Raw genomic sequence first — 144,179 nt, forward strand, 5'->3', positions numbered from 1 at the left:
TTTAACTTGGGGAGGTGGAGGATTTTGATGATGGCATATTATGTTCTTCTAAGAAATGTGAGTAGGCCTTTTACTTAGATGTTCTAGGTAAAGAAACTGGTTCATATATCGTTAGATATGATCCAAGAGGAAGGTCTGCAAAGTATAAATAATTGTGGTTGGATTAATATATTATTTTGCATCCATATTTTAGAGCGAAATATTGGGAGGAATCAACTTTATTTGTCATTTTTACTACTTCTTCCACCTTAAAAATTTCTAGAGAAAAGCTTTAGGATCCATCTTGAGGCCTTAAACGACCACTTTTTTGGTCTCAACCTTATTATGGATTTCGATTCCATAATTCACATACCTTTTGGTATCGAAAAATTTCTCAACAATAGTTTGTGTTTCTCTCTAGCATGAGGTCCCAAGTGGACCTCACAAAATTTGGTATGAGAGGACAATTCAAATTATGGCTCAGCTCCCATGATTAATTTTTTTATAAGTACTATGAGATCTTTGTGATCACTACAATGATGCGTTCACCTATGGGGCTAGTAGTCATTCTGAATGCAAATATGCAAGAATTATAACCTATTTAAAGTGGGAAATTGATGAGAAAAATTGAGGTGATGAGTAGAAAATTACATATATCCACATTTAAGGATTGTTTATTATAAACCTAGAAAGCATTGCATAGTCAGCTTATCAAAATAAGACATAGAATAGTCATTGACCAAACCAATAAGTACACAATGTAGAAGGCAACCAGACTGAAACCAAGTACAAGGGATGGTACTTGCCAAGGATAAAATGTGCAATTCTTCTTCTCCAAGAAGTCCTTATTAAGTACCTTTTGAATTTGAAATCATATAAGTACATTCTCTCTCTCTCTCTCTCTCTCTCTCTCTCTCTCTCTCTCTATATATATATATATATATATATATATATATATATATATATATATATATATGTATGTATGTATGTATGTATAAAGTAAGTCTAAATCATATGCCTCACTTGTACTTCTCTACCCTCCACTGATTTCAGAGTTTCTTGTGTGTGATTGATGCCCTAACAAATTAGGCTGAGCTCTCCTTTTATATTATTCATCTCACTGCCTTTTGAGTCAACTTGTTGTCATCTTAAGGTTGACTTGTTGTTAGCATTTTGACTTGGTCTTGGAGGGTCATTTGACTCTAGTTGACTCAAACAAAAATCTTCTATGTAATATATAACATGCCCAAATGGGTCTTTACGAAATTTATGAGGTTACCAAGAGCTACATTGTCCTATGATGACTGCTACCAGTATGTATACTTTTACTTCAGCTACGAGCTCTTGCATCAATTTGTATGCTTACCATGATGGCTTCTTACTAAGATGCATTCAACCATGGAAAAGGTCTTTCATCTTTTACCTTTTCATTTTTATTCATCTATATTATTAATAGAGTCTAAGGGTCTATATAGTTCCCTTATTTCATCATGTCTTTCCATGGATCAACCCATCTGTTTTTTTACTTCTTGTACATGCAATACTATTTTAGCAAGTAACCCAAGCAAAATATGATACCCAAACATGATTTCAAGTTACTTTTATAGGGTTTTATGTAATCAAGAGGTCATTCTATGGTTTCTTAAATTCAAACCTTAGATCATACTCTTTTCCCTTTATGTCATTCTAAAGTTTATCCCATGCCCTAGAAATCTAACAAACCCTAGAAATCAAATCATAGGAAACATATACCTTAAGATTAGGGTTTCTAAATACTAGGTTTTTCTTAAAATATAACCCATAACTTCAACCCTACTACATCTTATGATGGACCCTTAAAAATAAAATTATTATACATACCTCATGGACACCTACCTGTAGTGCTTAATATTTTGGCTGACATGATTCTTTGCAATGATACTATACTTGTCATTGATCATTTTCCATCTTCATGACCATATTTTAATGAGTCTTCAGAGATATTTTTGTTCTTCTAATGGGACTTGCTTCTTCATGTGTTCCTTCAATTTATAGTGTGACTACTTATGGAACTTATTTTCCACAGAATATCAACATGGATATTTTTCTCCTTGTTTAGTTCCATCACCTTTTCAGAATGAATAAATGAGTATTAGTCTTCTTGAAACACTGATTGAGGTATGGAGAACAAGAATTATTGGTTCCTGCATTCTTTGTGCCACAAATATGTAGTGGTAAAAACATTATATTCTTGATATTCTTAAGGAGCTAAATCTTTCTCTGAGGTTGACCAAAAATTTGGATTCAGATATTTCATGAAACTGTTTGCAACCATTTCAACTTGTAGTTAGTTCCACTCCCAATGGTTTTACAGGATGGTCGGTAAATATTAATCATCCTATGCCATCTACTCTAGCTTATGTTTTAGCTGCTATGGTAGAAACTCCAAGTACAGGTTAGCTATTTGATAATATATAGAGCTAGAAACTATATATGTTTCCCAATAATCATTGTTGTAGAATCAAAAAATTTACATTTTTCCTTGTAAGCATCTCTTCAACGATTAGATGTTATATATTTGGTAATAATTGTGGCAAGAACAAATGTATTATTTTAATAGTTCAATGCTATGTTAATGTTGCCTCTGGTTAGTTGAAAGTAAAATAAATAATAGCAATGTTGGTTTCTAATGTATCTTCTTAATCACTTTAGATAATTTGTTGAAATGACTTAGAACCTCTCCAACAACCAAAGATGGAACCAATAATCAGTTTGTTGAATTTGAACATTTTGTGAAGCGTTTTCGGACTAGTGAGATTGATGAGGTGGGGTATATAACCATCAATAGCCATCATTTCATAAATGTTTGTGAAGGCTTTTTCAGTGTATTTAGTATATTTTATGAAATAATGAATTGATACTGCACTTTTCATTCCTTATAACAATGTTTATGATTTATTTCTTAGCAGAGAATTTTAGTACACAAAAGAGGATCTTAAATTAAGTTTTACATATACATGTACATATACATATACATATACATATACATATACATATACATATACATATACATATACATATACATATACATAATCTTGGCATGATCTTTCATTTTCTATTTATAAAGAATAAGTCTACACCACTTATGTGAGATAGGTGGCCTAAACTTGCCCACTGGGAAACCAAGTCGGTTGGCCACCTATCCTTATTATAAGCCATCAAAAAATAGTAAAGTATCATTCTTTTTAACCAAGCTAAATATGTCTTAGTTTCATGGTACGATGCCCTATGTCTATCTATCATAAGCATGCATAGTGTAAAGTAAATGATAACTAGAAAAAACAAAAATAAACCAGATTAACTAACTATTCTAGCTACTCTTTCGAAGCCGATTTGATTGGTGCCGGATCCTTGACAGTTTCATAGGGAATCTCAGTTAATTCGATGATGCATGGGATGTGCCTTTGGATTCTATCCAGATGGATGTCCTTCTTATGGAGATGGAATTGGATTCACTGCAAATCATGTTTGCAGTTGTGCATGTCTTGGAGGGTCAGAGCCATCCCCACTGATATTTGTTCCATGGCCTTCCCCATCAGGATTTTCGTAAGCCAATAGAGGTAAATGGACTTCTTGAATTGAGCTATTCTACCTCTGGTATTCCCAAGGTCTAGGACTAAGGTTTTCTAGTTCTCTAGTTCCGCCTCCATCTCGATATGATGCTTAATTTCTCCCTCCCATTCTTCCAGCAAATTACGGATGCCTACATCTGTTCCCTCCCTATAAGCCGCAATGACTTCACTTATGAGGTGTTCAATAGATTTCAGTCCTATATGCTGTTCTAAAGTGCTCGGATCTTTGGCCCTTACAAGCTCCCTCCCACGTCTTCCACGACATCTTCCTCTCGCAAATCAAGCCATCTCCACTTTGTACATGACTTGTTCATAGGAGCGAGGAGTTAACTTCTGGCTAGGAATCTCATTTCCAGTGTTATCCTTAATTTTTATCCTAGCCTAGTTACTCTTCAAGCGATACGCAGGTTGGGAGACAACCATTTCAGGAGATGAGGCCCCCCTCCAGATCCTTGTTGGGTGTGGAGCTTGATTATCTTCTGTATTCAAAGGTATCGCAGCACTGGACCCCAGTTCGTAATGGGGCAGCAACACCGCCCATAAAGTATTCGTTGCAAGAGGGGTCCAGGGGGGTCAGCTGCAACCTTTTGGGAGCCTCTCCCTGGTGGGGGGATTGAGGGCAATGCCCCTGAAGCTAAGAATAGATGTAAAATTGCCTTATAAAGTGTTGTAATTTCGTAGTCAATTTGGGCTGTTCATTAGGCATAGATGTAATGATAGAAGTTATGTTTAATTTAGGTTTTTTTGCCCTAGAAGGCAACCCCTTGCTATATGTGAGGGAATTATATTGCGTCTACATATATCTGTATTTTGGGTGAGGAAGAGAGAGGAGATTGAGAGCGAAGAGGGAGTTACATGGATCTGCTGTAGGTTGTATCTCTTCAGTTTGTTGGATAATATAAAAAGAAGGTCTGGCTGCTTCTCCGCGGATGTAGCCCAAATTGGGTGAACCACGTATATCTATGTCTCTCTTATTTTATGAGTTTTCGGTGTTTATATTTCTGCAATATTTTATGTGTTCCATTTCTGTGTAATATATAAGTTTCTAACAATCCTGGCGTGCTTCTCACTACTCCCTTCCCATTGCTGCTCATGCATAGAGTGGTTGGCATTCCCCTCTCTCAGCCAAGCAAGGGTTCCCATGCACAGGTGAGCCTTCTCATTCCCCTCTTCCCAGTCAAAATTCATTTCTCATCTTCTTTCCTTATAGCCTACCCATCCCTAGTGCATAGCTTCCCTAGTTTCATCCCAATTATCATGCAAACTGACAATGCAAGTCTGAGGAGAGGCTTCTTGACCACTAGCCAAGTCGAAACTGACAAGTATTATAGCTAGGATGCATAGATAGGAAACAATTATATAGTGCATGCGGTGTTTTCCCCAGAAAGTCCCCCAATTCCCCTCCCCACATTTCTCCTGAGCCCTCCATCCAAAAATAAACAATGTCTCGATTGTAATGGGGTTGTAGGACCAAGATACATACCTGTGCTCACTCCGCAGATTCTTTCGATGATTCCTCTACCTCGCTACCCAAATGCTCGAGATCCCAACTCCACACACAAAAATGCAGCTAACACTCCCTTGCCTTGCCTTAACTCCACAATCGACAATGCAATTTCCACTCTGCTATCTTTCCTTACCTGCTATGCCTCCCACCTTGTCCTTGTCGTGCTTGCCACCTTTCCCACCACCCTTGCATGTATTCATGCAAAGGGACATTGTACCCATCACCATGAGTGTGTGGGGGGCGTTGGATGGTACCCAACCTTTACTCCTCATAAACGTCCGTTGTCCCTGCCATCATCTGGCACACACCCTCATAAGGGTTTCGATATTAAATATTTAAATTATGAGAAAATTATTAATTTTTTTTCTTCCTACAATTTTAATGGTTAAATATAATGAGTAAAATTATGGTATATTTGAGGTAAATTTTTTTTACTTGTACAAGTGTTTATATTGTAAATTGTATATGTTCCTTTTGTTTATAGTATCCTCTATGATACCACTTGGCATACAGGTATACAAGAGCACTCCCCACAAACATGTCATATTGTAACCCAATTTTCATTATGTTTGCATGAACCTGTCTGCCATTTTATTTCCACTAGAAATGTAAATTTAGTTAGTTGGATGACTATTTGTTGCATCTAGTGAAATAGGTTCAAGCCTCCTAGAAAATACCCTATCTCACATAAACTGCAATCATTGTAGTCCATGAGACAACATCTTCTTCACACATTTTGTAAAACACATGGCATGAATCCTGAAATCTTCCACCGTAACATAAATGTATATGAGGCTAAACCTTGAGAATATGTTGGATTCAAACCCAATTTGGATCATTTTTTTATGAAATTTCTTGCCATGTTTGAAAGTAACCAAGAAAACACATGCTTGGAGAACATTAGTAGAAGTGAATTGATTTAGGGAAATGTTTGATTCTCACATCTCACGATATAGAGTCAAGGTCTTGTCACTATGGCCATGATGGCCTAGGCTTCTATCAAATTTGATCATGGAACCATATTTCAATTGGAAACTTCCTTCAATAGCAGCAAGGCATCAACTAGATTGTTGCACTTAGCATACGTGATAACTAGTTTCATATCTAAGGAAGTGTTTTCCTTGAAACCAATTTGAACAATATGAGCATGGACTAGTGTGGCCTCTAGCATATATATTTGTCACGAAATAGTTGACAACAATCATAGGATGGAGGTGTTTTTTCAACCTCTAGTTCTGGATAGTTTCTAGCATTGGGAGGTATTTCATTATGATACTCAAATTGTGAGGTTCCCTAATAATTTGCAGGACTTTTCTAACTATGAGATGAATTGTTTAAGGGAAGATACAAATGAAATTGAGGTTAGGTATTTTTAGGAGAAAAAGTATCCCAATGGCCGTGTCCATTAGAAAATATTTTTTATGAGTGTTATATTTTATAAGAAAGAAAAAAATGTGAGCAATATTGAAGAGGTGATTGAAATCAATTTGGGATCCGAAGTAACCCCCACAACAATCAAGCTTGGAAAGGGTTGCTTGCATGAGGAGAGAAATCCAATTGAAAACCTTATGAGCAAGTATACATATTCTTTGCCTATATTTATGATTATTTAAATGCATACAAGGGTGATATTATTCAACATACTATCCCATTGAAGGAGGAGGACAACCCATTTAGACAAAAACTAAGGCATATGAATTTAAAATTGACACATATAATTTAGGAGTTGTAGAATATGCTCGAGGCAAAAATCATTTCTCCTACAAGATATTCAACCTAGGTGGAAAGCTTAGTCTCTGTAAGGAAGACGAATAGTGACATTAGAATATGTGTTAAATTCAATAATTTGAATTAACTATCATTGAAGGACAATGATCCTTTACCCAACAAGGGGTATTTATTGCAAAGGATAATCAAGCCTTGAATGATTTCAATGTTGGATGGTTTCTCAAAATATAATCAAATTAAAAAAGTTATTGCTTCAACTCCTGTATTTATAAATATTCAAAGGAGTTTCATATTTTCTAAATTTCTTCAGAAGAAGCAATCACAGGGGCATTTTTACATAATAATCTGCAGGGATTTGAGTAGCCCACAACACATATTAATAAAGGCCTAATAGTAAGCATGGATTTTCATCCTTTGAATCAGTCAATTTTATTAGGTAATCTTCACTTTCGATTATGAGAAGTCTATACTCTATCGGGGTCCTCAACTGAATTTCTATATCTAAAGTTTCTCTTAAATGCTTCGTAACTATGAAATAACTTTTGAACATAGTCACTTGCATGAATATTTTGCACTTGGAATAGATTTTGGTGATATTTCAATTTGGGAAGTGGTATCAGGTGAAAAATTAGTTCAGAAATCATTCATAATTTGCGATTTATCAAAGCTCGAAATGTCTATGCAGGTATAAATATATTTTTAAAGAGAAAGTAATTTGGGTGAAGTTTTTTGTAAGTTGAATCTCAACAAAATATAGTTTAAAACTTTAAGGTAGCAAGTAATTTGGGTGAAGTTTCCTATAACTTTCTCAAGAACATATAGTTTCAGATCATTTATACACATTTTCTATTATATTTTTTTAGGCATTCCTTTCAAAAGAATCCAATGCATGGGTATGGGTTGGTATGTAAATTTGGCTACTTGATCTTGCAGTTAGGTGTTTCAATATTCCTCCATCATTTTTTTTTTAAGAAAGTTAATATTAATTAACGTGACATGACTTACACGAATGCCATTTTCTAAGAACATAGTCCACATTTATCATTCTAGCGAGGCTAACAAATTGCAACAAAAATTGAGGTTGATATTCAAGTTTGGAAAGATGGTTTATTAATGGACTTTAAACACTTTACAATTTTAATGTTCATAGTAGGGACATATACATCATTAGGATCTTCTTGTAACTATCTTATATGTTCTTAGCTAGGTTCTCGAGTATTTAGGATTTATCAATTTCATTTTTTTTATATAAGTCTTGTCAACAATTTGTTTTTTAGTCAATATTTAGAGCCAACTAGTGTACCTTATCATCCAAACATTTTGATAAAAGGTCACATTAGTTGGCTAGAAACCTGAACTCAAAAACAAAATATGATAAATTTGGAATTCTTAATCAAAATTACTCATCTCACAACCATCTATACTCTCTTTTTTTGTCTTTTATTATATTTTGCATTAAATTTCTTTTAATGACACGTATTCATGTAACTTTGCATATTGATGCACATATAGGAAGTTTGAATGATATTGATTTTGTCACCCATAATGAGCAGCTTAAATTTATCACATGTGGATGATGATAAGGTCATCAAGATATTTATAATATTGGCTTTTTCAAATTCAATTCATTTTATAAATCATGGTTTATAAACCATGGATATTACTTTACACGTTAAATTTACAATTTAACAAAGATATACAAATAATTTATTGCTTATTTTTTCTTTTTAATTAAAAAATTGAGTTAAAACACACATTTTGAAAATATTTTTTTTCTTAATATAAAATATTTAGATAGACAAAATGTTAAGTAGTGTTCCATTGAATGATAAATGTTGAAGAAATATTCAACTAAATGTATCATTTTTGGCTCGGTAGTTAATAATAGAGATAATGAAATGTTTTTTTCCAAATTAATTAAATGCTAATTTTAGAATTGATGCTTTTCTCAATAAAAATCAAAATAAAATAAAATAAGTTGAATTGATTTTTTTTCATTTTTTTTTTATTTTTTTTATTTTTATTTTTTTTCAAATTATTTCAAAAGTAAATAAAAATGGCTAGATTAAATTAATTTAATTATCTAATCAAATCATTTTTATAAATTTTCTTAAAATCATGTTAAACTTAAAACAAATATATTTAATTAAATTTCTATATTTATTCTTATAAATGGACTTACTTTAAGTGGTTGGTTTCCTTTTTGTAACTTTGACAGACCCATCATAAAAGAAATTAATAGTCACTCAAGTTGACCGATACATGGCTTGTAGAAGGACATAGTAAATTGAATTCTTTGAGGTTTCTTTGTCCAAAGGATCATTTTGCATGCTTTCTTACTAAGGATATTATTCTATACACATTCATAACTTAGTTTTCGGATGAATATTGTTTCCATAGTTTGATGATACCCAATGATGACTAAGTTCCAAAGTATATAGGTCCCATATTTTTTCTTTACACACCTCATATATGTATAGCTCTTAGGAGGTGATATTGTGTTAATATTTAATAATTATGTATACAGCCTTGGCATACATTATGGTTAGATATTTTTTCAATGCACTAATGTGGTAACCTCATATATGTATAGCTCTTAGGGGGTGATATTATGTTAATATTTAATAATTATGTATATAGCCTTGCCATACATTATGGTTAGATATTTTTCCAATGCACTAATGTGGTAACCGTGTCCTCGGTCTTAACCTATGTTCAACCATACGTTGCAATCTTGACCTTTGATTAAAAAACTAAGAGGCTTCGTGCTCACCTAGCCGAAAGTTCTTGAGGGAACTGATCTATGGTAGTTCTTATCTCAAGACTCCTTAATAGATGAATGATTATAGAATTTTGGGTATAGATCAATGGTGGGCAGAGAGGGGCGATTAGGTTAACCACACAATCATTTTGAGCTCGGCAATTGTGTCTCATTTTGCTGGTTCCATTGAGATGTGAAAGCTCTGCAATTTGTGGTGAGGGTTTAAGCCCAAAAATGACACAGGTTCCCTTTCCTATTTGATTTAGGAGAGGAGTACACTTCACTTAATTATTCCACTGAGAATAGGAGACTTCGCTGAGGGTTTGGATACAATATCACAGTTATGGGTTTCCCCTGTTCTCGTAAACAATCGACGCGGCTCCGGGTATCTCATAAGCTTGCTCGATACCTTCAGTTTCTATGAGCATGTAATCATCAAGGGTACTAATTGTGTTACTACTGCCATGAATAGGGGTTTCAGTTACAGTGATGGCATCAACACTCAAGTAACTGAACCCATCTTGAATTTTCTTTTCTTTTCTTTGATTCATAGCATATTTGTGAATTTTAAAGCACTAATCACCCTTCACTTGTAACATTTTTATACGTTTGAAATGGGGTTTCAGTTTCAATTCCTTCTAATCTTGTTTCTTCCTAGTAGTTGTGGTCATCTCCTCATAGTTGTCTTTGCTTCATCTATCATGTTCTTACTCAGTGCCTTCTAAGAGGCCTACTCGTGCTTGATAGCTCGTTTTTGTTGTTGGATCTTGATTCCTAGAAATTACTATGGTTCAAAATTCACATGGACCTATTCCCATTGTTAATTAGGGTCTAGGGTTCAAATTGTCTTGCAGCTATTTTCTTTGTTCTCTTTAAAAAATTGCTAAGGCTTATGAGTCAAGAACTGTTGACCAACGAGAGTTTAGGGTTGAATATTGAGCAGAAGAAATTATAATTGTCATTGGTGTTTTCCGAATTGAATTGGCACTGGAAAGACTCAACCTTGCTGTCGATAGTGTAGGTTTTGTTTTGAACTATCTGCAAGTGAGAGAATCATTGACAACACCCATTGAGAGGAGCATAGACCCACTGAGTACACTAGCCTCATCCTAGGGGTCAACGCTTTCAATGAGTGTGGAGATGGAGAACTCTTTATCTTAATTAGGCATAAACTCTCTATATTTGGTAGTGTTTGGTTCTTACCTTAATAATTCTTGATTAAGTTGTTCAGTTTCGAATGGGGTTTGTTTATAAATTTAATACTACACCCCTAGTTCCTCCCCTGTGTAGTGTTCGTGAATATGAGATATTTGTTTCTTGTAATAAAGAAGCAATAATTCTTAAATGGTTCAGGTAATGTTTATATAATTTCTTCCTTCATTTATTTTTAAGAATTTCTCATTACCTTCAGATAGTTCTTATGCTCTTTGTAGAAATTCTTTATGGAATTAATCATGAGTTATTTTCTGCAAAAGAAAGTTTAAATACTTATTTTTGGATTATCTCTTCATTTATTCATTAAATATAATGTTTTCATTTAATCTTATTTTTTGTTTAAATAGAAGATTATTTATGAAATTAATGAGGAGTTGAAACATTTTCTGCAAAAGACAGTTTAAATACTTATTTTGGGTAGCTTCAAATTGTCTGTTCATTTATTGATTAAACATAATGTTTTTGTTTAATCATTTTTTTTGTTCAAACAAACTTGTTACCAATTACTATTTTCCAAAATATGAGTTAAATAAACAAAATAACTCACACTAATAATTATTTAGATTACTAGGGATTTTACACCCTTTTATTTTCTTTTAACTATGTAATTTGAGATCGAGTGAGATGAAATGTTTTTTTAAACTCGTTTGAAATATCCTCTAATATGATATTCAAGTAATCAAATTATCTGAGCTCTATGAAAAATGGGAAAAAGAAAATGATGCTGATCATCAAGGTAAAACTCTCTACTCTTTTGGATTGCAATGTTTTATTGCCAAATTTTTAATAATGTACAACTTTCAAACATTCGTTGACATCTTTGTAACTCCTTTAGGGGGCCGGTGATCATTTTGTGTTGGGGGAGACGTGCGGGCATTGTATTATGTAAAGGGAGGCTAGTGTCCAATATTTTTGAAAGCTATAGATTTACTTCTTGGGTATAGTTTCAGAAGAGTTGATTTTTAAATTGCAAGCTTAAGTAGTAGAAGATGTTCATTTATGTCTCATTTTAATCTTGTTGTTATCTATTTTCCAATTAGTTTTTCTATTTTAAGGTTTACTAGTGTTAAATATATATATATGAAAGCTAGTTAGTACAACCACATTGGTAAATGTGGTTGATGTAGGTAGATCAACATTATTTGTTATCTAATAATGTATTATTTAGTTAATCTCATAAGATAATTCACGTTATAATTTTATAATTGTATTAAGTAAATATGAAAAGGTAAATAAGGATTTAGAAATATAAAATAGTTAATATTTAAAATTTTATTCATGTGAAAATGACCACCAAAATATGCCATCATTTCTTATCTATAACCAAAATATAACTATTTAGATTAAAAGAATACTTATAAAAGTAAATATCATCACTATTTCTTCAGAAAAAATATTCAACTGCACATTGACATAACTAATTTATTTGTTTTTGTTTATGAGTGCTTTTATGTTATGAGTCACCATCCTTAAACATTTTTGCAGACAAACATATTATGGAGCTTATGTACAAAATCTATTGGTTTTACTATCATGTACAAAATCTATTGGCTTTACTATCCATCCATACATACAAAAAAAGTTCTAGTGAGGACTCCCACTTTTTAGTTTATGCCATTTTTAATTTCTCATATTTTAAAAATGAGTGCAATTTGTCATTCAAGACTCGTGCTATTATTTGGGAGGAATAATGTCACTTAGATTTTATATGGATATTTTCAATATAATTGAAGTTTATTAGATTATGTATATGCTTTCTTTGTCATCTAAAACTATAATAGATAGTATACATACCAGAGTTCTCCATAATTCTCGTTGGGAGGAATAATGTCTCTTAGATTTTATATGGATCTTTTCAATATAATTGAAGTTCATTAGATTATGTATATGCTTTCTTTGCCATCTAAAACTATAACAGATAGTATACATACAAGAGTTCTCCATAATTCTCATTTAAAACATAGTTAAGATTTCATCGCTAGCTTGTTATTTTCCCTCTGACACTTTTTATAAAAGTAGAAGAGGAGGATTTATCCTCCAATTCTTATGTTCCTATTTAATTAAATGCAAAGAAAAAAATTTCATGTTTGATTCACATAACATTTGTAAATGGACTTGCAATGGGAGCAGGTGCAAGTCTAGCAATATTATTTGCATTTAGAATAGTCACAGAGAAAATTGTAACATTTTTCAATTTTAATGAAAGATTTCCTCATCATAAACAAAATATTTAGGCACTTTATTTAGAAATCTATATTAGTAAAATTAATAAAGAATTAATTAGAAACCATTTAATATTTAATATTTATAGAATGTAGTGAAAATGATTTTCTATTAAAGTATACAGTAAAATAAATTATTTTAATATTTTTGATTTATTAATATTTTTCCTTCAATGATCACACTTCACTTTCTCTCTTCTTTTGTTAATGGATCAACAAATTAAAACTTGATTATACCATGTATCCCCACTTAAAGGAAACAACTTGTTTCATGGTCATTGTGAAAAATCAATTGAGATACATTCCTTTCGATAGTTTTCTCTCAAGTTACTTCGTGACATTCTAAATTTTTTCTTGGTTCTAAAAGATCTCGACCTTTTTGCTGTGGTAGCAACACATAGACATGAAGGTGTTGAAGCAAGTGTCTTTAGATATTCCAGAAAATGCCTTCTGGACTACTATTTTTGAGTCTATACTAGACACTATTCAGGAATTAGTCAAGGAAAATCAAGTTAATGAAGAAATAATATATCATGTTGCGAGCACGTGTGTGAGGTTTCCATCTTTTGTGAAACAAATTTTCATGAAGACAACTTTCATGAACACACTATTGCCAATCAATTGTAAATGCTAATGAATATACATTTTACAATTTTTGTAAATTCAAATGTATATATATTTTGTAATTTTTTTGTTATCAAGGAAGGCAATTCCAATTATACACTAACTCCACTACATATAAATTTAATTTTTCACCATTTAATGTGATTTAAGCTTTTGGTTTTATAAGTGAGAGAATAAACTCTCTTGTATGATCGAGAAATGTTGAACACTTTTATTTTTCCTCATAATATATCATGAAATGAAATTCCAAGTGTGGATCTTGCATGTTCAAATTCAATGACATGAATGTATTTCCAGCAAATGTAAGTCATTCAACAAATCTAAGTGTGCTCCCTTACTATTTTCAAGGTTGCTTTCGATAATTGTTAAGTTTTGTAAAATCTAAGTGTGCTACCTTATTATTTTCAAGGTTGCTTTGAGAATTGTTAAGTTTTGGAAATTGCTTTTCTTTTAGATTTAAAATGACATTGTTGTTAACTTATAAAAAAATGGATATTTTTTTTACCATAAAGAAGAGAGTTTTAAGCTAATTAGAATCATTATTTGGGAACTTTAAATGTTGAAACCACCTTAAAAAATCATTTAAAATGATTTTGTTTATTTTTTTAAAATAGTTTTCATATTGTCTCTAAAGAGACAATAGTTGAAATTATGGGGCTATAGTCTCTATAGGAAATGTGTTTTTAATCTCAGCAAATGTCTCTTATGTTTTTAATCTCTTGAAGAGACAAAAATGTAATTGTAGAACATTTAAAAAGATTTTCTTTATTTTTTTTAATATATTTTTTCATATTGTCTCTACAGAGACAATAGTTGAAATTATGGACCTATAATCTCTATAGACTATGTTTTTAATCTCAACTATTGTCTATGAAGAGACAAAAATGTAATTGTCTCTACATACACAAAAGAAATTGTCTCTAGAGAAACAAAAGAAATTGTCTCTTAAGAGGCAATAATTTGTGTGTGACAATAATAATATGTGTTCTATATTGTCTTTATAGAGACAATTTTTTAAGACAGTAATTTTGAGACACTAAATTTTGAGACACCTACATAAAGGCAATAAGCAAGTTTCTTTTTGTGTCAAGTTAAGACAAATGACTTGAAAAATGTCATAAATATTGTCTTAAAAACCCCCTACATATAATAGTGCGCCACCTCTTCTCACAGATAACCTATCATAGCCCAAGCTAGTCTTATTTCCATTCTATTTGTAATCATATTTTAGTATTTGAGGAGAAAATTAGTGTTGCAAGGAGTCAATGAAGGCAAAGACATCCCTAGAAGGTTGTACTGAAGAATAAAAACAACAATTGGAAGTACTTGTATAGGAATATAGGGAAGTATTACATGTTCCTAAAGGGACACCACTAATGTGCAGTACAAAATTAAGTTATAGAAAAATAAAAATTACAAGTGGATGGAATTATTACAACAATTTCATTCAACTATCAATTACAAGAAGAGTAACATGAACAAGTTGGAAAACATCCTTTCAAGGCCACCCACATAAAAAATTACATATTTGGTAGCCCCAATTCCCATAGATCCTTTCGCCAATCATGCATATATAAAGGATGACGACCTTAAGCAAGATTTTTAGCGATTGAAAAGCTATAGTCATGGATAAGATGGTTAAAACACTTGATTTCATTTTGTAGTATATTATGAGAGAAGATGGAGACAAAGTTTAAAAAAGGTAGATAGAATTCCATCCACAAATAAATGGAAAAACATAAGGAGTCAATGGAACATTTTTAAACGATATTATAGGGACATCTTCTCATAGAAAGTAGAATTAATAGGTTAAAGGATCTTCCCAAGTGCATAGGACCAAATTGTTTCTTTTCTTCTAAAAGCTCCTCCTTTATTAGATTGTTTTTTATAACTTCTTACCATCTAGCACCCATTTTCATAAAATGAGTTGCGAAAACTAATTTTCTCTATCTTTGTTTGAATATTTCCATCAAATAGTATAAGTTTGCTATCAATCATCGTTGCTAGGTTTGTTTTAGTAAGTGTTTCTCTAAGTACTAAAGTGATCATATTAAAAAGTTCAAAAAATGAGAAAATAAGTAATAAAATAAAAGTATGCACCTCATTTAATCCCAATTCCACTTATGATAAGTAGTTCAAAAAAAAATCATAGCAAATATTTTCAATAGCATATACTCATAACATATAAAAAAATAATACTATATCTTCACCATAGACATAGAAAATATGTACAATACCATATACTCAACACATATCTACTCAAAATTCAACTTTATATATTCATTGCATGTATTTTCAATTAAATCATAAAACTTACACTAAAATAATCTTAATTCACCATAAACAAAATAATTTTAAGATTTTCATGGTAGCTTTGTAGAGACAATTTTAGGACTAACACCAAATCCTTTGAAGAGTATCCCATTGAAGGTGCCTAAAGACATAAACATAGATCAGTTCAATAGTATCATATATTAATTGAGGTGATATTTTACACAACACTAGGATATCTAATTTTTTTTACATTTTCATATTCATCAATATCTACGATAGTAACTACTTAAGTTAAAATTGTGTTTGATTTTGGACATTACAAGGAAAGATGCTCTATAAGGACCACAACATAATTTTTCTAGGTAAATTAGAAGAAAATATTGTTCATTATATGGGAAGCATTAAAAACCCTCATAAAACTCATAAACTCATCAAAATATCCATTTTCTAGCCAATTAGGTGTGAACCCTAATATATATTTTTTAATATTTCTCTAACTCTTCTCTTCAAATATTAAAAGGTTGTTATGAATCATTGTTGCTAGCTCTATTTTAGTGAGAAACTCCTAGTTCTTTTTTAATTAGAAAATAAACTTATGTATAATCATTGTATACAATTTCTAAAAATTCAATACCATAGAGGAGGGAATTGAAGGAAGGACTTCATATCAAGGAGTGTCTTAACCACTAGACCACCTTCTATCCAAAACTTATAAAGAAAATTTAGAAAAAATTATTATTAAAAACATAAATATAAATCTATTTAAAATTTCTATATCATCACATTCTAATACAAAACTATTTTAATTAATATAAATTTTTACATAACACCAATATATTCTATCTTTTAAATTTTTATATCCATTCATGTTTCTTCTTTACAATAATAACTACCTAATCTAAAACAATGTTTGATATTACACATTAAAAAAACATCAAACTTCAAAAAGATCAATAAATAACTTTGGAAGATAAAAAATAAAACTAAAAAAATATTCACAAGTTAATAAGCAAATAACATTGAAAGATAAAGTAAAAAAAATTATTGTTCGTAAGTTGATAAGCATTAAAAAAATAAATGAAAATAACTAACTGTAGTGTATAGAATATGTTCCCAAACACATTAAAAACCTAATAGCCAAACTAACAACTAGCCAAACTGACAACTCCAGTCCGTAGACAGCTTAATATTGTTCGTTTAAAAAACGATACGGCCTAATCACTTTAAAAAACTATCGAAAACTTAATAGCTGAAATAACAAATTCAATGCTTCTTACTTTAAAAAACCCTAATTTGGATCCCAATCACTTGAGAAGAGAGGACTAATAAAAATTCATGAGTAGTCGAAATAGTAAATCCAGTGCCTCAACAGATTCTTTATGGGCGATTAACATCTTCCACAGCAACGATCTGTGATTCAATACATTCTGCGTAGGCTGCATTTAGGTGCATTTTAGGAGAGACGTGTTCAGATTTTATTTTGTGGGAAGAATCTGGTTCGGCAGGGATGGGATGAGTTGGCTACTGTGGTGGAGAATGAGCATCAGCAATGTTCTCTGATTCAACAGGTTTTGCATGCGTAGTGATTGGCTGTTCTTTAGGGCAGACATGTTCACCCAAAATGGAGATCCTTTGCTGTGGGGAAGAGTCGGTTTTAGCGGGGAGGGGATCAGATGGCTTCTTTGGCAGAGAGCGAGTTTCAGCAATGTTTTGTGATTCATAGGCAGGGATGGGCTGTTCATTTGGAGAGACGTGTTCATCCAAAGTGGTCATTGTTTGCTGTGGGGGAGAGTGGGGTTCACCAGGGATGGGATCCAAAGTGGAGAATGTTTTCTCTGGATGAATGTCAAGATCATCATGTATAGAAACCGATGTATAGAAACCGATCTCTCTAGTACCTGAACATTTGGCAAAGTAGAAGTTGGAGTTGATGGCTGAGGCACAGTTTTAGCAGGACTACCTGGAGTACGTTTGGAAGGCAGAGGTACTCGTTGATCTCTTCTTATAAACTTGACAATGGGTGCGATGTCATTTGCATTTGACACAGGCATGCACAATCGTTCATCAAGGACAAATCCTTTCATGACTTTATCAGTATTGCCCACTTTAACGGTGATTAAGAAGCCGGCATCAAATGAACCGTCTATCATACCGGACACTCGCTGCCCTAGAAGACTATTATCCGATGCTTGTCTTGCTCTCTTTTTCCAGTTTAGTCTTCTTGGCACAGCTACAGTAGTTGAAGAATTCGCTTCACTTGTTTTGACAGTCTGCACCACTTCATTCTGTTTCTCTATTTCGACCACCAGCAGTATACACATTAAAAATACTTTTATTAAAAATAGAGCTTGATGGCATGTTATAAGTGAGACAATTAAAGAACACTGCATTGTCATCAAAGAACAATACTCTAGATAAATCACAAGAAAGAAACAACTCTCAAGGAAAAAGCCCTGTTCCTCAACAAAATATTGAAATCTACAAGCATCAACAGTTATGAAGATTCAAATACCCCAAAAAATAAATATGTATTTAATAGCAAAGTAGCATCAACAGTTATGAAGATTCAAATACCCCAAAAAATAAATATGTATTTAATAGCAAAGTGATATACTAGACCAAACTTCTCTATCTTCAACAAGATGAACACAAAAGACAAGACACCAATGTCCCAGTAACAAGTAACCAGAAGAGATGAAGGAGATGGAAGGAGATGGAAGAGATAAAGGAGATGCAAGATATAGGAATTTGGAAGATGCCAATAAAGAGGAAGAGCTAGAGAATTAAAAACTAAGAAAATTATAGGTCCAATAGAACATTTGATGTCAGTGGACTTTAACAATTTGATCTTAGTGGACTTTAACCACCACCACCACCAGCATAGCTGAACAATATTTTCACAAGTAAGTTTACAATATATAATACACTTTGATAAACTAAATCCAAAAAGTAAATGAATCTAAAATAATCCATTATTTAATGATATATATTGTTATTTAATTGTAGATAAAAATAAAACAACCCTGGCATAATCATTCAAATAACCTAACGGTAATCTATCTAGTGAGGTCCTTATATTTTTTTTTATTATTTTTTTTCTTAATTTTTCTGTTATTCTCCAGGATGAGTCGAGAATCTAGGAGGAGTGGCCAATTAAACCCTTCCATGAAGCATTATATTACAATTTTTTTTTTATTCTCTACAATCTAGTCAATTTGTTGAAGACAAAGTCAATCTAGTCTTCTCGTGGATAATCATATCTCAACCAAACTTGAATTTGGGGGAGATTATCATTAACCTCCTAATTAGACTTGAATTTGCTTGAGATAGTTGTTAAAACCCAAAATACATTAATTATATTGATTATATGATATTTTTGAATTAAATGAATAAGATGGAAAACCAGTAGTATTTAAATGCAAACTTTTAGAGTTTACCCCTATTTCTTGCTAAAATTCTGGCAAAAAATTGTGGTCAATTATTGATTTGTATTTTTTTAGCTAGTTTTTCTACTACATATATCATTCAAGACCATCAAAAACCCCTGGTGCACTTAGATTGTGAATTTAGCAGGCAAAGTTGTGATTTCAATTAATAGTGAATATATTATACACAAATTAGATAAAAAAATAAACATAAAAACTTTCCAAAAAATTAGAGATAAAGGAGTACACACTATAGTATGAAACCATGTAAAATTACTTTGTTTATATATATATATATATATATATATATATATATATATATATATAATTTTTATTATAAATAGTTAAAAATTATTAATTTATTAAAATTTTAGGAAAAAATCACATTGAAAATATTTGGTCTAGTATGGTTCATGGACATGTATTTCACTAGGGAGGTAAAACTATACTGTTTATTTGTTTATTTCTTTATAAATTATTATTATTATAATTCAACTAAAAATCTATATTTGAATAAGGGAAGAAATTATTTAAATGATTTAAATAATTAATAACTAATATTTAATTATTTAATTATTTAATTTATTTATTAATTTATTCAATCCTTTATTTATTTACTTATTATTATTATTTATTTATCTATTTCATTGGACTTGGAAAAATAACAAGGATTATAAATTATTAATTATCCAAAAATAAATAAATAAACAATGATAATGAATAAATAAATAATAATACCAATAAAAATTATTAAAAGATATAGAAATAAAAAACGAGGATGTTCTTCTTTATATTAAAAAAAATAAAATAATAATAATAATAATAATAATAATAATAATAATAATAATAATAATAGTGATAATAATAATAGTAATATAATGAATACACAAATAATATTACTAAAAATTAATAAAATAACTAAAAAGAGAGGGTAATCCTCTCTAATAAAAATTAATAAAAGGAAGAATAAAAAGGAAATAGAACATAAAACAAATAAGAAAGGGGATAAAAAACTCACACAAGAAGGAGAAAAACTAAGAAGAGAGGGTGGGAATCCAACTACTACTAATTTTCTAGCCGTCATCCTTATTAATATTATTAGAAGGCCTCTCAATTTCAATGGTTTTCCTAAACTTCTCGTGATGAAAATGAGAAATTTTTGCAACGACCCTAGCCTCGTGAAGGATATATGATGCTTGGTCTTCAGTGCATACTCCACTAAAGTAAAAGATTTGGTCCTCCCATGCTTGATATGAGTAGCGTGTTCCTTAATCCTTTGGTTAATAGACCGATGTGTTTCGCTAATGTATGAGGTCACACACGAACATGGGATGACAAAAACACCTTTCAAATCCATAGGCTTCACTTGTTCTTTAACTCACTTTTGGGAGCTTCTAATGGTGTCGAGGGGTCTAAAGGTTGAAGGAACATTATGCTCACTACAAGAAAAAAGGACATTGGCGAGGGGCGAAAAATGTGACCATAAGCTCATTGGTGATTGTCAAAAGAGCCTTCATCACCAAAAATTGAATGTCACCAAAGGTGGCATCACCAAACGTATAGGTGTCGTAGTGACATTCAAACTTTGTCACCAATAATGATTTATAATGACGGATAGTGACCATCAACATTTCATATGAGCAATGGTAATGGACCGTAGCCTCCATCACAAAAAAATGAACATCACAAAAGGTGGCATCACCAAAAGTATAGGTGTTATGGTGACATTCAAAGTCCATCAACAATAATGATTTATAATGATAGATAGTGATCGTCAACATTTCATATGACCAATGGTGACAGAACATAGCCTCCGTCACCAAAAACTGGACGTCACCAAAGGTGGCATCGCCAAAAGTACATGTGTTATGTTGACATTCAATGTCCGTCACAAAATATTGATTATAATGACAGATAGTGACCATCACCATTTCATATGAACAACAACGATTTATTGTGATGGATCTTTCATGGCCATTATTATTGGTGTATACATATGCTGATGTTCGATGACTGTCACCAAAAGCCGCATTGAGAGAAGTATAGGTGTTGTGATGACATTCATGGTCCGTCACGAATAATGACTATAATGATGGACAACGACCATCACCATTTCATATCAAAAAGAACGATTTATGGTTACAAACCTTTGAGGGTAGTCACTATTGATACATATATATGGTGGCCTTTGTTGACTGTCACCATTTCATATTTTGGTAAGGGTCAAAAAATGTCACTAAAACTCATTGGTGATGGTAAAAAAGCCTTCTTCACCAAAAATTGATCGTCACCATTCCATATGGATGTCAAGGCACAATGGAATCAAACCACTAACCTCCTACTTGTAAAGAAAGTGCTTTTCAATTGAGCTAGTACCCTTTAAATAATTAGACTTTTAAAAATTAGACCTTGAAACTTCATAAAATGTAAATTCTACAACTTTCAATAAATTAAAGTTTCGACAATATTTTACTAAACAAGCAAAGCAATATTGAAGCTACACGTCCCTACCTAATGGTTATGGAAGTTATGAAAAGTGGGTTGAGGGAAAAATAATTATGTATAAGAGAATCAATATGTTTAGTTGAATACTGAGTTAGAAGTGAAACTCCGAAGACATTTATAATCTATAAATGACCTATAACTAGAAAATGCATGAAATATTGCAAAGGAAATGTCATAAGTGGATAGCATATGGAACAAGAACATTGATGAAGACAGATGCAATATGTTATAGGTTGAGTGATAAAAAACTCAATGTTGTTGTTTGGTGTTTAGATATCTGAATGATATCTAAACTTCTATGAAAATGTAACACGAATCTCCGAAAACCATGAATGACATATGATCAAAAGATATATATATATATATATATATATATATATATATATATATATATATATATCCCCTTTACATAAACCAACATGTAATTTAGAATTTCACAAGTTCACACTCAAAACATGACAACAACCAACAAAGAAAAGAAAATGATTTGGATAGAAAGTGATAGCTTCACCTTCATTCTTGAGCTGTTTCTGTTTATTTGAATTTGACTCGTGACATTCTTTATCTGAAAAGGAATCAAAATCATCACTAGTATTAAATTCATCCTACACGGACTTTGAATATCCCACTCACATCTGCGTTTATGTTGCTATGCCTGAAAACCATGGAGTTTCCTGTCAATAGTAGAATAAAATGTGTGTTTGCTCCTCAAGAACACATTCCTTATTAACCATTGTTACCTCACAAAAACCAAAGAGACAACACAATATCAACATACACAAAATCCCCTACCAAAATATAATCATAACTTAGCAAAGAAGTGTAAACGATGTTCTTAATTAATAAACTTTGTATTTGGAAATATTGTTCCTTTAGATTTAAAAAATAGTATGTTGTACAACACTTCTATCTATTTATCCACACAATTATATCATAACATATGTCACACAGTAGCAATCTACAATACCTAATGTAAAAAGAAAAATTCGCTCAAAAAAATAGATTTAGAAAATAGCTTTGAAAACTATAAGTTTGTCGTCATGCAAGTTGTGCAAGATATGCAAGTAGCCATTATTTCATAATGGTTGATGTCTTAGCCCTAAAAATTATTTTGACAACCATAACGAGCTAATCAATATAACATCTAATTATGTATTCTAGTGTGTAGGATTATAGCGACAACAAGATAAAAGTACCAACACTTGAAAGGATATGTCAAATACTTAAGAAGTTTTTAGATTACATATAAATAGAAAGGTATAAAATCATGTTTATAAAAAAGGGATTAATAAATATGGGAGATATTGTAGTCAAAGTGAGACTTTTGTAAAGGTAATTTCATTTGGAAGGATAGAAAATGATGTCTACCTGTAATAGCACAACACCAGCTCCATCCCCCAAAAAACTGCAAGAGCTCCGATCTGTCCAATCAACATAACTAGAAAGAGCATCTACTCCAATAACCAAAACATTTTTAAATCCACTACGTGTCATTGTTCCAAGAATACTAACCATAAGTAAATGAATTATAGAAAAAAAATTGGATTTACGAGCAATCAAAATAGACACAACAAATCAGCTTTTAGGAAACATGTAGTTGTTATAAGACCCAACACAAAGCCATTACAATAAGTTGTAATGTTGAAAGCCAAGGCTTTTATACAACCCAACTCACTTTGCACCTCATATCAAAATTGCATTTTTTTCTAATATAGAATCATGAGTATGAATAATTAATGCAAAACTTTATAGAAAAATATCTAAAATCTACAGGTAGTAAACTATATTTGTTAAAATTATACAAATTGACACAAAGAAAACCAATTTAATATGGTTAAGGGGAAAAAAGGTTATGTCCTAAAGACATAGGTTGTTAGCATGCAAAAATTTAATCCTAACAATAACATGAAATCCAAAAAAAATGTAACTTTTGAGAGTTTAAAACAAAATATTTTATGGACCCTTGGTTGGATCCCATTTAAAAACTAGAACAATTATATATTTCCATAAAATCAACACATGCACAATCATTAATATCAATTACTTTTCATTTGGATATCACGAGGCAATCCACTTTGTGGTGGCTATCACAAGCAATTTTCATTGAAACACAACAAGAATGTAGTCGCAAAAAAATGTTCATATACCAACATAATTATGGATATAGATGGAATACTTTGTGGTACCATTTTATTACATATGTGAAGAGAAAATACTACTAAAGGAGAAGTGGCACTTTTTAAAAACATAATACACACATGTACACAAGAACAATTTTTGAAGACACCAAATCATGCAAGCGATTGCAAAATGTGTCCCAATGAGGAACTATTACAGTTAAGTTCTTTGATTAAGTCTGTGTAAATGCATTTGAAATTGGTTGCTACCTTACATAGGTAACAAATGTAGCCTCAGTCACAGGGCCCACAACATTGAAGGAAGCTCATTTGTTGAAAATTAAAGACATTATACCTAACTATTGACTAAACTGTGGTTTACTCGCCATGGGACATTAGGGTTAGAGGACCATCAACTTCTATTGAATGATTAAAATAGAATCTACTGAACTCTGATATTTCATATGTTATGTTGATTAGTCTAGTTAGTCATATGAAAAATATGCTCACTTTCTCGTCTTGGTTATATTCTTCTTCTAGTTTGCATGTGTTCTTCATCTAGTTTACAAAATATGCAAAGATGTTTTCAATACCTTTGTAGATCAAATAGGGCATGCCTAGATAACCAGATATAAAATTCTATAAATTTTATAGAATTTTATATATGGTGACATAAACATGCCCTATTTGATATCCAAAGGTATTGAAAACCTCTTTGGATATGCTCGCAAGTGGCAACTGTCAGCTATGAGGGTTTCACTATCCAAGCAAAAATTCAACTTTAAAAAAGGGAATAACAAAGTCTCCTTAGGGAATGAAAAAACAATTTCATGCTTCCTCCCTATACGTCTTATAGGTTATTTCCTTAATGGTTTTTTGATCAGATTTTGAACTGTTGTGAGACTCAACTCAAATAAATTCATGAATAGGTGGCTAAATAGTAAATACAACTATTTTCCAAAAGGATAAACGATATTAACAATTATGTTTTTTATAAAAAAGTCTCTCCAGTAACCAAGAAGAAAGCTAATAAAATAAGGAAAATAGGGATGCTTAGCATGTGGAAAATAAGGATTCTTTGCATATATTATGACAAGGCACTATAAACTAATTGCAAGGAATAACATACTAAAATATGATAGAATGATCATCTTTGACTCATAGATTTGCAAACAGGAGGCACAAGTTCATTCAGAAAGTAGAAGGATTTTCACAAGGAAATACAAACTATTTGTGAGAAGCAACAGACTAAACTAGGATAACAATCATATGCTAAAAAGTCAGAAATTTGCACAACATGTATAGATTCCTTTGCATGCAGATTTTTTTTTTTGATAAGAGCAATTATATACAAGACTTACCCTATATAAGATAAATTATATACAAGAACATCCCTCAAATTTTCCAGGAATGTTTCGAGTATGGCCAGCAAGTCCCTTCATCTCGAATGAAATCCATCACACAAAGGGACATTTCCTTACTCCCCAAAAAACTAGAACAGTGGGTATGATATTTTTTTTTTTTTTTGTGTGGGGGGGGGGCCACAAGAATAGAAAAGGATAATGTCAACCATTTTATCATCAACTTGTAGTAAACATCTCTAGATCCATGTTCAGCTTAGTGTTGCTGAAATTTGAAAATGGACAATCCAAACTAGAAGCAACTAGTTCTAGTAGTGCTTTGTACATTTCGAGTGAGAACCCACCCATGAAACTAGAACTGATTAGTTTTTCCCAGAACTTCTAGTTCACGAAAAAACTGATCAAACTGTATAGTTTGACCAATTTTGTACCATTGCAACCCCAACCGCAGAAAAACGAAAAAACAAACCTACAAAAAATCCTAAAACTGCCTTAAACCTCATTTCCCATCTATTTAATTGTTCCCCCTATATTTGCTTCACAACCTTCTCATTGATAATTTGAGTAGAAAAGAGCATTGATTCAACAATATTCTTGTGTTGATTCGTAGTGCTTCTCAATCTGATTCAAAGAGTTTAATCCAATGATTTGGATCACTCAAGATTTGATTGGGTAGTTTCTTGGATCTATTACTAAACCTCATTTGGATTAAGACTTGGAGTATTGATTTGAAGATTTGATTGGGGTGCTTCTTGTGTTTTTGGTAATGTTGTAAACATCATGTCAACAAAAATATCACCAATAATCAAGAAAAGAAAATATTGATAGCATGAGGAAAATATCACAAAATCAAATTTAAAAAATACAAAATTATTCAAAGACATTAATAATTGACTTTATGCCCCTCCATCATTCAGTAGGGAAAATAATTTCATGCTTCTCATGATCTCATGATATTTTCATGAATGAAAACACTACATAGTTTATTGGCAATAATATCATTCTGGGGTAAAATTTGTGACATTGCAATAATACCAGGACCATGATAATCACAATGTTTACAACACTGGTTTTTGGAGCTAATCTTTTGTCGATTCCAGATGTTGATTCAATTTGTTCCTACAATTGATTTAGATCATCTCCTGGAACTCATTCAGAGTGAAGACTTGAAACTTGTAAAGGTATTTACAAATATTCTTGAAACCCTATTTCTCTTAAGAGAGTTTGTTAAAAAAATCTAGAAATTAAAAGTAAGGCTTTATTTGCAAATTATTTGTGGTAGAAAAAATGCAATGGCTCCCAAACATAAAAAGGATCCTACATGGAACCATTTCCAAATAGTTGGGGATGAAATGGTATGCAACTATTGTCCCATGGAAATTGGTGGGGTGGTGGTTATACATAGACTGAAATTCTAAACAACACCTAGAAAATATACTAGGGAAAATTCAATATTTATCGAAAAACTCAGCGAAATTATAATCTAACATGAAAGCTACTATTGAAAGCTATAACACAAGGCAAAATCTATGCAAGGAGAAATAAGAAGAAATGGAAGTGAACATGATAATGAAAACCATAGTTTCGAAGACTCCACTACTCATCCTGCTAGGGATACCATTAGAATCCCAATCCATCCAAAACATGATGGTGATTATGGCACAAAGAATGCAATCCTAAGAGGCAAAGAGTTGACTCAATCTTTGTATATGACAGTAAACAACACCCTTAGCTCTTAGCCGACCATTGATAACAAACGGAGTAAGTTGCTTGGGAATGCATGGCTAGATGGTGACATGATGCAAAGATAAATTATAATCTAAGTTCAACAGGATACACATATGGATCTCGACACAGATTTGCCAAATTTTTTAAAAGCCAGGATCCAGATATAGTAGGAAAATAGGAAGTACAAAAATATTTTGTAATATATGTAAACAGAGACAAAAAAAACAGTCAATAATCAAAACCATTCAGGAATGCCAAGAGTAAAACTACAAATTTATAACCAAAACCAAAAAAGGAAATTCAAAGCATGTTACTATTAGTCATCCATGTATTATAATTGATAATTCGATAAGTCATAACCACCATTGACTATTGATAATTTTAAAGACCATCTCCGCATGAGAACATCACAATTCATAAAAATATTTTTGTAAGCAGCATCCACATATCCATACAACAATGAATAAAGGGGTGTCTTGAAGACTATGGCAACACTAAATAACAATGTTAGTGAAGTGACCAACATCATAGCAGATAAGGGTAGAATAGACATTGAGAACAAACCTTGAACATGATGATAGATCAAACCTTCTCAAACCTTGACATTGTACAAAAGATTAAGTAAAATGATTGGCGTCGATCTTCTCACCTTATCCCTTTCTATTCCTTTAAGAATAATCTTGATCAAAGCTGCATTTACCTGCTCCCCTATGTGCCTATTTCCAAGGATTTTCAACACACCCCAAGGAAACACTTACATGAATTCAAGACACATTTCTAGCCATTGAAATGGTAATTATAATAAAACAACCCAACATCAAAGTGATTCCGTACAATAGAAACTAAAATTAACAATTTAACTAGTCAATGCACATAGAACTTCACATTTAACTTCATTGTCACTACAATTCATTTTTAGGTTAGGCGGATTCTTCTCTTTTAATCAATGCAACAAAGGTAATGAGTTTAAACTTTAAAGGCATACCCTTATATCAAATTATACACAGAAATTGTCACAACAAAGCTCAAATGTTGGCTACAAACATTATCTCAAAACAAAAAACGCAACAATACGAGGAATTTTGATATCAACAAAATTGTGTATTGTATAATTTGAAAATCCAACACCTCTAAATTGCGATTAGCCTAGACAAATGCAATTGCTCACCAAGCCAGTCAATACATGATAAAAAATAATTGTTTTCCACTCAATGAAATGCATCTAAACTCCATGTTAACTGCTATAACATCAATAAAATATGATACCATCATGATATAGATTCTATAACTAATAAATTCCCATAAAAATTCTAACGATATAGCATAATATCTCTAGTCCAAGTAGCTCCCATATTATGGAAAACATTAACTCAAACAATTTGAACCAAGTAGAAACATGGGAAAACAAAAAAATATGAAGTACAAAACATTAAAGTGTCATAGCAAAGTTAATGATAATTATTCAACTATAGATCGAATAAATATCATATGATACTTACTTAGCGAGCACCAGCAAAAAGATCATCTCGAGTAGACGTACACATCAAAGCCAATTCAACATCCTATGGCTTGACTTTAACCATTTCAAGGGCTCTTCTAGATGACTCTATAGCTAAACCAATTAATGTTTCATCACCTGCAAAACAAATTGAGCTTAATGACATTTTATTCCATGTAAGTGAGGAGGTTTTGGTAGACCTTTTTTTAGTATCCACAAAAAAATATCAATTCTAGACTTTCCTTCGACTATTCCTTCCTTTCAGTACAATTGTTGACAATCCCCATTCTTACAGAGTATGCCTTATTTCCTTCCATATGAAAGAGTTCCTAATTAAGTGTTCCTTGTGATGATGCTCACTAATTCTTCATTAAATATAAGATATAGTACTACTTAGAGTCTCAATATGTAGGGAAAATATGTTTTCAACTTATAGAACTTTAAATGGCCATTCCAGTTAAAATACCTTCAACAAGTTTGTGGTCTTTGTTGTTTCTAAGGCCTTTGGGATGGCACATACAACACTGAGCCCTATTGGCTAGGGATAAGCTTTCTTAACAGCATGTTAGACATCCACTCATGTTCCCAACATCAAAATCAAATTTGAGGTGCCTCGTTTGATTAATCGACAAAAACTGAAATGATTCGATTTCTTGGTGACAATGTGTTTGTAACAACACTTTCCCAATAACTATAAAACCTGAATATAGAATTTTGGTAGCTACCTCACATAGAACTTGTTAGAAATTTGGAATTCCAACATCTCTATCCACTTTCTTAATCTAACAAATAGGATTTTCTAGCAAGCAATCACAAAAAATGTATATTTACATAAAATCTTTGGAGGCTTTCTAGCATTAGCTGCAAAAGTAATCAACAACAAATATTTTACAATAGCTCTAGTCATCATCAAATAAGTAAATGACACTTGGAGTGTTACTATAGTGATCCATAGAATTAGAATTTGGTTGTGTTGTAACTAGAAGGAGTGAAGGTGGCACTTAAAATTTTGGGGCACAAGAAGTTGCTTTTGTTATCAGAAAAAGATGCTTAGATGCATTATTTCCATAATCAGATGATCCCCTAATATCACCATTATTTTCAAACAAAAAACCTTCCCATTTTTCTTGTTGCATGTCAGTGCTCATGCAATTTTCTACAAGACTACTCCTACTGATCTTTTGCAAATTAGAAGATGAAAGATGGGGCATGCCTAACGTTTTTCTAGGCATGCCACCAATGGGAATGGAAATGGAGACTGTAAATTTCCCACTGCAATCTTAGTAGCACCTTCTGTGCCTACTTCCATGACACCACTGGCACTAACCATAGTCAAGTTTGTACACTGAGCATTTTCCAAAGAAAATCAATTACTTCCTCTGCCCTGGACCTTGGAAATCCCATTTCAACCATCATAGAAATGGAAGCCTCATCAGGTGGATGACGTCTAAATCGTTGACCTATGCTTCTAGGAATACTATTTCTGCTTCCTTTAACATCACCTATGGTAGTGTATACATGGGTAATAATGGAAACAACAAAGGTAATCAAAGATGGACTACAGTGACAAAACATTGGATTGCTCTAGATAGGTAGAACAACATTGAGAACTTGAGCTTGTAGAGTGTGGACAAAAACCTTTGGATCCCTTGGAACAGTGACAGAGCCTCCAACAAATGGTTGCACTAACTATGATGTAGAGGGCATAGTTAACAGCGAAGAATAATTCACAAGTTACTCCAAAAGCCTGCAATAGCTTTGTAATGCCTCTAACAACCAATGTAGATGCTCTAGCTTGTCATTTTCTATTTCCATTCCTTGTTGTGACATAAATGGTATTATCCACAGAGAATGACCTATTTCTTCAAAAGTATTCAAAAGACTTTTAATTGTACCATAAGCATAGAATGAATTCACTACTACTATATTGCACATTTGCTTATCGTTGTCATATATAACTGCTGACATGTCATGACTCAAACTTAGATGAGCTACAATTCTCATCCACATCAAGACTGTCATGAATTTTTTTTACAAGAGTAACCACCACACTTCAAGCTTCAAGCGTGCTATGGTGCTATCCAAGCCTCCTAAATCCCTAAAGGAGGTTGCAACAAGAATCTGTCCATGACCTCTATGCTAAGAACAAGGGTGAGTGGTAGTCCATTTATGCCATATGTGGAGAGCAATGGGATGAAGTGGTTTCATGATATCTCATGTTGATGGCTTCTGTTTCAATAATTTGTCATTGTTCATGCTAGTGATAGTACTTCCTAGTCCCATTGACCTAGTTTTGGGTTGTTTATTGTACATCCTTATCCATATAAGTGGGATTATCAATCCCCATTGGGAGATGCTTGTTTTGATGTCTATTTTTATAACTCTTTCAATTACATCTTGATGTTAGAATTTTGCAACATCAAACATTACCATAGACCTAGTCTTGACAATAACACATTTTACTATAAGTAAAATGTTTGTTACAATTATTGGATTGGCACCAGTCTTGTTGGCTCCTTGAATACATTGACACACATATTTCATGAAATCCTACAATTGTTGATCTTAGTGAGTGGTGCCAGATTTTTCTCTAGTTTAGCTCTCATAGGGTTGACCACACAATTGGGGAGCACTCATCTAGCAAGTTTTCTTATTGTTGCAGGTCCATATAGCAGCAGATGGAAGTGGTTTGCATTGGTTCTTATGCACATCGTAGTGTGAGGGAGGCACAATTATGTAGGAATGCAAAGTGAAAATGCATGCCTTCAGCATTAGCATATTTCCTGTTTTGGCACCTTAAGTTAAATTCAGTTCACTGCTGTTCCAGATTTAGCAATTTCCAGTTTGCTTCAATTCAACTTTCAGTTTAGTTCAATTTCCGATTGCATGCACTGTGGCACTTACATGGTTAAGTCTCCAGTATAGAAAGAGGGTGCAGTTCTCATGGGAGGGAATGCTTGCTTTAGTTCATCTTCTAGTTGGGTTGCACTTGTATTGTAGCAACATAAGTAATTTGCAAGAAGTGTAGAAGGTTTAGGCATGGACAAGCTAATTTCCAAACTTGATACAACCTTTGCAATGGTGTCATGCCTTTCCACCAACACAATTTTGGGTGTTAGGTTGTATGTTGACAATGGAGACTTATGATGTATGATAGCAAACATATTGGCCTTCTTCTGATCAGAGGAACAAGACACTAAAAAGCAACTGTAACTTGGTGATGATGGGAAGTACCCAACATCTGGGCTGCATTTTATCTCATTTTGCATGCCAATAAGAAAAGTTGTGAAGTTCCATGATTGGGTCATCATTTTATTAGTCAAAGTCCCCATTGTGGACTCCTAGGATTAATAAAGAGTCATTAGAGTTATGAGACCCTTCTTGGGCTTTCAAACGATGTAAAAAGAATTATTTTTGAGTCAAAAATGAATTATCCACACCAAGTCGGCCTCAAAAAAGTCAATTTGACCTCATTGGAAGACTATATATAGAAGGAAGTTCGACTTCATTTGAGCATCTCATCTCTCTCACACATAGTTCGATATTTGGAAGCTGGAAGTTGGGAAAAAGTGTGAAGTTGAAGGAAGAGTCTAAAAGCCTAAAAGGAGTGCGAGTTTGGTCAAGGAGGAAGGGAAGAAAAAAATCAAAGTTTTGGTATCTCTGTCTCTCTCTTTCATGTGGGCTAGTTTAGGAGATCGAAGTCTCCTTGTCAAAGTCAAAGCTATTATTGATGCTAGAAGCTGCCAAGTCGAAGCTGCTACTGATGTCGGAAGCTGCCATGTAGAAGTTACTGTTGATGCCAGAAGCTACCAAGTCAAAGCTATTGCTGATGCTAGAAGTTGCCAAATCGAAGTTGCTAGGGTTGAAGTGTTGCTACTAGGTCGAAGGTTGGATCAAAGAAATAGATGTTGGCTTGGTGTGGAGGAGGTCATTTTGTAGGTTGAAGAGTCTCAAGGAAAGCAATTGAAGAAAGAGATTTTGACTGGGTTTTCCCCTAGATAGGGGTATTTCCCTGGTAGAGTGCCTACATCTTCGGTCTTGTGTTTTTGTGATCTTCATGCACACATAATTTTGTAATTGCTTGATGAAAGATAATATAACAAATAAGTAAAAGAAGCCAACATAATTCTCAAGTAAATGATTACTCCCTCTATGAATGGGATTGAATACTTAAGCAAGTTATATCAAAAAGATCTTCTACTACCTATTCAATAAATTTAAAAGTCAAGGGTTCTTGGCTACTCTTACAATGGAATTTGGAGACAGTAAAAGCTATTAGAGGCCTGGGTTCAACATCATTAAAGCTGAAGAATGGAGCTAAGATGAAGAAGGAGGAATAAGACAGTTTAAGGATCTATTGAAAGTAATCTAAGGAACCTAAAAAAGTTGATTAAAGGATCATATAAGGAGACCTTATAAGGAAAGAAGCTTACTATCTTCAAGGACAACATCTAACACAACAAAGGAAGAGAACAAATTAGAAGAATCATTTGATTACAATGCTTTCAAGAAGAGGATAGGTCTCATCCTCAAAAAGAGTAAAGTCTTGGATCTAGTAAAAGGAAAAGTGAACCCTATATCCAGTCTCTTCATTCCTTTGATGTTTGAGAGGTGGAGTTGTCAACCAAGTAGATGTTGAAGGTCCTTGTAGGGCACATTTTCTATTATTAGCTAGAACTTCCATTATTGGGGTAAGAATCTATGGTTTGGGTTTTAAAAAAAAGGTCGCAAGGGACTTCCTAGAGACTCTGTAGAAGCAATGTAATCTCCCTAGTATCTTGTATTATATGGGACACTTGAAACATGAAGTACTCCTTAGTCTCCACCTCATAGAAGGAGGAGCGTTGACAAATATTGTCCTCTTAGGGAATCTAATGATACATATATTGACATGTAAATGGTGAGAGCATGATCTTAGTTGATGATGGGAATCTTGAGTCCATGGGATTAGTGCCTTCATATGTAGTTGGACAGACAATTGACTTTTAAGTTGCAAAAAATACTTAGTGTAAAATTCTACCTTAGATCTAAGACATTGTGAGGGAGAAAACTAGGTGATTAGAATGTAGTACCATTAGATGTCCTCATTGATTGATTCATTATTTGACACCTTGGGGGGAGAATTCAAGGGAACCTATAAAGTACGGAGTCAATAAATAAAAATAATGTAAAAATGAAGAAAAAAAGTGGCCTCAAAGTCTCAATATTTCCTTCGACCAAAATGACTCAAGGAGACCAGATCTTTATAGGAAAGGAATGGAGAGCGATATATGGATCTCTCTCCCAACTCAAGGTAGAGTTTCAAAGGGCCCAAAATATAACCTCTACACCAATTTTTTTTTGGGTTGTTCCCTGTTATTAGAAATAAGTTAGAGTTTCTTCTATTTCCTCCTCGAAGCATTTTATGCAAAATTGAAAATTGGTTCCAATATCGAAGCCAAGTTACATAAGACCATTAAATTATTTTAGATGACTGGAATTTCGTACTCATTTTCTTTCTATTAATTACTCAGCCCAACAATATTGGGTAGAACAAAGGAGAAACCAATTCCATATCCTCTACCCACTATATGAAGAAGAAATATGGTACCTATCATAAGAAGCTTTCCCATTGCAATGAGGAATGTCAAACATTTAGGCCAAAGAGCTCCAAAAGGAAAAATACTTCGTTTCTAAGAATTATTGAGAGGTTAGAGACTTAGAGGTTGGTGTCAACAATCCCAGCTACATTGATCGAAACTTGATGCTAATGCCCAAAGATAGCCTTACCAGCAACAAGTAAGTTCTTTGTACATAGAACTGTCAAATCAAGGACAAACTAGCATATACGGTAATTGATAATGGCAACCAAAATAGGCTTCTCTTGCTTCAATTAGAAAATGAAATCAAGTTACCAACCTCAACTCATCCCAACTCACATTATCTTGGATGGGTGAAAGATGCACATTAGCTTGTGGTAATCACTTGATTTCATACATGTAGATTTCACTATACATCCGATGTAGAATGAGTAGTCTCCTCTAGTCCAAGAGTTTTTCAACAAAAATCTTGATCAAGACTCAGTTCCCAGTAAGACCATCTCAAATTTTAGCTCTCCAAGGACATGAATAGTGAGCAGTAACATCTCCAAAACTTTGAATCTACATAGTGACAAGGTAGAAAGCATACATCGTCAGGACATCAGAGGTACATCAACTTAGCTTGATTTCTGTTTTTTCTCAGTTCAAGGAATTGTCCTCAGTCAAAGTTAGTGTGTAGCTTCATCATTATCAATTTCTTCATTAGATAGTAGAATGAATTTATTGTAACCGTTGAGATAGTGTAATGATGGGTACAAGTCAGAATCGTGACATCCAAGTCAAAGATCTATTTCAAGAATAAAATTATCACATTCATTCTCATCGTAGGATATTCATCCTATAAAAGGCAAGAAAAGCTAATATATTGAAAAACATTCAAAATCCATCATGACCATTACAATCTAGTCAAGGATCTCTCCTTCAAAATTTGTATGGTTTCTGGACCAACACATTTTCCTCAGAAAAGAGTAGCATGCAAAAGTAGTGGTAGCAGCACCTTTAGACATCGTGCGTACTGAAGATTGTGTAAGTCTTCAACATAAGCACCCTTATTAAAGATTGACTATGAATCAAGAAATCTTGATCCTTAAAGAAAATATAAGGTTGAAACACCATGTGATTCAAATCAATATTTGTTGTGGCTAGTTAGGAGAGGATTTCATAATGATGGTACTTTATAACCTGGAATTTTTTCAGCTTAATGACAAACTTCTTCATGAACAGAGTTGTATTAATAGTAGATGAATTTTAAACATGTCTCTGACCTCCATGTTTATTGTCATAATAGCATCATTAGTATGGAGAAACCTTGCATGGCTTAGATGGCAGTAATATTCAACCATGTAATCCTATCTTGATGTCCTACATCATATGGTCTGTTAGTTGATTGGGCAGACCACATAAGAGAGATTTCCCATTCATGTGATTTGGTAATTGGAATTTTCTTGCTTAATAAATCTTAAAAATAAGGATAAAATTTATGAAGGCTAGATTTATGAATGTGGAACTAAATTGTAATGTCGCCACAATTCATGAATAAGATGAGATCACACTTCTTGTCCTCTGTTCAGATTTGGTTCAATAACTGGTTGTTGGGGTTGTTTGCTTATGGTGCCAAGATCACAGTCCAGTAGAGGATTGAAGTCCAATTCTATCCTTACAGTTCTGTTCACCGAATTTTTATATGCCAACATTGATAGCAACACTCTGTATCTTTCAATGTGCATACACAACATTCTGTGAACAAACCTCTTTCATTCATGCAATATATTTACATATGTGCAAGAAATATGCAAGTACTTTTCACTGTCAAAGTATTGACTACCACATTGAGACTCAAAGCAGTAAAATAAGGCATGACATATAAAGCAATAAAATAAGGTAATAAATAAAGCATCAAAGCAGTAAAATTAAAGAAAAATACTCCCTCGCAAAGACTTGCAGAAAATTAACTGAAGATTTTAAGGGCTATTTGGACTAGTTATAGACCTAGCATACCATTATTATGAATTTGAGAGTCATCTCAAATGGTTTTCCTCTCCCCTTGCATAGAATTATATCACCTTTACCTATTTCTAAAAAAGTAACTAAGGAAATACCTTGTGTCCTACAAAAATGACACAAGTAATGAGGGTACGGTTGTACCACCATGGTGAACTTAGGTAAACTTGTAAAATTAACGTATGTTATGAATGTTAGTGGAGCTTACCTATATTATGTACCTAATGGATCTTTGGAATGATCCTTCATTATAAGTTGGGCACAAAACATTGGAACCTAAGGAGTATGCATTATGCATGTACCTACATTACAATCTGTGACAACTTACTTGGATGATGATATGGACACCATATCATCACAACAAGTGTGCATCAACATCATGTACAATGGAATCACAGGGAGTACTTTACGACATTATATTTTGGTTTATCTAGCACATGTGAGCCCATTTTTCAAACATGGGACTTGTATGATGTATTATTGAGCTAGTATGTCTCAATCACACATGTGAACATTACTAGGCTCGACTTTCTGTCTCATAATGTGCCTCTAGATGTTTCTAGAAGGGGACCTTTGGTTGTCTCACCCAATTTTCATGCATGATATCTCTTTGAGCTTCTAGAGAGGGCACACTTTCTCTCTCGTCTCTCTCCAATGTGGGAGACTATTTGTACACATTTATGAGCTAGTTATGAGCTAGTTAGTGGAGGCACTAATGCTTTGACCCTTTCTTGACCCTCACGTGTGGGAAAGGACACGGTTTTTTGGGGAAAAGGAGTAAGAAAATTTTGTGTTTGACTATTTTGACCTTCACGTGTGGGAAAGGATTGGAGTGCACCACCTAGCATAAAAGAGAGGTCCACATATGTGACAAAGTTAGTTGGGAGTCAGTTATTTACCACTTGTATTGAGCACAACATTTCATGATGGAACATGGTTTTGTAATGATGGCTTAGGAGGCTTCTCTTCCTATAATAGGATGGCACCCCTCTCATTTGTACATGGTTGGAAATGGAATAAAACTCTCATTTTCTCGCTATTGGTATGAAATGTTTCCTGTCTCTTTAGCATTTAGTCCCAAGTTATAAATAGAAATGATTTTGGGCATGCACATTATATCGAAGGAAGAAGCCAGTGCAAAATCAAAAAATGCAAGTAAGATATGGAGTTTTCCTATGTTATTTCATTGTGAAAATATTTAAGCTAAATTTTGAGTATCGGGGTTGACTATTTTTAGAATTTTAATTCTTTACCTCATATTTGAGCTTCGAATTTTTTTTGTTTTTAGTTATATTAATTAGGCTAGATCTAATACTAGTCTATCCTCTCTTTCATTTCTATACAGTCCAACTTCCTAGAGTGATGTTTTCCAAGCATTCACCAGGGAATGTGTAGAAACTTTAGAAATACAAGGCAAAAGGGATTTTACTTCAGGGTCATGATAAGACTCCATGTCCAATGGAGGAATTTAGGTACTTTTCTTTTCTTTTCCGGTCGTCTCTTTGAGTTTTTCCTTTAACTTCTGTTTACATGCAGCCTAGGACTTGTAGACCTTTACCTTTATAACTAAGTTTCCTTTTTCCTGTTTCAATGAGCTAATTTCTTCATCTTTTGCTACAAATAGATTTTGTTCTATAGATTGACCATAAGAGATAACATAATCTCTAGATTGATTTGTTGTTTGTATGATATTATCTACAAACCGTCCATTTAAAAGGGGCTCATTCCAAATTGGCTTGCATTCCATTTCTTTGATCTAATGATTTATTGCATTTTCTCAATTTTTTTAACTTAGGTCCTATCATGCTAATAGTTTTTCTCAAGGTTTATCATTTGAATTTAGCATAAATGAGGTTTTGATTTGGTTTCCTTGCACATAGCTTTTCATCTAACCCTAAGCATAAATAAACTCAAGCAATTCAAAGTTCAAATATCTACTGCATTTTCATGCCTAGAAATGAATGGCCAACATTACCACTTGCTCTCTGATCTGAGGTGATATGCCAACATTACACCGTTGACAGGTGGAAAATCAATTTGAAAGGGGACAATGATCCAACTGTTGAGTGCTGTAATTTACACGTTGGTATAGAATTTTTAATATTTTACTTTGCATTCTCATATTCCAATTTTTCATGCTATACTTGGAATAATGAACAGTATGATGTCTATCTAAAATCCACATATGAATGCCTAGGTGTCTTGATTTCAGGCAATGGACCATCATACACAATTATGTGTACTTTGGAAAAATCAAGAGCTACATAAATTATGTAAGATATCACAAGGCCAAAATAAAAATAAAAAATAACATGAAAACTGCTTGCAAAATATAAAGTAGCCAAATTCAATGACATACTTATAAAAGTGAAACATGATTAGAGAAACTAAGCTCTAGGAATTTTCCAAAGGATAAACCCCATGTAGCATCCACACATGACTACCCATCGGGTTGCATCTAGAACTCAATCTTTCCTTTCACATTTTAAGAACCTATGCCACATTCATAATTTCCCTTCACTTTCATCAAACAATGTCAATAGTAAAGGATACAGGAGATACAGAGTATGAGATGGTGACATGAACAACATATCATCACAACAAGTGTACATAAACATCATGTACACTGGAACCACACGGAGTACTTTACGACATTATATTTTGGTTTATCTAGCACATGTGAGGGGTGTCACCCTTATTGAGCCCATTTTTCATACACGGGACTTGTATGATGTATTATTGAGATAATATGACTTAATCACACATACGAACATTACTAGGCTCCACTTTCTATCTCACCAAGTTCCTCTAGATGTTTCTAGAAGGGGAGATTTGATTGTTTGTCCCACTTTTCATGCATGAGATATCTTTGAGCTTCTAGAGGGTGCACTTTCTTGTTGATTTTTGTGTAGCTTGGGAGGTACTCCAAGCCCTAGTGTTCAAGGGTTGGAGGTCAAAGTGCCACAAGTAGACTTGTGGGCTTAGAACCAAGCCTAGGGTTTTGCACCCATAGATCTTCATGCCAAAACCGTGATGATTCTTCGACATGTGATGGATGAGGATGATAGCTCTTGGCGATTTGATTCTAATGCAATGAGAATCATCCGATTCCGAGTTGCCATTGAGGAGTTATGAATTTTGGAAGTCTAATGTTGGGTTGGGACCATATGAGTTAAGGTTGGCTTAAGTTTAGAAAGCCTCCTTGAGAGTTGGACAACCCTAGAGTGAAGTTGGAAGGAGCCCCTTTTTTCGATATAAATAGAGGGTGATATGTTAGGTTATTACACATCCAACGAGAGAAACATTAAAGCAGCATTAAGAAGGAGGGACAACAACTCAGTAAAGAGGGAGATACCTATGTTTTGCTGTAGGAGAAGAGGACATAACAATGCGAGGGCTTAGGGTTGGTGTGGGTGCCTCCTTTACTGCGTGGAGGGTTGTCTCATGCCACAGAAAGGCCGAGTAAGGCAAGGTGTGAATGCAGGTGAAAGGAGAAGGGATTGGTCATGTTTAAAGGTTCGATTGAGGGTGGACATTTCCAAATATAGGCTGCTGCATACCTATAGGTGGAGATTTAGGGTAGCTGCAATACTTGAAGTAAGACCGAGGCCTGTTTCGAGGCTAGGACAACATAAAATTGCCTCAGCCTCTTGAGGAGGGACAACCGCACTCAAGGGAAGCTTTTATGTGCTAGTTGACATGGGTTATCATGCTAGAATAGCTCGTAGAGATCACAAACCTGTGGAGACTGTTGGTGAAGATGTAACTGGGTTCGGTCTTCATATATGTAATTTTGATATCTGTACTTATTTAGGAAAGGAGAATTTATTTTGACATTATTTGTCAACAAGTTTCTTGCTCATTGAAAATAGGTCAAGAACATTTTGAAGTGATTCTAGGGAGTCAAAGTCAAAATGTAATTATGATGAGACCCTTTGAGGGCATATTACATCATGTATGATGTCATACAAGGTCATGGCAACACCACCAAGGCAAGCGAAATCCTCTCCTAGTAGCGACAAAAGCTACAAGCAGCAAATAATGAAGAAAAATAAATTTAAAAGCTGAAATGTCAAGTCGGCTTTAGGGGCAGTCATGTCGGCTTGAAGGATGAGGGACAAACCTCTATAAATAGAGGTTGTCTAGTCATTATTTGAAAACACCATCTTATCTCAAATCTGCATACATGAAAGTGTTATAAGGACGAAGAAAAGAGGAGGTAAAGGGTCTGAAAGGGCAGCATAGCAAGGAAACCAAACAACAAAGGAGGAGAGGGCTAATTGATGCCTAGTTCAGGAATCCAAGAGCTAGAAGGAGGGCAAGTTCCCTCGCTAGAGGATAGAAGCTTTAGGGGTTGTTTGCGGACTATTTGAGGGAAGAAAAGAGGTGAGGCATCTATTTTGGAGGTTTGTTAGGGTGATACGGAGACCTATGGTAGGCCCCATGCCTAGCCATGCCAAGACAGGGCTGCGTGGAGGCTTCAGAGGCAATTATATGCCCAGAATGACAGCACATAGAAGCAATGCCTTACCTTGACTAACTCACAGTTATTTGAAGGGTGTTTTGTGGGTTTATGAAGGGTTATTGCAGCATGCACTTTCCCTAACCAAGGACAGCGGTACAACAGTTTAGGGTAGCACCATACGAGACCCAATTCGGATGAGAAGTTGGGTCTACAAGGTCTCCTAAGGACAGCAAAGAAGGATCTCTTTATAGAGAAGAAGAGAAGCCCTAATATTCTAGGGTTTCCTAACCTAGAAGATAAAGTGCTGGAAGACAGAGTGCCGGAAGTGATAGTACAGAAAGGGGAAGGATTTGACTCATGCTTGGAGTATATCCAAGTCAAGGGTCTAGGGTTTGGTAGTTGTTCAAATAAGAAGCTTCAATAAGAGAAAACTTACAAAGGGTTTCCCTCTCAAGAGTGGAGAGGGTTTGTCCGTGGCAAAGAGCCAAATTTTGTGTTCTTGTTTTTTGTTTTGGTAGTAGTTTGATGAAGCACACATATATGCACTACTAAGAACAAGAAGAAGTATAAGTTAACTAAGAAAAAGTAAAAATACTTCACAAATTATTATCAAGTCTCAGAGAACCACCACATCACTACTTTGCCCTAGATTCTCTAACAAAGACTAGGCTGCAGACCTATGGAGACTAGGCCGCAGACCTATGGTGGTTGTTTGGAGGGCTAAACAAACCAAATCTGGGTGCTCTAGGTGCCTATCAAGATAGCGAGTGGCAGAGGCTTGTAGATTTGAGGAGGCCGCAGTATTTGGTGGAGGTTTTGATCTCAAATGTTAGGTTGTTGTGGGCTGCAAGGATGCCCTAACCAGTGACCAGAATTTAGTCCACGAACTTCAGATGAATGGTATATTATTTTTCCAATTTTACCATGTTTTGGGTCACGGTTTGTGACCAGTATTGGATTGGATAGTTCGCAGCCCATGGGATCCATTTGTTGGATTTGCCTCGGGCATGAAGGAACACCAACTAGGAGCATATTGCATAGTTGATGGTGTCCTAGGAGAGGACAAGTTGTTGATGCCCAGATTTGTGCAATAGCTCCTTTACTGTAGAGCAAAGGGCAGAATGGTGGATTCTATGGGCAGCCATGTGTAAGGGTCTTCCAAGTGTGGGGATGCCCTAAAAAAGTGCAGATGCTACAACGTAGACTTGGTCTCTCATGGATTGTTGGAGGGCAACATGACCAAGTGTGGACCAAGTGTGGACATGATTGGGCACTAATGGTCTGCTGGAGGATAGCATGATAGTGTCAAAGTTGGAGGCTGGTGAGAAACACCTTGATGGACAAAGGTGGTTGCAAGAGAGGCAATGGTTGAGTTCAAGGGTCTCATCAACTAGGAGAAGTTTCTGGAGCTTGAGACTTATGTGTGGAGAAGGACTTCTACAACAGATGATGGGCAGTCGTCCTAGCCATGTTCATTGAGGGAGATGGACATCTTGTAGTGATAGGTGGCAACCCTCTGTGCCATATGTTGGTCTTCATCGATGCAACGCAATAAGAATGTAATGGGATGAAGTCCCTAAGTAGCAGAGGAGCAGCAGTGGGTAGATTGAATGTTTTCACAAGTGGAGCTGTGAACAACTCAACAAGAATCTTGATGTGTTGTGGCCTTGATGGATGAAGGCACAACTAGTGAACATATTGGATAGTCGAGATTCAGTGGTCAGATGGACTTGGAGCATTTATAGAGGCAGGAGATGCAGATTGGGAGCTGAAGGACTAAGAAGGTACATGGTACGACTGAGATGAACTGAGAAAGAATGCGACAGCCAGATGGTTAAAGTATCTTGTTCAAGACAAAATGTTTGTCAATGGACTGACACCAAGTCCTAGTTTTGTATATTGTACTAGTGGATGTATGAGGGTCATTATCCCTGGTATGTGAGCCCTAGAATGGTGTATTAGATGTTTTTTAATATAACGAAGTTGGGTTATTGTACAAAATTGTAAAAATTTGTCCATATTTTGCGCATTTGTGATTTACTATTGTTTATATTCTATTGTGCAAAGTAGTATCATTGATATTCTTGGTTTGGTAGCATTAGAGATTTCAAGACTCTATCCTAGACCCAAGATCGTGGAAATTCAATATGGTATCAAAGCATATATGTGCTACTTTGAGGGATATTGAATCAGAGTGTGCACATCGAAGCAACTTAGAGGGAGCTGTGGGTGTCTGGATCATTGAGTAGAGGGTTTAGTTGAAGACATGGAGTTGTGGTCTCGATAGACTACATGATGAGATGGGCTGGGAGTTCTGGTGGATCGGTGGTGAACCTGTTGCAATTCAGTGTGTCATGTGGCAGTTTGTAGATCGTGGACTTCCTATGTCTTGTCATGGATGGTTGGGACAGGTCAAGGGTTTCTTTGGCATGGATGAGATCAGGTTGATCGAGATGGCTTCATGTGATGGACTATAGGTTGGCAGGCTAGAGTCTTCATCAGATCATGATGTTGCATGTCTAAGATTGGTGGGATTTGCACGAGTGGTATTTGATCTAGGAGGATGAGTGCTTGCACGAATGAGCTAGTGGAGATCATGTAGGCTTAAAGGGAGTCTAGCCTCAGAGGGAGCAACCCCTATGGAGGTTTGGGATCTTCAGGTTCGGATGTGATGAGGCAGAGGCACTAACGAGATTGTTGGATTCATTTTACAAGGTATGCTATAGTGATGGATGCTAGATGGGCTAGTGTCACCGGATGACGATGGTTACTTCCTAGTCTTGGAAGTACCTCCCTTGCTAAGAGGGAGTGTTGATTTTTGTGTAGCTTGGGAGGTACTCCAAGCCCTAGTGTTTGAGGGTTGGAGGTCAAAGCGCCACAAGTAGACTTGTGGGCTTAGAACCCAAGCCTGGGGTTTTTCACCCATAGATATTTGGGCCAAAACTATGATGATTCTTTGACATGTGATGGATGAGGATGATAGCTCTTGGTGAGATGATTCTAACGCAATGAGAATCATCTGATTCTAAGTTGTCATTGAGGAGTTATGAATTTTCTGTTAATTTTAGGTATGTTCTATGCTGAGAGAAAATTTACTTCAATTTTCCATATTAGCTCAATATCAATTCCAGATTAGCAATCACATTTAGCATGATAGTAAAATGTAGATAGAACATAAACATAAATCGTAGAAAACAAGCCAAGACAAGAGGACACAAGATGTGGCGCCAGCTAGGGACAAACCCCAATGTAGGGAAACCCTTGATCAATTCTTCTTATGTTCTTCAATAGTTCAGCAAATAGAGAGATAGTACATATACATCAGAAGTCAACACTTTGACTTGACAAGATAAGAGCAGAGATCTTCACCATGAAGATAACATAATGAGGTAGTTGATTTGAACTCAGGTGAAGGCATACTACTTCAACTGATCCTCCAAGTTGACTCCATCACCATGTTGCACCCATCACTGTGCTACACCTCATCATCATGCTGCACCTAACACTATGTTGCACCCAATCACTGAGCTGCTCTCATCACTATGCCGCTCCCATCACTGAGCAGTACCTCATTATCATGTTGTACCAATCATCAACAAGCTGTTGAAAATTACCCGAGAACTCTCTACATTGACTTTAAAGGAAGTAAGTTATTTGTTAGAGATCGTGTCACTCCTATACATCCATGCCCATCATCATTGTGTTGCACCATGTTGTGCCATCATGTTGTTACCTATCACTTCATTAAACTGCACCATTGTTACTATGCTGCATTTCATTATATCACCCAATATACTGCATATATGCTACAACTATTTATACTACCAACCTTAGCTGCTTGCTATGGCTTATAGCAAAGAAGAGTAGCTAGGCTGTAGTTGTAGACTCCTTCAACGGGTCCACGTAAAAAGCTTTGCCCTCGATCCTTATTATAGAGACATTTTCTCCCAAACATGCCTAAGTCATGCCTTAGAACAACAGTCTTTACTATTTCTTCCAAGCTTCCTTTGTTGTGACTTAAGGCAGTATATATATATCGTTGACTATGGCATATCCTCACATTATGACTATGTCCTTTTTGGAGCATCCATTGACAGCATACATATGCTTCTCCTTGCTGGGTATAGAGGACTCCTATAGGACAACATGAAGGGTCCTTAATCTGTGTTAGGGTTGTCCTCCTTCATGACTGTGTTAGGCCCTTTTGATGAATGCATTAATGTTAGGGTCATCCCATAACATTGAGGCCTTTGATCTATAACCATGATTCTTCTAGGACTGCGGCTATAGTCCTCCCAATAGGATTGTTGCTAGGGCTTGTACTCATAGCAGTTAGGGCACATAAAAACCCTCTTTAAAATGCGGCTTAGATAGTTTGGTTGGGCATCGTTAGGGTTGTTTTCTTTCCAACGTATGAGTGGAATAAGGCCAGCAGATAGGACCTGTGTTTAACCTCCTTCCATGATTGTGTAGAGCCTTCTTCATCATAACTTCTAGGGCATCTCCTATTAGGGCAATGTATCATCTAGGGCACTCCCTCTAGATCTCATCTTCCTCAAACCCAAAATAGAATGAAGAGAGATCACAGGAGTGAGTGTGTGTCAAATGACTTAAATTCCTCTTCTATTTATACTAAGACGTGGAGGATTAGTGGGGGAAATTTGGTTGTTGGCCGACCTTGATGAATTGTACGATAACACAAATAAACTCATATCTCCATGAATACGTGTCAGAATCGGAGGATCTTTAGATCAATCCTACACCTCTCGACGAGAGGAATCCAAGAAAAATATCATTTGCCATAAATAAGATAACCTACATGGAGTTTGGCCCTATTTGCCAATTTTTGTGTAGCTTGGGACGTACTCCAAGCCCTAGTTTTTCAATGTTGGAGGTCAAAGAGCCACAAGTAGACTTGTGGGCATAGAACTCAAGCTTGGAGTTTTACACCCATAGATATTTGACACAAAACTGTGACAATTCTTTGACATGTGATGGATGAGGATGATAGCTCTCAGTGAGATGATTCTAACGCAATGAGAATCATTTGATTCTGAGTTGTCGTTGAGGAGTTATGAATTTTTGAAGTCTAATGTTGGGTTGGCAGTGGCACCATATGAGTTAAGGTCAACTTAAGTTTAGTAAGCCTCCTTGACAGTTGGACAGTGCTAGAGTGACGTTGGAAGGAGCCCCTCTTTTGGATATAAATATAGGGTGATATGTGAGGTTATTACACATCCAAAGAGAGCAACATTAAGGCAACATTAAGAAGGAGGGACAGCAACTCAGTGAAGAGGGAGATACCTCTATTTTTCCACAGGAGAAGAGGACAAAATAGCGTGAGGGGTTAGGGCTAGTTTGGGGGCCTCTTTGATTGTGTGGAGGGTTGTTTGATGACACAACAAGGCCGAGTAAGGCAACATGTGAATGCAGGTGAAAGGAGAAGCAATTGGGCCTATTTGAAGGTTCGAATGAGGGTGGACAATCCCAAATGTACACTATCGCAAACCTATAGGTGGATATCTAGGGAAGATGCAATACTTGAAGGAACATCAACACTTGTTTGGAGACTAGGACAACAACAAACTTCCTCGGCCTCTCAAGGAGGGACAGTCACACTCAAGGGAAGTTGTTCTAGGCTAGTTGACATGGGTTCTCATGCTAGAATGGGCCGAGGAGATCATAGACCTATGGAGACTAGGCTGCAGACCTATGGTGGTTGTTTGGAGGGCTAAACAAGCCTAATATGGGTGTTGTAGTTGCCTATCAAGACAACGAGTGGCAGAGGCTTGTATATTTGAGGAGGCCGCAGTCTTTGGTGGAGGTTTTGATCTCAGATGGTAGGTTGTTGTGGGCTACAAGGATGCCCTAACCAGTGACCAGACTTCAGTCCATGAACAACAGATGAAAGGTATGTTATTTCTCTAGTTTTGCCTTATGTTGGGTCACAATTTGTGACCAGTATTGGATCGGTTAGTTTGCAGCCCATCAGAGCCATTTGTTGGAGTTGCCTCAGGCATGAAGGAACTCCAACTAGGAGCAGATCGCACGGTTGATGGTGTCCTAGGAGAGGACAAGTTGTTGATGCCCAGATTTGTGCAATATCTCCTCTATTACAGAGCAAAGAGCGAAATGGTGGAGTTTCTCGGCAGCCATGTGTAAGGACTTTCCAAGTGTGTGGATTCCCTAACTAAGTGCAGATACTATAGTGTGGACTTGGTCTCTCATGGACTGTTGGAGGACAGCATGAGAGAAGACAAAGTGTGGACATGATTGGGCACTTATGGTCTGCTAGAGGACAGAGTGATAGTGTCCAAGCTGGAGCCCAGTGAGAAATATCTTAATGGACAAAAGTGGTTGCAAGACACGTAGTTGTTAAGCTCAAGGGTCTGATCAACTAGGAGCGATTTGTGGAGCTCGATGCATGTGCGTAGAGAATGACTACTACAACAGGTGATGGAAAAACCTCCTAATCTATGTTCATTATGGGAGATGGACATTTTCCAGTGGTAGGTGGAAGCCCTCTGTGCCCTATGTTGGTCTTCATCGGTACAACATAGGAATACCATAGTGGGTTGAAGTCCCTGAGTAGTTGAGGAGCAGTAGTGGGCAAATTGAGATTTGTTCATAAGTGGAGCTGTGAACAAGTTGATAGGAGTCTTGATGTGTTGTGGCCTTGATGGATGAAGGCACAACTAGTGAGCAGATTTGATAGCTGAGATTCAGTGGCCAGATGGACTTGGAGCATTGATAGAAGTAGGAGCTACAAATCAGGAATTGAAGGACCAAGCAGGTACATGGTACGACCAAGATGATTTGAGAGAGAATGCGATAGCTAGATGGTTAGAGTATCTTGTTGAGAATAGATTGGTTGTCGATGGACTGACACCAAGTTCAAATTTTGTATCTTATACTAGTGGATGTATGAGGATCATTATCCCTGGTACAAGAGCCATAGATTGTTCTACAATATGAGGTTGTCCATATTTTGTGCATGTGTGGTTTATTGTTGTTTATATTCCATTGTGCAAAGTAGTATCGTTGAGATTCTTGGTTTGGTAGTGCTATAGATTTTAAGAGTCTATCTTAGACCCAAGATCATAGAAATTCAACATTTCTCTCACCTCTCTCTGCAATGTCGGAGACTACTTGTACACATTTACAAGCTCTTTAGTGGAGGCACTTATGCTTTGACCCTTTCTTAACCCTCACATGTGAGAAAGAACAAGGTTTGTTGGCCAAAAGGACTAAGACACTCTTGTGTCTGACTATTTTGAACCTCAAGTGTGGGAAAGGGTTGGAGTGTACCACCTAACATCTAAGAGAGGGCCACACATGTGAGGAAGTTAGTTGGGAGTCAGTTATTTACCGCTTGTATTAAGCACACCATTTCATGATGGCACATGGTTTTGTAATGATGGCTTAGGAGGCCTCTCTTCCTATAATAGGATGGCACTCCTCTCATTTGTACATGGTTGGAAATGGAATAAAACTTTCATTTTCTCTCTTTCGGTATGAAATTTTTCTTGTCTCTTAAGCATTTAGTCCCAAGTTATAAATAGAAAGGATTTTGGGCATGCACATTACATTGAAGGAAGGAGCTAGTGCAACATCAACAAATGCAAGTAAGATATGGAGTGTTCCTATGCTGTTTCATTGTGAAAATATTTAGGCTAAATTTTGCGTATTGGGGTTGACTATTTTCAAAATTTAATTCTTTACTTCAGATTTGAGCTTAGAAATTTTAATTTTTTTTAGTTGCATTACTTATGCTAGATCTAATACTAGTCTAGCCTCTCTTTGATTTCTATACAATCCAGCTTCCTAGAGTGATGTTTTCCAAGAATTCACTAGGGAATGTGTAGAAACTTCAGAAATACAAGGCAAAAGGACTTTTTCTTGAGGGTCAAGATAAGACTCCATGCCCACTGGAGGCATTTAGGGCCTTTTGTTTTCTTTTCCAATTGTCTCTTTGAGTTTTTCCTTTAACTTCTGTTTACTTGCAGCCTAGGACTTGTGTATCTTTACCTTTAAAACTAAGTTTCCTTTTTTCTGTTTCAATGAGCTAATCTTTTCATCTTTTGTTACAAACAAATGTTGTTCTACAGGTCCACCATAATAGATGGTATACTCTCTAGATTGATTTATTGTTTGTATAATATTATCTAAAGGTCATCCATTTAAAAGGTGTCGATTCGAAATTGGCTTGCATTCCTTTTCTTTGATATAAGGATTTATTGCATTTGCTCAATTTTTTTAACTTAGATCCTGTCATGCTAATAGTTTTTCTCAAGGTTTATCATTTGAATTTAGCATAAATGAGGTTTTGATTTGGTTTCATTGCACATATCTTTGCATCTAACACTAAGTATAAATAAACTCAAGCACTTCAATGTTCAAACATCTAGTGAGTTTTCATGCCTGGAAATGAATGGCCAACGTTGCCACTTTCTCTCTAATCTGAGGTTTTATGCTAACATTGCACCATTGACAAGTGGAAAATCAATTTGTAAGGGGAAAACGATCTAACATTTCAAATGTATCCATACACCTCAGAGTTATCGAAGGTTGTAACTTTATCTTCATATGCAGATGACATGTTTTCTACTCTAAATTGCAGCGAAAGCCTCCAAATCCAAATCAGGAGAAGAATATGAAATGGGTGGTCCAATAGACTAAGAATGAATTCCCACATATACACATATAATGAGAGATGAAAACATTTACCCAAGAGTATTGCATGCGTTATTTCCCGGTAGTCATAGCCTATCTTAGTCGACCCCGATTACCTTGTTACGATTCCTTGAGACTAATTGCCTAGTCGTTATTAATTACGTTCTTGTTACCAATTCCCTCCAAATCCAAATCAGAAGAAGGATATCTCAATTAAAGCTCGAAAAAGAGCGAACCCAGATATGATATAATAAATACACGTGAAAAATCTAGTCAAATCGATAGCACAACAAGAATTGAATAGTGTAAAAGGGTGTGGAATCTGTTGCAAAATCATAAAGATTATGACGAGAGAAAGAGTGAAGTGAGTCCCAAACCTGGCAAGGGAGAATAGTGGGTGGGAAAATAAATTTGAATAGGTCCATTTAGATTTTAGAGTAGCCGCCAAATTAGATTTTAATAGGTAGTAAAATCTTATAGAGCAATTTCTATGGTCTCTTAGGTTTTCATTAAGTTTATTTTTATTTGAGAAAAAGGAGGTCATGTCACATAGAAGTGATATCTAATGACATTGAAGATAAGTAATAATGTAAGCCTCTTAATAGGTAGTAAAATATTATAGATCAATTTCTATGGTCACTTAGGTTTTCATTAAGTTTATTTTTATTTGAGAAGGAGGAGGTCATGTCACATAGAAGTGATATCTAATGATGTTGAAGATAAGTAACAATGTTAGACTAATTAAGAGGCATCAATAAAAACCATATGATGCTTCTTTAATATATTTAAGTATGTTCATATAAGGAGGGAAAATGAACAAGCTTTACACATGAGGGAAATATCTATTAATTTTTAAGGAAGTGAAAAATATGCTTAAATTTGTAAATAATGTTATTAATAAACTTAAATAACTAGCTTATTATTTTTTAGGAATTTCACTTGGAGCTTAAACATACGTTATTAAAAGTTAGCCATAACTTAGAAGGCCTTCACATGTGTTGTTAAGAGAGACATTAGATAAATTTTGACTAAAGAAAATAAGGGGTACAATAAGATAAATGTATAGCACCTACTCAAATAATGAAAAATATATCCAAACTATCAAGATGACAAACTTCTGTGAGAAAAATTATGAAATACCATGGAACAACTTAGATTAAAACTTATAGCCAAAGCATTCAGAGTTGGAACAAAGTATTTAAGTGAACACAATAAAAATAGTACACATTGGACATAATATCATATACACATGGATCATACATATCCAGCTAAATGTGTAGGTAAAGGAAGCTCTTCTTGCACCTAATGCCCTAGATGGCTAAGGTAAGGTGTGATCAAACCAATGATACATACATTAATTACATATAGATTTGTATACCTTAGATGGAAAATGACCAATGTGACGGGAATCGTAGGGGTTGATATGATAATATATTAATCTTAGTTAACAATGGTATGTTGTATGCTTATCACAATTACTTCAATGTTCCTTAAGTAGCCCAATAGAAATTTCAATTTAGATTTCTAGTAGCAATCACATTAACCATTAATCACATTGATAGTAAAAGTAGATAGAACATAAAACAATATGCAGAAGACAAGAGGACACTAGATTTGGCGAATGCCAGGGAAAAACCCCAATGTTGGGAAAACCCTTTGATCAATTCTTCTTATTATTATATCAAAATTTCAGCAGAGAGAGAGAGTACAAAAGTCAAATTGACTTGCCCAATTCAAAGTCAAAACAGTCTTGTTAATTTATGCAGTCAAACTTCAACCATAATCAGAAAGTCAATGTTGGTCAAATCAACTACCAATCATTCTCAGTCAAAAATCAAGCTGATCAGGAGGTCAAATTCAACCTGAAATAACTCGGTCAAACTCGGTGAAAGAAGAGAGAAAAATTATTATAATTTTTAACAATCAAACTGCAGTCGACCATGAAGTCAACGATGGTCAAACTACCCATATGCCCTCAATTTTTGTGCCCAAAAATGTGGTGTAAAGAGATAGAAAAAGGAATGTGATGATGCTTCAACCCTATTGGAGAACAACCTCACAATGTAAAATGAATTTAAACATGGCGTAACTTTAATAGTGCCCCACATTCATCCCCTGGCTCACCACTCATGGCTAATTTAAGGTTATTTCAAGAATTGATGTGGATAATATCATTTTATTTCTTATGTATATTGTTCTACATTGACACGATTGAGTTTAACAGTTAAGTACTTTAAATTTAGGTGATTTAGGTTTTAGTGGTTAAGCGGTTAGCAGTTAAGGTGTTTAGAAGGTGAAGGGTTAGGGGTTAAGGGTCACAGGTTAAGAGGATAAGGAGTTATGGCTTAGGAGTTGGTCCATGGATTATAGGTTAGGGGTTAGTGTCTTAATATTTAATGACTCAAGGGGCTTATGGGTTATGAGTTGTGGATGCAAGGGTTAAGGGATTATGGATTGGGGGTTAAGGGGATAGGGAATTTAGTGGTTATGGGTTAAGGTCTTATGGTTTGTGATAATTGGACTCCTAATCTCCTTATCACCATTATTGGGGCTTCCCCTATCAATTGCTTTTGCTACATTCCCTCTAGGTCCCCTAGACCCTATTAAATTAAGTCCTAAGGGAGTAGGACAATTCATGTCACTTAAAAGGCTCTCCATTTCATAATATACATCTCAAATATGGAGAAGCAGACCTCAACCAGGTCAACATATTTTCAATAGGCCTCCCATATTAATGTGTTTGAGCGAGAAATTTGGAGAATCTTCACTCGTTAGTGTCCATCAAGTAGACAAAAACTCAAAAACTCAACTTACTCAGTTTCCAATTCTTCAAAAACCTAAGTAGGTAAAATTACTAATCAGTTACATATATTAAGCTATATTTAACACTTTTTGTGCCTGTTTAAACACCGTGTGTGTGATACAGAGTGAATGTGTAAGAATGCACCAAAAAAGTTTGTTTAGATTTGATATCTCAATGTTTCTAGCAATTTCTTGAGCATAATAAAATTCCCATCAAATGCTGGTTTCCCATTTGGAATTTCACAGTAGCATCCTTATGTCTATTATGTGGCCATATAAATATTGTGTGCTTGCATTAGTTGGTGAATTTCTGTGTGTAAATTGTATAGTAGAATGCAATTTGTGGGTTACAAACATAAACCCATTTGCTTTTCCAAATCATCCAACTGATATTTAAATGGCAATGCCACATTCCCAATATTATTTTGTTTCAATGCAGCACTAAAATTCATTTGTTGGCTTCTTTATTAGATTTTTTTCAAGGAAGATATGCATGTGCATTGTGTTGGAGTTAGTGAGTAATTACAGTGCTATTATTACAAGTTCCTTGACAAGCAAATTCATGCATATCCATGTGAGATGGTAACAACCACCATTTTTCCCTTTTAAAGTATCCTTATTTATGTTTCATATAAATGTAGCTGTGATAAGGAAGCTTTTCCCCTTTAAAGTATCCTTATTTATGTTCCATATCAATGTAGCATTGACAAGGAAGTTTCCTTATTTGCAACAAGCAAAATTTCTTACTGATGATACATTGACAAAGATTTTTCACCTCAGAGATGTCCTCTTGCAGGGATGGCATGTTATAGAAAAAGTCATCTAGTAGGAAAGGATCACAAGGATCCTTGATGAGAACGTTCTTCAATATATGGAAGAATCTTGGAAAGAGTATATTCCACTAAAAGTTTATGGATGAAGTCTGGAATATTATGGAAGCAACCATCAAAGAAGTTTACTAGTTTAGTTGCAGCATGAAGGAATAATTGAAGTATTTTATCATATTGAGAAAGGAGCCTCATCATAGACATTTTCTTCAAAGAAAGAGGTAGTTCATGAAAGAAGTTGACTAGATGACAAAATGAAGGAAAGAGGTATGCACATATTTAGATAAGAGCTCTTCTTTAGAAAGAAAAAATCATGTATAAAGAGATATGGTAGGAAGCGTTGGATGCAGAAATATATTCGAAATCATGTACATGGTATGTCCTGGTTAAATACGAGATGAAATAAGGACTCTTCCATATGGGTACTCGATGTATAGAAGCATGATGGTTTTGCATAAAACCTGGTGATATTGATCAACATCTGATATGGTCTCTTGAAAAATGAAAATGAGCCATGATAACTTTAGATGGATATGAAAAGACCTTGATCGATACGATGTTGAAGCTTGCTGATTGATTTGTTTCAGGAACATATTTATTGATGTTTGCAAGCTAAAGAGCATGGAAAAGGGAACTCTCAGTATTATGAGAAAATAAACCAAGTATAAGGATGTTGATCCAAGAGGAAGCAAGTAGTAGTATTTGATATCATGACTAAAGGTTTTTATGTTTTGGTAACTCTAATATTGATGGTTTTTTTAGATGTGATTTGGCTACATGTTGTAGGAGTACATGCTAGAAAGATAACAATTGAGATAATATATCTGCAGTTGTTTAGATTAACTTGTAAAAAAGGCAAACCCAAGTCTTGGAAAATCAGAAACCTTGGATGCTTGAGCTAATTCATAACCATATTCAAGAGAAACAAATGACTGAAATTATGCTATGATTGGATGGGTTTGTGCAATAGTGTAAATTGGAGCAAAATTCTCTTACTCCTACCCATAAAATTTCACGCAATGTAGCATAGTCCACGACATATCTTCAATCTAATATGTTCAAAGCCATGTATGATGTAATTGTCTAACATAACGGAATTTTCATTTCCAAGGATCGTAACAAGAAAACTTGTTGATTTCTTAATTGAAATAGCTTGCACAACTTAAATAACCAGTTGTATCTGTTAATGAAATGATGTTTTTCTTTAATTACAAGTGAAGTACTAACACATGCTAGACTATTCCAAGGCATGATAGGCACACTGGGATGTGTCAGGTGCCAAGGTGTGGAGTGAAATCATGCTAGGGATTGTGACAGCCAAGTGCCAGGGAAACACAAGGGATCACTCATTTCAAATGCATGGAACTAAAGTGTCAATGAGTTCTTGGAGTGCTAAGGAGGGAGCGAAAAAGTATTCTAGCCAGTGCCAAGGCATCACAAGGGAGAACTAGGTGAAAATGCTTGGAAAGGAACTAATAAGAGTGTGTGCCAAGGAGTGACAGTGAATTCCATGTGTCCCAAGGACGAAGTGTGTTATTAGAATTTTAGAATAGGACTTGCAGGAGGCAAGCCTATGGTTGTGATGAGGCGTGTACAAAGTAATTTTAGACAAAGGGAGAATTTGGTTTGTGCACAACATTTTTTTGTCAATAACTTGGTTGGGTTCCCAAGTCAGAAAAAAAGTAAGGCTATCTATGACGGCATGACAACTTGGGAGTTTCAAGGTGTTCAAGGGAATGTAAGGAAGTACTAACACATGCTAGAAAACTCCAAGGCATTTTAGGCATGCCAAGACATGCCAAGTGCTAAGGCATGCCAAAAAGTTCCAAGCAGCAGGATGTGGTGCCAACACATGCTAGGGAGTGTTAGGGCCAAGATTCTAGGGAAACAAAATGGAGCACTAGTTTCAAATGCATGGAAATGAATGAATAAGAATGTGACAGAGAGTGTTATCAAGTACGAGGTGTTCTAAGTGTTAGGGAGTGTTAGTGTTATGAAACCAGCTCACAAAAAGATAGAAAAGATAGATGAACGCCTTAGAATTCAGCCTCTTCGAGGGGGAAACTTCCTTTACATTACATAAATGAATAGTTCTTAGATGATACAAATGACAAGACCTCCTTTCTATATATAGGAGTCTAAGGGGTCGTAATATAATTAGAGCCGACATAACAATAATAGTGTAAGGGCACAATAATAACAATAGTGGGCTTCTGTGGGGCACAATAGTAACAATATGGAGACTACATGGGTACAACGATATAATAAGGGGGTTGTACTAATAACAATAAGGTGTTACACTAGTAGTATAGGGTCCTAATATGCCCCTCTCCTTCAAAAAGTGTTGTCCTCAATGCTTGAGTAGTTCTTGATGCTTCTGTAGAAAATTCTTGTCCTGCCATGTGGAATCTTCAGTGGGTAAGTTCTTCCACTTGATGAGATACTCTAAAATTTGTTGATTTTGTAGCTGTCAGGTTCTTGATTTTGTGACTGCTCTAGGTTCCAATATGATTTTTCCTTCCTCTTCAAGTTCTGGCAATATTGTTTGAATTGGGATCTTCTGCAACTTTTGAATGAGTGGCCACACTTCTTTGTCCTTCTTCCATTCATCCCTTGCTTTGTTTATCCAATTTGGTTGGATAATAGAAATAGCACAAAACAATGCTTCCACATCCTCATCCTTTCTAGAGAGTGCATTTGCAACAAAATTTATCTTCCCTTTTCTATAGATGATGTCAAAGTCATAACCCAACATATTTGTGACCGATTTTTTTTTTCTTCTAAAGATAATAGTTGTTCTAAGAAGTATTTAAGACTATCATGATCCATTTTTACCTTGAAGTGTCTTCTCATTCGGTAAGGTCACCATTTCTTAAGTGCATATAGTATTGCCAACATTTCCTTCTCATAAATAGCTTGCTTCAGATGTAGCAGTAAAAATACCCAGTCACCTACATCAAAACATTTTTCACTATGATGTTGATCTACCTATTGTTTCATTTGATTTTGCACCAAAGTGGTGTTATCCTTTAAAAGTTGGAGAACTTGTTGCTGATGCTCGATGTGATCTTTCACTGCTTGAACCTTTTTCTTCTTGATATTTCCTTCTATCTTTAGAGTTTGAGGAGTGGTAATTTCTTCCAATCCTTTACAAGATATGGTTGGATTCATTTCTTGATGCTCGATGTGATCTTTCACTTCTTGAACATTTTTATTCTTGATATGCCCTTCTATCTTGATAGTTTGAGGAGTGGTAATTCCGACCAATGAATTACAAGATATGGTTGGACACATTTCTTCTTTCTCGATGTGATCTTCCACTTCTTGCAACTTTTTATTCTTGATATGTCCTTCTATCTTGAGAGTTTGAGGAGTGGTATTTCTTGCCAATGCTTTACAAGATATGGTCTGATTCATTTCTTCTTTCTCTGGGGTTGGGTCCTAGTGTATATCCTCTTCTTTTGATGTTCCTTGCTCCTTTTATTCCTCCTCTTCATAATCTATGTAAAATAATTTCTTCTCAGCACACTTATGACCTTTAGTGCATTTTCTATCACAATTGTAACAAAGCCCTTTTTCTCTTTTTTCTTCCAATTGTTGTGGTGTAACCCTTGTAGGTTGTGGAAGGCTAGAAGAAACAACACTTCCATATTTATAGTTGTGAGGGCTAGACTTCCTTGTTGCCATAATTTTACATTCCACTATGTAACGAAGCCCTTTTACTCTTTCCAATTGTTGTGGTGTTGCTCTAAAGAAGGTGTTGCTCTTTGTATCCTCATAATGTGCTATCATTTTGTCCATGAAAATTGACCACATAACAATTTGTTTATGAGAACAAATCCATTTATACCATAAAAATTGATCCAGTTCTAAGTATGAATATGCAATACATACCTTTTGTAATAGTGCTACACCATGTAGATCAAAATATTTCTCCATCTAAAGTGTCCAATTTACCGGATACTTGCCATCAAACTTTCTCATCTTGCTTTTTCTTGACTTTTGGAGCTCGATCCTGAAACGACTGTAACTCTATACTTTTGGATCTTTAAGTTCTAAAATTATGATCTACAGTAGCCCTCTACATCCTCTTTCCAATTCCACCAGTCTGATCCAAATTGGATTCTCCAAGGAAGAGTTATGCCAATTCTCCCATAGTGACCTGATTATAGACTAGTTCGGTAGAGCGAACTTGTACGACGTTCCACGTGTCATTGTTCTGACCTTTGGCTCTAGAAAATATATTCAAGAAACTACAGTCTGTCCTCTCTCTGTACCTTCTTATGAAATTTTAATTCGATGCTCAGAGAGAAAGTTATGACGATTTTCCCTAGGTCACCTGTTTGGAATGTAATTCAGGAGTCTACAAAATCCCTAACTTCCTCAGACTATATCTCCGAAAATATAGCGAGAGAGGATCTGAAATTTGTAGCCAACGTTCAAAACGATTTCATATGAAATGGGTTTTTTTTCTTAGCTTCTAAAACTTCGTAGTGAAATAGTTTTATAAAAAATTCCACGATGACCTGTTTGGAGAAGCGAAACCCTAGAATCCACATCTTTGATACTAAATGTTGTGAAACCAGCTCACAAAAAGATCTCGAAAATATAGATGAACACCTTAGAATTCAGCCTCTTCGAGGGGGCAACCTCCTTTACATTACATAAATGAACAATTCTTGGATGATACAAATGACAAGACCTCCTTTCTATATATAGGAGTCTAAGGGGTCATAATATAATCAGAGTCGACATAACAATAATAGTGTAAGGGCACAATAATAACAATAGTGGGCTTCTATGGGCCACAATAGTAACAATATGGAGACTACATGGATACATCAATATAATAGGGGGTTTTACTAATAACAATTAGGGGTTACACTAGTAGTATAGGGGCCTAATAGTTAGGATGTGCTATGGAGTGCTAAAGCATGCCAAGAAATGCATGGGATGTTAACACATGCTAGATAGTGCCAAGGAATTTTTAGGCATGCCAGGTGTTATGGCATGTCAAGATGTAAACTTTTTTGCTTATTTTTTTTACTACCATGGTTGGATGTGAGCCTTGTATTCATAACTTGTTAAGTCGTATGAGTTGATATTCAACACGAGTAGCCTAAGATGAGTTATAAGAAGTTCTTAGGTGAACAAGGAATAGTCTAGTTGTAGTAATTGTAAAGTGGTCAAGTTGTTGTTATAGTCAAGTTGTTGTTATAGTTGAGGCAGGATGTGGTTGGGTTCCCATGTTGTAAAAAAATTAAGGGTAGTTGTGAGGGCATGATAGATAAGGAGTGTCAGGGCATGCTAAGGAATGAAAAGGAATGCTAACACATGCCAGATAATGTGAATGCATGCCAAGGAGTGTTGGGGAGTGTTAGGGCTAGGCACAAAATTATCTTTTAATGACTTGGTTGGTTTCCCAAGTCACAAAAAGGTAAGGCTATCCATAAGGGTGTGGCAACTAGGGAGCACCAACATGTGCCAAGAAATGCCATGAAGTGCTAACACATGATAGATAGTTCCAAGGCATCTTAGAAATGTTTTTGGGGCCTTCGTTTTCAGTTTTTGCAGGAAGACAAGACAAGAACATGTGGCAAGGATGACCGGTCGAGTTGCAGAGCTAACAACCAAGGGAGAGAATAGGAACCAAGAGTGGTTTGGTAGTTGCGAAAAGGTGGTGAGGGAGAACAAGAGCAACTGAGCAAGTAGAGAGCAAAGGCAACCAAAGGCAGAGTCAGCCAAGAAGGAAATAAGTGGAACCTACAGTCTAGGTATGAAGAAGAGGATAAAAGGCAGAAGAAATTATGGGAAAGGGTTGGTGATTAATAGTTGTTGATGAAACATGGGAGCCAGGAATCAATGCAGCCTTCCTGAGTTGCGGAAGGCGGGTACACCCTTGCTGTATTTGTCTCTAATCTGTGGGTTGGGTCATTCTTATTGTTAATGATCAAGCCTTGAGCCTTATGTACTTATTTATGTAGTTCTTTCTATGAAACGTAATGAAATAGACAGTTTGCACTTATGATGTATTGTTGAGTTCTATGCTGGGTCTTTAAAATTTTAAAATATCTGTCTGTATGTTGTATGATTTCCCCAGGTAATTTGAGTAGAATAGTATGGTTGGATTATAGTAGGTGCTTGATTGTTATGAGTTAATATTGGTTATAGGTTTTGGTTCACTTGGTGCCCCATTCTACCCCCTCACACTTTAGTCATGACACACCTCAGGTTAGACTCCTTACCCTCTCTGGGTAAGGTGAAAATGTCGGTGTTGTTCTAGACTACAGTGGAGCCTTGCTGGCCTCTGTTCCCATTTCCATGCCAACACATGCCAAGTGCTAAGGCATGCCAAAATGTGTGAGGTGTTAGGGTGTGGCACCAACACATGCTAGGGAGTGTTAGGGAGTTCCAGGAAACATAACAGAACACTAGTTTCAATTGCATGGAAATGAATGAATAAGAGTGTGTGATAGGGAGTGTTAGCGAGTTCCAAGTGTGCTAAGGAGGGAGTGACAAGGTATGTCAAGTAGTGCCAACGCATGCTACAATGCTAGGGAAGAATGCCAAGATGTACCAAGTTCCGAGGTGTGCCAATGTGTGCTAAGGAGTGTTAGTGAGTGCTAGGGAAACACAAGGGAGTACTGGGTCAAAATGCATGGAAATGAATGCATAAGAGTGTGTGACAGAGGGTGCAGTCAGTTCCAGGCGTGTTAAATAGCAAGTGACATGGTATGATAGAAAATGTTAAGGCAAGCTATAGTGTGAGGGAAGCATCCAACCGAGATGTGCTGGGTGCCAGGGCATGCCAATGCATGCTAGGAACTGTTACAGATTTCCATGGAAACACAAGGGACCACTAGGTCAAAATAATACACGGAAATGATTGAATATGATTTTGTGAGAGGAAGTGTCAGTGAGTTCGAGGCGTGTTGAGGGAGTGGCAATATATTCTTTGCATTCATAAGGCATGCTAGAGGCCAGGGAAACAATATGCTAAGATGTGCTAAGTCCTAGGGACGTGTGCCAATGCATGCCAGGGAGTGTTAGGGAGTGCATATATAGTTTAAAATGCATGGAAATGAATGAATAAGAGTATGTGACAGGAGTGTCAGTGAGTTCTAGGTGTGTTAATGAGTGAGTGACAAGTTATGATAGGTAGTGCCAAGGAATGCTAGAGTGCAAGGGTGACACGCAAAGATGTGCCAGGTGTTAGAGAATGTTAGGGAGTGCCATGGAAACACAAGGGAGAACTAGCTTCAAAATGCATGGAAATGAACAAATAAGAATGTCTTATAGGGAGTGTCAGTGAGTTTTAGGTATGTTAAGGTTGGAGTGGCAAGGTTATATGCTTGGCAGTTCCAAGGCAAGATAGATTTCCAGGGCATGTGAAGGAGTGCTAAGGAGTGCTAGGGAGTGCCAAAGCATACCAAGGAATGTAGAGGTTGCTAACACATGCCACATCATGCCAAGGGATTGTTAGATGTGCCAGGTTATATGGCATGTCAAGATGTAAACTATGCTGCTCAATTTTTTTATGGCCACGGTTGGATATGAGACCTGACATGGTAACTTGTAGCTCGTTAAGTTAGATAAGTTGAAATTATACATGAGTAGCCTAAGATGAGATATAGCCAGTTCTCAGGTGAACAAGGCATAGTCTAGTTGTAGTAACTATAACTTGGTCAAGTTGTTGTAGTCGAGGTAAGACTTGCTTGGGTTCCTAAGTCCCAAAAAACGTAATGGTAGTTGTGAGGGAATTATAGATAAATAGTGTCAGGGCATTCGAAGGAATGAAAAGGCATGCTAACACATGTAAAAAATTTCCAATGCATGTTGATGAATGTTAAGGAGTGTTAGGGCATCACAAGGGAGAACTAGGTCAAAATACATGGAAATGAATAAATAAGTGTGTGTGCCCAGGATTGTCAATGAATTCCAAGTGTATCAACGACAAAGTGTGTTAGGATAAGGTCAAAATAGGACTTGTAGGAAGCAAGCATATGATTACAATTATAAGGGGTTGGTCAAACCAATTTCAGAGAAAGGGAGGCTTTGAGTTGGGCACAACACTGTTTTGCCAATGACTTGGTTGGGTTCCCAAGTCACAAAAATATTAAAGCTATCTATGAGGGAATGCCAATTAGGGAGTGCCAAGGTGTGCCTAAATTCTAGTCAAAGTAGATATCAAATATATTTTATTCAAGGCCATTGAATTGATTTAAGAGGAAAAAGTATAGACCCATAACTTTGATTATTAGAAAATCTCATTTCATTATTTCAATTGTTACAAAGTTGGACATGTTCAGAACTAGTGGTTAGAGTTGAAGGAAATTTTCTCCGACAACAAGTAAAGTGTTTGCACTCTCTTTCTTTTTCCCAAGGGTTTTCACTGTCTTGGTTGTCAGATAGTGGGTCTTGTCAATAATTAATTATGTCCCACCATAGTTTCGAATGGAAGTTGATATTGTTAATTATGAGCCCAATCATGTCCACATGAGGCATTCAAATTCTAGTATGAATTTACAGGTGACACTTCATTGTCTTAACAAATCCTCTCCAACCAAATCATGAGGTGTTTCCAAGATGGATGGTGTTCCAAGGTAGATATTTAATTTGAGCATGAGTTGTCCAATCTTGTTTTCATTTTGAGAAAAAATAGTAGTGCAAAAGAGCTAAGCTCTCATTCTAGCTTTGAGGTAGTAACTATCCCTAAGTCTCAGCCAAACTCCCTTTCATTTAAGCTTTTTAAGCCTCTTTTGGTCCCCCATGGTTCCAAAGCTTTATCAAAGACAGAGCTCTATGTTAGAGTGAAACAAGATGAGTTTTCAATGGTCATTGCTAAGGATATCAGGTTCGAGGATATCCCAAACTTGTTAGAAACTACTTTGGTAGGAATAGTTTATGGTAAGACATGCGAAAGGCATCTCCCATGGCATGGGTTTTGGACAATTGGATGTCAACCCTAGGTTATATGTGAGTTTTCCATGGATTTGTTCACAGTTGGATAGGCTTTCAATTTTGGTTAAGGGTGGACTATAATAAGATGAAGGAGACAAAATGGGATTGGGGTCCTTCAAGCCTAGTCCTGGAAACATGGTTGGTGGATTTTGATCTCGCTCAAAAACATATCTCGATGCAACAACTTTGGGCAATATTGTCAAGCCCTCCCCATGTCATCTAGATAGAGGAGGCCCTTCACACTATTGGCAAGAATCTTGGTAGATTTATTTCTGTGGATCCTAATTCATATGTTTCGATTAATAGGCATTACGATTGGATTCTAGTCAAAGTAGATATCAAAGAGTGTTTATCCAAGGCCATTGAATTAGTTTACAAGGAAAAAATCTACACCCATAAGATTGATTATTAGAAAATCTCATTTCATTGTTTCAATCATTACAAAGTTGGACATGTTAATACCCAATGGTTAGAGTTGAAGGCTCCCATTTTTAGGAAAAAGATAATTTGGAAGCAAGTGAGAAGCATGTTTAAACCAAAACCTACATTTTCAAATAATCAAAAATTTCATGTTACGTTGGAACCTATCCTTAAGGTTTAGCGAGAAGTTCAAGTAAACATTACGCCTCCTTCCGCTAAGATTAATTCCCCTTCATATTCTTCTTTGGTTTTATCTCTTCATATAAATTCTTTTACTTTTATGGATTTCCCTATTATTTTGCATTCTCCTCTCCATATTCCCTCTCTTGTCCTTGCCCCTTCTATTCCTAATCATATCTCCCACCCTTTCACCTTTAATTGTCAAGCCTCCCTAAAGAGGTTGAAATTGTAGTGAATAAGCCTAAACATTCAAATTTCCCCAACACTGTCAAGCCTAAGGTTAGACTAATGGAAGAATGCTTATTGAAAGGAGGATTAGCTTCAGAACCACAAATCTAAAATGAAATAGGTTGAACATTTCACCTTCTTAATGAACAACAAAAATCACAACAAAATATTAAAAAGTTAAAATAAAAAAGAAAATGAAAGACCTTTCAAAGAGGTTGGGAAAAATAGAACTTGCAGGAGGCAAGCCTACGATTCCAATAATGGGTTGGGAAAAAGTAGTTTCAGATAAAGGGATACTTTGGGCTATGCACAACACTATGTTTTCAATGACTTGATTGGGTTCCCAAATCGCAAAAAAAGTAAGGTTATCTATTAACTAGGGAGTGTCGAGGTGTGCTAGGGAATGACAAGAATTATTAACACATGTGAGACAATTCCAAGACATGTTAGGCATGTCAAGACATGCCAAGATGTGTCAGGTTCTAGTGTGTCGCACCAATGCATGTTAGGAGTGCTAGGGAAACACAAGGGAGCACTAGTTTCAATTGCATGGAAATGAATGAATAAGAGTGTATGACAGGGAGTGTTAATGAGTTCCAAGTGTGCTAAGGAGGATCAACCCCACCAAATTTAAGAAAACTAACCCAAGGATCTAGTGACCCAAATTGAAACCAGTTACAAAACCCATTTCAAAATACTCAACCCAGATGATTTCTAAGGAAATACGTGTTTCAGATACTGAAGTCAGCAAAACTCATTCCAAAAAAAAGAAACAACTCAGTTTAATTCTAAGGAAAATATGTGTTGGAGCTATAAGCCTGTATTTCTATCGACCCCAAGCATAAACTCTGCATATTACTTGGTCTTGTTGGAAATAATACTGAGAGGGGGGTGAATCAGTATTATCAAGTTCTTTTTAACAAATCTTCCTTATTTATACTTTGAATTATTTTTGCATATCAGTACCATAAAATAATGAGCATGAACAAGAAAAAAAGATAGTCACACCAAAGAACACCAGATGTAAGGTTGAAACCCAATGTGGGTGAAAACCACCTGCTGCAATATGTCTCTATCTTCTTTCAAATTAGAAACTCCTTTTACAATGATTTTGTATTGGTGCAGTCATTTACCAGTACAAAGGTTACAACCTGCAGAGAGCTACAACTCTCTCTCGTTTTCCAGTCTTTCCTGGAAGGGAGCTACAACCCCCTACTTCTTTTCTTACAAGGACCACTTTCCATAAATTTTCAAATTGGATCCATAAGCATCAAATTTACACAGTCAACTGCAGTAACCAGATCAACAATAACAGAACTAACCCAGAACACCTTATCAACCGAAAAATTCAGTCAACAGAAGATCTTAAGACAGATACGCAGTTTTTCTTTTTGTGGCCTGCGTCGCTATGCACTTCACCTTCTGCTTCCCTGCGTATACCCGCGGAGAGCCTTCTGCTACACCGCGTACCCACGCACTGCTTCTTCAATCGCGCTGCGTACTGTTACTGTAGGTACGCACCCAGAGACAATATCGCGCCACATACCGTTACTGAAGCCACACACTCAAAGATACTATCACACCGCGTACTTTTGTTGTGCGTACGCTCCTGAACCTTTGTCGTGCTGCGTACCCACGCAATTCTCCTTCTTCTGCTCTATGTACCCATGCAGTACCCCTTCTTCTGCTCTACGTACTCACACAGCTCTCCTGTTTCTGCTCTGCGTACCCACGCACCTGTACCGTTAATCACCTGCATACTTCTGATTAGGGCCGAATTGGCAGTCCACCAGTGTGGCACAGTTAGTCAGATGCCCAGATCTGATCATGCGCTCGAGAGATCACCCTTCACAGATTCGCTTTCAACTTCACTTACATATAGATCAAGCTTTTAAGACAATAACCCAATATTTCAGATCTTAAGATATTCAATTGCAAAAGATACTTAGCCAAGTGATCTCCTTTGCTTTATATAGGCAAGCTCCTCCTAAAATCATGGATCAATACCATAGATAACCAATACAAGGGGCCCAAAAACATGGGGCTCACTAATAATAATAATATAAAATAATACCACGGGCGAAAACCATAGAATCAAGAGCGGCGGGCTAAATACCACGGGCCAAACATAGGAAACCCCACGTGAACGCGCTTCTCTGCCTTGAAGTAAGTGAAACTTGGGGTATGCACCTCCTGAACGGGTGACCTGCGTGTCTAGCCGTGGTCCCTTCACGGTGTACCTGCGGGTACGCATCTTCTGAACTGTTCTCTTGCGTACTTCTTAATTTTCAACATTTTGAGAGCCTGATCAGAGCATTGCCACGGGTGTTGCCATCAAGTACAACATCTGTAACATAGAGCCATAGCATAATCATAATGCCAACAATCTCCCCCTTTGGACTTGATGGCAACCTCAAAAACTTCAGCTTCATTCTCCCCCTTTGACATCAAGGGCAAAGGCTTATGCTCCCTCTAAGAACATGCTCCCCCTAAATATGAACCATGAAAGAGATAGAGACATATTGCAGCTATATTTAGACCAGCATCCATGATCTCCTCATGTACATCCTCCATAATGCCAACAATGCACTATATGCTCCCCCTGAACCTGTGCCATTTTATCTTCAATCAAACCACAACCCAGCACATGTACACATGAACCTTGCGTACAACCATCAATCAGAAGAGTTTCAATAAGATGATGCATCAACAACCCCCAGCTTTTGCCTAAGGTATTCAAATGTCTCCCTGGGCAATGGTTTGGTGAGTATATCAGCAACTTTTTCCTTAGAAGGAACATAGTCCAACTTGACCTTCTGTTCAAGCACTTGTTCTCGGAGAAAATGATACTTGATTGGCATGTGCTTGCTTTTTGAATGCATGACTGGGTTCTTTGAGATGCTGATTGCACTTGTGTCATCACATAAGATGGAGATAGGTGGTGTACAAGTGATTTGAAAATCCTGCAAGGTCTGCATCATCCAAAGGAGTTGAGTGCACCAAGATGCAGCAGCAACATATTCTGCTTCAGCTGTAGACAAGGCAATCGAACTCTGTTTCTTGCTGAACCAAGATACTAATCTGCAACCCATAAAGAATGCACCACCACTTGTGCTCTTCCTGTCATCCACGCTTCCGGCCCAATCTGCATCTGTATAAGCATGAAGTGTTAGATCTGTATCTGTAGGATACCATAAGCCATAATTTTGTGTCCCTTGAAGATATTTGAAAATTCTCTTCACTGCCTGAAGATGAGTCTCCTTTGGATTTGCCTGAAATCTTCCAACTATTCCTACTGCATGCATGATGTCTGGTCGGGTACCTGTCAAATAAAGTAGACTTCCAATCATAAATCTGTAGGTTGGTTGATGTACTGCTGTAGATTCATCATTTTCACTAAGGCTACATCCTGTGACCATGGGTGTACATACTGGTTTTGCATCTTCCATGCCATATTTCTTCAAAATCTGTTTGAGATACTTGGTTTGAGATAAAAAGATTCGTTCTTCTTTTTGTTGGATTTGCAAACCGAGGAAATATGTCAGTTCTCCCAGCAAGGACATTTCAAATTCTTTCTGCATGACCAAGGCAAAGCTTTGACTCATAGCTTCTTCATTGCTGCCAAAGATAATGTCATCTACATACACAACAAGTATTAGCAATTTGTCATTTTCAACTTTTATATAAATATTGCTATCTGCTGATCCTTTTGAAAAACCTTGTTGATGAAGATATTTGTCCAAACGATAGTACCAAGCCCTTGGAGCTTGTTTGAGACCATAGAGAGCCTTTTTCAATCTGCATACAAGATTTGGATAATTTCCAAGAATGAACCCATCTGGCTGCTCAATGTATACTTCTTCTTCCAAGTCTCCATTCAGAAAGGCTGATTTCACGTCCATTTGAAATACTTTGAAGTTTTGAAAGCTTGAGAGAGCAAGGAACATTCGGATGGACTCAAGTCTTGCAACAGGAGCAAAGGTTTCTTCAAAGTCTATTCCTTCTTCCTGCGCATACCCTTTACAAACAAGTCTGGCCTTGTTTCTAATTACTTCTCCATTTTCATTCAATTTATTTTTGAAGACCCATTTTGTTCCGATAACATTCTTATCCTTTGGTCTATGGACCGGCTCCCAAGTGTTGTTCTTTTCGATCTGCTCAAGTTCTTCATCCATTGCTTTCACCCAACATTCATCTTTGCATGCCTCTTTCACATTTTGTGGTTCAGTGGAAGAGAGTAGTGCCAAATAGCTTGAGGCTTCTGCAATTGTTCTTATTGTTTGTACACCTACTTCTTTCTGCCCCACAATCTGAGATTCTGGATGATTCTTCTGAACATATCTGGATGGAGTCTTCTCTTCTATTCTTGTCTGTTCCTCTGGTTCTTCTTGAGGTTCTTCTTCTTCATCATTCTGTCTTTGAGGGTAGCCTTCATCTTCTTCGATGTCTTCATGATGTACTTGCTTAGGAATGTATCCCTTCTCATCAACCACTACATCAATGTTGTCAACAATTCTGCCAAGTCTCTTATTGTAGCACTTGTATGCTTTGCTATGAGGAGAATAACCAAGAAGAATGTCTTCATCTGCTCTAGGTTCAAGTTTTCCAAGTTGCTCGTCAGTATTCTTAATATAACATTTGCTCCCAAAGATTTTGAAGTGCTTTACCGAAGGAGTCTCACCACACCAGAGCTATGGAGGGGTTTGAGTGTTGTTCACCCGGACATTTGTTTTGTTTAGAATAACAACCGTAGCATGTGCAGCTTCTCCACAGAAAGTTGCGGGAGTTCCCGAGTCATCAAGCATAGCACGAGCCATTTGTTGGACTGTTCTGTTCATTCTTTCCACAACTCCATTTGGCTGAGGAGTTCTAGCTGTAGAGAATTCTCTTCTTATCCAATGTTCTTCACAGAAATCGAAAAATTCATTTGAGGTAAACTCCCCACCTCTGTCGGATCTGAGACACTTAATTTTGTGTCCTGATTCATTTTCAACCAAGGCTTTCAAGGATTTGAATTTTTCGAATGCTTCATCTTTGTGCTTCATAAGTCCTAACCAAACAAACCTGGAGAAGTCGTCAATGAATAATATCAAGTATTCTTCTCCTCGAGGTGTCCTTTTCCTAAATGGACCACATGTATATGTATGTACTAGCTCAAGAAGCATGCTAGCTGATCCTTCCTTCTCTGGAAAGTTAGTTCTGGTTTGCTTTCCAAACTGACATGATTTGCATATGGTGTTGTCTGGAATTTTGATATCTGGAAGATCGCGAACTGCCTGATATTTGCATGCTTTCGTTATTTGTGAAAAGCTTAGATGCCCCAACCGCCGATGCCATAACAAGTGTCCATCATCCTTGCTCAGATAGCATTGTTGTTGTCCTTCTTCAAATATGTATAGATTATTTGGAGTTCTTTTTCCTTTGATACCTGTTTTACCTGTATCAAGATCACGAACAAGACATCCATTTGATTTGAATATCACCTCGGTTCTTTGATCACATATCTGGCTGACACTTAGAAGATTATGTTTCAATCCATCAACATACAAAACATTTCCAGCTTTGACCTTTTCTTTTAACTGAGTAGTGCCTTTTCCTTTTATAGTTGCAGGAGTATCATTTCCAAAAGAAACTTTCTTTCCTTTTTCTAGAGCAGAATATGATTCAAGTTTTTCTTTATCACCTGTCATATGCTTCGAACATCCACTGTCAATGTACCATAGATTTTCCTGTCCCTCTGCATAAAATGCTATCCCACATCTTTCTGATTGTGGTTCCTTTATTCTCCATGTTTTGGTGCTTGAGGCTTGTTCCTTTGTCTGCTGAAACCTGCTCCTGCATTCAGAATCCTTATGACCAAAGTTATTGAAAATAGAACATTCAACTTCATTTTCAAGAACCGAAAAGTTGTTATAGGTCCTTTTTGTAATCCCGGTCATACTTCTTTGTTTTTGAGCTTCTCTAGTCATGATCGTTTTATATACAACACATTGAGATGCTTTGTGACCAAAGTTATGGCAAGAAAAGCATTGTCCATTGAAGAAACTTCTGCGGTTATCAAATCTACTGGACAAATGATTGTAATTTCTATTGTCATCCATTCTTGAACCAAATTGAGAAGATTTCACCTGTGGCTGGTTGTAGCTTTTGTTCACCCTTAAGACGGATTGCCCCTGATAGTCTCTGTTTGCAATTCGTCCCTGCTTTACCTGATGGTCTCCATTGTGCTTTTGCTCATTTCTTCTTGATGCATCAAGATAACTTTTTGAGGTGGATGCTTGAGAAGTTTCTCCATTATAGCCCAGACCTGTCTTGTTTAGTGGAGAACGGTGTACATTGATAATCTCATCCAAAGTTTCAGATCCTTTGACAAACTTAAGATTAATAGCTTTTGTTTTCTCAATCTCTTTTCTAAGACCAACAATTTCACCTTCTAATTTTTCAAGATGTTTTTCCTTTTCATCAATTTGAAATTGTAGAGTATCAATGATCATATTCTTTTCTTCTATACATCTCTTGAGTCTAGTAATTTCTTCATAAAGGCTATCCACATCTATAGCATCCATATAATAATCATATTCAAATGCCATTAACAATTTATAGTCATTACCTCATTCATCTTCATCACTATTTGATAGACCATCACTATCTTCATGAGTGTAGTAGCTTTTCTTATTTGCACTCTGTTTCTTGTTCCATCTAGCAGGTTCCTTTCCTTTATCCTTATAAGGACATTTTGCAGCATAATGACCTACTCTTCCACAAGCAAAGCATTTAAAAGGTAACTTACCTCTGAACCTTCCAGAACCCCTTTGAAGATTTCTGACAAAATTTGATTCTTCTTCTTCTTCTTCTGGCACGTGACTTGCTTCATAATAATCTCCTTTGCCTGAAGCCTTGAAAGTAGCTTCTCTTATGTCTAAAGGACCTCCCTTTCTCATTTCATAAGCAGTTAGAATTCCATGAAGCTGAGACATAGTAAGAATTCGTAGATTTTCCTTTTCTTCTATTGCAGACACTTTAGATTCAAACTTGGGGGACAATGATCTTAGAACTTTTTCAACCACAATAGCCTCTTTTATTTCTTCACCCAAATTTTTCATGCGATTAACAATCTCATCTACCCGAAGAAAATAGTTAGCCACACTTTCATCATTATACATCCTGAGATTCTCATACTGAATCCTGAGAGTTTGAAGTTTAGCACGCTTTACCTGTTCATCTCCTTCGTAGCTCAAGACAATCTTGTCCCATATTTCTTTTGCGGATTTATATTGCATAACCTTTACGAATTCTATTTGAGATAAGCATCCCAACAAAGTATTGACTGCTTTAGCATTTGTTTCATATTTCTTCTTTTCGGCCGCATCTGTAGGAGTAGCTAAAGGAAAAGTGTAGCCTGTATCTATGATATCCCAAACTTCTGTACCAAGAGATTGAAGATAGGCAGTAACTCTTACCTTCCAATAATTGAAGTTTGTCCCATCAAAATTGGTGGCCTGATTGATGCTTCCCTCTCGTAGTTGCTCATGATGAATGATCTTCCTTCAAGCGATCAAGCTTCTCCGAAGGACCTGCTCTGATACCAATTGTTGGAAATAATACTGAGAGGGGGGGTGAATCAGTATTATCAAGTTCTTTTTAACAAATCTTCCTTATTTATACTTTGAATTATTTTTGCATATCAGTACCATAAAATAATGAGCATGAACAAGAAAAACAGATAGTCACACCAAAGAACACCAGATGTAAGGTGGAAACCCAATGTGGGTGAAAACCACCTGCTGCAATATGTCTCTATCTTCTTTCAAATTAGAAACGCCTTTTACAATGATTTTGTACTGGTGTAGTCCTTTACCAGTACACAGGCTGCAACCTGCAGAGAGCTACAACTCTCTCTCATTTTCCAGTCTTTCCTGGAAGGGAGCTACAACCCCCTACTTCTCTTCTTACAAGGACCACTTTTCATAAATTTTCAAACTGGATCCATAAGCATCAAATTTACACAGTCAACTGTAGTAACCAGATCAACAATAACAGAACTAACCAAGAACACCTTATCAATAGAAAAATTCAGTCAACAGAAGATCTTAAGACAGATATGTAGTTTTTCTTTCTGTGGCCTGCATCGCTATGCACTTCACCTTCTGCTTCCCTGCGTATACCCGCAGAGAGCCTTCTGTTGCACTGCATACCCACGCACTGCTTCTTCAATCGCGTTGCGTACTGTTACTGTAGGTACGCACCCAGAGACACTATCGTGCCGCGTACCGTTACTGAAGCCATGCACTCAAAGATACTATCGTGCCGTGTACTTTTGCTGTGTGTACGCACCTGAACCTTTGTCGCGTTGCGTACCCATGCAATTCTCCTTCTTCTTCTCTGCGTACCCATGCAGTACCCCTTCTTCTGCTCTACGTACCCACGCAACTCTCCTGTTTCTGCTCTGCGTACCCACGCACCTGTACCGTTAATCACCTGCGTACTTCTGATTAGGGCCGAATTGGCAGTCCACCAGTGCGGCATAGTTAGTCAGATTCCCAGATCTGATCATGCACTCGAGAGATCACCCTTCACAGATTCGCTTTCAACTTCACTTACATATAGATCAAGCTTTTAAGACAATAACCCAATATTTCAGATCTTAAGATATTCAATTGCAAAAGATACTTAGCCAAGTGATCTCCTTTGCTTTATATAGGCAAGCTCCTCCTAAAATCATGGATCAATACCATAGATAACCAATACAAGGGGCCCAAAAATATGGGGCTCACTAATAATAATAATATAAAATAATACCACGGGCCAAAACCATAGAATCAAGAGCGGCGGGCTAAATACCACCGGCCAAACATAGGAAACCCCACGTGAATGCGCTTCTCTGCCTTGGAGTAAGTGAAACTGGGGGTACGCACCTCCTGAATGGGTGACCTGCGTGTCTAGCAGCGGTCCCTTCACGGTGTACCTGCGGGTACGCATGTTCTGAACTGTTCTCCTGTGTACTTCTTAATTTTTCAACATTTTGAGGGCCTTATCAGAGCATTGCCATAGGTGTTGCCATCAAGTACAACATCTGTAACATAGAGCCATACCAGAATCATAATGCCAACAGGTCTTACATGTATCTAAGGGATACAATATGGTAGTGGGTATGAGGCCTACTATGGATCCTGAAGTTGTGTTTCTCAAATATTCAAAATCAACCCCCATTAGATAAAGTTCCACCGAATAAGATCTCTAATCTGTTATATATCTATATATATATATATATATATATATATATATATATATATATATATATATATTTCTATTGTGGGGGTACAAAATCAGGTATTTAGAACCCAAAGTGTGAATACAGAAAATTGATGATTGATGTTGGAAGTCCAATAATAAGAAGTTGGGTTTCTTGCAACTGAGATTCCAAATCAAAACAAAAATCTCCCTAAGGGATTAGAACAGAGAAAAATCAGCTTGGTTAACTAATCCAATATATGGGAGTTTGATGCAATTGATGATGTCAGCTCTTGGCTTACCTAGCTATCAGTTACAATGAAGTTCAGATTGCGGCCATTGTTGATGATTTATATGGTGTGGTACATAGTATCATTGGATGTTTGTTGTCTCAATTAACCAAGCTACAAAAAGTTTGACTGGATCCCTGTGCTAGTCTGGATTGAGGTTAGAGTTTTTTTATGAAGCTAATTTTAAAATTGGGCGTGATTGTTTTATGTAACTACATGTGCTGTGCACTAGTTGAGTAGACTTCGAATTGGAATTCAACATTGTTATTAGATTTATTTTAGATATGGATTAATCAAGTATTCAAGAATTTAGATAGATAAATTTCTTTTTATTTTTAATAAGGAGAAAATTATTGATTTTCATTAATAAAAATTAGATATATAATTTGGTAATTCATTGTTAATGTTTTTGCATTCCATATATTAGATTTTAAAATAAAATGGTTAAATTTCTAAGTATCTTATTACTCTAAATTATAGTTCTTTTATTTCTGAGAATTGTCTACTATATCAATTTTCACAAAAAAAAGCTTAAAGTTTTTTATGATGACAAAAATTACATATATGATTCAAACATGACAAAAACATATCATGATCTATGAAAATTTTCATGGACAGATGACAAATAAACGAGATGAAGGAAAAAATTTCAAGGGCATCCCTTTATAAGTTAAAACTCCCTGAGTTGCAAAAGGATTCCTTTGTCGAAAACTAAGTAGAAAATCCTCCTTGGCACACAGTTGCATCCCTTCTTTGATAGGAGATCTACCACTTGATTCTACTCTCTATAGACATTATTAGAGGCCAATCTTTTAAAGGTATTCATCAAATATCTTATGCGTTGCATCCAAAAAGTAAGGGAATGTGGTCCAAATTTTGTTCTCAATTGTACCCAATCTAGGATCATCTTGGAATCTCCAAACACATGTAAATATTCAATTGCAAGCCAGTTATCACATAAAAGAGCCCCAAAGAGTATGATTAGCTCAACTCTATTATTTGACCTTGTGCCACTATACCAACTGAAATGGAAGGTGTTGTCTGGATTCAAAACCAAATGTGTCCCACTTCCACAAACCCTATTGGTGGATACTACATAAAAAATAAAAAAATAAAAAAATAAGTATGACCAAAGCTCCATAAGTCGAAAATGTATTCTATCTTATTCCTCCTTCATTAGCCATATCTCCATAAAATATGCAAAGATCTTTAAATAGCATCTCTAGTATCCGGTTTTGTTTGTTAAAAAATCTTCTGATTCCTGCTTCTCCATTGCTCGGCAAAATATTGGAAGGCATGGAATGATATGTCTTGAAACCTTCAAACCATTGAGCGAGACATATCTAAATAGAAACCATGTTCCAGATTACATGTATTTTAAGTGTTTGAAGAACCCCACTCCATACCGAGATCACAAAAGGATGTGTTAGAAATATATGTTCCATGTCTTCTAAATCTTCTTTGCATAAAGAGCATCTTCCAAGATCCTGAAAGGCCCTTTTATGGATATTATCCCAAGTTAAAATATTATTGTGGACCACCAACCACATAAAACATTTTAATTTGAGAGGTATATCTCATCCCCATGCGTTATGAAACCAAAAATCATTATCATTCAAGCCACGTCCATGAGAAATATGTTTATAAAGCTCTTTAACCGAGATCTGCTGATTATACATAACACCTTCCCGTTTTATCTTTTATTTCTTCTCAGTGAGTTTTAAACTTGTTATACTTAATTTTATTGTGAAACATTCCCATTCCATAAATAGATCCTTTAGAAATCCATGTTGAAATGCATTAAGCCAATAACTTGTAACAGAGGAAGATCCTCAATCACAAGAGATTTAGTTCATAAAGTAAAGCCTTTTCTTATGTAAATGCTCAAGGATGCGAATAGAAAGAGTATGTATTCCCTCCACTCCTTTGATATCATCTAGTCCTATTTCTATCATATTCCCCCCTCCAACCTCCCATCTTAGATTTTGCAGTATCGAATATTTGTTTCTCATCATGCTTCTCCATATATAAGATGTCACCTTCTCTTTTGGAGCCACTTCTTTAATCCATTCCTTAAGCTGTCTATTTTTTAGATATTTCTCTTTAATAACCTATTACCAAATACCTTTGCCATGGAAAATTTTCCATAATTTCTTGACAATTAAAGCCTTACTAAACATTATGTGTCATTTATACCCCACCCTCAATCCTTCTCATGTCTCATAAGCACCTCTAAATAGACCAAAAGTATCTTAATTGTGGATTTAGGCCTAGCCCAAAGGAACCTAGCTATAATAGCATCAATTCTTTTGGTCTAAAGATACTGATTGGGGGAAGATACTATCACTTGAGCCCTCTAATTGCAATGAAATCACCTCCTCCCCATTTTTCATGAAATGCTTTGAAGATGTCAATTGTTTAGGGTTTTTTCAAAGAGTGTAGGAAGTAGGTTACCATGAGCCTCTCACAAATATATTTTCCCTCACCTTGAAGGAAGACAAGATCACCATTGCAGGGGTTGATTTCATGTTTTTAGTGGATTCCATCTCTCAAGCTACAGGCATACCAAACCATGGTGAAAAATAGTTCAAAGGCATGAACCTAGACCTAGAAGAGTACAAACCATACTTGAAATCAAAATAAAAAGGAGCTCACTCACATGTTTTCCCATTCAGATACTTGTTTGAGAGATATGCACCATTGACAAAGGTTTTCATGAAGTTATTCGCATGTGAGGGAAGAGTTTTTAGGCTATATCTATACTACATAAGACTGCGCATGCACTTTACAGCTACCAAGTCTCTAAATTTGTCTAGTTACTTGTATAGGAGCCTAAACAAAATGTTTGAAAGGGTGAAATTGAAAGGAAAACTGGATTATCCCAACGTCTTTCACCATAGCCTAATAAAGGTTATAGTAATCCATCAGTTGAAAGAGAAGAACATGACATGGGACACTGTCATTGAGGCAGCCTTGAAAACACATATAACCACTTCATCAAGCCAACAACAAAAATTTCAGTACAACTCATGGAGGTGGGGTCATCAAGCAAACATGATGGGCCTAAATTTTCCAAAACCCACCCAGGCCTAGCTATCTAGACTAAAATCCTTTACATTCCAGTAATCTCTTGGCTGTGATTTCATAGAGAGATCCCTCTCTAGTTTCGTAGGGCTAACTACCAAACTAAAATCTTGGTCTATGGTTACCTCTCTCGATGTACTCATCAGCCTGGGACATTGTGGAGGTAACAGAGGTAATGAAAACTATGGAGTGCCATGGGGTTCTAGTGAATCTAAGGTTCCCAAGTCATGGAAAAATGTAATGCTAGTTGTGAGGTCATGACTACCAAGGTGTGTTAGGGAATGCTAGGGCATGCTAAAATGTGCCAGATAGTATGAAGACATGTGAAACAAGCTAATATGTGCCAAGCACTAAGGCATGCCAAGATGTACAAGGGTGTGACAATGTATGGCAGGGACTATCAAGGTAAAGAAAGGGAGGAACAAGTTAAACTACAAGGAAATGAGCACATAATAGGGTAAATAAGTCATCAATCTACCTTTTCCATGAGGGGCATGCTAGGCACATGAACACTAGGTGCCAATAGGTGCCAAGTGCCAAGTGTCAATGCATTTTAAGTGCCAAATCCTCCTTTGTTTCTTTTCATCTAGTTTCCAATAATTGATCTCAAATAAATTTAATATTAAACAATGCCAAAGCATACTATGTCATCTCAGTGCATGCCAAACATGCCAAGACTTTCCAAGTGCCAATGTGCATCAGGGAGTGTGATTTGCGCTATCAAGTGGCAGAGCATATTGAAGAGTGATAAGGTGTGCTAGAGAGTGTGAATGCATGCTGAGGAGTGTTAGGGAGTTCTAGGACAACACAAGGAAGAATTAGGTCAAAAATTCATGGAAGTGAATGAATATGAGGGTGTGTCGGGGAGTGTCAATGAGTGTTAGTTTTCATGCCAAGGAGGGAGTGACAAGGTATGCCAAGCACAGGTAAGGCATGCTAGGGAATTTCAAGGAATGTCAAGAAGTGCTAGAGTGTGCTAGGTAGTTATGGGGTGTGATAACATGTGCCAAATAGTGCTAAGGCATGGCAGGTGCTAAGACATGATAGGATGTGCATGGTGCCAGAGTATGCCAATATTGGTCAAGGAGTTTCAAGGCAACAAAAGGATTAACTAAGCTAAAATGCAATAAATGAACACATAAGAGGGTTAATAAGTCGAGACTTTATCTTTTTCAAAAGGGGCATGCTAAGCACACTAATAATATGTTCCAATACATGCCATGTGCCAATGTGTGCCAAATGCTATTGTTTGTCAATGCAATATTATGCCAAGGTGTTCAAGGGAATGCTAGGGACTACAGGGCATGCCAACATGTGCTTGGGTGTCCTACTCATGGCAAGATGTTCTAGGTACAAAGATGTTCCAAGACATGGGAGGTGCCAAGGAATGTTAGTGTACTATTCCAAAGCATGTTAAGGTGTGCCATGAGTGTTGAGGAGTCTTAGGTCTCTCTCATTAATAGAATTGAGAGAGCTTGATTATGTATTAAATAATATAGTTCTTGCACACACTAGTGGAGCTTTATTTAAATGAAATTTTCTAGATAATAAACCTAATAGAGATGAATCATGTGTTGACTCGTAGGAAAACTATATTCTTATGACTTGAGGGAAATGATACACACTTATTACTTCTTAACAAATTGACTGACTATTATAACCACTATCACCTTGGACACATAATGAAAAAGATTCCACAACAATGGTATTAATTCGTTATCGTTTAACAAAAAATATAGTAACAGGTACATAGTGTCATCAAAAACTCATTGGAATGATCAATGATGACGAACATTTTTTGACTGTCACCAAAATTAACCAAAAAGAGCATTGGTGATGGTCAATAAAAGATCGTCACTAGAAGTGTCACCAAAGAGAGAATTGGTGATGGGCGTTTAACGACCCTCACAAAAAGTGTCATCAAAGAGATAATTAGTGATGGGCCTTTAACGAACCTCACAAAAAGTGTCATTGAAAATGGATTTGGTGTTAAACCTTAAAGGACCATCACTATATACACTTACAACAATGATATTTTAAAGACCGTCACCATATGCGACATTGGTGATAGACCTTAAAGGTTTGTCACAGGCATGAAGTGTCATCAAAAACTCATTGGAATGATCAATGATGATGAACATTTATTTACCGTCACCAAAAGTAACCAAAAATACCACTAGTGATGGTCAATAAAAGATCGTCACTAGAACTGTCACCGATGAGAGAATTAGTGATGGGTGTTTAACGACCCTCACCAAAAGTGTCACCAAAGAGAGAATTAGTGATGGTCCTTTAACGACCCTCACCAAAAGTGTCACTGAAAATGTCTTCAGTGACAAACCTTAAAGGGCCAACACTTACAACAATGTTATTTTAAAGGCCGTCACCATATGCGACATTGGAGATGGACCTTAAAGGTCCGTCACATGCATGACCCTCACCAATGACCTTTTTTATTGTAGTAGCTTCTTAGGATTTTAGCAATATTCTTTGTCATCCCTTGGATGAAGGGGAGGTGAACACCTGAATAGTGATCAATTTTGTGAGTCTTAACCTTAGGACCCTTACTAGCTTTGAGGAAAGATTTAACACCCTCCTCCCTACTATAACCATTTTGGACAAAGACATTAAGGAGATGGGACTTTTCTTTAGAATGGTGGTCTTCATCTGAAATCCTTAGAGTATGAGTGGCTAACATGCTGAGAATACCTATCTTCTAAGCAGGAAAATGATGGGAACTCGCATGAAGATATTGCTTAGTATGAGTCTTTTTGTATACACCTAATGGGAGAAAGATCCATCATCTATTCTTTAAATGATGACAACAAGGAAAAGAAGATGACCCTCAACTTCTCGCTCCATGGTGAAATTTACGGATATAGACTCATTAATAAGATACTCAAAAAATTTATCTAACTTATCATGCCCGTGCTACCATATGGAGGAGGTGTCATCAACAAATATTTTCCAAAGTTTAGGTTTAAAAGCAGCTGAGGATATGGCTTTGGATTCAAAGTCTTCCATGAATAGGTTTGCAACAATAGGGTACATGGGGGAACCCATGACCACCCCACAGGTTTTTTCATAGAACTCACCTTCAAAATAGAAAAAAAGTAGAAGTGATGCAAATCTCAACTACTCTAGCAGTGTCAGGATTAGTATTGCGAAAGATGATAGCAAGGGCTTCCATGATGGGGATGTTAGTCTATAGGGAAACAACATCAAAACTGACAAGACTACCTCCCATATCAAATTTCATATCATGTAATTCACTAACAAATTATGCGGATTCTTTGAAAAAGGACTTCGTCTTACCTACCAAGGGCTTAAGCTTCGTGGCTAAATATTTAGCTACAATATAGGTAGGCCCACCTATGATGTTGACAATGGGTTTAAGGGGGACCTTTTCTTTGTGAATTTTAGGGATCCCGTAGATCCTGGGAGTGATAGGGTTACTCTCAATAAGCTTATGGCTAAAGGAGCCAACAATGCTACTCGATTTTATAGCAAGAGCAACCATCCTAGAAATCTTTTTCAAGGGATTCTTGTCAAGTTTTCTTTAGCTTTCGTTGTTGATCAAGTGATCGAGCATCTTCTTCCGATATAAAATATAATTTGATAATACAAAAAATATTTAAAAGATTATGATACAAATTTAAAATTTAGAATTCAAATTAAAATATTAATGTTGAAGATTACAATTAATAAAAATGAAGTATTAAAATGGTATAGATATATAAATTAGTCAAAATAAATTATAACTAACTATAATAAAATATTAAATTTTTAATTAACTATAATTATTATTAGAAATGATTAAACATTTCAATATCTAATATTAACTTATAAACTAAATAGTCTTTTTCATAGGAATCTCTCAATACAATTTCAAGCATGAATATGATTTTTTGTTATTTACAATACATTTTTGAATGTATAAATTGATTTAGTACCTTGGAAAACAAGTGGAGCACTCAAATTCTTCACATTAAACTACTTAGACTAGTTTTTTTAAATCTTTGCAAAATTTTGGTTAAAGGTAACCATAAAAATGTAGTTAAAAATATCATTTCTTCTATAAGTTAGAATAAGTGAGCTATTAAATACTTAAGCCATATGAGTCAATCATTTATGATCAAACAATATAATATAATGTAAAATAACTAACCATGAATATAAATGAGGGTTATGTACATTTTGATATCATCTTTGCAACTTTAATTTTTGAAGGATTGAAAAAGGCATGTCCATACTTATACACAAATGGATAAATAAAACTATCTTTGATAAATATCCATCAACAAAGATACAAATAAATATGGACTTAATTTTTTGTGAAATTGTTAAATATTTATTGATGCTCATTTATTTTATTTATATATTTTTATAATGTTTTTGTTTGTTAGGTAATGTACGTTTTGAGATGACTTGGGAAGTCTAACTTATTACTTGAGTAGTCATAACTCATTGAAGCCATCAAAATCAAATAGTGATTTCTGATAGAAAAATCATAGACACATTTGTACAATATAGATGACACCGAGAGTAGTCCAACAATTCCCCCTCAAAACATCATGAAGTATAAAAATCAAAAGTTCTCTAAAGATTCAAATTACAAATTCTACTAGTGATGCTCATGTAAAGGCAGAAATTAGCACGAGCAAAACTCCAAATCAACAGTATAATACCACTTCACACAATTGGAATTGAGATTCCCTCACATGTACCACCCCAAGGACAACCAATTTCCAATAGAATTGGAGATATGAATCCTACAAGGGATCCTCTTGTGCTAATCATAAGTAATTTTCTCATTAATGAGCAAGATAGGGAAGAGGAGTTTAAAATTCTATATAAAAAACCCATTGGAAAACCAGAAACAAGATGAAGTAAAGCATTTTTATACTGGAAAAATTCCTCCGCAACAATCCATCATTTGATAGAGAAGATGATTTCACCATTGAGAGAGTCTTTATAATTATTTGAGAGAGTGAGGAAGCTTGCTAGGAGAGTGAAGAAAGAAAATTTTGTGTTGATGATTTTTGAGCACCATTGCTCAAACAATTACCTCAAAGTGTTTCGAATTCATCTATTATATATCTTGTACTTTCAACAATCAATAAAGGGAGTCCTTTTAGTAAATTATGTTTATTTGTTTGGTTCATTAAGTTTTGTTCTTTGTGTTATCTAGCATAGATTTTTTAGTTTATGTTTATGCATGCATTACCTCCATTGTTTCAATGTTTTTTTTTATTTAATTTCTCCACTATTGGCAACCAATTTCCTCTTGACTCCTTGTAGGTAACAACCAACTATAAGGGAATATTTTTTTGGTACTCCATAGCACCAGAAACACAACAACAAAATGGCTACTCCACTAGTTTTATTTCTTTGATCTAACTATATAAATGTTGTTTTTGGAGGACTTTTCTCTTTGTAGATTAGCTTAATTGTGTCTCTGTGAGTTATCTCGAATTTTCACAAGTCCCTTGGGATCCGTTTTTTTCTATAGACAGTTGTCTCCCTGTCTCGGCACAAAAAAACCTGCATGGTTTACAAAGAGCACAAAAGACCATTGTAATTTTTCTTTTCCGAGTAATATGTAGCCTTTAGTTAATTTCCCTAGCCTCTCTAATTTTTTTTCGAGTTAGTTCACATTGCCTAGTTTCTTTACTAATCATTATTAGTAGAGTAATTATACAATATTTAATTTCAATTTTCACTCCTCACATAGCTTAATTATTAAAGGAGTAAGTGGCCCATTATCCACATATATTGTTTTACTAATCAAAGCATTTTTATTTCATTAATTTTTGGGACTAGGTACAAGTGTTATTAAAGAAAGTGATTAGCCCCTCCTTCCCTTGTGCCTTTTAGATGATCTTGGGCTTGCATCTGAAACCTTTCTTAACAAACTTGGCTTTTCCATCTCCATATATGCTCACATAGCATAATTAGGAAAGAAGTAAGTGGCCCATCATTCACACGTCATGTCATTGATTGCGAGGGACAATCCAAACATAGCATAGTTAGGAGATTTATAAAGGACCACCCCATGTCCACATTGCCTCACATTTTTACACTCCCATGTTCAACTACCCACACCAAGCACCTGATACACTAAGGTTATCTAAGATTTGAAAAAAATGCATCCACTTTCAGGAGCTTTTGTACTTTGTTTATTTTTGCTTACATTTTCACACCATAAGTAAGACTCTTTAAAAGCAACCATAAAGTTGAATACATTAAGTTCCTAAGAGGGGCTATAAAAAATGTATAGTTCATGTTAAGACCATTGGGGGTAGGCATCCCATAAGAAACCATGGTTATGTTACTTTGAAACATAGAATTTTTCTTTTAGGTTGTTTAAAATCAAGGAAAATTTTGGGGGCTAATATTCGCAAGTGGCCTAATTTTCCATGGTTTTTCCAAAAAAATTATTGACTAATTTCCATTCTTTTCTAAAAATATTTCGCCCAAGTTTTATAGTATAAAAATATTTTACCTTAAACATTGCCAAAATCATATAGATACTTTATATAAAGTCATTATAAATTTGAATATTTTTACAAAGATATGACCAAATATTTTATAGTTTTCATATTAGTGACAAGTAAGATCCAAGATTTCTAAAATTTAATATCAATTTCCATCCTTAAAATTTTCTGTGTTTAAAATCCTTCACCATCTCATGGAAAATACTACAAGGGCACACTGGAGACCCGATTCAAAGGGGTTTATACATAGGCTCCAATGCATGTGGTACTATTCATGGCTACCCGACCTGCATAGTGCTTGGTATTGGTAGGTGATTACTTAGAAGTTAAAGAATCGACTACCCCTGTGAGATGAATTTATTCTAGTGGGAAAAATTTAGCTCATATTTCCCTATAAGTGGAGGTGTCAAAAGTACTAAAGCCTCATAATTACCTTAGTTGATTATTTGGTTGTTGGAAAACGTTGCATGCTCTTTCGATACATTGCCCGAGTACCCATCAAAAGATATCTCTGCAATGACTATTTATTCTTAGAGAAGAAAGGAAATACAGGTCTTGTAGGATTTTTATCATCTGCAAATAAACAAAAACACTTTTTTTTTATTCATTGATCACATATTATAACTTGAATGAAAAATATCCATTTATTTTTTTCTCTTTTTATGTATGAGATTCAGCTTATTTGATACATATCCTCCTCTCAGTCATTAGTAGAATACTTGAGTTATTGAAATCATAGGGGACACCACAACACCCTATTTATCTAGGTGCTTCGAAAACCACCCACCCATTATCAGGAGGTGTACCAAGTCTCTCACTATTTATTTGAAGAAGAAATAATGCAACCACTATCATTGGTTCATCCTTCGTTGGAGCAAATTTGGTTGTGACTCCCCCCCCTCAAAGTATTTCTTTAACTAACCCACAAGGGAGTTCCCATAAGACTCATTTGCATAAGCCACTCACTACCCCTTTTGGGAATCCACACCTTACCCCTCTCAGGAGTCGATATGGCATAGCCCTGTAGGGGATTCCTTTGCACATCGTTGTTAAAAATAATTTGGAAATGCAAAAAAGACCCACTTTTAGCCTCACTAAACATGTAAGATCATAGAAAATTGGCTAATGACCCCATTTCTCATAACCAAAACTCTCACCCTATGCCAACCAAGCTACCTTCACATATACCAAAATTCAGGCGAAAACACAGAGAAGATCCAAGAAACCATATAATAACCTTTAACCTATGGAACTCATCTAACAACATCACAAATAACTTTGTTTGCCTACGAGTTTTTCAATGCACCATTTTTGGGCATGTAATGAAATGGTACATAAAAAAAGCCTCTAGTTCCCATGCAACCTTGAACTCTATAGCTAGGACATTTCTCACTTTTTCCCACCTCCCAATATGTCACAAAAATGGCCTAGATTTTCTTACCCATTTTCAACATATATCTTCCATACATATTTCAGACCATGTCCATGAATGGAAGAAATGTCATAGCTTGTGCAAGGTATAAGTAGACGAGAACCTTATCTTCGAAATATTTTTCAAATCTCTCATACAAAAAATCTCAAAAGGTGTGGATATCACATTCCCTAATAATGAGGAAGAGGCTATCGGTAAACTTGAAAAATTTGAGCTAATTTATACTGAGTTTGGATACCTCTATCATGTCCTCGTATATTCCCTTCAACTGAAGCATTTTAGAAAAGAAATGCTAGGAGCATGAAGTGTCACGAATGGATTGATTGGCACCATAGCAAGATGGAAACACATACCATGGCCCAAAAAATTATTAGCCATATATTACATAACCAACATGAAAACCATCATCGAACATCAGATATTATCCCAATCAGTCGAGTCCCCCACATAACCTTGTTATGAAAACGCTCAGTATTTGATCATCCAAGGGAGCCAACGTCCTCCCACACAAAGTGGTGAGTACCCCTCAGTTGGAAGAGGTAGTTTCCATATCTCATAGCAACTACACCAACAGAGGGCAAGGGAATCCCTACTTCCCTTTTATTGCATCGTAACATAATCCTGCCTCCCCCCCCAAGCATAACCTAATGCTAGGGTAAATTTTGTACAACCTTCTTTCCCACAATGACAAGAACATTTTGAATAGTTGAATGTGACAAACTCAAAAAATGCCAAAAAGATAAAGGCAAAGAAAAAACTCAAAGGGGAACCTAGGCAGGGGGCAACAACTAGCAACAACCTCCATGGACATCAACTGGGAGGAATCCCCTTAACGAGAACCAAAACTAAGGCAAAAAAATTAAAAACTCACAAAAGAAGAACAAGAACTCTAATCTAAGGAATAATCATTCTTTTGCTATTTTTGGGTAGTATGGGCATTACATCCATCATTTCCATCAACACCATGATTTGAAAAGGATGAAATATATGAGGAGGCAAGGCAGGCCACACCAACAAACTCCGGTCATGTATGACCCTTTCCCCCATGAGGGAGTAGTGAATACAAAACATGAAAACTCCTAACAATAGTATGAGAAACCCCAATGAGGGAACTCCGTGGATACCACAGATCATGATATCTGCATGGCAGAAGAATAAGTTCTCTTTCTAACACAAAATAGGGACCATGGAACCCCTTTAGAAACCAACCCGTCAACATAAACTATTGGGTCCCTATAATACTAGTAATTACCCCATTACTATTGTATTTGCATCGCTTATTAATATTGTTGTGCCCCTATTATCCCCATATTGTTATTACTGTGCCCCATAGAATCCCTCTATTGTTATTTTTGTGGCTTTATATTATTATTGTTAGGTCGACTGGGTTATATTGTGACTCCTTAGACTCCTATATATAGAAAGGAGGTTTTGTCATTTGAATCATCCAAGAATTGTTCATTTATGTAATGTAAAGGATGTCTCCCCCTCGTAGAGGCTAAATTCTAAGGCGTTGATCTATCTTTTCTATCTTTTCTTGAGTTGGCTTCATAACATTTGGTATCGGAGCTTTTCATTCTAGGGTTTCATTGCTCCAAACAGGTCATCATGGAATTTTTGCGATAAGTTTTTTCTGCAACATTTCAAAAGTTACAAAAAAAACCCACTTGAGAAAAAATCACGCTGAACGTCGAGTCCAAATTTCAAAGATTTTCGTGCTATATTTGCAGAGATATTATCTGAGGAAGTTGGTCTTTCTGTAGAATCCTGAATTACATTCCAAACAGGTGACTTGGGGAAAATCGTCATAACTTTCTCTCTGGGGATCGGATTGAAATTTCATTTGAACGTGTAGAAATAGGATGGACTATAGTTTCTTGTATGGATTTTTCAGATCCAGAGGTCGAAATAGTGACTCGTGGCACGTCGTACAAGTTCGCTCTACGGAACTAGTCTATAATAGTGTCATTGTGGAAGATTTCACATAACTCTTCCTTGGAGAATTCAATTTGGGTCAGACTTGTGGCATTGGAAAGAGGACAAAGAGGGCTACTAGAGGTCAGAAATTTAGAACAGGATGATTGGAAGGTACAGAGATACATCAGAGGCAATATCAAGCTCTTACAAAGTGGAAAAAGGTGTGTGGATTTTCTTAAATTTTTGCTTAAGCTTTGTGTGAAAATTTATTGTGAAGGAATTCAAAGGGCATAGTAGAGCATTATTATTGGTAACTGATGCCCCGAGGAAATAAAAGGAAAACACTTAGTAAGCAACCTGAAAGCTCTAGCACGACTCATGAAGAAGAGGAAGAAATGCTACATGATATATCAAAATTACAAGAACAAGTGCAACAATTGTCACTGTCACAAAAGCTAACAGAAGCTAAGATAAATGGCGTGGAAGCTAAGATGAATGGCATGGAAGCTAAGATGGACAAATTGAAGATAGATTTGAACACAAATTTGAAGACAGGCATGGCAGATTTGAAGATAGATTTGACAAATTTTCTACAAGAAATACTTACCAATGGTGAAAAGGTAGTAAAGGAAACTCATGATGCGAACAAAAGAAATGTTAATCATGATTTCTTAGACTCTAATGTGGGATCGAGAACCCACCATATTCCAAAAATCGATATGAGGAAGTTTGATGGAAAGGATCCTGCAACATGGATATTACAAATGGAGCAATTTTTCGATCTCAATAATGTGAAAAACACACAAAAGGTACGTATTGCAACTTTATATTTGGAACCAAATCAGTTTGTATGGTATCAATGGCTTTGCTCTCGTAAACAAATTATCACTTGGGCAATTTTTACGGAAGAATTGATAGCACATTATGAGGATACAAAAAGCAACACTTTTTTTAGCCAATTGATAAGTCTCAAACAAAAGGGTTCAATAATGGAGCACATTGAGGAGTTCCAAAAATTGAACATAAGGGTAAAAGATATTCCAGAGAAGCATAGGATTGATGTGTTCATAGGGACTTTAAAGGATAATATCCAACATGATTTTCACCTTTGGGAACCTGATTCATTAGAGAAGGCATTCAGGTTAGTAAGAAAAATGGAAAGAAAAATTATGGCAACCAGTAAGCATACCACTCACAACTATAAAGATGGAAGTGTGGTCGCTCCTAGTCTTCCATAACCTATAAGGTTGACACCATAACAATTGGAAGAAAAAAGAGAAAAAGGGCTTTGTTACAATTGTGATAGCAAATACAGTAAAGGTCATAAGTGTGTTGAGAAGAAATTATTCTACATAGATTGTGAAGAGGAAGAAGAAAAGGAGCAAGAAAGGTCAAAAGAAGAGGATATACTCGAGGAACAAAGCCTAGATAAAGAAGAAATGAATCTGACCATATCTTGTAATGCATTGACGGGAATTACCACTCCTCAAACCATCAATATAGAAGGACAAATCAAGAAGAAAAAGGTACTAGTGTTGATTGATTTAGGAAGTACCCACAATGTTATTCATTGTAAGGTAGCAAAAGAATTGAATTTCTTCTTATACCCACCACCAGAGTGTCAAGTGATGGTTGCAAATGGAGGAACAATAAATTGCTCTGGAAAGTTCCATAATATCAAGCTATCAATCGGGAAATATGTATTGACTAGCCCAATGCTTTCCATTCCAATGGGAGGTGCTGATGTTGTACTAGGAGTACAATGGCTACAATCCTTGGGTACAATAGCTTTCAATTTTCAAGAACTTTTCATGAAATTTTTTGTGGAAGAAAAGGAAGTTGAATTAAGGGGTATTGTAGGGAAACTGGGAAACACAATTAGCTCTAATGGTATGACAAAGCTTCTAAAAAAGGAACAAAGGGGTGTAATTACACAATTATGTTCGCTAGATGTTTCCACATTGCAATCATCTATTTCTTTAGATCTCCAAAATGTCTTGGACAATCATTCCAAGGTATTTGAGACTCCCAAAGGTCTCCCACCTATTCGTGATCATGATCATGCTATTCATTTGATTCCAGGAAGTGTTCCTCCAAACATCAGGCCGTACAGATATCCCTATGCCCAAAAGAGTGAAATTGAACGTATGGTTGCAGAAATGCTAGAGGCTGGTATAATTCAACTGAGTCAAAGTTCTTTCTCTGCTCTAGTAGTATTAATGCACAAGAAGGATGGATCATGGTGCATGTGTCCAGATTATAGGGAGCTCAACAAGCTCACTATTAAAGATAAGTTTCCCATTCCCATCATTGATGAATTACTGGATGAATTGCATGGATCAATTTACTTCACCAAGTTGGATCTTCATTCAGGATATCATCAAATTAGAATGAAGACTGAAGACATTCCGAAAACAACATTTAGAACTCATTTGGGTCATTATGAATTTTTGGTCATGCCTTTTGGCCTTACCAATGCACCTTCAACATTTCAAGGTTTCATGAATTCCATTTTCAAACCATTCCTTAGAAAATTTGTGCTAGTATTTTTTGATGATATACTAATCTACAGCAAGTCTTGGAAGGATCATGTTGAACATGTTGACAGGGTGCTACAACTATTGGAGGAGAAACAATTATATGAAAAAAGATCCAAATGTGTCTTTGGAGTACAAGAGGTGGAATATCTGGGTCATATTGTATCTCATGAAGGAGTTAAGGTAGACCCTAGAAAAATTAAAGCCATTAAGGAATGGAAAATACCCACATCCATAAAGCATCTGCGAGTATTTCTCGGGTTGATAGGGTATTATCGCAAGTTTGTTAAGAATTATGGTAGAATAGTAGCACCTCTAACAACATTATTGAAGAAATATGCATTTTCATGGACTCCAGAAGCAACAAAGGCCTTCGAACATCTTAAAGAGGCAATGTGCCAAGCACCGGTCTTAGCTACACTGGACTTCACAAAAACCTTTATTGTGGAATGCGATGCGTTAGGAAATGGAATTGGTGCTATTTTAATGCAAGATGAAAGACCCATTGCTTTTGAAAGTTGTCCAATCAAGGGAAAGTTTTTACACAAAGCTATTTATGAGAAGGAAATGTTGGCAATACTCCATGCACTTAAGAAATGGCGACCCTACCTAATGGGAAGACACTTCAAGGTAAAAACGGATCATGATAGCCTTAAATACTTTTTAGAACAATGATTATTCTCTGAAGAGCAACAAAAGTGGGTCACAAAGATGTTGGGTTATGACTTTGAAATCATCTACAAAAAAGGGAAGCAAAATGTGGTGGCAGATGCACTCTCAAGAAAGGATGAGGATGTGGAAGCATTGTTGTGCGCCATTTCTATTATCCAACTAGATTGGATAAACGAAGCAAGGGAGGAATGGAAGAATGACAAAGAAGTATGGGAACTTATTCGAAAGTTACAACAAGATTCCAATACGTCTGATACATTTAGCTGGCAAAATGATTCTTTATGGTACAAAGATTGCTTATACCTCTATAAGAATTCCCAACTAAAACAAAATATTATTATGGAATTGCACACTTCTCCCTTAGGAGGACACTCAGGATTTTTAAAAACTTACCATAAGGTTAAGAAGGGATGTTTTTGGGATGGCCTTAAATCGGATATTCAAAAAATTGTGGTGGAATGTTTGGTTTGCCAATAAAATAAAGTTGAAACAATTAAGACACTGGGTCTATTACAACCTTTATCCATTCCAAGCCAACATTTGGAGGAGGTTTCAATGGATTTTATCACAGGTTTACCCAAGTCTGAGGGAAAGAGTGTCATCATGGTGGTAGTAGATTGACTTACCAAGTATGCACACTTTTGTGCATTATCACATCCATTTAAAGCCAATACGGTTTCTATTGCATTTATGGAAACAATTCAAAAGCTACATGGAAACCCAAAGATTATTGTAAGTGACAGAGATCCCATTTTCACTGGAAATTTTTAGACAGAATTATTTTGTTGTCTTGGTACTCAGTTAGCTCATAGCTCATCTTATCTTCCTCAATCTGATGGGCAAAATAAGATAGTAAACAAATGTTTGGAAGGATATCTTCGTTGCTTTGTATCTGATAAACAGACACAATGGGTCAAATGGTTGCCTCTAGCTGAATCGTGGTATAACACTTCCTTCCATACAGCAACAAAAATGACCCCATTTTTGGCACTTTATGGATATCAGCCACCATCCATCACATCATATTTAAGAGAAAATTCTAAGGTTCAAGTACTGGAACATCACATCGAACATCAACAACAATTCCTTCAACTCTTAAAGGATAACCTCGTGTTGGCACAGAATAGAATGAAACAACAGGCAGATCAACATCGCAGTGAAAGAAGTTTTGATGTAGGTTATTGGGTATTCCTACGGCTACAACCATATAAGCAAATGTCCCTCAAGCAAGCTAAGAAGGATAACAAATTATCACCAAAGTATTACGGTCCGTACAAGGTGTTGTAAAAGATTGGTACTATGGCATACAAATTGGAGCTTCCTACAGCTTCTTGATTGCACCCAGTTTTCCATGTTTCATGTTTAAAGAAGGTTATAGGCGACAAGTTCCCAATTCAAACAATATTTCCAGAACTTGACGAGGAAGGAAAAATTATATGGGAACTAGAAGTAGTCACAGAAACAAGACCTCGATAGCTACGAAATTGATCAATTTCAAAGTATCTTATCAAGTGGAAGAACTTATCCGCTGAATATTCCACATTGGAGGATGAGAATTTTATATAGAAGCATCTAGAACTACTCAAGTGTTGAGGACAACACTTTTTTTGAAGGAGAGGGGCATGTTGGGTCGCTATAATACTAGTAATTACCCCATTACTATTGTAGTTGCATCCCTTATTAATATCGTTGTGCCGCTATTATCCCCATATTGTTATTACTGTGCCTCATAGAATCCCTCTATTATTATTTTTGTGGCTTTATATTATTATTGTTAGGTCAGTTGTGTTATATTGTGACTCCTTAGACTCCTATATATAGAAAGGAGGTTTTATCATTTGAATCATCCAAGAATTGTTCATTTATGTAATGTAAAGGAGGTTGCCCCCTCGAAGAGGCTAAATTTTAAGGCGTTGATCTATCTTTTCTATATTTTCTTGAGCTGGTTTCATAACATAAACCATGACTACAAACCCAGCACCTGCAACACCTTTCACGATCCATCGTCTCCATGTTGAAGCCATCCCACGCATGGTCAAATGACCCCTACGATGAATGAGACATAACTCAAAGGTTGATCATAGCTACAAGATAGTTGATGACTTATCCCAATACCCATCAACCATGTTAGCAATGGCTCTTTTACAAACCTTCCCAACTCAATTAAGAGCCATTCCTTCAGTGTTAGGAGCCATTGACCTAATAGATTCTCATTTGATGGTGTTTGACTTAGATATTGCTACCCCACACCTACCATCGATAGTAACCTTCTAGATTTTTGTCATCATCTCTATTATCAACATCCATCATTATATTATTGGTGAGGGGGCATCTACTGTATCATATCAAATCCACTCTCAAAGAATTTTAGTTCTCTCAAACCAAATACATCACCCATTACACTTAGAGCATACGATGGGTGCCCATTTGTCCCAATTTGCCTTTTTTAGGATGTATCAGTAAAAGCTGTCCAAAAAACTATTCTCATCGACCTAGAATTCTTTGATGCCAAACTTTATTACAACATCTCGCTTGACCACAACTATATGTATTATGTGGATGAGCTAGCATGTTATGTATTTTGAATCATGAGGTTCCCCCATGACGGGAAAATCATTATGATTAATCAACTCACATACTATGAGGAAAGTACCACAAATGCTCCAAATGGATTGTTACCTCTCATAGTATACCATAGAGAGCTCATTAAAACCTTCACGAAAATGGCCCTAGGGATGTTCAAACCATCATCGTTTCTTTCCACATACTCAACATACTCACCGCTAATAGAGGCCCTGACTCCAACCTCGGTGTGCATGATGCACTCATCAAACACATCTCGACCATAAGAACCAGTTCTCGATGCCCCTAGTGTTGTGGTTACCAACTCAAATGTCATACCCTAAACTATCTTTGAAGCACCCTTCTTACACCCTTCGCCTGGTTTTGTCTCGCATCAAGTCATGGCAACACTCATGTTGAAGAATATAACACTCATGATACTTCTGTGGTATCTGGCCCCTTAGGCCTCACGTATCACCTCAACGGGCATCATTCCTATAGCGCCTCATCAGGAAACCACCGCAAAATGATATATCCATGTGTCAACACTAGTAGGTGACAATAAGAGGGATAAACAAAATGAAAGAAAGTGGAAATTGAAAAATATTCCTCACCTAGGCTACCACCACCTTATGCTTTATGCGAAGTAGTAAGACACCTTTACAACTTATGCCTAGAGTTAGAAGAGTTAAAAGACCTTCCTAATGCCCAAACATTGTGAGTGTCCCCACCTCCACCCTCCGGAGAAAAGGCCACTCCAACGCGGATTAAGTCATTACGCAGTAACTGTGCATGCACTACATGCATGGAGTATGGGCACTACACTCACCATTGTCCCAAAATTCCTCATTATAAAGATGCATTGGGAGCCCTTGTCAAACTAATAATGTACCCCAATTTCTTTCCACCACATCAGTAACTGACAACGAGCCCAAAACCTTTTTTCATGTCTTTCAGGAAGAAGCTTCATGCTCATATTTCTTGTATACCCATGGTCACACAACATCCAACCATATGAGGAGGAAACCACAATCAGTGACACCTCAGCCTACCTCCATCTGCACCTTATTTGATGAACCTAGACATATGATTAACCAATTTCCTGATTTGTGGTAACTTAGGAAAAGGTACCAAGTCCATCAGGTTGTCCCTAGAAGCTAACTGAGGTGTAAATTCCATCATAATTAATTTTTCTCAACCCTTCCTCAATTCTGTGAAGCATTGGCCTGTCTACGCGAATATAATGTTGAGACTTCATCATATGTCCAAGAAGATAAAAAACCCCAAAAGAACCCATGGCATGCACCCCTCTCTTGCACCTTAATAAGCCCATCATCGACATCTACACAAGATGCTACCACACAAACCTTATATCACGTTAGTACTAATGGTTACCTGTAAGAAATCATAAGAGAAATCTTACCACCACCATTTGTTGATGATACAGAACAACATCTATGATTCACATCCTTGATTGTAGGAACCTTGATTCACTTTGTATGCTCATTAGTTTTTCTATCGAGATAGCCACACCTACGAGAACTGTCGTGTCACTCTCGACTGCAAAGACCCTGTTGGCATTATGATGCATGTGTTGTACTTGATGGCAAACAACTCATAGAAGATCAACTCACTTATATATATCTAGATGAATCTACGGAAGAGATATCAGATGACAATTCTCAATATGATAAGTCCAAAGGGGGAGATTGCTGGCATTATGAGACAAGTGTTGTACTTGATGGCAACCCACTCATCTCAGATGATAAATTATAGTGTAGAAAAGTTCACGCACTTATATGCAGAGAAACGTTTATTTCATGTAGAGAAAAGTTCACGCAGTTTTATGCAGAGAAAATTTTATTTCATGTAGAGAAAAGTTCACGCACTTTTATGCAGAGAAAACTTTATTTCATGTAGAGAAAGGTTCACGCACTTTTATGCAGAGAAAAGTTTATTTCATGTAGAGAAAAAGTTCACGCACGTTCATGCAAGGAAAAGCGTGTATATGTTGGAGAACTTACCTTTGGTCCATGGTAGTTAGTCGTTGGTATTTCATGCAAGGAAAAGCGCGTATATGTTGGAGAACTTACCTTTGGTCCATGGTAGTTAGTCCTTGGTATTTGAACCTATGGTTTTGGACCATGGTACCTCGTGAGAAGTGTTGATCTCACGCACTTTCATGCAAGGAAAAGCTTGTATATGTTGGAGAACTTACCTTTGGTCCATGGTAGTTAGTCCTTGGTATTTGAACCTATGGTTTTGGACCATGGTACCTCGTCAGAAGTGTTGATCTAACGCACTTTCATGGTTGGTTCATGGTATTAGTCCGATAGTTTTTTATCCTATGGTTTTGGCTCGTGGTATTGCATCCAAAAGTGTTGATCTCACGCACTTTCATGGTTGGTTCATGGTATTAGTCCAACAGTTTTTTGATCCTATGGTTTTGGCCCGTGGTATTGTGAAAGGCCTGAGACTATAAAAGACGAAGGAGATCATTTGGAAAAGTATCATTTGAATAATTGAATATCTAGATCTGGAATACTGTGATTAGGTTATGGTACAGATCTAGATCTGAGCTAAAGAGGGATCTCACCGGTTGATGGAGAACAAGATCTAAGGATAGATCGGGATCAAATGGTTTGAAATGAACTATCTCTATATAGTTGATTATGCTTATTCTAGATCTGTATACTCACGCTTGTAATGATCTGAACTGGGTATAACTTAAGTTTGAAATCACTGCAAGTCATGATTGAATATTTATAGATCTGTACGCGGGTTGGCTTTGGTGAAAGCACGTATGTACGCAGGTTTGGCTCATTGTGGTAGCATATACCATTTGAGCTATGATGTTTAGAGTTACAGGTGGTTCAGGTTGTTGATGTGTTCTGATGATTGTTTAATCGTGTCATTATTCTAGATATTCAGTTTGATTGACTGTGTTGATGGATGAGATCTAGTAATGGATCTAATGGACTAGATCGGGTTCATAACACTCATATTATCCTTGTATATGTATTGATCTGGTGATTGGGTGATTCAGAAGATTGATTGATTTTTATGGGTCCAGTATGAAAATTGGATGAAACGTGGCCTTTCAGATTATGTGTTGTGCTTCAGGTGTATCCAGTCTGAAAATATATGAAACATGCTACCCAGAGGAGAGAAGATTGTAGGATGGTGCCTACGTACTAGTATCTTAGCTATTACAAGAGCTACGGGGGTGGTAGCTCCCTTCCAGTAGCAGTTGAAAACTTTGGAGCATTGTAGCAGGTAGCAACCTGCGTACTAGTAAATGGATCGGCTAGTACAAGAACTATGGGGGTTGTAGCTCTCTGCAGGTAGAAGCCTGCGTACTGGTATAAGACTGCACCAGTACAAATATTGTAAAAGGATTTTGTTATTAAGAAGAAGATTGAGATTGACTTGCAGCAGGTGGTTTTCTCCCACATTGGGTTTCCACCTTATATCATGGTGTTCATGTGTGTGGCTTATGTGTGATGATTTGTTCTATTTTACTGCACCTGTTTACTGTTAATATGGTTGATAATGTTCTAATGCACTCATTAAGGATCAACTAACTGAATCATAAGAAGTTGTGGAAGTAGCATATATGAATCTGAATATGGAAATGAAAAAGTTTTATTGGTGTGATAATACTGATTCACCCCCCCCCTCTCAGTATTATTTCCAACAATTGGTATCAGAGCAGTTCCTTTGGTAGAAGCTTGATCGCTTGAAGGAGATCCGTGGAACAATGGGAAAGAAGCTTAAGCAGAAAGCTCATAAGAAGAAGAAGACATCTCAGAATAACTATGACAGTGGGCGAACCGATTGGGGATTAGGTATAAGAAGCTCTTCAGATTCAGATTCAGATTCGGAATCATTTCAGAATGAAGATGAACTATCAGGTATGAATTTGCTATCCTCTGATGTTCCAGCTATCTATCCATTTGGAAAAGATGGAAGTGATAACGAAACAACTGAATGTGCTCTTATGGGTGAGGAAGAAGGATATCAAATAGAAGAAGAATTTAACAGGCTGACAAACAAAATTAGTGAACAAGAAAGACTTCTGAACATAAAGAGTGGTGCCCTCAAAGAAGCTGTTACTAGACAAAAGGCTCAACGAGAGTTATTCAAGGAGAAATATCAAAAGTTGCAGGTTGAAGCAACATCTCTAAGAAATGAAGTCAATGAAAAGAACACAACCATCAAGAAACTTAGAGATAGATCCAGTTACTATGAAAGTCTTGAAGCCACGATTTTCTCTCTAAAGGAAGATCTTGAAGAATCAAAGATGCAGAATAAAGATCTAGTCCAAGATATTGAAAAACAGGGAAACGAAGTTATCAGCTTAAAATCTCAGCTAGAATGTGCCTTCAGAATTCATCAAATGCAACAGGATCTGAATGAAGAACAAGAAACGAAGATTCTCAAGCTAAAGCATCAGTTGGAAGAAGAAAGGAAAGATGAAGAAGACATGAAGAAGCAATATTTAGAAAAAGAAGAACAACTTCAGGTTGAGGTAAATATCTTGAAAAGTAAATTAGAAGAAAAGGATAAGCTCTTACGTTTTCAAGATAGTACTAAAGACTTGGATGATATTCTTAATAGTCAAAGATCTTCTGCTATCAAAACTGGTCTTGGCTTTCATGAATCTGTTGAAGGTGAATCTAGGTCACAAGGTGAGGCAAGGAACTCTAAAGAGAAATCTAAAATGATCAACAATGAGATAAGAGAGATGAAAGGTCAATCTCATTATCAACCAAGGAAAGAAATTCGTCAAAGAAAATCTTTTACTCCTCCTATGAATAATGTTGAATGTTATGTATGTCATAACCTTCGACATGTTGCAGCCAGATGTAGAAGAAGAAGGGTTCAAGATCATCAAACAAACAGATCATCTCAGTCAAGGTACTTTAATGGATATTGCTTTTCTTGCAATATGTTTGCTCAGAAAGCTGCTGATTGCTACAAAAGGAATATGAAACATGTAAGATGCTACGCATCTAACAAGCTTGGACATATAGCAAAGGAATGCAGGAACAAAGCACGAACATCACACCAAAAGGAGAAAACATCATCACACTTGAAGATATGGAAGAAAAAGGAAGTTCAGTCAGAAAGTGGCGGCACAACATATTATACAGACATAACAGAGGGAGCCGGAAGTGTAAAACTTCAATCTCCTACACAAGCTTGATAAAGGGAAGTTGCATATATACGCGAATTTGTTACTGCACAGTCGCGTATATGATTTTTTGAAGAAATGAAATAGGGACAGATTCAAGAAAAGGATCAGTTTTGCTCTAATTGATAATGGTTTCATTTTGCTAATGATGTGTGGATATGATGGTTAGAACTATTTTGGTTCTAACTTGATATTGCTGATTAATATGCATGATCAGATTTGACAGATGTCACAGGTTTAGGGGGAGCATATGCTCTTAATGCATTGTTTGCATTATGGTTAATAGTCCTTGGTGATGATGCTTATATGGATAAATGATTCATCTTGCTATGATATGGTTATGAGTTGTTCAGATGATTCTTGGGGTTACATAGTTGATATTTAGATCAGATTTGTGGTTGATTCTCTAATGGTTCTTACATGGTGATCTTCATAAGGATAAGGAGAAGTATATAGCTTGATGATGAGTCACTCATATGTTGTTGTCGTCATATGCATAAAGATCATATTTTACAGTTATGATGCAGGATTCCTATTGTTCTTGGCACATATATAGATGAGGATTGTTGGCTGGATACATGGATGATTATTCAATGTTGCATTGTTGGAGACATGATGATGATGAGTTCTTACCTATATGATGATAGGTTGTTATATTCCCAATTGATGATACTTGGTTCATGCAGATCTGGATGGCTATGGTGTTTCTCTGATATGATAGAATGTGAATGATTCTGTATATACAGAATTTTGTTCAAAAGAATGAGTTGATACGGACATACCTTGTTGATTCATGCACTAATACAAGTTGCTGGTGACAGATGCTATGGAGCAGATCATTCAGTGTCGTTGTTGATGTTTATCATGATCTTATTTAGGTGTTTGGTCTCTGTTATAAATGTCATGTATATCATTCGATGTAAAGGTCATATCAAGACTCATGATGTAATAGTGTGTCTCTAACTATTGTAGTCATATCAAGGTCATGTAACGGTCTATGTTGGTTTCCCCACTATGCCTGGGATGAATGATGTAATGTACTTGGTTATCATTTTCTGGTATATCCCCACTTGGTTGGGAGATGGATGTATGTATGAGTATTTGGTGACAGGAAGGTCATTTATGATGTATAAAGTCATGTACTTCTTGTAGAACATCTTTTTGCAGACCTTGCTTAACAGTCACGGGGAGCATGAACAAGCATATTTCAGCAGAGCAGAGATTTCAGCATGTTCTCAGAAAAAGCATGGATAGATTGGTACACCATGGCATATACAAAGGGGGAGCTCATTCAGAGATTTCAACAGGTACTCAGGGGGAGTATGAACAACGGAATGCCTTTCTAGGAAAGAGAATATCTTGGTTCGCCCTTTTCCCTTGATGTCAAAGGGGAAGAGTGATTTGGTATTGTTGCCATCAAGTCCAAAGGGGGAGATTGTTGGCATTATGATGCATGTGTTGTACTTGATGGCAAACAACTCATAGAATATCAACTCACTTATATATATCTAGATGAATCTACGGAAGAGATATCAGATGACAATTCTCAGTATGACAAGTCCAAAGGGGGAGATTGTTGGCATTATGAGACAAGTGTTGTACTAGATGGCAACCCACTCATCTCAGATGATAAATTATAGTGCAGAAAAGTTCACGCACTTATATGCAGAGAAAATTTTATTTCATGTAGAGAAAAGTTCACGCACTTTTATGCAGAGAAAAGTTTATTTCATGTAGAGAAAAGTTCATGCACTTTTATGTAGATAAAAGTTTATTTCATGTAGAGAAAAGTTCATGCACTTTTATGCAGAGAAAAGTTTATTTCATGTAGAGAAAAAGTTCACGCACTTTCATGCAAGGAAAAGCGTGTATATGTTGGAGAACTTACCTTTGGTCAATGGTAGTTAGTCCTCGGTATTTCATGCAAGGAAAAGCGCGTATATGTTGGAGAATTTACCTTTGGTCCATGGTAGCTAGTCCTTGGTATTTGAACCTATGGTTTTGGACCATGGTACCTCATGAGAAGTGTTGATCTCACGCACTTTCATGCAAGGAAAAGCATGTATATGTTGGATAACTTACCTTTGGTGCATGGTAGTTAGTCCTTGGTATTTGAACCTATGGTTTTGGACCATGGTACCTCGTCAGAAGTGTTGATCTCATGCACTTTCATGGTTGGTTCATGGTATTAGTCCGATAGTTTTTGATCCTATGGTTTTGGCTCGTGGTATTGCATCCAAAAGTGTTGATCTCACACACTTTCATGGTTGGTTCATGGTATTAGTCCAACAGTTTTTTGATCCTATGGTTATGGCCCGTGGTATTGTGAAAGGCCTAAGACTATAAAAGAGGAAGGAGATCATTTGGAAAAGTATAATTTGAATCATTGAATATCTAGATCTGGAATACTCTAATTGGGTTATGGTACAGATCTGTATCTGAGCTGAAGTGGGATCTCACCGGTTGATGGAGAACAATATCTAAGGATAGATCAGGATCAAATGGTTTGAAATGAACTATCTCTATATAGTTGATTATGCTTATTCTAGATCTGTATAATGACGCTTGTAATGATCTGAACTGTGTATAACTTAAGTTTGAAATCGCTGCAAGTCATGATTGAATATTTATAGATCTGTACGCGGGTTAGCTTTGGTGAAAGCACGTATGTACGCAGGTTTGGTTCATTGTAGTAGCATATACAATTTGAGCTATGATGTTTAGAGTTACAGGTGGTTCAGGTTGTTGATGTGTTCTGATGACTGTTTAATGGTGTCAGTATTCTACATATTCAGTTTGATTGATTGTGTTGATGGATGAGATCTAGTAATGGATCTAATGGACTAGATCGGGTTGCTAACACTCATATTATCCTTGTATATGTATTGATCTGGTGATTGGGTGATTCAGAAGATTGATTGATTTTTATGGGTCCAGTATGAAAATTGGATGAAACGTGGCCTTTCAGATTATGTGTTGTGCTTCAGGTGTATCCAGTCTGAAAATATATGAAACGTGGTACCCGGAGGAGAGAAGATTGTAGGCCGGCACCTACGTACTAGTATCTTAGCTAGTAAAAGATCTACGGGGGTGGTAGCTCCCTTCCAGTAGCAGTTGAAAACTTTGGAGCATTGTAGCAGGTAGCAGCCTGCGTACTAGTAAATGGATCGGCTAGTACAAGAACTATGGGGGTTGTAGCTCTCTGCAGGTAGAAGCCTGCGTACTGGTATAAGACTGCACTAGTATAGAAATATTGTAAAAGGATTTTCTTATTAAGAAGAAGATTGAGATTGACTTGCAGCAGGTGGTATTCTCCCACATTGGGTTTCCACCTTATATCATGGTGTTCATGTGTGTGGCTTATGTGTGATGATTTGTTCTATTTTACTGCACCTGTTTACTGTTAATATGGTTGATAATGTTCTAATGCACTCATTAAGGATCAACTAACTGAATCATAAGAAGTTGTGGAAGTAGCATATATGAATCTGAATATGGAAATGAAAAAGTTTTATTGGTGTGATAATACTGATTCACCCCACCCTCTCAGTATTATTTCCAACAGACCCATGGAATCTCCACATTGTCAACATGGTCGAGTTCTATAGCCGCAACCACCGAGTCATTCTATTGTTCCTCAACCAACACCCTTATATCCCAATCCCATGCTGATGACCTTCAACAATCTTTAACACCTCTAGGCCATATGTTTCACTTAGATTAAGATACTTTGGAGGCCATGATGGAAAGAAACTGCCCTTGGGATGTTATGCATCACCTCTCTTTCTTCTTAATCGAGAAAGCATTCTCACCTAATGAGGAACAAAGTCAAAACATACGCATAGTAGAAGCTAAAGGCTTCCTACCCCTAGGATAGATAAATTGGTTCAAGAATCTCATTCATGCACTAGATGTATTTCAGGACGAGAATATGTGCAATATATCACCCACTATGAAGGTAAATATTTTTATCAAACTAGGCATAATTGAGAAAATCTTGCTGGGGTCATCATGCTCCTTAGATGAAGCGGCCTCATACAAGGCCCTCTTCTAAGAATATAGGGACAAATTTTCTTGGTATTAGTTAGAAATGCCTGACATTTTTCATACCATCATAAAACACCATATTAACACATGGCTATATTCTGGCCCAATTAGGTAGAAACAACATCAACTTCCCCCTTCCAATGCTGAAGAAATAAAACTTGAAATTAACAAGCTTCATAAAGCTAATTTCATCTAGCCTATTTCTTACACCCCTTGGGTTTCTAACCCTATATACGTCATGAAAAAATAGGGCACCTTAGGAGTTTTTACTGACTTCTAGGTTCTAAGTAAGCCATGTCCCAAACAAAACTATCCAACCCCATTCATTGATTAGGTCATCGATTCATCCATGGTATATGAAGACTTTTCCTTCATGGACATCTTTTCCAAATATTATCAGATCCAAATCCACGACACATATCAATACAAAACTTTTTTTACACCCCCATGAGGCACTTTAGCTTACTACATTATTCCCTTTGGTTGTAAAAAGGTTGAAGACACGTTCGAGCTTGCCATGAATTATATATTTTATGATCTGACTCTTCTACTATTAGCCTTTTTGAACGACCTCACAGTTTGCTCCAAAAAACGCTTTGAACATATAGAGGATCTTTGCTTCATTTTTCAAATGTGTCGACAATAGAACCTATTCTTGAACTCCATGAAGTGTGTATTTTGCGTTAGTGCAGGAAGAATGTTAGGATTCATCATCTCCGAGTAGGGTATTCATGTAGAATGCATGAAAGTAGGATCCATATGAAACATCCCACCACGGAAAACTTTAAGGCAGCTACAAAGCTTGCAAGGAAATGCCAACTTCTTTGGTTGCTTCGTCCTAGATTATGCCACATGTGCACATGGTTTGTTACGCCTCCTTCATTAGGAAATTCCCTTCCACTAGGATGATGGAGCCCAAAAATCATTCAAGGCCATTAAGGACATGCTATCACAAGCACCTCTAATTAGCCCCCTTGACTATACAAAGGAATATACCCTCTACTTATCATATTTAGAAGTAGCCAAACAAGGGTATTAGTGAAAGAAGGAGCTCACAATTGTGAAAATGTCATTTACTGCATAAGAAAGAACCTCTTTGTTCTTTACTTAAAGTATGAGCCAACATATAAAAGCACTTTAGCACTCATACATTCCATGCAACATATTTGACACTATGTCATCCTACAGACCACTATTGTAGTTGGAAATATCAACCCCATGTGATATATCCTTATGCATCATATGATGAACCAAAAATAGACCTTCTAGGTCATTATTTTGTATAAATTTTACTTACACTTGTCTTCCCCTAAAATAAAGAAAGCCTTGATCCTTGTTGAGTTCATCGCAGATGTCCTCATAGAGTCCCAAGGGTCCCTAGTTAATGACTCTTTTCAAGATTAACACTTTTTCATCGTGTCTAAAGATGATCCTTGGTAAAACAATATTCTATTGTTCCTTTAAACCTAGAATTTCAACCCACACCTCAGTTGTGATGATTGTCAGTACCTTCGCCACCATGTACCACATTACCTCCTTATGGGGGACACCCTCTACCAATACAACAACGACACCATCCTTAATTGACTCTTACCATTGAAGAAGAAAAACATGTCTTAAATGACTACCATAACCGAGCTTGTAGTGAACACCTCTTATGAAAGGCCATGGCCTAAAATATCCGTCCCACTATTAGAGTCCTATAATTTATAGGATCTCAAGGTGATTGAGTATTTTATCTCAAAAATCTCATATTGTAAATAATTGTTAATCTGCAAATGATTTCCAAATAAAAGAAAAATAGAATAAAAATGAAAAGAGGGTATCAATAGAAAAAAAGCGGGAAAGCAAAAAACCATTGGAAAAAGAATGAAAGATAGAACCGCATCAAAAGAAAGAAAAACAAAAAGAAAATAATACTTAAAGTGTTGCAAATCTAAATGCCACTACTCATAGATAGTTTTCTTCATGATTAATAAACAAAGGTTGTGTGCAACTTGTTTAGAAATGCCACAATGACTAGTTATTTGTTTAATCATACAGTATAATCATGGTTAAAAAAGTTTTGAATTTCTACAAATTAGACTAGAGAATAAAGATTTGCCAAAAAATTTAATCTTGGTAAATCAATAGTTAGGTATAAAATGACATTGATTCAACTATTTAATCTGAATCAATAGGAGAAATAAGGGATAGGATTCAATAGTTTTTCATTTTTCATAAAAGAAAATAATATGGGTTTGCTAGTCTAAATGCACCCCTTTAGAAAGATAAAAAATATTAGCTTAGTTAAAGGGTAGGAAAAAATAGTTGGTTTTATAAATATATTTATGTGCCCTTTACCCTAAGTCTCAGTGACAATGTAAAATAAAGACACGATGGGGGATAAAGTATTTTTGACATTTTTTTATATCCCAAACCTTATCCTACGTTTTAAAGGCAATGTCAAAGGTGCATATGGACAAAATGTGTTTTATCATTTATTTTTAAAGGAGGTCACGGTCAAAGCTTCATGATTGTCCACTCTTCACGATCGATGGCCCTCATCTATTTCAGCCCCCCCTCTCCATCCTAGCTTTACCGTCGGGAGGGGGGGTCTGAAAAGGTGATATTTTGCACCCCACAGCTGATACCACTTACCGCCTCCTACCCCCTCTGAAAGTCGTCTTCCCGTCATCCACTTTACCATGTCCCTACTCGACACTCTTGCCACTCCTGTCATGCAACGTTTCATAGTTGTTACCCAATTAAATGCCTTCGTGACAGAATTCTCATTGAGCATTCAATTTTCCTTCCCAGGTAATTGTTCAATTTCAATGGTCCCGTGGCAACTTCCAATGGAACTCGACATCCTTCCTTAAAGAACATTGAACCAACTTCTTTGTCCCTTTCACTGGATTATTCTCCTTAATTCCCAGGTTTCTCTACTAAGAAACCAGGTTCAAAATATATGATGAAGCAGTTAAAATTTTCAGCATTATGTTTCCCCTCCTGTGACGTCTCACAACCCGAAATTGTTTCCCTCATGAAAAAAATGGCCCACTCATACAATACGCCTCCATGAAATCTCTCGAGGTTGGAAATCTGAGCTCCAGAAGCATGGTGTGTTGACACTAACCTAGCAAGTCGTCCTATCATAACTAGAGCTACATGCTCAGCTATATCCAGAAACGTCTCGATACATACACAACCCTTAGAAGAAAGGTCGCCCCCACAGTGGCCCCTCATCCATTCATGTAGGTCCACTAGGCTAGATGGTAGAATCATCAATAGTACCTCACGATGCAACACCAATCCTGTAAAAAAGTAGACATCCATCGTAGTAGTGAATGTAAAATATCAACTCCAGATCCTCAAAGCCCCACGATCTGACTTCCATCTCCCTATCACAAAATGCAGGAAATCCTCCTGCATCCTAAGCAAGGGGTTATGAGGGAACTTTAGTAACATCCATCTGGCCAATGTCATGCTCATTTGAGCATCACCTACCACCAATATCTTAATGTGATCCCAATCACGCTCTCTCCATGTCATATCCAACCTACAAAAAGGTATATAGAAAACCGAAAAAATAACATCATAAGCATAAAATTTGTCTTTCAATTAGCCCACATGCTTCTTAAAAAAAATGCATGACAGTGCATTAAATTTACCCCATACAATCATGCATTTTGCGTCTATCACTCCATCACTCATGAGGACATCGACCCATCTTCTGCGCATCTTTTTTTCTCATAGACATGCTAGTCGTGCAACTACTTCTTAAGCAGTAGTGCAACTCAAGTGTCAGTAACTCCATATAATCATGGGGTCACTGATCCAAGGACCCTACAACTTTTTTTCCCACAATTGCACCATCCCCTGGCTATATTTCCCTAATCCACACACCGTGCCCGATTATTTGAGAGTCGTGAGTGCACATTGTATTTATTCCTAAAAATAAGTTCATATAGGCCATCCTCTATGACCTACCTAACCTAGCCTAAATGTAGAAAATTTTCCCATTTGGTAGATCTATCCATGATGTACACCCTTAGTACATGCTCTAAAATTTCATTCGTTCTCTTTGTCTGTCCAATAGTTTAGCAGTGATATGCAATTCTAAAGTTTAGTTGTGTTGCCATGCCTTCAGATAAGGCTCTCAAATATTTAGAAGTGAATTTAGCATTTGTGTAAGACACTATCATCTTTCGCACTCCATGCACTGAGAAAATCTTCTTCATGAAAATGTTACCAACCTATGTTGTTTCATAGGTAGACTATATAGGTATAAAGTGTGCTTCCTTTCTTAGGGTGTTAACCACCACTATAATGGATTCATGTTGTTGTTTGGTTCTTGGAAATGTTGTAATAAAATCTAATGAAATCACTTCATATTTACATTCAAGAATGGGTAATGGATTTAACAATCCAGTGCGATGTTGGTGTTCCACCTTCACTTGCTCACATTCCAGGAATTTTGACAAGTATTCTGCCACCTCCTTTTTCATGCGTGGCTAGAACAATTATTTTCTTAGTGTTTTTATCATATTTTAATACCCACAATGTCCCTCATATGGTTTCTTATCATATTCATATAGTATTTATATTTCATAATACTCACAATAGGGACATATAATATTTTCCTATTGTTGACGATGCTGGACTCACTAATATGTTAAGGGGATCTTCCCAGTAAGAAGTCCCAATTACACCTCAGACCGTGGGTCATAAGGTAATGCCCTGACCGTGATGTCGCAAAGAGGCAAGTAAGATAACTCTATCAGTAGAAAGGGTGTGACTGATGCAGTGAGTTGAGGAATGAGTATGAGAGGTTCCAACACTTCAAAGGGAGAGGATGGTGAAGGTGAGTTCTAGGTTGAAAGGGATTAGTCCCAACCTAGCTAGGAACACATAACACAAAGGACATGAGCAGCTTCCGGTAGAGCAGTTGACATGGATGCAGAAGTCACAACATACATGGTAAGATGACATGAACAACACTTACAAGTCGATCCAAGACGAGTGTGATGGTTGATATAAGAGGGTTTAGAGAAAGGTTTGTCTGATGTCTGATAGAGCATTCAACACGTTCAGTGACAACATTAACGACATACACAACACATTAACAAAAATATTCATATAATTGCATACAAATCAATTCATATACAATTACGTAAGTTAAACAACATATATCATTAAGGAAACCAGTGTAGTCTAATTACAATAACAACATATGCATGAAAATGTGTTGGCTTTTATTATATAAAGAAGTGTAGGTCACAATCATACAATACACCATGTAAGCCTGCTAGCCCCATCATTGGAACGTTACAGCCACATCTGCCTGCTCCTTCAAAGAGATGTACTAGCTCCATGCAGTGGAGAAGCCATGGCACATTACAATACTATCCAAACCTTCTTCAAGATAGTCTTAGTAGAAGCATGGCTGACCAAAAGCCTTTACAATGAGTTATGAGGGACTATTTATAGCAAAGGGTGGGGTGACCCCTGACATTCTCCTTTGTGATAGTTTAGCTACCCTCATGACTCTTCACCTACTCTATGACTCTTACATCCAACTGTTGACACTCATCTTACACTTGACATGACTCAACACTACAATGCACATGTACTCATGTGAGACAGCATGGCTTGAGCAAGCATTGCAAGACATCACTGACAGTCAATCCACTGTGGTGAGACCAACTCTTTGACATGCATGTGATGGTGAATTTGGTGAGATGATGCCAAGCTTGGTCATCCATGATGGTGTGCATGCACCTCATGGTGACATCTTGCTGAAGTAAACACTTGACTCTGTTGCAACCGGTGCATTGATTTGGCCCCTTCATCCAACTCATCTGCTAACATGTGCATTGCCTTCTTCGGTATAGTTGAACCAGAAACACACTGATGCATAGTGTCTGTACTGATCTTCAAGTGTGTGCTAGTGGTGATGTGCATCGACTTGTCGAAGTACATGTTTAGCCCCAGTTGGACTTGCTTTTTGTCTTCACCTTGGTGGGTGTGTTGAATGGGTTGGATTGCATGGGTGTGCTCAATGAAATGCATACTGTTGGATCCCTTCCATGTGATCAACAACATTGCTCACCATGTTTTTTCTTTGTCAGCTGCTTGGATGAATCATTAACTTTTATTGGCACACTTTCATCTGCGGGTGCATATTTCACCCACCGCTATTCCTGTTCATGCTGCAACTCATTGGACTGTCTATCCAGCTTCGTGTTCTTCCTGAGTTGCTACCTCATCACATGCAACTCCTTCATTGTTCCATCTTCTGCCTTCACATGATATTCATGTTGCATCATCAATTCATAGCATGAGTCTCCAAAGTTGCTTTCATTATCAGTGGATTTGCTTGATCTTGAAACTTTGCTCCACCTTTATGTTTTCAACAACCTTCCTCTTGCATTCGCTGCGTTAACTACATTTGGTATGTTGCCTTCAATTGATATTCATGATACTCGTCACTGTGATGCTGCTGCTTGAGGTCCTTGTCCATGAACAACTTGATGTCTTCATGAGTAGATAAGCCCATGGACACTTGATTGACTGCATTGCCAAGTGTGCTTTGAATGGTTCCTTCATCTCTACTCTCTTGGAAACCATTGTACCTTTATTGCTGAGAGGCAGATGAACACTTATGATACCTGGAGACATGGAAACACTCATAGAAAGTAATATCTTAGTCAAAAACCAAAATGAACATGAGAACTGACCTGCAACAAACCTGGGTGAATGATCATGAAGGTTGCACAATTTTGGCCAGGAGGTCGGGAGATTGACTGCCAAGACTGCACAAGGCATAGTCCCAACTACTGAGAGACTGACTAACTACTGGAACTATGAAACGTGTAGTCAATTTGAGCAGTTGGCTACTGGGATTATGTAATGCATGATTCCAACTCGGAAAGACTGCTAGCCCACGGAAAAATTTGGACAATGTTTTGGGCCAAGCAGCCACTGACCTCTTGAAATGTACAATTCAGTCCAGGAGGCTAGTGCTGGGACATAATGCACAAATATAGAGAGGAAGGTGAGCCTTCCTTCTTCAGATTACACAATGCAGCCTTGGTGAAGGCACAGACTGGGCCAAGGATGACTTTCCTTGCTGACGAGCAACTAAAATGAAGTAAGTCGATGAAATGCATGGCGACACTATGTGAAAGTAGAAGTGATTGATAGTGCATGCGAAACATGAATGAAATATTCAAAAAATAGATCAACATGCATCGGGGTGAGGCAATTCACCAGTTGGGCGAACGTCCATGCAAAATAGTTTCATGCATGTGATAGCAGTGAGAGAGCAACGAAAATTGAAACAAAGCTAGGACAAGCTAGAATATGTTGACACCTAATCATAGTGATTGGGTGAACAACTGTAATTAGTGTAAATAAATAATAGAGGAAATAGAGAGTCATCGGGAGGTGAACTGAACAGTCACTCCCTCTTGTATATAATAATGAACAACCTGAATGAATAATACGATTACATTTGAGGAGTTACCTCTTGGCCTAACATGGTATAAGATCCAATGCCATTTTTGGCTTCCCTCTCTGCTTTATAACTCCCTTTTACCTGTTCTCCCTGTGCTCTGCCTATTTTACAGAACTGACACCTTTTTCATGATCTAGAGGCTGGAATAGTGCACTCTCATATGTGTTTTTCCCTTGCTCCAAAACTTTCATGTGCTGCTCTCCCATACCTCTCCCATCTACATATTATGCTCATGAAAAAAATATGGTTCTACTTTGAACTTCTTCTAGTTCACGCTTTGATTGATGGAGCCCTGTGGAGCAGCTGAAGCGAGCCCTCTGGGTTTGTGAGTAAGAAGTTATTATTTTTCTATTGGGTGGAAGAAATGTTTTTGTGCAACCGTTGCTTTGGTCAATTTTGGATTAGTTTGCTAATACTTCCCCTAGGCAATGGTCATGATTTTATGGGTGTAGTGTCCTCTACTCTTCTGATTCTCAAGGTTCTAACTTCTTAAGCATCCGTTTACATAGTATATTGAATAGTCTTATTTTATGGGTATTGTTGTAATGTTGCTTAAGGGGCTCTAGTATTCTACATAAGCTCTCCATAAACACTATTCTAGGCTTTGGTTACGCTGGCTCCTAAACGCTGGCAGCTCGTTGTTCCACATATATAACATGTTGTATCCTATTTATAAGCATTGTTTTCATGCTATCTCCATATATAACATGCTCTCTCCATATATAATGTTTTCTCCCCATATATAACATTAGTATATATACAACGTTGTTTTGCTTCCACGCTATCATCCTCCCCCAAAAGAATACCTCTATTTTTAATATATCAAAGTGAAATTTCTAACCACCAACTGTGCATTTTTTATATATTAGCAGTAGGGTACAACTAAAAATAAAAAATAAAAATAAAAAAACTGCATTCATTGATATCTATTGTGGGAGTGGTTCTCACCAAGAAGGAGAACTATCCAGAATGGTCACAGAAAATCAAACACAATCTCATTTTTAATGAGTTGTGGAAAGGATTGTGTTGGAAATGGAGACAAAGAGGCAGAACAGCCTATTGCGGACAAGGAATTCACCATTTGGGAAAATAATAACAACAAGGCTTATGCATTGATTGCAGCATCAGTAAATGAAGAGGTGAGTCACCATATTGTGCCATTTTCAAATGCTTTCAAAGCCTTACAAAAACTGAAGGAACTCTATGACTCACACTCTACACTTGAAGTTGTTCAACTCAAGATTAAATTGTTCATGCTTGAATTACAAAATGATGATCCTCTTCTTCTTGCATCCGAAGTAAAATCTATTATGCATGATATCAAAGTCACTAATGTTGAAATGGACATTCCTCTGATAGCTTTTCTCAAGGCACTTTATCCTACTTATTAAATTATCTTGAGTCATTGCAAGCAATTGGCAACCTCAAAGATATTACCTTTGACTCCCTTGTGAACAAATTTGTTGAAAGAGAGAAATCTTTTGGGAGGAAGACAATGCCTCAGTCTTTTGAAGAGGCTGTGTGCCTTACACATAGACAAAAGAATCTTGCTCAAGATTCTTCCAGAGGAAGAGGTGGTCGAAGAGGAAGATGAAGAAATTTCAGAGGCAGGGGGTGCAGACACTCTCAAGGAGAAAAATAAGATTTGCATTGCATATGCTACAAAAGAGATGGATCACATGATGCATCCACATGCGAGTTTCCTTGTGATAGAATTGATCATGAAAGAAACCAACCCAAAGGTAAAAAGAATGACAAAGATAAAGGTAAAGCAGTTGAATCTGCTGACTATGTTGTGCCACACTATAAAATTGGGGTAAATGAAGAGTTATTTAATGCTTCACTTGCTTCTTGGAAAAATAATTTGTTGCTTGATTTAGGAGAAGCTTGCCACATGACTTTTGGCAGAGATTTTTTTGAAGAATTTACTGACAGTGTTGATGGAATAGTATACTTTGTAGACAAATCAAAACTCAAGACATCAGGGCTTGGCACAATCAGGCTTAAATTGCATGGTCTTCCAGAATTTCTTCTGCATCATGTTTTATATCTCCCACAGCTGAGGAGAAACTCGTTGTCCTTTGTCCACATCCACCAACAAGGACAATCATTCATATGTTTGATGGGAAGCTTGAGGTGAGAAGAGAATCAAACTACTCACTTGTCATGACGGGGATAGAAGAAGAAAGGCTTCTCAAGGTGCGGGGTAGCTCTGCTCATGCACAAAATTTCTCATACAATTCTCATTATGAAGAAGGTACATTTCCATCAAGTTTATTATGGCATGCTAGATTTGGACACTTGAACTATGGTAGCCTCCACTTGTTGAAGAAAAATGTTGTTACTGGATTACCTACAATTCCGAGGAAACTTAAGCAATGTGATGCTCGCATTCTAGGAAAGCAGAGCAAACAATATTTTCATGATTCACATTCTAGAGCACATAGAAAGCTTGAACTCATTCATTCAGATTTATGTTGTCCAATGGTTGTTCCTTCCGCAAATGGGAATAAATATATGATGTCATTTATTAATGACTACACCAGAATGTGTTGGGTTTATTTATTGAAGAAAAAATCTGATTCTTTTCAAACATTCAAGAACTTTCATACATGGATTGAAAAAGATACACAATCTCATATTAGCTCTATTCGCACTGATAATGGAAAATAATACACTTCAAATGAATTTTCAAACTATCTTTGCCAACATGGGATCAAACATCAAACAACTGTGCCTTATAATCCCCAACAAAATAGAGTATCTAAAAGAATGAACAGGACAATCTTAAATATGGTGCACTCCATTATGTTTTTCAAAAATGTAAAATTGATGTTTTGGGCTGATGTAGTTCTATGTCCTATATATGTAAAGAATATATGTCCATCTAATGCTATTAGAAACAAGACTCCTTATGAAATGTGGTATGGGCACATTCCTTCGGTAAAGCATCTGGGGGTCTTTGGTTCCACATGTTATGCCTTGATACGAAAGGTACATAGAAAAAAAATTGGTGCAAGAAGTCGTAAGTGTATCTTCCTGGGTTATTCAAACACCTCTAAAGCATACCATCTCTATGATGAAGTCAATAAAAAGTATTTTTTTTTTATCTAGAGATGTAATCTTTCTTGAATCATCCAAAAATGACAATGTTGTTGAGCGGCAACTTGATCGCTTGGATAGATTCACAAATTCACAATCATTTCAAGAATTTGATAATTAGATTCCACATCTTGAAGGGGGTATTCCTATACTAGATCAACCTATGGAATCTTCCTCTAAAGCACTCTCTCCCCCACACAAAACCCTAACAACAGATGATACTTTGAGTGATGTGATTGATAGAATTGGGAGACTCAAACTTGATTCAGTCCTAACTCTATCAACAGAGCAGCCCGGACCATCTCAGGAAGTTCCCCCAAAGTGGTTGACAAAGACACTTGAAAGTGTTCATCTTGATGACGTTGGAAAGATAGGAACTAGAAATTCAACCCAGCAAAAAGGAGGTGATGTAGATGACTCTAATTCACCTGTTCATATGGATGTTTCTTATGACTGTGAATTGAATTTTTCTACAGATTTTGAACCAACTTCCTTCAGAGAAGATGCTTCTCATGATGAATGGAAAGAAGCAATGCAGAAGGAGTATGATGCCTTGATAAAAAATGGCACTTGGAAGCTGGTTGATCCTCCATTGGGAACCAAACCAATTGGTTGCAAGTGGGTCTACAAGAACAAGTATAAAGCTAATGGCTCACTTGACAAGCACAAAGCTAGGCTTGTGGCAAAAGGTTTTGCACATAAGGAAGGGGTCGATTATGAGGAGACATTTTCCCCCATAGTAAAATGGGCTACCTTCCAGACACTCTTTTCCCTAGCAGCTCAGAATGGTTGGAAAGTCCATGAAATGGATGTAAAAACTTCTTTCTTGAATGGAGATATAAAAGAGAATGTTTTTATGTCCTAGCTTGAATGATTTTCTGTAAAAGGACATGAACATAAAGTATGCAAACGTTTGAAATCCTTGTATGGCCTCAAACAAGCACCGTGAACCTGGTATGAAAAACTCACTGTGCATCTTCTCAAACTCAATTTCAAACATTATGATCTTGATGACACAACTTTGTTTGTCAAGAAGGTTGGAAAAATAGTTGTATATCTTGTGGTATATGTAGATGATATTTTGATGACAGGGAACAATGAGAGCTACATTCCATCCATAAAGAAGGAACTGAGGAAAGGTTTTGAAATTACTGATTTGGGCTATGTTCATTACTATCTTGGTATTGAACTAACTCAACATCCGAAGTCCATATTCCTCTCTCAAAAGAATTACGTTGGAGATTTGTTGAACAGGTTTGGCCTGACTGAATGCAATCCTCTGATTACTCCAATGGAACAAAACTTAAAGCTCACATCCATTGAAGGAAAAGAATTTGAGGATGCAACAAAGTATAGACAGCTTGTAGGAAGTCTCAACTACCTAAGTACTACCAGACGAGACATTTCATTTGTTGTTGGAATCCTCTCCAGGTTTATGCAAAAGCCTTGTGAGGGACATTGGTCTACTGCAAAAAGAGTTCTAAAGTACTTGAAGGGAACTCAAGACTTTGGAATCGAGTATACATAGGTGGGTGCTTCATCTTGATTGGATACTCTGATTCAGACTTTGATGGAGACGAAGAAATTGGGGTATCTACTTCAGGTTATGATATGAGTCTTGAATTAGGAACAGTCTCCTGGAGATGACGCAAACAATCAGTTCCAGTAGATTCCACAATAGAGGCAGAATATATGGCAGTAGCTAAGGCAACAAAAGAAATTGTGTGGCTCAAGAAAATTCTGGAATATTTACAGGTAAAACAAGTAAAATCGACTCCACTCATGATTGACAATACCTGAACAATAAAGCTGGCCAAGAATCCAAATTTCCATCATCCAACAAAGCACATCAGTACAAAATATCATCTAATTTGACATCATGTTGAGGCCAAGACAATCCATCTTCACCATTGTTCCACTAATGAGTAGATTGCAAACATCTTCACCAAAGCACTTGGAAGAGAAAAGCTTGAAAGATTTAGAATGATGCTTGGACTCACCAAGATCCCTTTAGATTAAGGGGGGGAATGTTGACACCTAATCATAGGGATTGGGTGAACAAGTGTTATTAGTGTAAATAAATAATAGAGGAAATATAGAGTCATCAGGAGATGAATTGAATAGTCACTCCCTCTTGTATATAATAATGAACAACCTAAATGAATAATACAATTACATTTGAGGAGTTACCTCCTAGCCTGACATAAAACATGTAAAATATTGCAGACGTTCAAAGAAATCAAGCAAATAGGACTCACACAAGCGACTACACAAAAAGTGACATAAATGTAGCACAAGATATGGGAACCGATCTTACCCAAAAACAGCTGAGGTCAATGTTCCGAATGCTCCTAGATGTGATGTGGGATGTCAAAGATACAAGGTGGATGTGAGGAATGAGCTCTGCATTGTTCGGTGGATGAGTTTTGATAGCATCGAGGTTGTGACGTGCATGCCACAAATACATGGGAAGCAACACTTGAAGGGAGGTTTATGAATTTCTTCTTGCATGTAACCTCCAGCTGCTAAACATAGATCCCTGAGACAAGGGATGCCTTTTCATGTTGCCTTGGGAGAAACAACCCATGCATGCAAGTCTGTTTTTCTCAGTCTCGGAGGGAACCGGTCAACTAAGTTGCAAATGAAAGAGATTCTTGACTGCTAGAGAAAAATGTGCATTTATGGCTATAAGCTGGGCTGACTACCTAGGGGGATTGCATAATTTTTGGGCCAGCAGTTGACTGCTGCCTAGATTTGTGCAAATCCTGGGCTGAACAAGCTATTGATGGAAAAAATTTGTGCAAATCTTGCTGGGAGGGTTGGCTAGAAGGATTGCACAATCCTGGAGCTGAGTAGGCTGTTAGAGGGAATTGTGTAATTCCTAGAGTGAAGGCTAGTTTCCCTCCCAAAATGTGCAAATTTGACTAGGAAGCTACTTAGCCTATATCTAGATGAATTCCAGATGAGTAGCCTGTGGGGGAAATGGATCAACTGTAATCGACAGGTTGCCTTTGTGCGAGGAAAATACTCAAGCTTGAGTACTTGATGAAGCAAGACAAAGTGCTATGTAAGGTCGGTAGGGGAGGCTCCAAAACAGGCTAAGGAAAAATTTTGGATGGTGGTTCTAGCCACTACAATAGTTGGTGACACACTGGTAGAACTCCAGCTCACTAAATGGGCCTTGTTCGTGGAAACAAGTCTAAGACCTCTGAAAGTATTGTTCAGTTCTCAACTCATCTTGGCTTCACACTAGCTTGATGTAAGATGTAGCGTCTGCCAAACCCTTGGTCGATTGACACACATTCCAAGCCAAGGAAACACAACTATTTCAATTGGGTTTGAGGGGTATATAGGTGCACAAGCGGTATAGTCATGAGACTCTTAGTTTCATCTCTAGTGTTGCTCCACTCCCAGCAAGCATGGCGAGTACCCGGGTGGAGTCACATAGGAACAAAAGCATGGCTTTGCTGTGAGTGAGCCTGGTCAGTACCCTAGTAGAGTAACTTTCATCACTTCCCTGAACAAGAAGCCTTTCTCTTCTTTTGTCTTATTCATATTTCATTTTGAATTTTTTGACTTTTCATTTTTTATTTTTTCATTTTCACTGCGCATAGCACTTATCAATTTCAAAGGTGGAGGAGGGATCCCAACGTATTGAGAGGAAATGAGGTTGTTCTAGAAGAGAATTAGTTTAATGTATCTCTGATGTAATTTTTAAGGTTTTTCCCCTCACCTTACTCTACTTGACCGAGATGACAAGGTTTAAGCCAAAAATAATCGACTATAGAATGTGACACTAGTTAGTGTGCAAGCATTGCGCTTACACCAAGGTTCACTTCGAAGAGTACATATTTCCCTTCAACATATCATGGACCAGGAGTAACAGGTTATCATAAAAAGGTAAGATGATAGATAACCAAGTAGCGATAGTTGTACAAAACCTCTTGTACTTCACCCATCTTGTTTCATGAGTCACACATGGTTTCATGAAAACTAACCTATGAATGAAACTAGTGAACGAACTAGAATTCAACAAAGCAAAGTAAGAGTAGAAGTATAAATCAAAGTGAATCAAGTAAACAAACAAGCAGGCAAACAAACAACTAAACACAACATGTAAGCAAACAAGCATGCAAGCAAACAACTGAAAGAAACACTACTACTCCTATACTAACAATGCATGGGCCTGATCACATGAAGTGATACTTCTAATGCAACCACCGACGCATTGAGAAACCCATGTTGGTGAAGGCTTGGTCCGTGAGTAACCCAGTTGTGGGGACCAACATACAAGAAAGCTATAACAGTGAAGACAACCACACTTCATGTTTCAAAGTGCCCACGGGACATAAGTGAGTGCATGTGCATGACGGATAGTCCATGGAATTATCATGTTGTTGTGTGACACTACGTGAAACTTTGAAGAAAAAGAACACTCTCAACTTAGACATGCAAGAAAACAAAAGAAGCAAAGATAACTTGCATCAGGAATGAGTGCTTGCAATGTAAGAATCCTCTAATGCATGATCAATGGGATCGTACAGTTCGAGTGGAGGAAGTGTGATATGTGTGTGAGATGGATCTTCAATGCATATAGGTGATTGATGAGTAGCCTTGGGTGATTGAACATATTCATGATTGGATGTGAGACTGACCCCAAGAGAGTGAGGGCCTGACATAACCATCAGCTCACGCTGAAGTGCCTCGAAAGACTTGGTTGTCCCAACTTTATCATCAGGTATATAATCAATAATTGATGGCTTTGAAAGATCAACTATGATTTATTCATGATCATGATAAAAACTAGAAGCAAATGGATAACGACTGGCATGATCAGAAAAACCAATGAATTCTTCGACATCCTCATGATCAAATTAATCAAACAGAGTGGTAGATGAAAAGAGAACAAACTCCCCCTCTATATTTCTGGAAATAACATATGATGGATCAAGTGGATCTTGAATCAATAACTTATCCTCTCCATTGTCGAATGAGGGACTAGCATCCATTGAGTCCTGCGAGTCATCAACAATGGTTGCATCTGTGGATGAAGATGCACATGCAAAATCATGGATAGTAGGTCCACCAAAGAAGCTAGGAAATAATGGAGGGGGCTTGGACAGAAGGGAGTCATCCTTCGTCGAGTGTTGATGTTCAATCTCCCACTCATACTCTACGTGAATGACAGTGCATGTTGGTTGTGAAACACCAACTCCGTCAGTGGGTTGTTCCTTGTTCACAACACGTGAAGAGTCTAGAATGGACGAACAGAAGACAACATCATCAAGAGGAACACCTGAGTGTGAAGACAAAGGTCAAAGAAAATGGTGCATATGGAAACTCGAAGGACTCACAACCAACTCTGTGCGAACATTGAGTGGAGTGATGTTGGGAGGGTATGAAAGTTGAACAGATGTGCGAGCATGATACTTAGCATCACTGGGCGATGGTGGAACTGTTGAATGAGAGGGAGGCAGAAAACCAATTGAGACAGTGCCTACTCCCACATGGGATTGCACAGTTCCATCAACGAAGAAGGTTCAGTGAGGCTTAACATCAGGCTTTCTCTTGGGACGGGCATATTTCTTAAGACAATACTTGATCTGGTCCCAGAAATAGACAAACTTCATCTCACTCATTAGAGTTTGAAACTGCAAGTCACAAAAGCACTGCCAAAAATCAATAATGGATTCATGTGGAGTCCTCCGTTGCTGTAACATTTTCTGGTCAACATGGTCTCAATTAAAAGGATGGAACATCTCTTCAATAAGATCACAAAAGTGCTCACATGAGTACATGGTCTCAGTGAGTAGGCTAAGCACCTAACGAAATGAGGATTCGTGAAGTGTGAATGCAAGCAGCAGACTGACCTGTTCATCAGTAAACTCATCTTCCTCATAAATCATGGAAAAGAAGTTATGTAAGTGCTCAGGCTAGGCCACTTTTCCTTCACCATCATACGTTTGAGTGGACAAGAGATTGAAAATCTTCCCCGAGATGGAGACGTCTTCGCATTTCAAAAAACACCTCAGGGGAAGAAGAATGAAAGACTCGATGAAAGATAGGCAAATGTGCAAAACTGGATGAGAGGACACTGCTTATCATCAAGCCCTCCTTCTAGCACCAGAAATATTAACGGTGTTGGACCAGCCAATATGTCAAGGGGATCTCCCCTGTAAGAAGTCCCAATTAGATTTCATACCATTTGTTGTCGGAGTCTAAGTAGTGGGTCGTAAGGTAATGCATTGACCGTGATGTCACACAGAGGCAAGTAAGATAACTCTGTCAGCAGTAAGGGTGTGACTGATGCAGTGTGTCAAGGAATGAGTATGAGAGGTTCCAACACTTCAAAGGGAGAGGAAGGTGAAGGTGAGTTCATAGTTGAAAGGAATGAGTTGCAACTTGGCTAGGATCACACAACACAAAGGACATGCACAACTTCCTGGAGAACAGTCGACACGGATGCAGCAGTCACAACATACAACGTAACGTAATATGAGCAACACTTATGGGTCAATTCGAGACGAGTGTTACAGTTGATATAACAAGGTTCAAAGAAAGGTCTATCTGATGTCGGTAGAGCACTCAACATGGACGGTGACAACATTAACAACATATGCAACACATTAACACCAAGATTCATATAATTGCATAAAAATAAGTTCATATACAAGTATGTAAGTTAAACAACATATATCATTAGCGAAACCAAAGTAGTCCAACTACAATAACAACATATGCATGAAAATGTGTTGGCTTTTATTGTATAAGGAAGTGTAAGTCACAATCATTCAATACACTATGTAAACCTGCAAGCCCCATCAGTGGAACGTTACATCCACACCCGCCTACTCCTCCAAAGAGATATATGAGCTCCGTGCACTGGAGAAGCCAAGGTGTGTTACAATACTGTCCAAGCCTTCTTCAAGATAGTCTTAGTATAAGCTTAGCTGACCAAAAGCCTTTACAAGGACTTATGAGGGACTATTTATAGAAAAGTTTGGGGTGACCCTTGATATTCCCCTTTGTGACAGTTCAACTACCCTCATGACTCTTCACCTACTCTATGAGTGTTACATCCAACTATTGACACTCGACTTACATTCGGAATGACTAAAAATTACAATGCACATGTACTGATGTGAGAACATGACTTGAGTAAGCCTTGCAAGACATCATTGAAACTCGGTCCATTGTGGTGATACCAACTCTTTGACATGCTTGTGATGGTGAAGCTGGTGAGCTCATGCCATGCTTGGTCATCTGTGATGTTGTGCATGCACCTCACAGTGACATCTTGCTGAAGCGAACTTGTGCCTCCGTTGAAACTGGTATGTTCTTTTAGCCCCTTCGTCCAAATCGTCTGCTAACATGCGCATGGTCTTCTTGGGTATGGTTGAACCGCAAACACACTAATGCATAGTGTCTGTGTTGATCTTCAATTGTCTGCTAATGGTCATGTACATCAACTTGTCGAAGTACATGTTTAGCCCTAGTTGGACTTTCTTCTTGTCTTCGCCTTGGTGAGTGTGTTGAATGGGTTGGATTGCATGGGTGTGCTCAATGACATACATGCTACTGGATCCCTTGCATGTGATTAACAACATTGCTCACCATGTTTTCTCTGTGTCAGTTACTACCATGAATCATTAACTTGTAGTCTCGCAATTTTATTCGTGAGTGCATATTGCACCCACTGTTGTTCATGTTCATTGCTAAATCTCATTGGTGTGTCCGTGCAACTTCATGTTCTTCCTTAGTTACTACTTCAACACATGCAACTCCTTCTTTGTTCCATCTTCTACCTTCACACGATCTTCATGTTGCATCGTCAATTCATAGCCTGAGTCTCCAAAGTTTCTTTCATTATCAATGGACTTGCTTGATCTTGCAACTTTGCTCTGCCTTTATGTTGTCAACAACATTCCTCTTGCATTCATTGCATTCACTACGTTCGCTTCATTCATTACATTCATTACATTTAGTATATTACCTTTAGTCATTGTTCATGATGTTGCTCACTCTAATTGTGTTGCTTGGTGTCCTTTTCCATGAACAACTTGATGTCTTCATGACTAGGTAAGCCCATGGACACTTGATTAACTGCATCCCCAAGTGTGCTCTGAATGGTGTCTTTGTCTCTGCTCTATTGGAGACCATTGTACCTGTACTGCTGAGAGGAAAATGAACACGTGTGGTACCTAAATACATGGCAACACTCATAGCAAGAAATATGTCATTCAAAAACCAAAATGAACATGAGAACTGACTTGCAAGATAATTGGGTGAAGGATCATGAAGGTTGTGCAATTTCGGCCGAGAGGTTGGGAGATCGACTGCCATGACTACACAATGCATCATTCAGGATGCTAAGAGACTGAATGACTACTAGAGTTGTTCAATGCATAGTCTATTCGGGTAGTTGGCTATTGGGATTGCACAATGCACGATTCTAGCAGGGAAAGACTATTGACCCATAGAGAGATTTGCACAAATTTTTGGGCCAAGTAGCCACTAACCTCCAGAAATGTGCAATTCAGTCCAGGAGGCTAGTGCTGGGCTAGAATGTGTAAATCTAGAGAGGAAGGTTAGCCTTCCTTCTGTAGATTGTGCAATGTAGCCTTGGTGAAGGCAGAGACCAGGCCAAGGTTGACCCGACTTGCTGATGGGCAAATGAAAGCACGTAAGTCAATGAAATGAATGGCGACAATAAGTGATAGTAGAAGTGATTGACAATGCATGCAAAACATGAATGAAATATTCAACAAACAGATCAACATGCATGTGGGTGAAGCAGTGTGCCGATTGGGTGAACGTCTGTTCAAATAGTTTCATGCACACGATAGTAACAAGATAGCAACGAAAATTGAAACAAAGCTAGGACAAGCTATAATACATTTAAAATACTACAGGCATTCAAAGAAATCAAGCAAATATTACTCACATAAGCAAATACACAAAAAGTGATAGAAATGTAGCACAAGACATGGGAAGTGAGCTTACCCCAAAAAAGATGAGGTCAATGTGTCGACTTCTCCTAGATGTGATGTGGGAAGTGATAGATACAATGTGGATGTGAGGAATGAGCTCTGCAGCATTTGGTGGATGAGTTTTGACAATATCAAGGTTGTGACGCACATGCCACAAATCTAGGGGAAGCGACACTTGGAGGGAGGTTTCTAAATTGCTCCTTGCATGTAACCTCCAACTCCTAAACATAGATCCTTGAGACAAGGGATGTCATTGCATGCTACCTTGCGGGAAACAACCCATGCATGCAAGTGTTTTTTTCTTAGTCCCAGAGGGAACCGGTCAACTCAGCTACACATGAAATAGACTTCTTGACTACTGGAGAAAAATGCACATTTATGGTTATAAGCTAGGCTCACTACCCAAGGGGATTACACAATTTTTGGGTCCAACAACCGACTGCTTCACATATTTACGCAAATCCTAGGTTGAGCAACCTGTTGATGGGAAAAATTGCGGAAATCCTGCTGGGAGGGTTGGCTAGCAGGATTGTGCAATCCTAGAGCCGAGTAGGATGTCAAAGAAAATAGTGCAATTCCTAGAGGGTAGGCTAGTTTCCCTCTAGAAATGCACAAATTTCACTCAGAAGTTGCTCAGCCTGCAACTGGACAAAGTCCGGATGAGCACCCTATGGGCGAAATGGATCAAGTGTGATCGACAAGCTGCCTTTGTGTGAGGAAAACACTGAAGCTTGAGTACTTGATGAAGCAAGACAAAGTTCTATGTAAGGTTGGTAGGGGAGGCTCCAAAACAGGGTAAGGTAAAATTTTGGAGGGTGGTTGTAGCCGCTACAACACTTGTTTCTTAACAATTTTTCAGCATTTTTAGTAGAACCTCAGATTTCTCTCTCATGAAATTTCTATTGAATTTCGAGGTATTTAGGATGTTCTTTTATGGAATTTTTCATCTGCTTTATAAAATAGGTTCTAAAAATGTTCACTGATACTTCCATTATAACATCTACATGTCAGCTTAAGCCATCCACTATTTTATATTCTTTGCATTTTATGTAATTAATAACAAATTCGAATTCACTAAGAAAATCCATCGAGCTATATTGTCTCACATTAAGATTTGGTTAACACAAAAAATATTTCAACCTCATATGATCGGTTACCAGGGTGAACTTTCTCCCAATAAGTAGTGTCTCCACTTTTTTAAAGCATGTAGTACTGCAACTAGTTCTAAATCATATACTTCATAATTCTTTTCATGTGTTTTCAACTTTGTAAAATCATATGCCACTACTGAATTTTCCTTTATCAAAACTCCCCCCTAAGCCTCCCATGCAAGCATATGTGACAAGAGATTAATGAATACTTTTCTAATTGCTCTCTAATTGTATGGACATGATTTTATCCAAGGCTAATCGTTCTAATTTGTGCATGGTCTAGGATTCACTGTAAGTGAAGAAGGATTTTCTATATGAAATTATTTTGTAGAAAAAATTAAGGACTTGATTGATGAAGAGGATTGTTTTGTGATATAGACAATTTGAATTTCCAGGAAAATTCAAATTTCCCTACTTCAAAGTGGTACCAAAGGAGGATATCTAGAGACAACATAAGACTTTTTCACAAGAGTATGGAGAAAAATAAGAACAAGATTAACATAGTGACACATAAATTCATTTTGGTTTTTTTATAATTTGTGTATATTGATGACATGTAATAGAGTTTGAGAAGGAGGATGTGGTGAGAATTATGACAAATAATGGAGTTGTGATGCATGAAGAAGAGTGAGTGCATAAAATTCAAGAGCAAGAAGTGCTTGAAAGGGTTCGAGGGGAGGGAACCGAGAATATGAAAAGACCAAGTACAAATGGGAAGATTGGCGAGGAGTGTGTAGAATGAAGGAGACCTCTTACTATAAAGGTTATTTGCACTTCATAGTGGCTAGTGGAAAGCTCATAGAGGAAGAGGAGAAGATGAAGATGACTATGGAGAATCATTTCAAGAATTTACAGGGAAGCCAGAGAGATGCCAAATTAGTTGGTATAAGGAAAATGAGTGATCAAGAATACAAGAGGGAACCGGTTGAGATAAAATTACAGTTGAATGTTGTTATGGAACTGCTACAACAAAATGAGGAGAACAGGAGATATGGGTGGAACATGAGGAAAATCATTAAGTTGCATGTTGAAATATTATGGGCCAAGAAGATGAGACAAAAGGTGAGACACACATTGAAGAAAGAACTCAAAGCTACTAAGTGTGAGGGGATAGTTCACACAAGTGATCCTAAGCAAGGAGAAATCCATGGAGAATATAGAAATGTTGGTGGGGATTTGATAGTTGAGAAATCTAAGCCTGAAAATCCTTATGTTTTTCCTAATGGTTTATTTATGATTGCAAGTGTAGATGTTGGAAAATCTTCTGAAGTTGTCTAAGAAGGAGGAAGATACAGTAGAAAAAAGTTTAAATTTTATTCAGTAGAGAGGAGGAGAAATACTTCAATGGGATGCTCATAAGGAATGGTGAGCCAAAGACATAGACAAATTTTGGCCTTCATATTGATTGTGTGCATGCACGTGCGGTAGAGTTGTTAAACCGATATAAGTGTAATAGAAGTCGAGGGTGAACAACTTGAAAAAGGTGTTGTGAATGAGGATGAAACAAAGTCATAAGAGGAAGAGTTTGTTGGTAGAATGGAGATAGAACTCGATTAGCATATTGAAGTGAGATAGAGAGTTCAAAGAGAAAATGTACAAGCATGGAATGGGGCTCATAGTTTTCTTCGATAGATGTGTATTTCCTTTGTTTTCTTGGTGAGACAAATTTTACTTGAGATAGTGAGGTGCAACATGGAGGTCAAAACAACTAGTTTGCATGAAGGAAGACAAAAGATGAGTTATAGTGGAATTAAAGAAGGAATAGTAAAACAACATGACAAAGTCAATGATTAGCAACAAAAGTATGTATGAGATCAAAGAGGATATCAACAACAACAACTCATGGTCAGGAGACTAGGAAATTGTATTTCGACCTTGGGAGTCTCATGGAGGAACATTAGGGCTTCCAAGTCCTCAAGCTTTTTGGAGATAAAGGTCAAAACTTGCTTTCAATATGTAAAGGAATTGTAATTCCATCATTGTAAATATTCTTGGTTCTTTAATTATTATATTGTAAACAAATTGTAATTCCTTAATAATAAATATTCTTACTTCTTTTAATTAATATAGAATGGTTTTAGAAGCATAAGAGCTTTATGGAATAAATCATGAGAGATTTAGGGAATAAATCAAGAGTGATTTACCGATGTAAAAAAATTACTTTTAATCTAACTTTTATTTAATCATTATAATCATATGATAAAAGTTAATGGAAAAATGTATGTGAAATCAAGCCAAGAGAGTAATGAATGCTTTTCTAATTTTTCTGTAATTGTATGGAAATGATTTTATTAATGAAAGAAATCTTCATTATGTTTACAAATTTTCTGATGTATCTATGTGATGGATAATAGTCCTCATTTGTGCATGCTCTAGGATTCATTCTCACTGAAGTAGGATTTTTTATATGAAATTATTTTGTACAAAAAATCAAGTGATTGATGATGAAGAGATTTGTTGTGTGATGTAGAGAAGGTGAATTACCATGAAAATTCAAATTTTAGTGCATCAAGAAAGGATATTCAAGAAGTTTGAAACAAAAAAAGCACCAAAAACCTTCAAAGGAAGGGAACACTAAGTAGAAAAGGGGAAATGGTAAGAAGATAATATCCACTACTTATTAATGCAAGGATTTTAGTAGTCATTGAAATCACATAAATATTGATGGCCATAAAGATGAGAAGTGCTAGAACTCAAATGAACGAAAAGACCTACCAGAAAGACTGGAAATAAAATAATCTTCTCACCATAGATTTTAGAAATCATGTGGAAAATGGATTTAATGTAGATGAGAATATTATATGCACTTTAGTGTAAAAGGAGTTGAATTTGAGTAGCCTTTATCTTGAGAAAGAGAAGGAGATGACTAAACTCTTTCACATTAAGATATAGGTCAAGAATACAAAGATTGATGACATGTTAGATTGAGGTTCATAGGTTAATACCGTAGAAATGGGTCGAGTCAACAAGGTTGGATTGGGTGTTTGATATAATCCTCTCTCATATTCATTTCAATGGGTAAATATGAATATGACCATTAAGGTAAAAGAACAGTGTAGAATAAAATTTGTTGTAGGTGTTTCTTTTATTGATGAAGTAGAATTGGATGTAGCTCAACTTGATGTATATGAATTTATCTTTTGGAGTCCAATAAGTATATGTGGCATGCAATGTTCAAGAGGAAAACCAACTTGTTCTACCTCATCATGGATGGGGAATAATTCATTATTAATAGTGTAAATGAAATTCCTAGATTCCAATGGTAAATTCGAACAAACCCAAGAAATTGATTAGTTACAACAAGAAATATGTTCTATTTATTTATGAGAAAATTGTTCTAGTGAGGAGTTAATAAAGGAAAAAGAAAACGTGGAGGTTTGTACTACATAAATAAAAAAAAGTGGAAGGATTGCTACATGAATAAAGCCAAATTTTTAGAGTTTTTAAAGGGATGTCATCTAAGAGGGATGTGAAGCAAAAACTCAAGTTATAGAAAAATAAACACTACAAGTTGATAAATTTCTTACAAGAGTTTTATCAATCTTGAAGTATAAGGGTAGCTTAGGCAAGTTGGAATATATTTTTTTAAGTCCACCCACATAAAAAGTTACATCTTTAGAAACTCTAAAGCTTATATATCATTTCACCCATCATGCATGTAGAGAGGCATGTATAGATAAAAATATTTAATGATCAAAACTCTCGAAATAAGGTTGATGAATCAATTACAAGAAGAGTGACACTAATAAGTTGGGAAACATGCTTTCAAGGCCACCCACATAAAAAATTACATCTTTGGTAGCCCTAATTAAATGGAACATAAGGAGTCAATGGAGCATTTTAAAACCATATTATATAGACATTTTTCTCTACAATGTTTTTCTCATAGAAAGTAGAATTAATAGGTTAAAGGATGTTACCTCCATTGGTTTGATGAGAAATTTGTTTCCCCAACTAGTTGTGTTCAACTATTGGAAGACATTTTGTAACTAGAGAGTTTGTGGCATTTATGAAAAAAGTTGTATATGTTATATTAGTGGGAGCTAAAATTACAAATTCCTTCTTAGTATTATTTTTGTTTAAAATAATAGAATTAATAGAGGAAAACTAACATATCTCTATATAAATGTTCCTAATATTTCTGTCCAAATATATTGATTGAGAGGATCTATCTTATAAATTCTAATGATACCAGAAAGATTGTTTCTTATGTAACAACCAATTAGTCCAACTCTTGTGGATTTTCTATTTTGTGTTAACTAGAAAAATAATAGAAATCTCACTTGGGATCCATCTTTGTCACAATCAATTCCCCCAATCCCTCCAACTAGGATTTTGTGTTAGTTAAATAATATCAATTTCATTTAGGATCGACGTTGGTACCTTCCCAAATTCCTATTTAGTATGATTATTATGGTCTTTGTACATATAATATGTTTTCAATTTCTACTTATTGCCCATTTTCCATAGTAGTAGCTTCTTTTACCATTTGAACTTAAAATACTATGTTAATTCATCTTGGTGGACTTAGCTAGTCATTTAAAAATAACCCATGCCATACTTATGGCCATTATAATTTACCTTCATACAAATCAACTTATCTTTATGTTTTTCCCCATCTACCTTTTACTCCTTTTTCTATTGTCCTCGTCTTTTTAAGCTTTATACCAAAGATTTCTTACTTCATGCTCCTTAAACATTCATGATCTTATCCATTTGATCTTTCATGGAATTGATATCCAATTTACTATCCAAAATGCTTAGGACCAAATTGTTTCTTTTCTTCTAACCACTACTCTTTTATTTGATTTTTTTCCGAACTTCTTACCATCTAGCACACATTTTCATTAAATGAGTTTCTAATACTAATTTTCTCTATCTTTGTTTGAATATTTCCTTCAAATAGTATAAGTTTGCTATCAATCATTGTTACTAGCTTTGTTTTAGTAGGTATTTCTCTATGTACTAAAGTGATCATATTAAAAAGTTCAAAGAATCAAAAAATAAGAAATAAAATAAAAGTATGCACCTCATTTAGTCCCAATTCCACTTATGGTAAGTAGTTCAAAAAAAAATCATAGCAAATATTTTCAATACCATATACTCACCACATATATAAAAAATAATACCATATATTCAACATAGACATAGAAAATATGTACAATACCATATACTCAACATACATCAACTCAAAAGTCAACCCTATATATTCATTGCATGTATTTTCAATTAAACTAGAAAAAAATATTGTTCATTATTTGGGAACCATTAAAAAACCTTAACTCCATAGAAAAATGAAATTCTTAATAAAATATTCTTAGGGATCACTTTAGAAAGCTCATAAAAACACCAAAATATCCATTTTCTAGCCAATTAGTTGTGAACCCTAATATTCATTTTTTATCTTTCTCTAGCTCTTCTCTTCAAATACTAAAAGGTTGTTATGAATCATTGTTGCAAGCTCTTTTTCAGTGAGAAAATGCTAGTTCCTTTTTAATTAGAAAATAAACTTATGTATTTTCATTGTATACAATTTCTAAAAGTTCAATACCATGAAAAAGGGAATTGAACCAACTACTTCATATCAAGGAGTGCCTTAAGCACTAGACTACCTTCTATCCAAAGCTCATAAACAAGATTTTCAAAAGATCATTATTAAAAACATAAATATGAAACTGTTTAGCATTACTATATCTTCACATTCCAATTCAAAACTATTTTAATTAATGTAAATTTTTACCTAACAAAAATGTATTCTATTTTTTATATTTTTATATCCATTCATGTTTTTTCATTACAATAATAACTACCTAATCTGAAACAATATTTGATTTTAGACATTAAAAAACATCAAACTTTAGAAATATCAATAAATAACTTTGAAAGATAAAAAATAAAAAATAAAAGATATTTATAAGTTAATAAGAAAATAACATTGAAAGATAAAGTAAAAACAAATATCGTTCGTAAGCATTAAAAAAAATTGAAAACAACTAACTGTAGTGTATAGAATATGTTCCCAATCACATTAAAAACCTAATAGCCAAACTAACAAATGCAGTCCGTAGACAGCTGAATAATGTTCGTTTAAAAAACTCTACAGCCAAATGGAATGCTGTATAGAATAACCTTCCCAATTACTTCAAAAAACTATTGAAAACCTAATAGCTGAAATAACAAATTCAATGCGTCTTACTTTAAAAAACCCTGATTTGTATCCCAAATATTCAATAGTAGCTGAAATAGTAAATCCAGTGCCTCGACAGCTTCTTTAACTGTGATTAACATCTTCAACATCAACGATTTGTGATTCAATAGATTCTGCGTAGGCTGCATTTAGCTGCATTTTAGGAGAGACGTGTTCATATTTTTTTTCTGTGGGAAGAATCCGGTTTAGCAGGGATGGGATGAGTTGGCTGCTGTCGTAGAGAATGAGCATCCACAATGGTCTCTGATTCAACAGGTTCTGCATGCGCAATGATTGACTGTTCTTTAGGACAGACATGTTCACCCAGAATGGAGATAGTTTGCTGTGGGCAAGAGTCGGTTTCAGCGGTGACGGGATCAGATGGCTTCTGTGGCAGAGAATGAGTTGCAGCAATGTTTCGTCATTCATAGGCAGGGATAGGCTGTTCCTTTAGAGAGACATGTTCATCCAAAGTGGTGATTGCTTGCTGTGGGGGAGAGTGGGGTTCACCAGGGATGGGATCCAGAGTGGAGATTGTTTGCTCTGGAAGAATGACAACATCATCATGTATAGAAACCGATGTCTCTAGTACCCAAGGCACAGTTTTAGCAGGACTACGCGCAAGACCTTTGGAAGGCAGATGTACTCGCTGATGTCTTCTTATAAACTTGACAATGGGTGCGATGTCATTTGCATTTGACGCATGCACAATCCTTCATAGTACAAAACCTTTCATGACTTTATCAGTATTACCCACTTTGACGGTGACTAAGAAGCCCGCACCGTGTATCATACCAGACACTCTCTGCCCTAGAAGACTATTCTCGGATGCGTGTCTTGCTCTCTTTTTCCAGTTTAGTCTTGTTGACACAGCTACAGAGTCTATCATACCAGACACTGTCTGCCCTAGAAGACTATTCTCAGATGCTTGTCTTGCTCTCTTTCTCCAGTTTAGTCTTCTTGGCACAACTACAGTAGTTGAAGAATTCACTTCACTTGTTTTAATTGTCTAAACCACTTCATTCTGTTTCTGTATTTGGACCACCAGTCTGCAGTATACACATTAAAAATACTTCTATTAGAAATAGAGCTTGATTGCATATTATAAGTGAGAGAATATGTATATCACATACTTCTATAGTTAAATAGAATAAGAAATAGGATGTCAAGAACTAAGAAATAGGATTGTTACTTGTATTTGAAATAACGACATACTCGTTAAAAATTCAATATATAATTTTAACCATTTAAACTAGATTATAATTGTTTAAATCACTACAAACTTTTACATATTATCAGGATTTGCAGATTTGGATCTCTGCATGTTGTCCTTTCTATAAATCGATTCAATTACTAGTCTGAGTGCAAACCTACCACAGCGTAGGGCTGAAAATGACAATACTATAGCTGAACAATATTTTCACAAGCATGTTTACAATATATAATATACTTTGAAAAACTAAATCCAGAAAGTAAATGAAACCTAAAACAATCCGTTATTTAATAATATATATTGTTATTTAATTATTTTACTGCAGATAAAAATAACACAACCCTGGCCTAATTAGTCAAATAACCTAACCTTAATCTATCTAGTAGCATCCTTATCTGTATCTTTTTATTATTCTCGTGAATGAAAGAAGAGTCCAGAATCCAGGAAGAGTGGCCAATTAAACCCTTCTATGAAACATTATGTTACAATTTTTTTTAATTTTTTATTATTTTCTTTTTTGTTATTCTCAACAATCTAGTCAATTTAATGAAGATAAAATAAATTAGTGTGGAGTAGATAATCATATCTCAATCAAATTTGAATTTGACTTGAATTTGGGTGGGGAGGTTATCATTAAAATCTCAATGAAATTCTAATTTGGGTGAGAAAGTTATCATTAAACTCTCTCAATCACTTGAGATACATTTGTTAAAACCCAAAATACATTAATTATATGATATTTTTGAATGGAGTTGTCTTTAGTGGACTTTTTTTGGAATCCTACAAGAAAATATATGTATATATGGATTAGACACCCTCAAAAACCCCTAGGGCACTTACATTGTGCACTTACCCATAAAACTTGTGATTTCAATAAATTCCTGGGACATTTTAGAGAAATTAGACAAGAAAAACCCACTAGAAAAGCTTACAAAAGTTAGCACTAAACACAACTCCTTTCTAAATTAAATGAATGCTATGGAAAAGGAGTAGTCCTTAAATGCAAATTTTTAGAGTTTACCCCAATTTATTTCTAAAATTCTAGAAAAAATTGTGGTCAAATCTTGACTTGTGGTTTTCAAACTTATTTTTTTGACTACATATATGATTGCACTTAAATTATGAAAAACTTATTTTTTTAATATTTATTATTAATAGTTAAAAGTTATATAAATATAATTTGATAATATAAAAAAATATTTAAAAGATTATGATATAAATTTAAAATTTAGAATTCAAACTAAAATATTAATTACCAAGATTACAAATTAATAAAAATGAAGTATTAAAATTGTATTATATATATATATATTCTAAATAAATTTTAACTATGTAATAATAAAATATTAAATTTTTAATTAACTACAATTATTATTATAAATGATTAAACATTTCAATATCTAATATTAATTTATAAATTAAATAGTCTTTTTTATGAGAATTTCTCAATAAAATTTCAAACATGAATATGACTTTTTGTTGTTTACAATACATTTTTGAATGTATAAATGGATTTAGTACCTTGTAAAGCTAGTGGAGCACTCAAATTGTGCACATTAAACTAGTTAAACTAGCTTTTCTAAATCTTTGCAAAATTTTGGTTAAAATTAAACAAAAAAAATGTAGTTAAAAATGTCATTTCTTCTATAAGTTAGACTAAGTGAGTAGTTGTCCATTGAGTACATAAGCCATATGAAGTCAATCATTTATGATCAATCAATATAATATAATGTAAAATAACTAACCATGAATATGAACAAGGGTTATGTACATTTTGATATCATGTTTGCAACTTTAATTTTTAAAGTATTGAAAAAGACATCTCTATACTTATACACAAATGAATAAATAAAATTATATTTACTAAATATTCATCAATAAAGATAAAAATAAATATGAACTTAATTCTTTTGTAAAAATGTCAGAGATTTATTTATGCTCATTTATATATTTTTATAATTTTTTTGTTGGTTAATTAATGTGAGTTTTGAGATGACTTGGCAAGTCGTAGTAGCGACTTAGGGGCATTGAAGATATCAAAATCAATGAGTGATTGCATTTGCATTTGTTTTATATATTTTTATAAAAATTTTTGTTGGTTAATTAATGTGAGTTTTGAGATGACTTGGCAAGTCTAATCTATAACTTGAGTAGTAGCCACTTAGGGGCATTGAAGCTATCAAAATCAATGAGTGATTGCATTTGCATTTGTACCACACCAACCCTTAGCATGTGTTAACATAGAGAAATAGTACACACATTTGTACAACCCAGATGACAAGGAGAGTAGTCCAAAGGAGCACACATTTGTACAATACAAATGACACCTAGAGTAGTCCAACAAAGCATGAAATATAAAAATCAAAAGTTCACCACATGTTCTAATCACAAAGTCTACTAGTGAGGCTCATCTAAAAGCATAAATTAGAGCCCCTTGGATAACAAAAGCCAAAATCAACATTCTCAAACCACTTCACATACCTGGAATTGAGATTCCCTCACATCTACCTAACAAACAATTTCGAGTCCACTTGGAGATGTGAATGCCCCAAGGGATCCTCTTGTCCTAATCATAATTATTTTTCTCATTAATGAGCTAGGATAGGGAAGAGGAGTTTAAAATTCTATATAAACAACCCATTGGAAGACCAAAAACAAGAAGAAGTAAATCACACCAAAAACAAGAAGAAGTAAAGCATTGTTGTGCTCCAAAAATTGCTCCACAACAACCTTTTATAAAGAAGAGGATTTCACCATTGAGAGAGTATTCATACTTATTTGAGAGAGAGAGGAAGCTTGCAAGGAGATTGAAGAAAGAAAATTTCTTATTGCCTATTTTTTAGCACCATTGGTCAAACAATTATCTCAAGTTCTTGGAATTCATCTATTATATGTATTCTACTTTCAACAGTCAATAAAGGGAGTACTTTTAGTAAATTATGTTGATTTGTTTTCTTAATTAAGTTTTGTTCTTTGTGTTATCTATCATATTTTTTTTATTTTATGTTTATGTATGCACTACTTCCATTGTTTGAATGCTTTTTTATTTAAGTTGTCCACTAACAACAACCAATTCCATGTTGACTCCTAGTAGGTAACAACCAACTCCAAGGGAATTGTTTTTGGTACTCCATAGTGCCACAAATTAAACAACAAAATGGGGACTCCACTAGTTGTCTTTATTTGATGTAAATTTGTTTTTAGAGGAGTTTACCCTCTAATTATGTCTTGGTGAGTTCTCTGGAATTTTAGTTGAATGAGTTTTCAACAAAAACTTGCATGGTTTACACATAGCACAATCAACCATTGTAATTTTTCTTTGTGAGTGATATGCACCCTTTAGTGAATTTCCCTAGCCTCTCCATTTTTTTTGGAGTTAGTTCACATTGCCTAGTTTCTCTACTAATCATTATTAGTAGAGTAATTATATAATATTTAATTTTAATTTTCACTCCTCACATAGCTTAATTAGTAAAGGAGTAAGTGGCTCATTATCCACATATATTGTTTTACTAACCAAAGCATTCTTAGTTCATTAATTTTTGGGACTAGGAACAAGTGCTATTAAAGAAAGTGAGTAGCTCCTCCTTCCATCCCTTCAATATTTTAGGTAATCTTGGGCTTGCATGTAAACCTTTATTTCATCTCCATATATGGTCACATAGAATAACTAGGAAAGAAGTAAGTGCCCCATCATTCACACATGATGTCTTTGATGGCAAGGGACAATCCAAACATAGCATAATTAGGAGATTTATAAAGGTCCACCAATGTGAACATTGCCTAACATTTTTACACTCAGTTTATTTTTTCTTACATTTTCACACCATAAGTAAAGTAAGGCTCCTTAAAAATAAGCATAACATTGAATACATTAAATTCCACACTCGGTCCATAAAAAAATGTGTAGCTCATTGTAGCACCATTTGGGGTAGTAATCCCATAAGAAACCATGGTTATGTCACTACAAGAAAAAAGGTCATTGGTGAGGGTCATGCTTGTGACAAACCTTTAAGGTCCATCACCAATGTCACATATGGTGATGATCTTTAAAAAAGCGTTGTTGTAAGTGTATATAGTGATGGTCCTTTACGGTTTGTTACCAAAGCCATTTTCAATGACACTTTTGGTGATGGTAATTAAATTCCTATCACTAATTCTCTCTTTGGTGACACTTCTAGTGAGGGTTGTTAAAGGCCCATCACTAATTCTCTCGTTGGTGACACTTCTAGTGATGATCTTTTATTGACCGTCACCAATGATCTTTTGGTTACTTTCGGTGATGGTCAATAAATTTTCGTCATCATTTATCATTCTAATGAGTTTTTGATGATGCTTCATGCCTGTGATGGACCTTTAAGGTCTATTGCCAATGTCCCATATGGTGACGGTCTTTAAAAAGTTGTTGTTGTAAGTGTATATAGTAATGTTCCTTTAAGGTTTGTCACCAAATCCATTTTGAATGACACTTTTGGTGAGGGTTGTTAATTGCCCATCACTAATTCTCTCTTTGGTGACACTTTTGGTGAGGGTCATTAAAGGCCCATCACTAATTCTCTCTTTTATTGACCCTCAGCAATTCTCTTTTTGGTTACTTTTGGTGACAGTAAAAAAATGTTCATCATCATTGATCACTGCAATGAGCTTTTGATGATGCTATGTATCTATTACTATATTTTTTCCAAAATATAATGATTTAAGACCATTGTTGTGGAGTCTTTTTCATTATGTGTCCAAGGTCATAATGGTTATAATAGCCAGTCAATTTGTTAAGAAGTAATTAGTATGTATCATTTCCCTCAAGTCATAACAATATAGTCTTCCTATGAGTCAACACATGGTTCATCTCTATATCTAGCAAAATTTCCTTTAAATAAAGTTCCATTAGTATGTGTAGGAACTATATTATTCAATACATAATCAAGCTATGTTAATTCTATTAATGAGAGAGACCTAGCACTCCTAAACACTAATGGCACACCTTAACATGCTTTGGAACAATACACTAGCATTCCTTTTCACCTCGCATGTCTTGGAACATATTTGTACTTGGAACATCTCTGTACCTAGAACATCTTGCCATGAGTAGGATGCTAAAGCACATGTTGGCATGCCATAGCATAGCATACCACTCCCCTATCATGTGTTGGCATTCCATGTAGTCCCTAGCATGCCCTCGAACTCCTTGGCATAATATTGCATTGACAAAAATTAGCACTTGGCCTCTATTGGAACATATTATTAGTGTGCATAGCATGCCCCTTTTCAAAAAGATAAGGTCCCGACTTATTAACCCTCTTATGTGTTAATGTCCTTTCATTTTAACTTGGTTATTCTTTTTGTTACCTTGAAACTCCTTGACGCATATTGGCATACTCTAACACCCTACATATCCTAGCATGTCTCAGCACCTCGAATGCCTTGGCACTATTTGGCACATGTTAGGACACACCGGAACTACCTAGCACACTCTAACACTTCTTGACATTCCCTGATATTCCTTGGCATGCCTTACCCATTCTTAAAATACCTTGTCATTCCCTCCTTGGCATGAAAACTAGCACTGTTTGACACTCCCCAACACACCTTCATATTCATTCACTTCCATGCATTTTGACCTAGTTCTCCCTTGTGTTGTCCTAGTACTCCCTAACACTCCTCAGCATGCATTGGCACTCTCTAGCACACCTTAGCACTCATAAGTGAATAATGAAACTTGTAACAAATGTTAACAGACTCGGAATAGACAATAAATCAAGGAGGAAAAAGAGCTAAGAGTATTAATTAAATTGGGGAAAAATCGTAAAAAAATCGATAAAAAATGAGTGAATTCAATAAATAAAAATATAGAAATATATTGAATTAAAAAAAAAGAAAAAAATTCATTGATATTCAGTAAAGTCATGTCCAAACAATTTATAATATCAATAGATGTCCAAAATATCATGAATGAATAAGCATCTCATATATGTTATGAGTCCAAACATTATCCAAAGTACTGAGTCATGACTCCTAACTAGTGACTACATAGAACTAGAAGCATCTGCTTATAAAATTTTACAAACAACTGCATACTAATTAGAAAAAATAAATAATTAAATGTCTAAGACTCTTACGAGTGATAACTAGAAGTGATTCCTCCCACTCCTCTACTTGCTTGACTCTCAAAGTTCTTCAAGTCATGTAGGCTTAAAAGAGGAGCCTCCTCTAATTGGACTCAATCTGCTGCATTTGTAGTTTGCAAATCTATCTCTTCAAGGTCTATTGGTGAATGATCCAAACCTATCATTATCATGAGACATTGAAATGTGAATTTACGTTTGAATTTGAACTTTAAACTTTAAACTTTAAACTTTAAATTACAAATGAGATTATGAAACCTTCAAATTCAAGCTCTCACCTAGTATTTTCTTTTTGCAAAGTTGTTGATTGTAATGGAAAAATACAATGTCATTTAAGCACTTTTGTGTCAGTTGGTTGCGCTTCTTAGAATGTATTTTCTCAAACGTGCTCAAGTTTCACTCACAACCTGAAGCACTGCATGCTTGGTTTAAGATTCGAATGAAAAATGTTTTCAAATCTGGTGCATCACTATAAGAGTTTTGCCACCAAAGACCTAGCATGTGGCAAGGGTTCATGAGTAGATGTACTAAATACTAAATAGTAAAAACTTAAAAAGACAACAAAATTTAATAAAACATTTAACGTACAAAATAAAGTTTTAAAAAAATTAATGAACTCATAAATCCTTCAAGCCTCAAAGGGTACCTAGCAACACCTTAGACCTTTCTCGTATAACAATGGTATAGGAAAATAATTTAGGTGGTGCTCTATAATCCTATAGTTGGGAAAAGACACGACATTGAAATTTTGGATCAAGGAAGCACCTTTCCATGCATGTCATAAGTCCTCTGTGAACCTTCCCATCCTCATTAAATTTGCTCTTATCATAAAAATACTATGGGTTTAAGAAGTACCTGGCAGCATGTAAGGGGGAATGTAATTTCCTATCCCAATGTGCATCAATAATGTCCCAAAGAGGCATATACTTTGCCTCCTCATCCCTATATCTTCTTTTGATGGCCTCCTTTGTGAGATCCATCGCCTCATTAATGTAACCCATAGCGGGTTTGTCACCATCAACCATCCTGAAAGTTCAAGCTTTCAAATGTAAATTAATATGAAACATTGAAAATAAAAGAAGCTTCAAATGAAATTTAAAACATGAAAAAGTTAAAAGACTTGAAGTACCTAAGAACTCTAACAAGGGACTCCATCACAACAATAATCTCTTCGGCATCTTTCTAGAAACCGTCATTAAACACAAGTGAAACAACTTTAATGCCTTAAAGGGTCTTGGAATGTTTATATGCCATCGACTCAGGTCCCAAGGACATGCTCTTTAGATTTATCTTTTGCTCAACCAAAAATTGCAAAGATATGAAATTTGATGCAAATCTAGTCACTGTTGGTCAAACAATTTCTTTACCTTCAGTGTATTTTCTCATGGTGTTTAGGAAAATAATGTGGCTGTATATGTATTTGGTTATGGATTTTTCCTTCTCCACAACCTCATGTATCCAATGAATCTTACCAATGTCCTCAAACATTAAATCTATACAATGGGAAACACAATAGGGCCAAAATATAGTGGGGTTCCTAATCTCAAAAGGTCTACGAGTAGCCATATAGTTAGCTACATTGTCGGTGACAATTTGTACAACATGTTCTTCTCTCATTTCTTAAACGACTTCCTCCATCATTTCATAAATAAGTTGTGTTGTCTTAACCCTGTCTGAGGCATCCACTGATTTAAAAAGAATTCTACCTACTCGACAAGATACAAGGAGATTTATTAAAGTTCTATTACTCTGATCCATCCATCCATCACTCATGATCGTGCACCATGTTTCTACCCATGACGAATGAAACTCAGATAGCACAAGCATGGTATCTTCAAGACTTTCTAATAGAAAATTTGTCCTAATGCTCTCTAATGAAGGAGGCTTGAACCCTGGACCTACAACAACAACTGCATCAATCATAGCTTACCAATAAGGACTTATGGCACAATGGAAAGGTATATCAGAATAGTACCAAAAGTTAGCAATGGCCTTCCTTTCCTGACTATGGATATTTTTTTTCCAACTAGTGGTATCCAAGGTAGGTTGGGAACCGAGTTTTGTGTGGGGAGAAAAAAAGGTGTTTATGTTTCCACCTCCAATGTTGAATGCAGGAGGATTCATTTGGCCTTGAGTTTGACTTGGACTTGGAGGCATGTGTGGGAAACTTGGGAACTGCATTGAGGATTCAACAGAGGGAGATGACAATGGGGTAGTGGAAGAGAAATTGTCAACTCCACAAGTTCCTATTTCGTTTTTTGCTTTTCTTTCTTTGCATTATGTTGAGTCAACATATCAATGGCCAAGGTTGCTTGGTGTTTGAAATTTTCGTCAACATTTTTGCAAAGACCTATATCATGGTCGGGTAGTTGTGCAAGGTGGTACTTGAATCTATAAATTCCTCCACTACATTTCGCTTTACAAAATTTACAAAGGAGCTTAGGGTCTCCAAGAATCTTGTCACAATAAGGCCAAGCAAAGTCCTTCTCCCTCAGCATTGTTGTTGTTTTGGACTTGTGATTAAATTGTGGCTTTTGTTTAGATTTGGAGTTGTGCCTTCTATTTAATTTGGCTGCTATAAAATACAATAAAAATTAAAATTAAAAATGCCATATATAACTTCGCAAAAAAGAGGGTTGGTTTTAAAGGATATGAGGTTTTCTTAAGGATCAAAGAGGAGTCTCTCTAGCAACACAAGCACATTTTGACCTAATATATCATTATGACCTTGAAACACAATTAGGTATATATGAGGAAATGCTACCTAAAGGAAATATTATCAACATATATTGCATTGTAATCTTGAATTTGTAAGTTAGTTTAGCATAAGACAACTGAACCAATACATCAATAACAGATTTTGGAAGAACAAAAATACTGGTGAGCTCCAGTATTGTAGCAATAATGCTACAACTCCTGGGGCTTCCTGTCTCTTAATTTTATCAACTTGGTAGTTCGTACAAACTTGGAAGCGACGGTGTTGTATGCACAAGTACTAGCTCTTGTCGCAGCTGTCACTTGGTCAGCTGGCACAAGTCCGCTAGGGCTCAAGCCAACTTCTATAGGCTCTCAGAAGAAGCTTGCTAATTGATGGACGAAAGCTATTCTCAAAGGAAAGCTACTTTACTTGACAAAAATGAACTGAAAGCAAATCAAAGCATGTAAACCTAGGAAACCCTAATTTGACTAGTCTAACCTCTACAATGCAAAGAATGTGAATAAAACTTCTACCAATGCTGTCATTACCTCTAATAAGTGAAAATGCATGGATCTAAGCTACTTGCATCATAAAAGACATGTTTTTGTATTTTTCCTTTAAGTGTATGGAATGATTGTGATTGTGTGCTAATTAGGGTTTGGTTGTGCAGATGGGATGGAGAAGGAAGGAAAGCGTGGGACAGGTTGGGAAGGTTCATAGAGGATCTAAGGGGTCCCTAACACCCTTCCAGAGAGTCTCACAAAGTTTGGCCGTCAAGGAACCGTGTTTATGGGCTTCTACAGGAAGTCTGCAGGGGTTTCTACAGGAAACTAAGGAATTTCTACAGGATGTTTGGCCGTGAGGGTTTTGAGTGATGGTGAAGTGATGGAGCGGTATGGGAGGATAGGTGAGGTGGAGATGGGACTGGTGATGGCTCAGAGACAGAGAATTCAGATGGGGAAAGAGTGCACGAAGTGGGTTGGTGAATGGAAGGATGGCATCTATGAAAGGTTAAGTAGATGGGGCTATGTGAGTAATAGAAGAGCTGGAGGTTGAATGAGCTGAACAGAGAGTGGCTGAGTGGATTTAGGTGTGGTTGACAAGAGGAGGAAGGTAATGGAGTGGTATGGAGCAGTGCAGATGAAACAAATTGTTTATGAGTGTCACCAAAACGAGAATGCTTCAACCTAAGCGACCTGTGACATAAAATCAATGAACAACAATATAAATTGTGAAGGAAACTCATGCATGGAAGTGGAATGAAGAAGTAATGCTAAATATAAAAATGCATGAATGGATCTAAGTAATGCCTCAGCCTACTTCCAAACAACTACAGCAATTCTAACTGATAAAACCAATCTGTTTGACTTCTACAGGAAATCCAAATCAGCAACTGTTTAACCACTACAGGAAATCTAAATCAGTAGCTATACTCGAATGCATGTAAAGGGAAATGGAAACGAAATGCGAAAGGAACAATATTGATACAAAGGAAGGAGGCCTGAGCTCTAAGGTTGGGCCCAACCCCGAGAGCTTTAGGCTCCTTTAAAAACTCAAAATCTGATCCAAAACTGCTTGCTTTTATTCATAATCAAAAGTCTAATGTCATGCCAAAACTGGCTTACAAAGAGCGAAAACCAAATTGACTAACTAGCTGCTACGAAATGACTAACTACTAGCTACCAAAAATGACTAACTACTAGCTACCAAAAATGACTACCAACTAGCTAACCAAAATGAGGCCCCAAGCCCTCTTATTTATACAATTTGAGGACCCAACAATCCTCCTAAAAGTTAGGGACTTGGCTGCCCAAGACTTGTAGTTAACAGCAGTCCTACTTGACTTGCTTGGCTGCCCTTGTGCTCATTGATTTGGTGGCCTTTGAACTCCGAGCTGATGGTGGAGAATTCGAGGTAAGGGCCCATAAATGAGGGGGACACCTTCCTACAAATCCTCTAGCTTGTTCTCCCACGAATTTGGCTGCCAAGTGCTCATTAAGACCTTCCATTTTGTCTCCAAGTTGACCAAAAAGGCTACACAAAGCACCCATTAGACTTGTTGGCATAATGACTAACCAAATTCACTCTATTAACATAAAAATAATCAAAAACATGCAATAAACAAATGAGAATGGTGGACTAAGCCAAATTAGGAGGTTGAATGAGCCCAAATAATTGTACATTTTTGGGGCTCATCATCACCCCCTACTGAAAGTGTTGCTCATCCTCTGAGCAACCAAATCTCTCCCCTTGTCTTTGATGGCCTTGGTGACTTCCTTGGCTAGCATCTCGGCCGATTTCTCCTTTGGCTTCCTGCTTTTCAGACTTTCCTGTAGAAACTGTTCGCTGGCTTCCTGTAGAAACAGTCTCTGTCTTCCTGTAGAAACAGTCCTGTAGCTGAGTTCTGGCTTGGCTGTGGGCGATTTTCCTTTCAGCTGGGCTGTGGCAGCCTTCATCTTCTCCCCCTTTCTGCTCTTTTTCCTCACTGTTAAAAGGACTGATATCTTTGGCCAAAACTCTTCATTCATTTTTTCAACAATTCAGTTCACCATTTATTCCAACACATATCATGACAACATGTTCTCGTGTCCTTTCATCACTGTCATGAAACCATGCTTCTTTGCTTTGGTTCTTCCCACTGCCTGCTGCTTTTCCTGTTTTATGAGCTGTCCCATATCCATGTTTGAAAGAATGATCTTTGTCATCTATGGAAGTATATGATACAAAATCTTTGCGTCATCTGACCCTTTTTGGGAAATATATTCCTGCTTTTATTCATGGGTTATTTTTCGTAAGAGTATAATTACTAGAAAAACTCAGCAGAAATTAATTACTTTCTTCCTGGTCATCTAGCAAAATTTTGACAACAAAATTGGCAGTCAATTGTTTCATTTATGGCTCTGCATGTGTCTCAAGGAAAATAAGAACTATAGACACTGTTGAATTCATTTATGTTATCAACATTCTACTGCTCTATTTTGAATTCATGATCATATTGCAGAGATGGCATCTTTCCTCAACAATTAATTCTCCCCATGTTCCATATTGGTCCAGGATAAATTCAAATTATTTTGAAGAAAATCTCATACAACTCCTAAGGGATGAAAGAACCTACCAAAGGTATTCTTACTCTTTGATTTCCATATCGTTCAATGAAGCCGGGGGCTTTCTCCAAGAAGGATTCAAATGAATCACTTCAAAATATACAGCTCTGTCCCATAATCAATTCCCTGGTGAAGACTCACCAATGAAGAAGCATAACATTTCAAATCAGAAAATAATGTTCTATTTGGAAAAACTTCGTAATCTCGAGCTCTTTTCCTCGCTTTCATTCAAGTGCTTCTTATGCTCAAGACTTCACGCTTTATCCCTGTTTAGCCTGTCCAAACTCTGCCGCAGAGAAGCAATCCATTTGTTGCTGGGCTATAGTTGTTTTGCAACAACCTTGACTTCATTTCTTCAAGCTTCTCTGCTCTGCTGCACTTTCCTGTAGAAGACCCCACCCGTTTCCTGTAGAAAACGCCTGTAGAGTGCGACAGGCAGGAATTTTTTAAGGAACTGAAGAGATCTCGAGAATAAAAGGCAGAAATCGGTAGAGCACCATTGTTTAACTGATCTGGATGGTGGACATGCGCTTCAGTTGACCGCAGTTGAACAAAGAGTGGTGAGAGTTGCAGCCAAGCGTCCCTTCAATTACTGCGTGACTTGTGGTGAGGTGGCAAAACACATGCACGCTGGCTTTTTCGAACTGAAGTGATTTTATGAACTGCATGTCTTCTATTTGTTAATCAACTGCACTAGAGTTAAACTCCCGATCACTGTTTTTTTCTTTTACAATTTTTTTAATTTTTTCGTGAGTCCATTGTCCACGTGCACTGCGTGGCTGCCGGCGGAGTTCTGAAGCATACAATCAGTTGAGCCCTGCTACATTCGTGGCTTAATCCCTCATCCCATTCGTTTATGCAGTTCCCAATTAAATCTATGCAATAGAAGAATGAGATTAGTCACATACCTCGAAGTTGAATGGTTGCCGTGAGCTGCTGTGGCCTGTCCTTGCTGCATGCATTGATTTTATGATTGCATGATGGCTTGGATGCTAACCTTTGATTGTGTTTTTCATGTGCAGGTGTCCTCTGGCCGGATCCAAGCTCCAGACAATTGTTTCCACGTTCAAATCTGCACATTCAAGCTGCTGTTGTTGCATCTTCCCCGAACCAGAACTTGTTTTCGATATTTCTCCAAAATGGTAGATCGGTTTGATCTGAAACTTGGTGAGCATGTTACTACCATCATTATGCATCTCCCATATCAAATTCGTGATCAATGGATGCACGGATTTCGAGAAAAATGGAAAATGGCTGAAGAATTCAGAGGTCGATTTCTCGGAAACCGTACATCTGAATCGGCTGAAACTGCTTGGGTAGGTTACCATCACTCACATGCATATCCCCGTGAAACAGGTTTTGAAACGGATGCACGGTTATGGAGAAAATGCAAAAATGGCTGATGGTGATGGAGGCTGATTTCTTGGAAACCGTGCACCGGAATTGCATGAAACTGCTCAGGCATGTTGTCATCAACCTTGTACAATTCCCCATAAAACGGTTTGTCAAATGGATGCATGGTTTTCAAGTTATGGCAAAAACAAATTTGGCTCTAGGTATTTTTGCTTCAAGGCTTTTTGCATGTGCTTGCATGGGATGACAAAATGAATTTTTCTTGTGATGCAGGTATGGAGATGATGGAGGAGGAGTTGGAAGATGGCATGAGGGCTTCTGAACCCTTGAGGGAGCTACCATGATCGCCAAACCACTTTTTGAAATGCATGCCTAGTTTCCCACAATTTCTACAGGAAGATCCTGTAGAAGCACAATGAGAAGCACAAGGAGGTGGAAAAAATGATGGATGAAGGCAAGGGATGGACACACAAGTGCTTGCAGGCCTAACCAATAGGCTCCCACCATCAGATTCACTTTTGAAATTGGATTTGGCTCGTCCAAAGGTTCTACAGGATGTTTCCTGTAGAAATTCAGAGCTTTCCTGTAGAAGACACAGTTTTGAGGAAAGAAGCATAATGACATGAAAAAATGATGGAAAAGGGGTGAGGAATGGAAACATAGATGAGTGTAGGCCTCATGGACATATTCCAAGCCTTCAAGTCCTCCTCGGAGATCAATTTGGATTTTTTGTAAGCTTCCTGTAGAAGATACGAAACTTCCTGTAGAAGGCACAAAAACTCCTTTGTCTTTGATTTGAGTGCTCCTCCTGTCATGAAACGTCCCTCTTGCAACCTGCAATGTCACTGCTGCAACATGAAATGGAGATTAGCTTTATTTTTCTTTTTCTTTTTTCTCTTTTTTTTTGAAAAACAACTAGGGCGCCTCATGGAGGTTTTCACCCTAATTGCCTGCCTTGGGCGCCTCCAAGGGAGGTTTTCACCCAAAGATCTTTTTCTCTTTTCTCTTTTTTTTCAACCCATTGACCGCCTCATGGAGGTTTTCAATCAATGAGCCAACCTAAGGCGCCTCCGAGGAGGTTTTCACCTTAGATTTCTATTTTCCTTTTTTTCCTTTTTTTTTTTTTTTTTTTTCTTTTTTTTTCTTTTTTTTTTTTCTACCCTACCCTACTTGAAAAACAAAATCATTCTCAAGTATAAGAATACTTCCAATGGAGCCATGTGCACATCGAGATTAGAGAAAAAACGATGTGAAGGCTCGAAATGCATGCTTTGACAACGATCCAGATTTCGGAGACAAGATGATCTGACTTTGCATGGATCAAACATAGATGAGGAAGAGAGTACTGCTGCAACTTAGTGACTATTTGGAACCATGTCTAAATATAGCTTTGATATCCTTGGTCCTTTTGCTGATCTGGATCATTCTTCATGTCACCTTCTATCATGACCTTCTGATCTTCCTCTTTTTGTTGATCTTTATCTTGAGTACATGGAGGATTTGATGCTAACCATGAGGGATCTCTCTCGATCTCTGATTTAGATCTCTTTTCTTCCTCAAGTGCAGCCCATGGTTCTTTGATCTCCTCTTTTGATTCTCCTTTTGCTGGATGTGATCCTTCAATGCTTTCAAGATGATCTCATTTTTGTAATTCTTTTCCTGAGCTTTGGTGAACATCATTGAGCTCACGAGGAATCATTTGCACATGTTGTGCCTCAGATTTGCAATTGGGTTGAGCTGCTCCATTGCATGGTTTTGGAAATGGTACGGGTAGTTGAGTGGAGGTGTGAGTTTGAGATGGAGATGGATGGCATTGTGGTTGGGTAGGCATTTGGGGTTGCCTTGGTGGAGGAGGAGGTAATGGTTGTGGATGAGCATGTGGTTGAGGAAAATGAGCGGGATGAGAGTTGTACTGGGGCCTCCACTCCTGATAAGGTGCATTCCACTGAGGCTGTGGCTGAGCATAAGAGTGAAATGAATGAGCAACTGGTTGGGCATAATATGGATCTGTGAAGGAACAAGGAGGATATGACCAAGGAGGAGGTGTAGACCAGAAAGGATGAGCAGGGGGATCCCAAGAAGGCATGAAAGTGGCTTGATAAGGGTCATAATAGGTCTCGGGTATCCCTTGTAGTTCCTGCTGGTAGGGTACGGGCCCATGTGGCCTCCTTTGGTTCATATAACAGAGTGATTCAGTGGCTCCCTTGGCTCTTTGATATGTAGCTTTGATTCTGGGCAAGGAAGGGCACTGATCTATAGGATAGTATTCTTCACAGATGAAACACACTTCTAGAGAGTGCCTTGGACATTCGTTCCTAGGATGCTTTTTAAGGCACCTAGGGTAAAAAATGACCAAAGCCCTCTTGGCTTCCTCTTGCTTCTTTTGGATCCGCAAGGTATCGAGTTGCATGGCAAGAAACTGCCTCATATCACTCTTGAAATCTTTGATCTGATTTTCAAATTCATCTTTGGACAAGATGTTGCTCCCAACATCTCTACTGGTAGCCATTTGCTTCAAAGGAATGTTTTCTTCTTCTTCTCCCCTATAGGTTCTTCAGATATGTCTTGATGTCCACCCAGGGGTTCTTTCATCACAGCCAT

The sequence above is a fragment of the Pinus tabuliformis genome, chromosome J, assembly GCF_031772625.1.
Source record: "Pinus tabuliformis cultivar Carrire ecotype Pingquan chromosome J, CPIR1, whole genome shotgun sequence".
Lineage (NCBI taxonomy): Eukaryota > Viridiplantae > Streptophyta > Pinopsida > Pinales > Pinaceae > Pinus > Pinus tabuliformis.